Raw genomic sequence first — 144179 nt, 5'->3', positions numbered from 1 at the left:
AATGTTGGAAAAATTAAAATCTTGCTTCACCACCAACCTGTTGCTTCTACATTTTTCCATAATCTGTCTGCATGTTTGTATCTCTATCTCATGCTCGCTGTTAGGAGGTCTATAGTACAGCCCCGATATTGTTACTGCACCCTTCCTATTTCTGGGCTCTGCCCAGATTGCCTCACTGCTCAGGTCCTCCATCCTGCCCTCCTTCAGCACAGCTGTGTTATCCTCCCTGACCAGTACAAATCCTCCATCCCTTTTACCTCCCTCTCTATCCCACCTGCAGCATCGATATCCTGGGATATTTAGTTGCCAATCATGCCCTTCCCTCAACCAAGTCTCAGTAATACCAATATCATCACCCTCCCATGATAAATGATTGGGGAAATAATAGCTAAAAGCCTCCAATTTGTAAGTCTCAATTTTGGAATAACAACTTGCCTTACAAAATGGCCGTGCACAGTGACCATGAGAATGAATTGAGAAATGCATGAATCTTGGCATAACCTTGTGTCTGTCTTTTCCCAGACAGTTTCCATAATGTAATGACTAGAATGCTGATCATAGCTTAGGTATTATCTGCATTGCTGTAAGTGGAACCACATTTAGGAAACATTTTTAGCTTTGTTTTAATCTATATGAACAACAGTAAATGCATTAATTACCTAATTCAAATTATGGGAACTCAATTAAAGTCAGAAACATTGTATTGTGGGAACTGGAAATAAAAACAAATTTGTTAGGCACATCAGGACTATAAAATATGCTGCCTTTTTACTAGATATCAGAGACCTATCATTAGTACATTCAGAGATGTCTTGATTGATACTCTGGATTTCAGATTATTGATCTCTCACCAGTTTTGTTACAATAAAGTGGGTTTAATTTGTAACTTATGTGTGGTCCGAGAATTTCTGAGACAACACCCAGGTACTAATCCAAGCCCTAAGTTCATCTGCCTGACCTACTACACTTCTTGCATTAAAACAAATGCACCTCAGACCATCTGTTGCTTTGTGTTCATCATCTACTCCCTGTCTACTCTTCCTCTTAGTCACACTGACTTCATTATCTAGTTCCTTACAGGCTTTAGTTACTACCTCCTTAATGACCACTAACCTCCTCATTTGGTTCCCATTCCCCTGCCACATTGGTTTACACCCTCCTCAACAGCGTTAGCAAAAGCAACCCCGAGGACATTGGTTCCAGCCCTGTCCAGGCATAGACTGTCTGATTTGTAATAGTCCCACCTCCCCCAGAACTGGTCCCAATGTCCCAAAAATTAGAATCCTTCTCTCCTGCACCATCTCTCAAGTCATTCATTCACTACTATTCTTTCATTTCTTCCCTGACTAGCACGTGATACTGGTAGCAATTCTAAGATTACCACCTCTGAGCTCCTGCTTTTTAACTTGGCTCCTAACTCCTTAAATTCTGCTTGTAGGACCGCATCCTATTTATTACCTACATCATTGTGGCCTATACGCAACACGACAGCTGGCTGTTCACCCTCCCCCTTAAGAACATCCTGCAGCCGATCTGAGACATCCCTGACCAGTGCACTTGGGAGGCAAGTTACCATTCAGGAGTCTTGTTTTCAGCCACAGAAACACCTATCTGCTCCCCTTACAATTGAATCTCTGATGACTACCACCCTTCTGGACAGCAGAGTCAGCCACAGTGCCATGAACCTGGCTACTACTGCCTTCACTTGGTGAGCCATTCCCTCAAGAGTATCCAAAATGGTATACCTGTTTTGGAGAGTGATGACTGTCGTGGAAATTAAATTGACTTGACTTATCTGCTGGCAAGAGCAAAGAAAGAGCTTTATTTAAAAACTGCATGCAGGGCCAAAACACTTGGCAAAAATGACTCGTGTAACAGCAATGAACATAATTCACATACTCTTATACCATTCTTATCACACTCTGAAGGACAAGGACTAGGAAGACTCGAGTTGTTACTTTCTCATTCCCTTGCCGTGGACATAACTGTCCTTATGGTTTCCCTTAGCTTTTCTCTGAATTCGACTGTTCGCAAGGTCAGGTTGAATGTTTACAAAGTTCAACAAAGTCAAGTTGTCTCCTCGACTGCAGGGAGGAGAAAGTGAGGACTGCAGATGCTGGAGATCAGAGCTGAAAATGTGTTGCTGGAAAAGCGCAGCAGGTCAGGCAGCATCCAGGGAACAGGAGAATCGACGTTTCGGGCATAAGCCCTTCTTCATTCCTTCTTCATATTAAAACAGCATTAGGTAGCTAACATTTTGAAGACGCTCCCTCTCTCGGCCGTCAGTATGCCTACACTAATCGATTTTGTATCAATGCTTCCCTAACTGCTGTTAACTCAGTATTAATGAGTGCTAGGCCTTCCTCCATCTCATTTGCTAACAGTAATACACTGTATGCAAGGCCATTAATCTTGTTTATTGGCACCATTGTCCCTGCTTCTAAGAGAATGGACCACTCAATATTCGCTCCTGGTGTAGTCCAGGGGTCTGTGAGTGTGTACCCTTTCCAATGCCGTGGGACGTCCCTTCGGGTGCTCTGTTACCGGGCCTTGGGACAAACACTGTTGTGCCAGTGGACAGTATCGCAGGGTAGCAGCACCCCTTCCATCCTAGAGGAAGGTGGTAGTATCCTTTCTCTCCACAGGCCAATATTATACCTACCATCATGGTCTGATTATTGATAAAGGAACAAGCAATGTTTATGATCGTACCATTTGCATAGGTTGCTGAGCAAGAATCGTTATTCAAGTACAGCGTCGTAGTACACTGGGAGATCCCCAAGTTGAGTCTCGCCCGGTTGGTGCAAATGCACGTTTCTCCCCTGCCTTCCACTATTTGGAAAGCTGTGGTCGGGAGCGTGTCAGCCTTGGGACTGCAGTTAGCCTTGAGTTCGGGTGGTGGCACGAGATTTGCCCTAATTGCTCCCCCTATCAGGGTCAGGGTAGTCGCTGCCCGCGGAAGCAGACAGCTAGCATTTCTTGCCAGGCTCTCTGTGATTGGTTCAGCATCCACCATTGAGCTGTGCGCAAACACGTCCAACAAGGATAGCCAATGTCTAATCTCTGGTGTTGTATTAGGGCCAAAGCACATGCTCTGTTCCCATCACATCTAGCAATGGCCCTTTGCACCTCACAACCTACTGGTGTTGCATTTACGCCATTTATCTCCTGCAGGGCCAATTCCACCACTGAGTTAGACTCGCTCTCGAGCCCCGGTCAACTCCCTTTGGATTTGAGCGTGACATTAATGCCCTCTGCCCTGCTTGGGGTTAGGTCCATGATCTGGTTTGGTTGGTTGCCATGCCCCGGTGCTACTATCTTCTGTAGGACCTTCTGCACTGCATCTTGGTGGGGGGGGGGGGGGGGGGGGGTGACTGTACCACTACGTTCACCTGCCTATAGATGTCAGAGAAGAGTCTATCTATTCCACACCACCAGACTCCCTCATCGCTCTTCTGAGTCTTGGATATTATCACCCATCCCCTGACACCTCCAACCTGATCATAGAATATCTATTTCCCGTATCAGGTGTCCCTTTGACCATGGTGGCTACTACTAAGTGCCAGTCACCGGCACCACAAGGATCCCTGCATAAATATTTATTATCCCATTTATAGTCGTCCTGGTTTCTAAACAGCCAAGGGTCACATGTGAAGGTCCACTTATCACCCTCAGTTAAGATTACCATCTGCGGCTGTATCCCAAATGCCCCTGCCCTTATGAAAAGTTCTACCAGGGTGCTTGCCAACAATGTGAGCTGGGGCAGCCCCATATTCGTATGAGGCATCTAATAACTACTTGCACTTAATGGGTTCCGGTGTTGTCCAATGTCTCCTCAGGCCCAGCTACACGCTTGCAATGGCTGGCGTGTAACCACGTGATTCTTTCAGCGATCTTAAAAGCTGTCTGTGTTGTAAGGAGTACTTGAAACGGTCCCAGCCACCTCTTCACCTTCCAGTTTTTCCTCCTGAAGTCTTTCACCACTATCCAGTCTCCAGATTCTAGATCATGGAGCTTCCCTTCTGCTGGTTGGGGTCGTGCTACTTTCACACTGGCACCACCTCCCACCTTTTCCTCCGCTACATCGATGACTGTATCGGTGCTACCTCGTGCTCCCATGAGGAGCTTGAACAGTTCATCCACTATACTAACACCTTCCACCCAGACTTCAAATTTACCTGGACCGTCTCAGACTCCTCCCTCCCCTTCCTAGACCTCTCCATTTCTATCTCGGACGACCGACTCAACACGGACGTTTATTATAAACCGACTGACTCCCACAGTGACCTAGATTACACCTCCTCCCACCCTGCCCCCTGTAAAAATGCCTTCCCATATTCCCAATTCCTTCGCCTCTGCTCCCAGAAGGACCAGTTCCAATACCGAACAACCCAGATGGCCTCCTTCTTCAAAGACCGCAATTTCCCCTCAGACTTGGTTGAGATGCTCTCCTCCACTTCCCGCTCCTCTGCCCTTGAACCCCGCCCCTCCAATCACCACCAGGACAGAACCCCACTGGTCCTCACCTACCACCCCACCAACCTCCAGATACATCCTATCATCCTTCGTCATTTCCACCACCTCCAAACAGACCCCCACCACCAAGGATATATTTCCCTCCCCTCCCCTATCAGCATTCCGGAAAGACCACTCCCTCCTCGACTCCCTTGTCAGGTCCACACCCCCCACCAACCCAACCTCCACTCCCGGCACCTTCCCCTGCAACCGCAAGAAATGCAAAACTTGCGCCCACACCTCCCCCCTCACTTCCCTCCAAGGCCCAAGGGATCCTTTCATATCCGTCACAAATTCACCTGCACCTCCACACACATCATTTACTGCATCCGCTGCACCCAATGTGGCCTCCTATACATTTGGGAGACAGGCCGCCTACTTGCGGAATGTTTCAGAGAACACCTCTGGGACACCTGCACCAACCAACCCAACCGCCCCGTGGCTGAACACTTTAACTCCACCAAGGACATGCAGGTCCTTGGCCTCCTCCATCGCCAGACCATGGCAACACGACGCCTGGAGGAAGAGCGCCTCATCTTCCGCTTAGGAACTCTCCAACCACAAGGGATGAATGCAGATTTCTCCACCTTCCTCATTTTCCCTCCCCCCACCTTTTCTCAGTCCCAATCCTCGGACTCAGCACTGCCTTCTTGACCTGCAATCTTCTTCCAGACCTCTCCGCCCCCACCCCCTCTCCGGCCTATCACCCTCACCTTAACCTCCTTCCACCTGTTGCATTCCCAACGCCCCTCCCCCAAGTCCCTCCTCCCTACCTTTTATCTTAGCCTGCTTGGCACATCCTCCTCATTCCTGAAGAAGGGCTTATGCCTGAAATGTCGATTCTCCTGCTCCTCTAATGCTGCCTGACCTGGTGCGCTTTTCCAGCAACACATTTTTCAGTCTTGGGCCAATTCCTGTGTTGGGCGGCCTACCAAACAACATCTCAAACGAGCTAGGATTAGCTTTTCCTCTCCTCCTAGATCTCATATGCATCAGCACAATCAGAAGTGCCTTTGTCCATGTTACCCCTAGTTCCCTGCAACATTTTGTCAATTTATTTTTAAGGGTAGCATTTTCTCTTTCCACTGCCCCACCGCCCGCTGGCTGGTAGGCACAGTGTTGTCTCATGTTTATTCCCAAATAATCACTGATCTGCAGTAAGGCATTATTGCCAAACGGTGTCCCATTAACACTACTAAGCTTTTCAAGGATGCCCCATCTCAGAACTATCTCAGTTAGCAAAGCCTTGGCTACTGCACTGGCATCCTGTTTTGACGTGGGGAACGCTTCCACCCATTTGGAAAATATATCAACTATTACCAGACAATACCTTTTCCCTTTACTGGGCGTTAATTCAATAAAATCCGTCTGTAAATGTTCAAAGGGTCTTTGGGGTTGGGGTGTGCTGCCTGACTCATCTGTATTCCCCTCCCCACATTATTAGTGGCACAGATAACACAACATTCACAATATTTCTGGGAGTAATGCGTAAATCCCTTAGTGACCAGTGTGACGAAATAATGTCATACATCCCCCCCCTTTTGACACATGGTCCTTAATGTGTGTCAGTTTGGCATAGAATGGAAATAATGATCATGGTAGGCAGGGTTTACCATTGGGGCCACACCACACTCCTTCCCGCACACTGCAACCTGCTTTTTTCCGCTCGTGTTTTTCTTCTGGCATGGCCTGTGACTGTAACTCCTTATGTCTGCTGTTGGGGTACAATTTTTTGTCGTACGCATGTCAATCTGATCACTTGACGGCTGCTGGGCTGTCGTTCTTGCCGTTGAGTCTGCTCTCACATTGCCTTGAGTAATAGAATCATTATTTTTATGTGGGCTTCATATTTACATATAGCAATTGATTTAGGCAATAGGACAGCTTCTAGGAGGTCAGAAATCAGGTCATGGTGTGTGATGGGCTTTCCGGTGGATGTCAAGAAGCCCCTGTGTTTCCACAGGGTTCCAAAATCATGTACAACCCCGAATGTGTATCTGCTATCGGTGTCAATATTCACTGTCCTTCCCTCAGCCAATTTACATGTCTCAGTCAAGGCAATCAGATCCACTTGCGCTGACAGATGAGAAGGGAGTGATCCCGCTATGACTATCTTGTGGGTAGTCACTACAGCATACCCAACCCAATTCTGGCCTGTCTCCTTGCTCCTGAATGCTGACCCATCCACAAAAAAACTCCATATCTGGATTCTGAAGTGCTGAATCCAGCAAATCTAGTCTAGGGCTGCAAATGTCATTAGTTACAGCGACACAATCATGTGGGTCCCCACCTCCTTCTGGTGGGGAGAAGGCTGGCAGGGTTAAGGACACTATAAGACTTTATTGTAATGTCAGACATCTCCAATAACACAGTATTATATCTGAGCCAATGTGCTGCCGACATGCGTGCGGTCTTTTGCATGGAAAGCAGTAAGGATACTGTATGTGGGACCAGAGGGTTAATTCACCATAGCCAACTATATCCCTGGATGCTACAACAGCCTTTTCAGCTGCGGCCACAGCTAGCAAGCATTTAGGCAATCCTGCCACTACGGGGTCTAGTTTAGCCGAAAAATATGTTACGGCCTCAATTTTCCCCCATGATCCTGCAACAGCACAGATGTCATGCAGCCACGCTTCTCACTACTGTTTTACATAAGGCTTGTTTGGATTCAGAATTCCCAGTGTAGGTGTAGTTTGGAGCGCCTTTTTAAATTCAACAAAAGCACTCTCGGCTTCTGGGGTCCACTGCAATGGACTCTGATTCTGCAACCCTTTGCCATGGGCTATGTCACTTAGGGGCGCCTCAAGGGTTGCATAATGTGGGATAAACATTCTACAATCGGAGCATATGCTCAAAAAGGATAGTATTGTTTCTTCATGCGAGGCTTTGGAACTCGCTGGATTGCTTGAACTCTGTTTTGACCAATGGCCTTCCCGTGTTCAGATATTAAGTGACCTAAGAACTTCACCTGTTGTTGCACAAATTGTAGCTTTGCAAGTCTGGCTTTGTGCCCTTCCCTCGCGAGATGGCAGAGCAACGCAAGGGTATCCTTCTCACATTGTTCCTCTGTCGGTGCTGCTATCAACTAATTGTCCACATACTGCAGAAGTGGGCGGTACGGTGGCACAGTGGTTAGCACTGCTGCCTCACAGCGCCTGAGACCCGGGTTCAATTCCCGCCTCAGGCGACTGGCTGTGTGGAGTTTGCACGTTCTCCCCCGTGTCTGCGTGGGTTTCCTCTGGGTGCTCCGGTTTCCTCCCACAGTCCAAAGATGTGCAGGTCAGGTGAATTGGCCATGCTAAATTGCCTGTAGTGTTAGGTAAGGGGTAAATGTAGGGTTATGGGTGGGTGGCGGGTCGGTGTGGACTTGTTGGGCCGAAGGGCCTGTTTCCACGCTGTAATGTAATCTAATGTAATCTAAAAAAAAAGTGCTGACCCCGGGGTTAGAACAAGAGTCTCCAGGCTCCTGCGTAGAGCCTCATTATATATGGTGGGGGACTCACAGTAACCTTGACAAAGTCGTGTGAAGGTATACGATTTCCCTTTGAATGAAAAAGCGAACCAGAATTGACTATCTGGGTGCACCGGTTACACTAAAGAAGACATTTGCTAAATCCACAACAGAGAACCATTTATTATCCAGTGGAATTTGAGCTAATACAGTACAGGAGTTGGGAACATTTGGGGCACATGGGACAACAGCGTTATTGACTGCCTGCAGGTTTTGAACAAACCTCCATTCCTCCGGTTCACTGGGAATGTTTGCCTTTTTGACTGGAAAAATGGGGGTTCTCACCGGTGAGTTTTCACAGGGGGATTATCATTCCAGCCTTTAGGAGGGATTCAAAGACTGGAGTATTTCCTTCTATGGCCCTTGGGTTTTAACGGGTATTGTGCTCTGCAAGTACAATACTCAGACTTCGGGGTTATCCTTATGGGTTCACAGCCCTGTATGAGCCCCACATCATGTTTGCCTTGAGCCCACAACTCAGTAGGGGCCTTTTTTAACCTTGGGTTCTAGACTTCTATCCTTAGAGAAACACCAGGCTACCCTCCTAGGCTTTTCAGGGCTAGTGGGGTTACCTAGACTGTCCCATCTGCCTGAGTTAGCCTATTTAGTTTCTTCTTATATGTTCACATATCTGCATTGAACCAGATACCCACATCGTCCCTGAAGACCCAATCTGTCATTCTTTGTACCTTTAGCACCCATGATACCAAATCCTGCCACTTGTCACTGGATGCCTTCGCCAGTGACACGTGAGGAGCGGAGTCTTCCACATCAAAAAGATAGGGTCTGCTTGCTGTTACAGATACCTTAGATAAGTTCACACTGACTGCACATCTGTGATCACTCCAATAAAATTCCCACAATAACAACTGATCTGGTTTAACCAATCTCCTGAACCACTCCTTCTCATATGGTTCGTCAAGGCCATCAGGTGTATGTGTGCTGTGCAGTGCAGCATGCCCCCAGCAAGAAAATCGGTGTTAACAGGATTAACATGGTTGCTTTCTTCTAGGGTGAGTGAATCGCTAACAACTTATTGCTCTCTGGCTTAGTCGCTACTCATAGACATACATCAGGGGTCGTGGGTTGTATTTTACAGCCTGCACTGGTAAATCTGCCCTTTGGATTACCTGCAAGCCCGTCGGAGTAAGGAGCAAATCCAACCCCAGTCTCCCTATGAGATCCCGATCCATCAGATTTAAAGGACAGAATTCCGATAACAAGAATGGGACTTGGAATGTTTCCCTATTACTAGTTTTGCACATTAGGGGTGCAGAAAATCTCTCTCGCACCACAACTCCTGATGCACCCATTGTGTTCAGAACCTTCTACTCATCTTTATTTGCATCGATTGTCTAAACTGGCTTAATTTAAGGACTGAATATGTTGCCCCTGTATCTACCAAAAAGGTGACTGGTGTACCTTCCGCATATAACATAGAGGAAGGCATCGACTTATATGCATCATTGTTATATTGAACATATTGTCCACACTTCTCAATTTCAGTGCTCAACGTAGAGGTGGGACATGTCTCAGTGCCCATAAGGTTAGTAGAAGAGATTAGCATAAGCGAGTCTTCGTTGCCAAGCATAAAGGAAAGAGGCTTACCTGTATCTTGCGGGCTGCCCACCCAGGGCTGATTGAGGCTGTCTTTGCGGGCACTGTCTCACCCAGTGGTCCATTGCTCCGCAAGATCTACCTCTGCCAGTACCTCTTCCGCAACCCCTTCCTCTTCCTCTTCTGCGACCTCCACCTCTGCCTCTCTCTCTTCCTGCAGCACCTCCCTTCAACGGCTGGGTGACCATTTGCATCATAGTAAGCTGGGCTTTATGTGCTTGCTGTTCCATCTTTAGTTTCCACTTATCCTTCTCTTGAGTAAGCAATTTTTCAGCATGGATCGCGTGTTGTTCTATCAAGTTCAGCTTTCCCGTGTCCCAAGTGTGTCTTTTACCATTTTCGCTATTTCGTCCTTCATTCCATTGATGAATCTGTTCCTCAGGTGTACCTCATACGGCCTGATTTCTGCTGTTGTTATGTCATCGGGTGGTCTCAGTCCACTATAGATGTTATGGACTTCAGTGAGGCGCGTAAGGTATTGGGACACTGTCTCACCTTCTCGTTGTTTACACATTGCTATTTTGGTCATGTCCATTCTCACTGGGAATGCCTGCCTACAGACGGCTGCCAGCGTTGCAAAAAAAGCATTGAAATCTCCGTTCCCTTCCGCTTGCAGGTCGGTTGACCTGGCATGAACATTTTCGGCTGACCAGTTATACTTGATTTTGGAGACATCGACACCCAGTTTTCGTCCCAGGAGACATCTCATCTCATGTGACGTGGGACAGAAACCGGTGAACTTTGTCACCTCGTCAGCGAACCTATTGCCTCCAACCTCACATGGGTCAGGCAACTGCCCATAGGCACTTTCGGAATCCTTCATGATCCATGGGCGGTGAACCAGCACTGGGCGTCCTTCTGGATCTGCAACTTCAACCATTGGGGCTTGCAGAACTACCTGGTTAGATGATTGTATGCCAGTATTCTCACCGTCTGATTCATCATCCGTCGGGATGCCTTTCCATTTTGGAATGGCTGTCCTTCTTTTATGCTTCTTGCTTCAATTGGTTGTAGGTATGGCGTGCTACCTATCTTTTCCTTGAGATTTCCTTTCTCTGATATCAGCCTCAACCTTCCACATGTTATTAGCACTCCAATTCACAGGTTCTATTTTTCCCTTCCGTTTCTCCTTCTCTCTCTCCTCCAACCTTGACCTCAATATTTCCAACTGCCTTTTACTAAAACCTCCTCCTTCTGGAAAACCACATTCCATAATCCACAAATCTAACTGCTTTACAGACTCTGGGCCGTAATTATTTTGCATGTATTGTAGTTTTGGTTGGCCATTCCAAGTTCTCTGCGGCCCCTCTTTTTGTTTGCTCTTGCCGGAGCCCATTTTCAGCGTTACTGGAAAATTGTTCAGCACTCTCTCTCTCTCGCGGTACCGTTATCTTTTCCCTTTGACTTGCTTTTTACCTCCGGAGGTCCCCTCTTGCATTGGGCGTGTCTGCCTCAATACCTTGGTTTTTGTAAACCAAGAAATCACGTACCCGGTATGTCTTTGGCGAGTCCAACTCAGCCAGTGGTGGCTCCAAGTCTAAAACCATCCTTAAACTCGCTGTCTCTTAAGCACTCTAGAGATGGCAATCCTTTCTCTTGAAGTTTGCTCAAATACTGCGCGAGAATTTACTGAAACCCTCTTCCTGATTCATTTATTCTCTTAGAATAAGTTTCTATGTAGGATTATTTAAGCCACGAATCTTACCCCGACCCTATTCAAATCGAACCTGGTGCTGGGGCAGACGCCCGATTCCCAGTCCTCTCACGCAAAGGGGCCAATTCAGCGCTTGAGATGAAGTGAAAGACCTTCAAGGGGTTGGCGCTTGCGCCTCCTGGGAATCTTCAGAATCTCACCCAGTCGCGGATCCCGGGACGAGCCCCCAAATTTACTGTCATGGAAATTAAATCGACTTGACTCATCTGCTGGTAAGAGCAAAGAAAGAGCTTTATTTAAAAACTACATGCAGGGCCGGTACACTTGGCAAAAGTGCCTCGTGTAAGGGCAATGAGCATAATTCACAAACTCTTCTTATACCATTCTTATCACACTCTGAAGGACAAGGACTAGGAAGACTCGAGTTGTTACTTTCTCATTCCCTTGCCGTGGACATAACTGTCCTTATGGTTTCCCTTAGCTTTTCACTGAATTCGACTGCTCGCAAGGTCAGGTTGAATGTTTACAAAGTTCAACAAAGTCAAGTTGTCTCCTCGACTGCAGAACTCAGCAAAGTGTTTGCAAAGCTCAGCACAGTATTAAATTTAGAAAAGCATTCTCTTTCAGATTTCACAGTAAATGTTAAATTTGTTAATTTTCCATTACAATGACTGCAAGGGACACGTGCACTGCCTTTCTGCTCTTTGTCTGCCTTTTCTGTTTCTCCCACAGCAATCTGCAGTGTGACCAATTGGCTAAATGTACGCTCCACAACCTCCTTAGCATCACAGATGCTCCAAAGTGAGTCCATATGCACCTCCAGAGCCGTCATGTGGTCTCACAAGAGCTGCAGCTGGACACACTTGCTGTACGTGAAGGAGTCAGGGATATCAGCCGTGTCCCAGAGCAAGAGGAGCACAACACAGGTCTGGGATCGCCTGCCATTTTTATTATTGAGCTTAACTTAGCCCAATTATAATATCAAATAATAGATAAATTAAATAAAATAAATAAATCACAGTACTTACCAGCATATGATAAAAGAAAAAAAAGAAAACCCTTCCCTAACCATACACCAGAGTCTTTTATTTTCTGTTAGAGGAGGAGAGTGGATGAGAGACACTGCATGTGTAGTGTCTCAGGGTTTCACCACTGCCCAAATATATCAGTTCACTCACCTTCCCAAAGTGCAATTTGACCACTCCCACTCAGCTCTGCTGCCGAAATGAAAGCCGAATGTTAGAGGTTGGTTCTTTACACAGAAAGTGGTGGGTGCATGAAATGCACTGTCAGCAGTGGCAGTAGAGTCAGACACATTAGGGAGATTTGAACGACTCTTGGATGATAGTAAAATGAAGGGTATGTAGATTAGTTCGATCTTAGAGTAGGAGATAAAGTCGGTACAACATTGAGGGTCGAAGGGCCAATGCTGTGCTGTATTGTTCTATGTACTGTGTATCCAAAACTGGATTTTTGTTCAGGTCTTGCTGCAAATGAACACAGGCTGCTTCTGTATCAGAGATGGTGTGAATGCTGCTGAACATCATGCAGTCATTAGAGAACATTCCTACCGCTGGCCTTATGATGGAGGACAGTTCTTCAGTGAAGCAGTTGAAGATTGCGGGCCGAGGGGTTTAGTGTCCATACCTAGATGGCAAGACATCTGAGTTCAAGTGTCACCTACTCAGAGGTGTGTAATAACATCTCCCAACAGGTTTATTATACATCATCTACTCTGAGAAACTTCAATAATCAAGTCCTCGGAATGTGGTGAATGGCTTCCAACAACCATTTATCCATCTTCCTTTGTGCTAAAGATGACTCCAACTCGTGGAAGAGATTGCTTACTTTGAATCCCTTTGACTGTCGGTTTGACACCAATGCTTGATATCACATTCAGTAAAATGCAGGATTAATGTCAAGGGCAGACCCCATCAGCTTCCCCTCTTCTTTTCAACTGTTTTGTGAATGTTTGAGCCAAGGCTGCAATGAGGTGGGAGCTGAGTAGGTCCAAATGGAAGACAAATTGAGCAGGGGTGAGGCTGTTAGTGTTGAGTCAGTGTGACTTGGTCGAACTGTTGACCACACCTTCCGTCACCTTGGTGATGATTGAGAGTATATTGAAAGGGCTTTATTTGTGTGAGTTGGATTTGTTGTGCTTTTTGTGATCAGGATATACCCATGCGACTTTCCACATTGCTGGGGGATGGCAGTACTGTAACTGTGCTAGAAAAGCTTGGTTAGGGGTAGATTAGTACTGGAGCACAGGTCTTAAGGTACAACTGAATGTCTTGCTTGGTCATTTCAGAGGGCATTGAAAACTCAAGGACAATTCTATGAATCTGCAATGACATACCAGTCATTACAGAGGATCACGGATATTCATTCCCAAATGGTCATTTGTGAACCAGATGAATTTGTATGATAATCATCAATCTATGGTCACTATTAGCCGAGCTTATCATTATTAGATTAGGTTACTTACAGTGTGGAAACAAGCCCTGTGGCCTAACAAGTCCACACCGACCCGCCGAAGCGCAACCCACCCAGACACATTCACCTACATTTACCCCTTCACCTAACACTACAGCAATTTAGCATGGCCAATTCACCTAATCTGCACATTTTTTGGATTGTGGGTGGAAACTGGAGCACCCGGAGGAAACCCACGCAGGCACGGGGAGAATGTGCAATCTCCAACCAGTCGCCTGAGGCAGGAATTGAACCTGGGTCTCATCTGAACACACTTCACGAAAATGATGATATTTGAACTTGTCTCCCAGAACATTAAACTGGGTTGTTGAATGATTGAGGGGCAACCCCACTATCTCAACATGACATTAAAGAGGTTAGAATGAGGAATCACAGGTTAAGCTTCAGGAGCTGTTTATTTACAACTGAGGTGAGGTGAAATGTCTTCATCTGAAGTATTCTGATCTTTTCAGTTGTCTTCCTGAGAGTGCTGTGCATTCTGAGTTATTGAATAAATTCAAGATTGCTTCAATAGGTTTACGGGTATGAAGGGATGTGATGATAGTGTGAGAAACTGAGATTTGGGAGAAAGCAAACAGGTTTTTGTTGCAACATGAGACAAGCTCTCAGGAGTCAATGGCTGACTCCTTACAATATTTCATACTTTCTTAGGTTTGAATTTTTTTTCTCCCTGTTTCCATCTGTCTGCCACTTAATCTGACACACAATCTGGCTGCACTGTATACAAACAGACTGCCATTTCTCCCACTTTCTCCCTCCTCCCTCTCCATGCTGTACAGAAACAGAAGCTGGCACTTCCAGGTTCTCTGTCCATTGTTTGAGCTGACAGCCTTTACAATTGACTGAGACGAGAGAAACAAGCAGCTCAAACAGGAAGCAGAGGACCAGCCTGTTCCTTATGAGCAATTGTGTGTGTAAGGTAACTGTATTAACTGAATTTACAGATGGGTGACCTCAGGGGTGGGAGGAGCTTCTGTTGGTTAGTAGCAGATTCTGTTTTCTGGTAGAAATTCTGCAGCTGCATGGTACACAGACTGCTGTGATAAACAGGAGAATATGGGGGCGAGAGAGAGAGTGTGAAAAGAAAGAGGGACAGAGTATGTTCTGGAGTGGGAGAGAGACCGGGGTTGTTGGAAAAGGGGTCAAATGGAACTGCATGTGAGAGCAAGAGAGGAAATGTTGGGTAAAAGTGCGTTTTGAAATGGGACAGAGAAAGAACAGGAATTGTAGTGACATTCTGTAATAAGTGGAAAGGAGATAGAAGGAAAAATGAATTAAACAGGAAAAGAGTAAGTGTCGGAGAGAGAAAGATTCAGTGATGACATTAGGAGTTGAAAAGTGTTGAGTTGTGCATTTTCCAGAGTGGTTTGGGAATGTTCTTTCTCATGTGATGTGGAATCTCTGGTCTGTAATTTATGCCTCAATTTCTTAATTCATACTTCAGTCTTAAATGACAGTAAAAATCCCCTAATAACTGATCTAACAATTGTGTTCCCCCAGGTATCTACTTGTGTTCCTGGGATGTACTCACATAATGTCTTGTCCTGGGATGTACTCACATAATGTCTTGTCCTGGGATGCATGTCTTCAGTGTCCAGTTCTGACATATTTCCAAAAACTTACATTCAGGATGTTGCCCCGACTGTAGAATCAGTTCCCTAATAACCTGGCAGAAGAAATCTCTTCAATTATCTGTTCATATTCCCTCAATATCTAGTCCTGGGGTGTAAATTCTTACAGAAAATTTACTGGTGTTGTAGCTGTCAGTAACCAGGGAACACACAGTTTACCCACACCCTGGGTATGGTCTCCAGTATGAAGCTCTCAGGCACACGGAAACAGAAATTGCTGGACAAACTTGGCAGGTCTGGCAGCATGTATAGAGAAAGAGCAGAGTTAATCTTTGAAGTCCATTGATCCTACTTCAGAACTGATAGCTAGGGAAACCTGACTTTTATGCTGATCATGAGGAGTTAAGGTGGGGCGGGGAGGTGGAGGAGGGAGTGAATAGGTGGAGAGGGAGGGCAGACAGTGACAAACAGTGGACAAAGGCTAAAAAAGGGGAGTTGATGGCCCACATCTGATCCTCAATACTCTGCCCCTTTCCCACTCTATCTTCCGGTTCCCCTTTCTCTCTCCTTTCCTTATTCCGCTTTCTCCCTTCTCCCTGCTGTCCCAGCTGACCCTACACAGGGTAGACGCTGTCTCTCAGATGCTGGCTGCACTTTGTGCAAACAGGCTGCCTGGACAATGACTGATGGGAGAGAAGCGAACCGTCTCAAAACAGGAAACAGAGGCCCAGGCTGTTATTTGCAGTCATTGAGTGTGAAAATTATACTGAGGACAGAAGGTTTCAGCATTCGCTCACTGAAGGAGAGTTAAAGAAAAAGAACTGTCTATGCCTGGGAGCTGACTCAAATATACTGCAGTGACACAGTAAGGGAATCATTTATTCCTCTCTGAGAGTGGGTTTGTCGATGGGCAAATTGTGGGAGCAGTGGGCGGGGTATTGTTTCTCGCTTGGGAACATTGCTGAAGCTGCGTGTATGCACGCAGTACAATGAGGTGGAGGGGAATAGTGTGTTATAAAGCAGGAATAAGGGCAGGAATGTGATAGATTGGGAGAGATCACAAGCGGAAGTGAATTGAATGTGGTGTTACAGAGTAGAAGAGGTGGTGATTGAGAGAAGGGAGATATATGTGCCTGGATTGCACTGCCATGAATTTACACAGTATATTATATCTGATTTATGATTTCATAGGATGTGGGCATCACTGCCAAGGACAGCATTTGCTGCCCCCTTCCTCATTGCTCATGACCTGAGTGGCTTGTCTATCCATTTCACATCAGAATCAGTCACATTGCTGTGGGTGTGGAGTCACGTGTAGACAAGAGCAGGTAAAGAGAGCAGATTCCCTTCCCTGAAGGGAAGTTGTGAACAAGATGGGATTTTACAACTATACAACAATACCGTAACTAGCTTTTAATTCCAGATTTAACTCACTGAATTTGAGTTCCATCATGTGCTGCAGTGTAACTTGGAGTCCATGTCCCCAGAGAATTAAAAACAGAAAATGCTGGAGAGACTCTGTATCTCAGATTTTAGATGTAAACTCTGTTCATTTTCCACAGATGCTACCAGACCTACTGAGTTTCTTCAACTCTTGCTGTTTTATTTCAGATTCCTGACATCTGTATTATTTTACTTTTCCTCCCCCAGTGAATTAGCCTGGACACCTAGATTACTAGTCAAGTGACATTATCACTCTGCCACTCTACCGGATGAGGTCAGGTGCTAGGAATCTCTCCTGGCTCCCCAAGGCCTGTCCACAATCGACATTGTTGATAAAGCGTGGTGCTAGAAAAGGCACAGCAGGTCAGGCAGCATCCGAGGAGCAAGCAGGACCCTTCTTCAGGACGTTGCATAAGTCAAGATTAGAACAAAGAACAGTGCAGCACAGGAACAGCCCCTTTGGCCCTCTAAGCCTGCTCTGACACACTTTGCCCTTTCGCATTGAAACTATTTTCCCTTACAGGATCCAAATTGCTCTACTCCCTTCCTATTCAGGTATTTGTCCAGGTATTTCTTGAACGCTGCTGTTGTGTCTGCTTCCACCTCCTCCACTGGCAGTGCACGCCAAGCACTCACCACACTTTGTGTGAAAAATGTGCTTCACATATCTCTTTGAACCTTCCCCCCCAGCACCTTGAACCTTGTAATTGATCCGTCCACCTAGGAAGACACCTCATGCTTTCCACTCTATCCATGCCATTCACAATCTTATAAACTTCTTTCAGGTCGCCTCTGAACCTCCTGCATTCCCGTGAAAACAAACCTTGTCATCCTTTCTTCATAGCTAAAATCCTCCATACAAGGCGACATCCTGTTAAGTCTTTTCTGTACCCTCTCTAAAGCATCCACATTCTTCTGGTAGTGTGGTGACCAGAACTGCACACAATATTCCAATTGTGGCCCAATTAAAGTTCTATAAAGCTACAGCCTGACTTGTTTATCCTTATACTTGATGCCCCTTCCATGAAGGCACGAATGCCAATGGTCTTCTTAGCTACCTTGTCTACCTGCACTGCCACCTTTAGTGATCTGTGGACCTGTACATCCAGATCTCTCTGCATATCAATACTTCGAAGGGTTCTGCCATTCACTGTATAATTTCTACCTGTACTTGACCTTCCAAAATGTATCACCTCACATTTGTCCGGATTAAACTCCCCCTGCCATTTTCTGCCCATGCCTCCAACTGATCTGTGTCCTGCTGTATCCTCTGACCTATAAGAATGTGATAGAATACTTCCCATCGTCTGATAAGTGCAACTCTAGTGGCACTGAAAAAGTTCGACAACATCCAGGACAAAGTAAAACACTTAGCAGACACCACATTGCACCCTCTGCCTATGATGCACAATCGCAGCATCTACCACGGACAGGATGCACTGCAGAAATTCACCAAATGCTCCCTACGCAGCACACTCCAGATTCCACTTACCATCCTGGTTTAGGATTATATCAGTTTTCCTTCGGTGTTGCTGGGTCAAAATCCTAGAATTCCCTCATTAACACCATTATGGCTGCTGTATACCCAGAAATATCACCCTCTTTTTCTGGGCTATGGGAATGTTTCACTCATGACCGTACTTGAGAAATGGATTGAAATGGAATGCAATCATATGGGAAAAGACAGGAGATTAGCTGAAGACTTGTGCTCCAGAACTTGCCACTCCCCTAGCCAGGTTCTTCCAGTACGATTACATCACAAGAAGCTAGGTCAAAGCCAACCCAGCCCCAGCCTAATACTGCCCCATTAGTCTCCCCAATCATCAGAAAATGATGGAAGTGTCACCAATCGTGCTATCAAACTAACCTTTGTAGCAATAACCTGCTCAGTGATGTCCAGTTTGGGTTTTGCCAGGGCCACTCAGCTCCTATCCTCGTTCATGTCTTGGCTCAAACATGGACAAAGGAACTGAATTCCAGAGGTGAGGTGAGAGTGACAGCTGTTGCCATCAAGGCTGCATTTGACAGAGTGTGGCATCAAGGAGCCCAGGTCCTGGGTCTCCTCCACCACCAAACCGTTACCACCCAACGCCTGGAGGAAGAGCGCCACATATTCCATCTTGGGACCCTGCAACCACACAGGGATGAATGTGGATTTCATCACCTTCGTCATTTCCCCTCCCCCCACATTATCCCAGTATTAATGGGAATGAGGGGGTTAAATTCTCCACTGGTTGGAGTCATACTTGGCAGGTAAGAAGATGGTCGTGGTTGTTGGAGATCAGTCATCTCAGCTCCAAAACATGTCTGCAGGACTTCCTCAGGATCGTGTCCTAGCTCCAACCATCTTCAACTGCTTTATCAATGACTTCCTTCCATCATAAGGTCAGAAGTGAGGATGTTTGCCGATAATTGTCACAATGTTCATTACCACTCATAACTTCTCAGGCCCGCACCCCAGCAGCCCACACCCCACTCCTGGCACCTTTCTCTACCACCGGAGGAAGTACAAAATCTGTGTCCACACCACTCGCCTCACCTCCTTCCAAGGCCCCAAGCTACCCTTCCACATCTATCAGAAATGTATCTGTACCTCTACAATGTCATTTACTGCATCCGTTGCACCCGGCGTGGTCTTCTATACATCGGGGAGACAGGATGCTTTCTTGTGGATCGTTTCAGATACCCACACCCACCACCCCGTGGTTGAACACTTTAACACCCCCTCCCACTCCATCAAGGACATGCAGGTCCTGGGTCTCCTCCACCACCAAAACCATTACCACCCGACGCCTGGAGGAAGAGCGCCACATATTCCATCTTGGGACCCTGCAACCACACAGGGTTGAATGTGGATTTCATCACCTTCGTCATTTCCCCTCCCCCCACATTCTCCCAGTCCTCAGCTTCCAACTCGGCACCGCCCTCCGGACCGGTCCATCACTCCCCACTCTGACCTATCACCTTCTCCCTCACCTCCATCCACCTATCACTTTTTCAGCTACCTTCCCCCAAACCCCATCCCCTCCCATTTATCGCTCAGCCCTGACCCACAAGCCTCATTCCTGATGAAGAGCTTCTGACCGAAACGCAATTCTCCTGCTGCCTGACCTGCTGGGCTTTTCCAGTACTCCACTCTTGACTCTGATCTCCAACATCTGCAGTCCTCACTCCCCTCTTGTTTAACTGCCCCAGACAGGAACTGATATACTATGAGTTCTACCTGACTGACCTCATTTTAAATCACAACATCCCTCCCCTTCTGAGTGCAAGGACATAAGTCAGTCTTTTTTTTGTCGTGCCTCCTTGGGTGTCTGAGCACCGGGTTCGGTTCCTCCAACTCTGTGTCAGATCTGAGTGCAGTGTGTAATGCACAGGAACTCGCCTTTTTGCCCAGAGCACTTCAAGAGAATTCACTCTTCTTCTGATAGCAAAAGTGTTGATGGGGTGAGATTCACCGTGTCCATCTCAGATTCAGAGGTCTCTTCAACATTTGATGGAGAGGGAGAATCTAAGGTTTCTGACAGTCTTCCTAACTGTTCTGAGGGAGTTCGTAGCTCAGATCCGTCACTCCTATCTGAACTTTCTGCATCATTGGTCCTGACCTTGTGGTTCCTACACTGAACTTCATCTCCTGTGGTAAACTGTCTCTCTCACTTATTGGAGTCTGGCCCAGGATACTGGCATTCCTCCTGCTGTTTCACCATCCCCAACTAGTCCGGGAAGATCAGATTTAACCTGTTGTGGAGTCTTCTCCCTATTAGCAACTTTGCTGGTGTTATCCCTGTAGTTGCATGACGGGTGGTCCAATAATCAAATAGGAATGAGGGCAGTTTGGTATCCAGTGAAGCTGTAGGCTGTTTACTTAAGCCTGTATTCAAAGCTTGGACTGCTCCTTCCACCAGACCATTGGATGATCGATGGTATAGAGCTGTATGCTGAATGCCTTTCAACTTGAGGAAATACTTGAATTCCCTGCTGCTGAATGACAGCCCATCGTCTGTGACCAATACTTCCGGGGGCCTGTGTATTGCAAAAGCTGCTTGTGACATTTCAATCATCTTCCCCATGGTTGACGAATGAACTCTGTGCACATCCAATCACTTTGAATGGGGCATTCACAATGACGAAGAACGGTGAGCCCATGAAAGGCATTGTTGACATGTAACTTAATCCAGAGTTTACCCGGCCATTCACATGAATATGGGGGAGCTTCTGGGTGTAACGTTTGTCCTTGTTGGCATTCTGGGCACTGCCCACCAATTCAGCTATGTCTGCATCCACTCCTGGCCAGCAGATTCACCAACATCTTCATTGTGGACACCTCTGGATGACCTTGGGGTTCAGCCAGCATTTGATGTTCCCTTTGCTCGGGACAATCACTGATGCTATCCATAATACAATGCTGTTCCCCACTATGATCTGGTCTCACCCCATACCTTGAAAGGTTTCAATGCTAGTTGTGTTTCCCCCATTTTCATCAGCTGTTTTAGCTTTGCCAGGAATGAATCTACAGTCTGATATTGTCAGCATTGACCAGACTGATATCCAGAAAGTAGGGGGCTCAAGGCATCTGCATTTGCTACTTGGCCTCCCAGTTGGTGTTCCAAATTTTAACTGTATGCATTTAGAATGAAAACCCAGTGCTGAATTCAACCGGAAGCAATGGGGAGCACAGCCTGGTCCCCACAAAAGCAAACCGATCCATTGGGCTTCATAATCGATATGACCGGTGCTGCCCATTCCACAAACTGGACTGGTTTGATGATTCCTTCACTTTCCAACCTCCTGATTGTTGCACGTAAGGCAAATGGCACTGGCTCGGCCTTGCAAGTTTGTGGAATTGCTTTTTGGTCAATATGCAAGGTGGCCTTGGCTCCTTTCATGGTCCCTCGACATTCCTGAAAAACCTCTCGGTGTTAGTAGGATTTCACGCAGGCAGCCATATTCTAATCAAAAAATGTTGAATCAATTTGGGTGAATCTTTCTCAACCAATTTCACCCCATCAAGCTTGGGGACTGAGCTTTTTACTACAATCATTGGGAACTGAACCAGCTGCTTCTCATAAGACACCGGAATGTAAGATGTCTCCTTAATCTATAAAGGTTCCCATCTGCAGGGTCTCTGTATCACCGAGGTCATACATAACCTTAAGGGATGGAGGAGAGAGTGAATTTTGTTAAAGACTGGTTCTGCAATCACTGACACAGCTATGCCAGTATCAACCTGCATTAGAACTGGGTGACCACTTCACGAGATGTTCATTTTGGTGAATCCTGATTTGGATGTTCCGAAGTAATTTAACTGTTCCAAGCCAGATGTAGGTGGACTTTCCAGGGTGTGCACTCTCCCAGGTATCATACAATGATTTCTCTTATTCAGATCAGGCCGCGTAGGACTCTTTTGCTGTCTTGAGTCTGTATGTTGGCAGCAACTACAATAGCTTGCTAGCCCAGAATCTGAAGAAATCCACTTTCCAGTAAATAGATCACTAAAGCAGCAAACTGTACTTGCTCAAACAGGTCCTTGACCTGACTCACATGTATCACTTTATACCACAATATCATTTAAGGATGGCACGGTGACTCAGTGGTGAGCACAGCTGCCTCACAGTGCTAGGGACCCCGGATTCGATTCCATCCTCAGGTGACAGTCTGTGTGGAGTTGGCACATTCTCCGTGCGTCAACATGGATATCCTCCACAGGATGTGTTTTCCTTCCATAGTCCAAAGATGTGCAGGTTTGGGGTGGATTGTCTATGGGAAATGTTGGGTTACAAGGATAGTGTAACTGGTTAGGTCTGGGCGGGAGATGCACTTGGAGGGTTGGTGTTGACTCAATGGGCCAAATGGATTGCTTCCACATTGTAGGGATTCCATAATTCTAAATCTGGAGTTATGAACTTTCACTCCAATTTGCTTCATGTGCCTCAGCAATGTAAACAGGGCATTAGATAAATCTTCAAGAGGACTGAGGCACTCTCAGCCCAATCAATGCAGGCTTCCAACCATGGACTTTGGCAGCATTCACATTTGTATAATCTATACACAAAGTCGAGCTAATCCATCCAGTTCAGGAAAGAACACTACTGGTTTGCTCTGATTGAGTTCAATCATGGGTTTTCCAGCATGTACTGAATCTCTGTTTCCATGTGAGCTTCTTTTTCTTGGTTCAAGGATGTAGTTTCATCAGTCCTGAATTTCCTGCACATCCATGTCATGTCCAGCTATTGTGGTACATCTCGGTTGATCTCTACAAATTACCTCACACGTCATTAGCAGTCTTAAAAGATTTCCCTGTTGTCCTGCCTGTAAATGTGATAATAAGCTAGTTCATTTGTAGGAGGTTTGATTTGAGAAATATCTCCTTCTAATTTTATCATCTTCCACTATCCTTGTTATCTGATACACTTGTTCCTCTTGTTTACATGTGGAGGTACGTCATCTCTCGGAGCTCCTCCTCCCGAGGGGTATCGTGGAGTACCAATTTCGTTGGAGGTTTTCCATGGTAACACTCGCTGCTGGCACAGTCAGTAGCACCTTACAGCAGAGCTTTAAGCACCCGAGGCGCACACATAATACCAGTATGTGTGCAATGAGGAGAACTATCCCGTGTGCCAAATTGGGTACCCAAGATTTACCTATCAACCAATTTAACCAGCTGTGTGTAATTGTGGCTCCCTGTCGAAAATGTTCGAGCTGGTCTCGGATATTCTTGATGGTTTCTGTCATGTTCTAAGAGGCATCAATAACATGGGTGATACATTGTCACCAATAATTGTACAAACTCTCCCTTGCTGTGCTAGTTGATAATCCAGCGTGTGACTTGTCTGCTGTGTATAGAGTCTGAGTTCAGCCAGCTCTGTATTAATTGTTTCCAGAACTTTTGAGCTATTATTGCCTAAGATAGTGAGGCCACATACAAGGTAATTTCGTTTTTTAGCACTGACGACCCCTGCTGTGCCCCCAAAGATAGAGATCCCAAGGATCAATATCCCAAAGTGGTGGGGACCTGCCAGTCAGCACAGAAATCCTTCTGTGAACATATCCCCCTCTGGGGAATGGTACAGTGAGGGGTGCAATTGTCCCCACCGTGAACAGGTTGGGAGGTGTGGGGTGTCTGTCGCATAAGTCCCCTTAAATAGAAAAGCAAAACCCTTCGCCGCTCGGGAACAGACATTGTCCTGTCTTTCCGTCTGTCTGTGCACACATGTCGCCCCGGGTGCCCCCCCTGCTGGTGAGTGTCGAAGGGGTATGTCCATGTGGCAGAGGGGTCCACACTGGGGTGGCCACAAATAGGGATTCTACTGATTGCGCCAGTGGGTAGCAGGCAGTTCAGTTCCCATGTAAACTTAGGTGGGTTTTATACAAGAGGTTATATTCAAATCCTGACAGGCTCCCGATAGTCGCACAACTAAAACACATTAAAATATGTACAGGTATTAACATTTGGCAGTTAAAATAAAATTATCAGTCAAAGTCTTTGTTTTTGTCAGGAGGTGCAGTCGTGCTTCTGTGTGGTTTGTTCTGTTGTGTTTTCAGTATTCCCCAGGGATGACTGTCTTGTCCGCCATTCCTGTCTGTACCTGGGGAATGGTCAATGACATTACTTTGGTCGTAGGAGTCTTTAACGGTTTTAGTTGGGTCCAGTGCTTCCATGTGCCTTTTCCTTTAACATCTATACAGGTACAGGTGTCCCCACTTATTACCACGTTGTATGGCCCTTTCTGTTTTGGGGCAAAGCTTGGTTTGTCGGGCAGTGCCCAGGACACGGCTTCCTGCTGCTGGGACCTCAGGGAAGATTTCAAGTTTCCCTGCCTTGTTCTTTTTATCCTGTTTATCAATTATAGATTTCCACATCCTTTTCAAGTGGGTGCTTAATTCTATTACATACGGCCGAATTTTGTCTTTTAGTGGACCCACACTGGTGCCACCTGGGATTATTGTCTCTGGGAATTGTGTTGCTTGTCCGGTCATTAATTCTCATGGTGTTGGCCCGGTTGCCTGATTCGTGGTGGCTCTTAATTTTATTAGTTTGGCTGGCAGCACATCAGCCCATGTTCTGTCTGAGGTTTGCATAGTCTTAGCTGAAGTATTTTTGAGCGTTCTATTCATTCTCACCACCATCCCTGAGCTCTGGGGGTGATAGGGAAAGTGAAAATTTTGTCTAATGCCGAGTAATTTGCAGATGGTCTTCATGACCTTGCCTGTAAATGTGTCCCTTGGTCAGAGTTGATCTGGAGGGGTACCCCCTACCTCCTACCTTGGGATTACCTCCTCCACTAATGTTCTGGCTACAGTGGTCGCAGTGCAGCTTTTGGTCAGGAATGCCTCTACCCACCGGGTGAATTAGTCTGTGATGACCAGGCAGTATGTTTGCTCACGGGCAGGTGGTAGTGGCCCTGTAAAATCTATCTGAAGATGTCTCCGGGGTCCCCTAGGTCTGGGATGGTGTCCCATCTTAACTTTTATGGGTCTCCCTGAGTTATGTTGTGCACAATCCATTCATCTGCAGCAGTACTTGGCCACGTCTCTTCCCATTCCCTTCCACCACCACTTTCTCCCTGGGCTTGCTATCATGGCCTCTCTACCTGTATGGGAGAGCCCATGGTGCTGTTCAAGCAATATGTTCTGTATACACGCTAGTGCTACCACCTTGTCTGCTCGCCTCCAGACACCATTCTCCCCTTTGAATGCCCCCTGCAGTTTCCATTGTTCTCTCTCTTTCTGTGGTGTCCTCCTGTAGCTGCTGAATTTGGATAGCGTCTTTTGCTAATTCAGTAGTGGCTATTGCAGCCTTGACAATGGCTTCTTGTTTTAGGGCTTTCTGAGCTGCTCAGTCTGCTGCCTGGTTTCCTTTGAATTTTAGCCAACCCGGACTCGCTTTTGCTGGCTCCTTTTGATGGGCTTTTATTTTTATAACTGCAGCCTCTTCAGGCTGTTCACTGGCACGTAATAGTGCCTGAATTCTTAATTGGTATCTGATAGGGTTCTCCTACGGTGGTGAACCCTCTGCTACCTCATGCCACCATGTAGTCATGTGCTACACAGAAGGCACATTGACTGTCCATATATATTCACGATTTTTCCTTTTGCTAGTTCCAGTGCTTTGATGAGTGCTATCAGTTCTGCTACCTGCGCTGACTGACTTCCATCAATCCTTCCGGACATAACTGTTTCTAACTTATAATTTACCACAGCCCATCCTATTTGGGGCGACCCTGCTACATATTTTCATGACCCGTCCACGAAGAGCGTCTCCCCCGCTGTGTCTCGGGGGGATATCCTTTATTCTCCCCCTATCTTCATCCCCATCTATATCCCCACAGTTGTGCAGTTCCCCTATGTCTAGAATTCCCTCAGCTGGGTTTTCTCCCATATCCCTAACTGTTACCACGGACTGACTTGGGGATAAAAGAACTGCCTCCCACTTTGCCCTTCTCATGTTGGAGACGGCCCTCAGTTTCCCTGTGTTTACATCTCTACTAGGGTGTGTTTGGTGTGGAGGATGACATTCCCTGTCATTACGATGGGCTCACTAACCCTAATGGCCCAAGCAGCACAGTCAACGGCTGCTATGCATCTGGGCAACCCGTTGACTGCTGGCCCTTCTGTAGTTGAATAGTACCCTACGTGCCTTCTCCTGCTACCGTGCTCTTGGATGACCACTGCAGAGTAAAATCCTCCCTCATTATTACAGTGAATGTGAAAATCCTTGCTGGGATCTGACAGTCCTAGCCCAGGGGCTGATATGAGTCGAGTTTTAAGCTGACTGTATGTCTCCTCCTGTTCTGGCCCCCAGGTTACAGGTTCCAAGACAGGCTTGCCTCTTTTAATTAACCTTTGGGTCAGTTCAACCAATTTTGTGAATTCGGGTATAAAGCTCTGACTGCAGTTAATAGCCCCAAGACCTTTCTGACTCCCCTGACAGTGGCAGGTTGTGGCATCTGTTGGATTGCCATCTTGGGCATTTCTTTGAGTCCCTGGGATATAAGGTGTCCCAGCCATAAGACTTGTGGTTTGCCAATTTGTGCCTTTGTGAGGCTAACTTTTAACCCTGCAGTTGCCAATTCCTGTAATACTAGACATAAAGCTTCCTGGTGTCCTGACTCAGACTATGAGGCAATTAGGATATCATCTACATATTGGAGGGCAGTGCTACCCTCTAGTAAATCTATTCTCTTCAGAATGTCGCTCATCCCCCGGTGAAAAATAGTGGGGCTGTCGTGGAACCCTTGTGGCAGGCGAGTCCATGTATACTGTCTGTCCCTTCCTGTAAAAGCAAATTTATTCTGGGACTCAGGGTGTAAAGGGATAGAGTCGAATCCGTTGACTACGTATAAAACAGTAAAAATCTTGTGTTTGGCGGGCAAGCTGTTTAAAATAGTGGAGGGGTCTGCTACAATAGGGTGCAATTTGGGGGTGACCTTATTTAGTCCTATATAATCAATGGTGAGTTAGTACTCATGGTTGCTTTCAGGATGTTTCACTAATCCTGTTACTATCTCCACAACTGCTTTTTCTGCTTCAGGCTTTATTGGGTTTTGCTGGTAGGGCCTATGCTCCGCACCAGGAACCCTTATCATCCTGTGAAATATAGGATGTCCCCGTGCTCCGGGGATAGAGGTGCAGGTCACTCCGAATCTCCCCTTTTTGAGGTTTGAGTCCCTACTGGTGCCTGTAGTTCCTTCATTAGTTTCAAGGTGACTTGTAAGTTTCCCAATCTCAGGCTTTCGACAGTCCTGTCTGGGCCAAACCAATTTCTCTTTTGCATAATCGATTAGAACATTATATTCCCTCATGAGCTCATTGCCCATTTTGGTACATTCATTATTTTGGCATACATAGAATTTCATGGAGGTGTATGTATTGTTTATTTCTATGAGGGTAGTGTCACTTAGGTAAGCTGATGTTTTAACCCCTCCTACCCCATTTTATTTGTGTGGGGTCAGGGTAAGTTTGTGATGAATGTGTCTACTAGCATTTCATATTTCCTCCCTCCTATCACTGCGGGCACGTAAATTCTCCCCTCTCCCTTATCCTCACAAATAGGGGCAGCTGGTTGTCAGCTCTGCTGACCTCGGATTCCCCATGGTTCTGCAGTGTTTTGGATGGTGTTTGGGAATGTCCCATGCTTTTCCTACCACATTGCTGCTATGTGTCCTTTTCTGTTGCAGTGGCTGCAGTATTTTACATTGTTCCCTGCTCTATTCCCTACTCGTGCGACCCTACATTCTCGAGCAAAGTGACCCTGTCGGCCACAGTTGTGGCGGGATAGTTTTATTCTGCTCTTGCCTCCATTCCGGTCGGCTGCTTTGTCAGGTCTTGCCTTTATCAGGAGCTTCTGCCTCCTGGACCCTACTAGCCCACTCAACTAGATCTTCATAATCCTAGGACATTATTACTCCCATTTTCAGGGAGTGGGGTAAATGTCGAGACCCTATCTCTAAAAGCTTCGATGAATGCCTGGGCCCACCAATCTGAGTTTGCTTGCCCTGGGCATTCCTGATAGACGCCTCATCTTCCGGCTAGGAACCCTCCAACCACAAGGGATGAACTCGGATTTCACCAGTTTCCTCATTTCCCCTCCCCTCAGCCTGTCTCAGTCAAATCCATCAAATTCAGCACCGCCTCCCTAACCTGCAATCTTCTTCCCGACCTCTCCGCCCCCACCCCAATCTGTCCTATCACCCTCACCTTGACCTTTTTCCACCTATCACATTTCCGACGCCCCTCCCCCAAGTCCCTCCTCCCTATCTTTTATCTTAGCCTGCTGGACAAACTTTCCTCATTCCTGAAGAAGGGCTAATGCCCGAAACGTCGATTCTCCTGTTCCCTAGATGCTGCCTGACCTGCTGCGCTTTTCCAGCAACACATTTCCATCTCTGATCTCCAGCATCTGCAGACCTCATTTTCTCCCCTAAATAATCATTCCCCAGATTCAGAGACTCCTTCCCCTTTAAATTGCTCAGTGGTTGTGATCTTGCTCCAGTTTGTGGGAGCATTTCCTAGCACCCTCTGGATTTCTTTATTAAAATCGGCATAGGGGCCTGCTGGGCATCTATCTCAGCTGTAAGGGAAACGGCATGTGCCCACCATCTTCCCCTAAAGTCTCAGGCTGCTGTGGCATCAGGTCCACCAGTTACCTTTCTCCACTTGTCTGCTGGGCAAGTTGTCCAGACCTGCTGGTGTATTTCTCTCAGGTGTAGTTGGTGCCCTACCCATACACTATCCAGCTCATCTCAGAATCTGGTGTTTGTGCTCCGGGGTTGTAAGTTGCCTTGGGAGGCCATAATTTGCAGCCTCTCCCCTGGAGTGAAGGGTTTATAATTCGCTTTGGGCTGTGAGTCTGTTCCTCCTCTGGTAACGGGCGCTCAGTTATACTCTTGCATGGTTCATCCAAAAGAGGGAGCAGTTGGTCCCTGCTGGTTGGTTTTGTAGGAGGGGATAGAGTCAATCTCCCTTTCCTCCCGTACTGTTTCTAATCTTTGTTCTAGCTCCTTTATCCTGTCCTCCAGATCCCCAATTCGTTCTTGGCCTTTTCTCCACCTGCTAGTGGAGGCATCTACTTGTTCAATTGTGCCTGTAATTGGTATACTAACATTACCCCGATCTTTTTAGTTTTATTTCATTTTTGTTTATCTATCCACTCTCTCTGTTATACGAATGTTTGGGATGGATCCCAAACCCTTTTCTTCATTTGCTCTGTCAAACCCTTGTCTTTCTGCCTTGTATCCCCCTTAAAACTTTGATCTGCCATTTAGCAGATTGTGTAGCCTGGATAACACCAACAGTAAAGTGTTCCTATCCAGTGGGGACTTCTCTACCCCCTGGCCAATAATACTGCCCCAGTACCGTCCGTACGGCCATAACAGCCTCCTAGCAAGGTGTGCTCCCTATTAGTGGGACTCTTTACCCTCCCGGCCACCACCACTATTCAAGCTCTGTTGTTCTACCATGGACTGACAGAGTATCATAGTTACTCACAGTGTCCATGCTCCTCAGCTTGGAAACATGGGCTCCACTGAGATTTGGCTCTTGGTCAGAGTGATCAGCTCCTCTTCCTCACCACATTGGAAATTGCAAATATAAACAGCACCCAACTTTTAACTTAAACTCTAACTGGACTCTGCGTTGCTCGCCCCTACAGAGTCCAATGTTACCTGGATTTGCCACTTGTGCTTCACAACTCCGAGTACCTTTGACGCCACAATTCCCACTTCAAATCCCAAACTTCACGTGGGAGGGGCGAGCCCTCTTAACAACTGGTTTAGGACAGGCTACCTTGTCCTCTGGCTGTTTCAGTGCAATCAGCAGGTTCTTACAACAATTAATACAGTTACCACTTATTCTCCACGGACATGCACTTAATTTTGTTTTAACTCAGTACTGTAGCAAGTTAGACATTGCAATTGGTATACCTTTTAAACTGTGTCCTTGGCCCGGTCACACTCTTCCTGTTTGCAGGTACAAATTGGTTCTTACCCCGGCTCCCTGATTGTGGCCTTTGACCAGGGCACCTGCTTGCAGCGCCAATTATTGTGGGGAAAATCACCAGCCTCAGCGTCAGAGTCAGGGTTCAACGACAGAGTTTATTGTACAAGGAAATACTGGAGCTCCAGGGAGAGAAAGACACCAACAGCACAGTGGTCAGCTGTGAGTCTTCTCTCAACCCGGAGCACAGGTCTAAATACTTTTATATATTTTGTAATATAATAGGTCAGTGATGAGGTCCTTGTCTCTGTAACATAGTTTGTTTATTATAAACATTGCAGAATCGTTGTCAGTTTCAGTGCAGACATTGTCAGTTTCAATGTCTGAGCAGAAGTCCATTGCTGTAGTAATTGATGCTAATTGCTCTTCCTGAGAAGGACAATTACTGCAGCCCTGGCTATTAGCACTTTGTCTTGAGTCTGTATCAAACTGTTAGCATCTCTATCAAAGGTGTTGGCTGGACCCAGACACTTCGGTGGGCACTATACACTACTCGTGTATTCTGTTCCCCACCTGCCTTAAACTAATCAGATAGGTTGTGAGTGCATTGTACTGGCATTCTGGTGGCTCCAGGCAGTGTCTGTGTTTGCTCTGCTGCCTCTCTCCATATTGTGGTCTCGTGGCCATCTTGTGTGTTAAGTGGCCAACTTATGGCTCAGCGGCCATCTTGTGTGTCCATGTGCCTAGTGTCACACTGCACCGTGCCACCTCCCACTTCACTTCTTATTCTTTTCCTAATGATAATCCCATTTCAGAATGTTTGTGTAACATAACCACTTCTTCTTCCTATGATCAGGATCATTTATCCAATCAATTACTTTCCTAATCCTCTGATCATTTTTATATGAACCACAGAATTTTGCTTTCAGTTGTTGATTTTGTAACAGCAGCGATGCTAAACCTTCGCCATCCTTGAAACATTCCAATTGCTGAATGTTTCCTTGGCCTTTCTTTCATTTTCACCTGTCAAACATTCAAATACCTTTGTGCTACCCAACATGCTCTTGGCAGTCTTTCTTGAACCATAGACACATTAACCATTATTGAGGAATCATCTTATTTGTTCAAGAATTTCTCCCCAATTAACTTCAATAGACCTCTAATCTCATGACCAGAAACCAACTCAAACCAATTCAAAACCAGTGGATTGATTTGTGACCCTCTGGGAGCAAATAGCAAGAATCTAATTCTTTATCCTAATCCTGTGAGTATCCATGACAGTATGCCTTGATTATGCTTTTGAGGGTCTGGCAAACATTGTCTCCGTGTTGTTCCTGACAATTTTATTGCATGACCTATAACTTTCCTCGTAGATCTGTTGTGTGTCACTGTTTGAACTATCTTCCAAAAGAAAAATATAGAAATTGTTGGAAAAGCTCAGAAGGTCTGGCTGCATTTGTGGAGAGAAATCAGAGCTAATGTTTCAGGTTGAGTGCCCCTTCCACAGAAGAGATAGTCGCGAGGAAAATGTTGGTTTATATGGCAAGGATAGAGTGCAGGGAGGGGGTAAGGAGTATGCAATAAGTGGGGACAGCGCCCAAAGAGAGAGAAGAACTGTAAGCCAGACAAAGGAGTTGATAACGATCTGGCTTGGAGGTTTGTTAGTGGTTAACAATGGGTGGTGTGTAATAACAGGCTGTGTGATAAGGACATGGGAGAGTTAAAGCTTTAAAATTATTGAACACAATATTGAGTCCAGAAGGCCACTGGGTCCCCATGCTAAAATGAGATGCTATTCTTCTGACTTGCAGTGAGTTTTGCTGGAGCACTGCAGCAAGCCTGAGACAGAAATGTTGGCAATGCTACAGGGTGGTGTGTTGAAGTGGTTGGGTCTTTTTTGCAAGCAAAACGCCAGTATTCTTCAAAGCAGTCAGCTAGTCTATGCTTCACTCCCCCAAGACAGAGGAGACCACATTGTGATCAGTGAATGCAGTAGACTAGATTGTGTGAACTGCTGGTAAAGTGCTGCTTCAGCTGGAAGGTGTGTTTGGGCCTTTGGATACTGAGGAGGGAGGAAGTAAACTGACAGATATTACAGCTTCTGTGGATGCAGCGGAAGATGCCATGAGGCTGTGGAGGTGTGGTGGGAATAAAAGAAATGTAAACAGGGGTATCCCAGAGGGAACAGTCCCTGCGGAAAGCTGACAAGGGAGGGGAGGTGAGTATGTGTCTAAAACTCTCTTCTACAAGTCTATGTACATCACATCAACAGCATTACCCTTATCAAATCTTTCTGTTCCCTTTCCAAAACCTTTCCCTTCAGCAAGATAGTTAAACATGATTTTCCCTATGGGAATCCATGTTGACTGTTCTGGTCAACCCATGCTTTTCCATGTTTATTCCATTTTCCCAAATATCTCTATTTTGGGAAATTAGCTCTTTCATTTAACCAACTTGTCCATGCTGCCCAGTTTTCACATTTCAACAAGTCCCATTTACTTGCTTTTCGTCCACATCCCTCCTTGCCTACCCCTTCCATGTCCTTGGCTAAATGTTTCTTAAATGATGAAATTGTATTCACTTCCACCACTATCTCTGGCAGCCCATTCCAAACACTCACCACCCTCTCTGTGAAAAAACTGTCCCTCTGGAGCCATGTGTATCCCTCCTCTCTCAACTTAAACCTTAGCTTTCTAGTTTTAGACTCATGTAACCTGGGGAAATGCTGTTAGCTCTCTACCTTATCTGTGCATCTCATGATTTTCTCGACCACTACAAGGTCAGCCATCAGTCTTCTATGCCCCAGGGAAGATGCGTCCCAGACTATCCAGCCTGTCCTTTTAACTCAAACCTTCCAGTCCAGGTAGCATCTGTGTAAATCTTATCTTCACTCTTTCTAGTTCAATAATATCCTTTCAATAGTAAGGTGACCAGAACTGCATGCAGTACTCCAAATGTGGCCTCACCAATGTTTGTACAGCTGCAACAAGATGTCCCAATCCCTACACTCAGTGCTCTGACCAATGAAAGCAAGCATACTGAGAGACTTCTTCACCACCCTATCTGCTTGTGACTCCACCGTCAAGGAGTTATGAACCTGTATCCCGGATCTCTTTGTGCTATAATATGGCCCATGATATCTATTTCTTGATTATGTTCCTCCTGTCACACATAGATGAGATTTTCCCAGATTTTCTTCTGTTCCATAATGCCTACCAATACTTGGCCTTGAAGTGGGTGCCACAGATATCCAGATCTTGAGTCTAACTATCTGGACCAGACTAACTATCAGGACTGCATACAATCTAGTCGACTGTATTCGCTACTCACAATGTGGTCTACTCTACGTTGGGGAAACAAAGCGTAGACTGGGTGACTGCTTTGCAATACACCTGAGTCCTGTTCGTGAAAAACACCCTGATACTGGATTCTTTTTCCCCGAGTTCATAGCTTTCCTGGTTTTCATTCTAACCTTAATTCTAGTGCCTGCCATGATAGGATTCAAACCCATACCCTCAGATATGGATTCTGGCTTAATACTCCAACGATAATACCACCGGGACAATACCTTCCCTCCTCATCAGCCATCTTCAACCTTCACTCCCTTCAGAACCAACACACAGTGGCAGCAGTGTGTACCATCTACAAGAACCATTGCGGCAACCCACCAAGGCTCCTTTGACAGTCCCTTGCAAACTCACAATCTCTACCAGCTAGAGGTACAAAGGCAGCAGAACCATGGGAGTGCCATCACCTGCAATGTGGTGACCAAGGTGCACACCATCCTGATTTGGAGTCAAAGCACCTTTCCTTCACCGTCTCTGTGTCCAAAACCTGGAACCGACTTACAAACAGCCCTGATACTCAAAGAATTGCAGTGGTTCAAGACGATAATTCATCTGCACCTTCTCCAGAGCAATTAGTTCGGCAAAGAACACCGACCGAGTCAGCATCAGCCATACCCCATTAACAAATGAATAAAGAATTCACCAAATATCTATTTCTGGGATATAACACTCCTGTGGTTCTAAAGCTGTGGTATTCCTATAGCTTTTCTTAACAGGGGTTTCCCGCCAATATCTTGCCCTGGTTGTGTGACCTTGTTTACTGCATTAGACACAAACCCTCAGTCTGTCACCTACACTGTAGAATATTCACTCCTTCATCAGTTTGTGGATCTCCGATATCTGGTTCTGGGGACTGTGTCCCTCAATAACTGGGGTATTTGCTCATACGCTGGGTTTTAGTTCTCCTCCAAAATCAAGTCCTTGGGTATATTTGCCCAGTGACTGTAGTCATTCAGTCCAGTACTAATTTCATTTCACCTTTCATTTTTATTGATTTCATTTCACATCAAAACTTTTACATCAATGAAAAGACTTTTTAAAAAGCTGCAGGCCGTAATCTGAATAACTTTTATTTCTACAATATTTTTCACAAGACCCAAGGGATCAGCCCTCCACCATCCATCCCATTCTTCCACTCCATCCTGATTCACCTTCCACTCTCCCCCATTCCTCATTCCATGCTCCCAATCCCCATTCCCTCTCCTTAACGTCAACTCTCCTGTTTTCTCCCAATTCCCCTTTTCAATTCTCCTGAGTCCATTGAAGTTTTATCTCCCTGAATGAGCTGTTGCAGTGCAGTAGCTGAGTATTTTCCATTGAAAGTTGGAAAGCACCATTCTCAAACATGACAGTGACATTTCTGGACAATTCGCATCTTGAATTCATCTGAATGTGAGTCTTATCCATCTATTGGTCACTGCTGAACCTGTAATATAGACAGCAGAGTAAGATACAATTGTGTGCCACAGGCAGTCTGAGCCAAAAATACAGATAGACACAAAAACACAGGTAGACTTTCAGACCCCAAAGGCGAGATAGTCGTTCCTTATTCTGGGAGATTGTCCCTAAAGGAGAGATGGCCATTCCTTATTCTGGGAGATTGTCCCTAAAGGAGAGATGGTCATTCCTTATTCTGGGAGATTGTCCCTAAAGGAGAGATGGTCATTCCTTATTCTGGGAGATTGTCCCTAAAGGAGAGATGGTCGTTCCTTATTCTGGGAGATTGTCCCTAAAGGAGAGATGGTCATTCCTTATTCTGGGAGATTGTCCCTAAAGGAGAGATGGTCGTTCCTTATTCTGGGAGATTGTCCCTAAAGGAGAGATGGTCATTCCTTATTCTGGGAGATTGTCCCTAAAGGAGAGATGGTCGTTCCTTATTCTGGGAGATTGTCCCTAAAGGAGAGATGGTCATTCCTTATTCTGGGAGATGGACAAATTAGCCCACAAAAGGTTAGGTCATAAAATAAGTGCCCATCATGTTGGAGATAGTAGATTAACATGGATAGAGAGTTGTCCAAGGGACAATAAACTGCAAGTGGGGATAAAGGTTTCTTTTTCAGGTTAACAACTTGTGACCAGTGGGGTCCTGCAGGGGTCAGTGCTGGGGCCACAACTGTTTACAATATATATTCATGACTTGGAAGGAGAAAGCAAATGTAATGTAGCTAAATTTGCAGGTGACACAAAAATGGGGAGAAAGGCAGGTTGCAAGGGGGTTACAAATAGTTTAAAGAAAAGTATTGATCGGTTAGGTAAATGGGCAAATAAAGTGTGATCTGACAAAATGTGAAGTTATTGTTTTGGAAGGGACAACAAAAGATCAAGCAAATGGAGAAAAACTGCAGAAAGCTGCAACACTGAGGGACTTGGGGATATTTATGCATGAAACACAGAAAGTTAACACAGTCACTCCTGATGAAAGGTCCCAACCCGAAACATCATCTCCCCTGCTCCTCCAATGCTGCCTGACCTGCTGTGCCTTTCCAACTCCACATTTCATTGACTCTGACTTCCAGCATCTGCAGTCCTTACTATCTCCAAGCCACCACACAGGATTCAACAGGTAATCAGGATGGCGAATGAAATATTGGCCCTTATTTCAGGAGGGGGGTTAAAGTGTAAGGGTAGGGGTGTCTTACTGCAACTGTACATGGTGCTGCTGAGGTCACATTGGGAGTAGTTTGTATGGTTTTACTCTCCTTATTGAAGGAAAGAGATTATTTCATTGGAGGCCGTTCAGAGAAGGTTGATTCTCTTCTGAGTAAAGTTTAAACAGTTGGGACTCTACTCGCAGGAGTTTAGAAGATTCAGAGGTGATCTTATTGAATCATGTAGCATTCCTCTGGGGCTTGACAGGGTAAATGCTAAGAAGATATTTCCCCTCATGGGACAGTCTAGGAGCAGTGGACACAGTCTCAGATTAAAGTGATGCCAATTCAAGATTGAGATGAAGAGGAAATTCTTCTGTCAGAGGGTTGTGTGTCTTTGGAACTCCTTACTGCAGACAGCTATGGGGGCAGAGTCCTTGTATGTACTTAAGGCTGAGATAGATAGATTCTTGATCAATTGGGGAATTGAGGATTATGAGGAAAGGGCAGGAAAGTCAACGTGAGGGGTGTTGGATCAGCTATGATCCTGTAGAATGGCAGAGCAGGTTTGAGGGACCAAATCCCTCGAGTTCACTAATGCTCTTTAGGAGAAGAAACTAGTATCCTGACCTGGTCTGGTATAAAAGTGAGTCCAGGCCTGCAGCATTGTGGTTGATATTTAAGTGCCCTCTGGGCATTGAGGAATAGTCTCGCCAGCAATGATCAGATCCTGAAGTTTTTTAAAAAATGTCTGTCAATTCAAGAATTTGATGGATAAATTTGAGACCATCTGCCCTTATCCGAAGAGATGATGGCTACAGAATAAGTTCTTGGTTGTGATCAGGTCCATAATTATGCAGGACTGTGTTGTTCAGGTACATAACTGCTGACTTATCTTTCAGATGATGGAATATGCTGTGTAACCCAACAGAACAAGCTGTCCTTATTCTCAGAGATGGGTTCTTTAGGTCAGATCATCTGACCTTATTGTGGGAGATAGACTTAAGTGCTGTGATGTCTGAGCTTATTCTGGAACACAAGGCCTATGGGCCTGACCCCCTTCTATGGGGGATGAAGACCCCCGGACCCAGTGATCAGAAAAACTTCAAAGTATGAAAGGATCGACATTCAACTCTTAGTTTGTTTCTAATGTGTTAGCTAGAATCTCAGAGTCAGGTCAGAAATTATGGTGATAAACTGAACATAAACCTTACACATATAGGCAGTATATGTTATTGTTCATTTGGTAGTGAAAGTTCCAATTACCTTAACAACAGTAACAAAGGTGCTGTAGAGAAAACTTAGAATAAAGAGAATGGCAAAGGCAGCAACTGTTAGTGCGTTGTCATCTCCATCCATATCTTCCACTTCTTCCCTCCCTTCTTCTCCTTTCACATCGGGAGGGACTGCTAAAACAGAGAGATATTGTGGCTGTTAAGGTTGACTGTGAACATGTCATTAAGGTCACCAGCATCTCAATAATCTGAGGATAATACAATTAAGGAGGAAACCATGGTACAGCTGCACTCGGAGCAGGAAACTTTTAGGAAAGCTTTCTCTCATTCTCAATCTGTCTGATTTTGTCTCGATCATTGCCTCTATCTTCCTCCCTCTTTCACTGCCTTCCATCTGGCCTTCGCTGATTCTCTCCCTTCTTTGTTTCATTGTCACTCTCATTGTTTCTCTCTCTCTCTTCATCACATTCATTGTTTCTCTCAAAGGAATGCAGAAACAAACAACATGAACATTAAATTGTTTCCAAAATCGTAATCTTTCCAACTTTGTCAGTTCTCGGTTTCTCTGGTGCATTATCTAATCTACAGGCTGTAACACTCAAGTTTCTGCCTCCTTGGCACTAATAACACTCAATGACCAGCAAACAAACAAGTCTCTTGTGCAGCACTCTGAGATTATCCCCACAGTCAGGATGATATCCTTTATAACTTCAAACACGTCTTCCTTTTTGATTCTATAACTACCTTGTAATATCAATTGTAGAATAGAACATCTGCTCAATGACACAAAGACTTGTAGGTGGTGAAGTGAGAGATGAAATGAGTCTGAAAGCCTATAATTCATGGATCACCGTGATGTGGTTTTGTAGCAAGCACTTTTGTTTCTGGGTCACAGGATCGTGGGTTCAAGTTTCATCACTGATCCTTGTGGTCCTCAGCTAAGTTGACACCCCAATGTAAGATTGAGAAAGTGTTGTGAGTATCGAAGAAGGTATCTCTTGATGAGATGATAAACAATGGCCCTCAGGTTGATGTATATGATCTCATGGCCATATTGAAAGAGCTGGGCGATTCTCTTCAGTGTCTCAGCCAGTCACCATTTATCTCTCAACCAACAGCAAAAAGCAGATGACCTGGTTATTATCAAGTTTTTATTGTAGAAACTTACTGTGTGCAATTTGAAATGGAGAAATCAAGAGACCAAAGGCAAGTACTGCTATGACATGATGATAATCAAAGTGTGGACTAATCACAGCAATTGACCACATCAATTTGTCTAAAATAAACCAAGATGTAAGTCAAGGAAATCACAATGGAGTGGGAGAGCTTTGTCAAGTAAAGATTCAAAAATGCCTTTCACTCTGAACATGCTGCATGCACCACAGCTCATGTCCCAAGTTATTGATTTATTTTCTCCCAAACCCATCAACAATGATCACTCTAAACTAACACTCAAACTTTTCATGTCAGGTTTATTGAAATTTGATCAGTACATTGACATACAATTAACATTCTGCGGAGTTTCACACATATTTCATACATAATCAGGGCAGCACACAAAACATTTCAAAAATCCTGAGGATCTCAGGTATTTGGAAAAAACAATGTTGGCTGATTTGAAGATTTATTTTTACTCTCAAGTTCTGAGCAATGTTGGAATTTGTTCATATTTGAAGCACATTGCTACCAGGAGAGAGGTTTCAAAGTGCTCACAACAGTTTTCTGGTTGTGTTAACCATCCATTTACAGGGATTATATAAATGGGTGATTGTATAAATCAGCAGATGTTATGAACAGGAGTTATAGCTATCAGTTAGAACAAGTGAGACATTAACCAGGTTGGGTTTACTGTGAGATTTATTAATGCTTCTGAACACATTTGTTGTAACTGACTCGTGTCCCACCACACAGGAGTATGTGGTGCCGCTGTTCCACTCCTCTGCAGAGACCGTCAAGTGACTGCCTGAATTCCAGCCACCTCTGCCGTCCTCAGTCACTGGCTGATGCATGAAGCCTGTCTTCAGAAGGGTATCATTGGCCATCCAAACCAGGTCGATCTCTGCGGGAGAGAATCCAGTGACCAGGCAAACCAGGGTCGCAGTATGAGCAGTCTCCATCTCATCCGGTGAAGGGGGCAGGAGAAAGACTTGAGGGTGAGTCTTAACATCAACTGTAAACAGAGAAAATGGAGGTTAGACTTCATATTTCACTCAGTTTGTATCTACCTGACATGTTTGTCTATTAACACAAAACTAAGCAACTTCTGCATTCCCAGGAATTCCTCTGAGATCAGAAACTAAAAGCATTTCTTTTCCTGTTGATGTTTTGGGGAGGTTGTGCAAGGATGGGATCTTCAATCTTGTTCATTGTCTCACCATGAGTGAGGATCACCTTTTCAGAAAGTGTCCAAATCATTAATGGAGCTGTGCTGTTCTTCAAATTAATTAAATTCCTTCAAATCATGAGTGATTTAAAGGGATTAAACATGGAGAAACTGATTCTAGTGACAAGCGAGTCAGAACAGACATTTCAGAGGAGTGGCAAATGAACTGGTGGGTTATTAATTGAATTTGATTTGTTCTGTTCATTATGACAACTTGGAATGCACAGTGTGAAAGAGGGTACAAGCAAATTAAAGAGTAACATTCAGCAGGGAATTGGACATAAAATTGACAATGGTAAGGTTGCTGAGATGGAGCTGATGATTCATGGGATCATTTGAAGAGCTATTTCAAAGAGCTGGCAGTGACAAGATAGACCAAGTGGCATCTTTTCAAAGTGTACTGTTTCTGAGATAAACCATGGAGAACCACTTCCTGAGGTCAACAAGGAGGGTTCAGGCATTATTCTCTTGTGGTGCTCTCTGCTCTTTCTCCTTTTCCTCAAGGTGGATTTGCTCAGATCCAGCCTCCACCTCAGACTGACCAATCTCCCTTACAGTTCAGTATTGGATTGATGGGATGTTCATGTTGAAAATACTGCTAATCCCTCTCTGCCTATCCTATTGCCATCAATCCATTCCCTAGGAGCTGGTGTGATTCACACCAAGGCTGTGTGGTGATTTCAGGTTTCATCTGTTCAGTTTTTTGATGGGGCTCGCACACATCGCTGGGCTTGTAACATAGTCTGACAACCTGTGTTAGGCTGCTCAGCATCATGGAATTAAATCACTTCATTTGCTAAGATTAGATGCACAGTTCCATGTACACGTACCTTGGGCTTTCCTGATTGACCTCTTCTCTGGCGTTGGCAAACTTCTGTCCTCCACCAAACACATACACTCTACCCCACTCTCCCACTCTGCAGCAGGGACTGTAAGTCTACTGAAGATGATCTCTTTATGTCCATTCTTCTTGGGACCCTGGGTCTTCACTCCATCTTGTCTCATGATTCCATCGACTTTCCAGGTTACCCTGACTCCCTCTAAATCAATGTGAAGTACCTCACAAAGAATGGTTGCTGTTCTGTTCCTCCAGATCTCTTCAAATGGAGGCTTGCTTATGGTGACCGAGATTCTGGAATCCAAACATTCATCTGGGAGGAGAACGGCAATGATTAATTCCTAACTCCCCAGTGGGATGTGTGTGTCACTTGCAAAGATGACAATTCATGCTCACCACCAGACATACAACTAATAACTTCCTCAGCTCTTTCAGAGGGCAGTTATGACTCAGCGACATTGTTGTGTGCATGGAAACACCAGTCAGAGGGTCAAAGAGCCATACAGCACAGAAATAGACCCTACGGTCCAACCTGTCCATGCCGAACATAATTCCAAACTAAACTAGTCCCACCTGCCTGCTCCTGGTCCATATTCCTCCTCACGTTTCCTATTCATGTACTTCTCCAAATGTCTTTTCAACATTGTAATTGTACCCACATCAACCACTTCCTCAGGATCTTCATTCTACACACAAACCATTTTGCCTCTCTTGTCCTTTTAAAATCTCTCTCCTCTCATCTTAAATATATATCACACTCTTGAAATCCCCATTATTGGGAAAAGATAACTATCATTAACCCTATCTGTTCCCCTCATTATTGTATAAACTTCTATCAGGTCGCCTCTCAACCTCCGACAGTGGAAAAATTTCCTGCCAATCCAGTCTTCTTTATAACTCAAATCTTCCAGACCCGGCAGTATCCTGGTCAATCTCTTCTGAACCCTCTCCAGCTGAATAATACCCTTCCTATAACTGGGTAACCAGAACTGGACACAGTATTTCAGAAGTGATCTCATGAAGTCCTATACAACCTCAACATGGCTTCCCAACTCTGAGACTCATTGTTCATGAGTAATGAAGGCAAGTATGCTAAATATCTTTTTACCAACCTGTCTCATGTGACGCAAACATCAAAGAATTATGTACCTGGACTCTTCAGTTCCTCTTTTCTACAACATTACCCAAGGCCCTCCCATTCATAGCATCAGCCCTACCATTATTTGTTGTACCAAAGTGTAATATCTCGTATTTATCCACATTGAACTCCAGCCATTTTTTCAGCTCATTGACCTATTTGATAAAGATCCCTTTGAAACCTTAGCAAACCTTCTTCACTGTCTGATGTACTACTAATTTTACTAACCGTGCTTTCCATATTCTCATCTAGATCTTTTATGTAAATGTCAAACAGACGAGGACTCAGAACCGGTGCCCTCGGGAACCCCGATGGTGACAGGCCTCCTGCAGGGTTGAAGTATAAGAACAGCTAGTATCTGTCCCTAAAGAAAGAACTACCAACCAAATTCCCACAGCTTCAGGGTTAATTTTTCTAATTCTGACATTTTATTTCCAATCTTTAGTTGAATTCAAATTCTGAAACTGCCTGAAATTTGAACCGTATTCTCTGGATTACTAACTGCACTTGTCTACCTTTGAACATTGTCAGGGATTTCTCCTTTCTCAACAAAGGTTTTATTTTCAAACCCCACTCAAAAGACCTGAGCTCATCATCCCGACTGATCTCCCCAATACCAGTCCTGAGGGAATGTTGTGCTGCCAGACATGCCGTCTTTTTACACAAAACAGTAAACATAAGGCCCCTCATCACATCACACATACCAAAGAGATCTTCTGGCTGCAAGTTCAGACAAGAGAAAGGGAGGTCTCCTCTGTGGCCACTCTCCCTTCTCTCTGGTTATTATGATATTGCTGTTTGTGGGCCCTTATTGTGCAGAAATTAGTTCATATATTTCTTACATTGGGACAATAACTGCACTGCTAAAAACGCATTTGATCAACAGTGAAGTATTTTGGAACATATTGACTTTGTGAAAGGCACGACAAACCTGCTATGGCTATGACATGTACATTGTTCATGTTGAACTTGAGTAGTCCTAATAAAGTTTTCAGCAGTGAGGATAAATGATTTCCATGTTGGAATTACGCCCAACACCCTACCTTCGAAGTTCTTCAGTGTGGCACTGATGGTGGAATTGGAGGAGGGATGGAACACTGTACAGACGACAACTGAGCCTTTCCTCCACTCCTCTGCACTCACAGTCAGGTAATGCCTGACACGAAATGTCTGTGCCTGTTCTAGAGCAGTCAGTCCAGCGCTGGTGTTGGAGGAGATCAGAGTGCCGTCTTTCTTCCAGGAGACGTACATGAGGTCTGGGTAGAACTCAGTGATCACACACTCAAATGTGACTGTGTTTTTATTCTTGCTCTCTTGCGGTGGTACAAGCAGCAGTCTGACCTTGGGACCTTTAGCCCCCAGAAATGTATCTATTTCCTTGTTAACCATATTCAGTGACAATGACTTCTCCAATCTTTGGGGCAGAGAATTTCACAGGTCTACCTCCCTCTGAAGAAAGTTCTTCTGATCTCTGTCCAAAATGGCCTTCCCTGTATCCTGAGACCATGACCCTTTGGTCTCCTTCAGAACAGTTCATCCCAGACTGGAAACATTAATTCTGTTTCTCTCTCTGCGGTTGCTTCCTGAACTACAGAGTTGCTCCAGAATTCTCTGTGTTTATTCCTCCAATCTGTCCAGCTTGTCTGCATTGTACATGTTGCAATGAGATCATTCTTAAATGAGAGTAAATCAACATTAAAAATTCCCAGGACAGTTGAAACATTATCTTGCATTTCTTTGATTTTACATCTTGATCAAGAAAATATTATGCAGGCAAAAAGAACACGGCAGAAATCATTGTAATCTGTTCCCTGTAAGTATGGTCAGTGCATTCACAGTGGGGACTACAGTTAGAACATAGAACATAGAAGAATACAGCGCAGTACAGACCCTTCGGCCCTCGATGTTGCGCCGATCCAAGCCCACCTAACCTACATTAGCCCACTATCCTCCATATGCCTATCCAATGCCCGTTTAAATGCCCATAATGAGGGAGAGTCCACCACTGCTACTGGCAGGGCATTCCATGAACTCACGAATCGCTGAGTAAAGAACCTACCCCTAACATCTGTCCTATACCTACCCCCCTTAATTTAAAGCTATGCCCCCTTGTAATAGCTGACTCCATACGAGGAAAAAGATTCTCACTGTCGACCCTATCTAAACCCCTAATCATCTTGTACACCTCTATCAAGTCACCCCTAAACCTTCTTTTCTCCAATGAAAACAACCCCAAGTGCCTCAGCCTTTCCTCATACGATCTTTCTACCATACCAGGCAACATCCTGGTAAACCTCCTCTGCACCCGTTCCAGTGCCTCCACATCCTTCCTATAGTATGGCGACCAAAACTGCACACAATACTCCAGATGCGGCCGCACCAGAGTCTTATACAACTGCAACATGACCTCAGTACTCCGGAACTCAATTCCTCTTCCAATAAAAGCCAGTACGCCATATGCCTTCTTCACCGCACTATTTACCTGGGTGGCAGTTTTCAAAGATCTGTGCACATGGACACCAAGATCCCTCTGCTCATCCACACTACCAAGTATCTGTCCATTAGCCCAGTACCCCATCTTTTTATTACTCTTACCAAAGTGAATCACCTCACACTTAGCTACATTGAACTCCATTTGCCACCTTTCTGCCCAGTTCTGCAGCTTATCTATATCCTGCTGTAACCTGCCACATCCTTCCTCACTGTCTACAACTCCTCCGACTTTCGTATCATTCGCAAACTTGCTCACCCAACCTTCTAACCCCTCCTCCAGGTCATTTATAAAAATGACAAACAGCAATGGTCCCAAAACAGATCCTTGCGGAACACCACTAGTGACTGCACTCCAAGATGAACCTTTGCCATCAACTACTACCCTCTGTCTTCTTCCAGCCAGCCAACTCCTAATCCAAACCTCCAACTCACCCTCAATGCCATACCTCCGTATTTTTTGCAGTAGTCTACCATGGGGAACCTTATCAAACGCCTTACTAAAATCCATATACACCACATCTACCACTTTCCCCTCGTCCACCTCCTTAGTCACCTTCTCAAAGAATTCAATAAGGTTTGTGAGGCACGACCTGCCCTTCACAAAACCATGCTGACTATCCTTGATCACATTATTCCTATTCAGATGTTCATAAATCCTATCCCTTACAATTCTCTCTAAGACTTTGCCCACAACAGAAGTGAGACTCACCGGCCTATAGTTACTAGGGTTATCCCTATTCCCCTTCTTGAACAAGGGAACCACATTTGCTAGCCTCCAGTCTTCTGGCACTATTCCTGTAGACAACGAGGACATAAAAATCAAGGCCAATGGCTCTGCAATCTCCTCCCTTGCTTCCCAGAGAATCCTAGGATAAATGCCATCAGGCCCAGGGGACTTATCTATTTTCACCCTTTCCAGAATTTCCAACACCTCTTCTCTACATACCTCAAAGCCATCCATTCTACTTAATTGTGACTCAGTACTCACATTGACAACAATGTCCTGTTCCTGATTGAATACTGACGAAAAGTATTCAATGTCTCCCCAATCTCTTCTGCCTCCACACGCAACTTCCCACTGAGCTGTGGTGATGAGTGACTTTTTGATGTGACGATGTTAATCAAAGGCATCTGTGATTTATGAAGTGCAGTAAGAGAGACAGATATAAACTCATTAGATAAAGGAACAATTGAATCAAGACTTGTTTGAAGGGCTTGTGCCCAAAACGTCGATGCTCCTCAGATGGTGCCTGACCTGCTGTGCTTTTCTCGCACCACACTCTTGACTCTGATCTCCAGCATCTACAGTCCTCACTTTCTCCTTGTTTATTCACAGGCTTCTTGTGATTCTGTGCATCATGTTGTGATGTGGAACATACTGAATCAATGTCTCTTTTCTAGTCGCACTGAGCTAGGATTGCCTCAATTTTTACATGGTGTATCTTTGTTCAAGTGTCTCTGTTGTCTCACATCCTCCTATCTCGGTAATCTTTAGCAGGCCTACAACTCCCTCTTCATCTATGTCAGTGATACAGATCGTGAATAGCTGCAGCCACCTGGTTTTTCTCTTATCCCTTTGCTTTCTGTCCATTAACCGCGCCTCCATCCATGCTGGTATATGAGAGTGCTTTTTCATTGTTTCATGGGATTGGAACATCATTTGCAGCGTTTGCTTCCCATCCTTAACTGTTCTGGAAGATGTGGTGGTAAGTCATGTTCATCAAAAGCTGCAGTACATCTGGGGTAGGTCGAGCTCCAGTCTAGCTGTTATGAAATGAATTCCTGAATTGTGACTGTGCAACATTTATGAAGTTTCAATGTAGTTGCAGATCAGACGTGTGTGGCTGGGAGGGGAATTGACGGGGCACTGTTCTATCGCTCTGCTTTTTTTGGTCTTCCAGCTGGTAGACATTTCTGGGATGGAGGCTTGTTGAGATGTTGCAGTGTACTTTGGACACAGAACACACTGCTGTCATTGCGTCGTGACCTAACATTTTTCTTCTGTATGTTTGAAGTGAAGCAGATTGGTACACTTCACTGTATTCAAGGCACTATTTAAATCCAAACTCCTGTTGATTTTGGACACAGAAATTAATAATCTTGGCATTTTCAGTCCTGACAATCTGTGAAACAGATGAAGCAAGAGAAGCTCATGTCTTGCTATGGTTGGGAAACATTTCTCCACAACCCATACATTCCCCTCTACTTCACACCAAACACTGGACGAGCAGAAGAGTGATTTTATTCAATTCTTCCAAAGTTTTATCCTTTACATCCGTTTCCCAAAGGATCATCATCAGATATCACAAAACTCACTGGATGTCCTGTGCCTGTTTCATGCACACATTCACAGTGCAGGTCATAAATGTGCTGTCTGCTTTATTCCACAATCCTGGTTTTCCCCTTGTCACATCCGATTAATACTTGGGTCTGGGCCAAAACCATCAATGAACACTGGGATCCACTGGGTTTCTTCAGTTGATGTTCAGCACACAGTATCAGCCTGACAGGAATAAGTACTTTTTGAATTTACAAGGTTCTTGCTTTTCCCCCTGGCCTTTTATTAAAACAAATGGTGAACACTTATTGGTTCAGAAGATATTTACAAGAATGTTGCCAGGGTTGGAGGGTTTGAGCTATAGGGAGCGGCTGAATGAGCTGGGGCTGTTTTCAGTGGAGCATCAAAGGCTTATAGGGGTTGATAAAATCATGAGGGGTATGGATAGAGTCAATAGTCAAGTCTTTTCCCTAGGGTGGGGGAGTACAGAACTAGAGGGTAAAAATTCAAAAGGGATCTGAGTGGTAACTTTTTCATGGAGAGGGTGGTGCCTGTATGGAATGATCTTCCAGAGGAGGTGGTGGAGACTGGAATAATTACAACATTTAAAAAGCAACTGGATGGTCATATGTGCAAGAAGGCTGCTCACAATTACCAAGGACAATTAGGATTAAGCTACAAAGGCTGGCTTTGACAAGCAATGGTCACATCCTGTCATAGAATAAAAACTAATTTCCTTTCAACTTACTGATGGATTGAGATTGATTGTGTTGAGGCCTGTCATAGGATATCGTTGAAAGTTTTTAAAACATATTTTGATGGGCATTCAATGATTTTAGACTGAGTTTTGTTTTGCACTGTGTTGAATTCAAACATTCTAATGTTTATGAGTTGCTCATCCCTGCTTTCCACTATGGCCATGTCTGAACATTTCACAGCCCCCCATTACAGGCTACCTCCAATGATAAAGCCTCAATGAGTGAAATTGAGAAATGCTGATATTATTGGGTAATTGTAACTAATTAAATATACCATTCCTAAAAATTATTTAAAAAAAGGATTCCACCAGCATCTTTCTTGTGGACACGGAGTGCCCTGTCATTGACTAATATTGTCCCAGGAGACGGACAAACGATATTATTTTCATTTCTACTACACAGGAATCTCACCCTACACTTGCTGAATTTGAATTTCTGTGTTCTGCTTCATTAACCTTTCTCAGCACCATATCACTGAAAGGGTTGAACTTACTGGTTCAATTGAAGATATCTGGCTGTTGTATCCCTGTCCATCCCTTTCACCCATTTCCAATTCTGCAGTCTTTCTGAGTCAGAGGATGCATTGTAAGTCTTGGCTACTAGAATCAGACCAGAGAGGTAATGGTCAAGCTGTGAGGCTGAATCCAATCCAAACTGGCCTGGTCAAGTTTACAAACCAAAATGACTATATAGATAAGGATTGGATTGGTTGGGAGAATTTCAGATAGGTCTGTATCTCTTCCGTATTTGCATACTTTAATTAAGACAGTCACCACAGACTGATTTGCAACCCAAACAATTTGCAATAAAATTCAACGGACCATTTGATTCATGATCAATCACTTTATTTCACAGATTTGTTGGTGGCATTTATATTGGTGTTGTGCACCATCAGGGAGTGTCAGGTTTAAATTAGTCTGAAACAGGAACCTTGGCATACACCCAGAACAAGAGCAAGGAGGGCAAGAGCAAGCAGCATTTCCACCTGGAACTGGAAGATTTGCATTTCCACCTGGAACAGGAAGAGTTGCAGATTTAAGATTTGTACATTTTCACCTCCCAATCCCTGTGCTGGGAATGTGGGAGCTCCACCCAGCCCCTGAATACTGCAACACCCTGTTTATTTAGGAAATTCAAGGCACACCACCATGTAAACCATGACAAGCTTTTGCACCTTGACCAGAATAGTCAGATTAGAGGAGCTGCCCTGCACTTTACGTGGGTCAGGGGTCAATTCTGAACTAAAATGGGGAACCAATATTTCACTGAGAAATCAACCTGTGGAGCTAGTTCTCTCGGGAGGCTGTGGAAGCAGATCAGGGCAGTTCAATGAAATGCAATATTCACAAATCAATATTTGGAAGGCATTAGAAAAGAAACAGGTAGGAGCTGAGTTGAACTTTAGACACTCCCCATATGGCACTACAGTTTTAGGCCGTGCCCCATTTGCTTTCCTGCAGTCACAAAGGGTCTTGGTCGGCAAGAGTTCAAGTAAACTTCCCAGTCCCTTTCACTGATGTTAACTTTTTATTTCCAGCCTTTATATAAAGCCAGATTATCAAAGTACTTTGGAGGGAGTTGATCTGAGTTCTGTGGCTAATTAGCTAACATTTCAGCTTTATCTTCTTGGTGGGACTCTCTCATCAAGATCAGAAAGTTGTGTGTGTCCAAAGCCCACTCTCTGTCATCGAGTGTATAATCAATGCAACACATCAGTGTCAACACTGAGGCAGTGCTGTTGGATGTGGCAATGCCCTGTCTTCCTGTCAAGTGAAACAAGAAGATCCCACAGCCACTAACTTGAAGATGACAACTGGGAAATCCCATTTATGCCCTGGATAATACTACAGCAGTAAAACTCCCTTTCCTGTTCACCTGAACATTACGTGTGCAATTAATTGGCAGGAATCATGCACCACAATAGTCATTAAACTTCAAAAAATTCCTTGCTGGCTGCATTGTAAAGTGCTTTGGAATCCGAAATTGTGAAAGGAGTTACACAAAGAGCAATTGTGTTTTTCTTTCTTCAGTTGCCCTGATCTCAAGATTAGTTTCCCATTCACATAACTACAATAATGTACATCATTACTGTCAGCATTAAACATGACTGGCCCAATTACAGGTTATAGTAATGAAGAGAAAAGTGTGTCAATGTTGGAGTCAGGTCCAGCACCTACCTTGGACATTCTTCACCTCCTTCCTGCTGTTAAAGTTGGAGGGTGGATGACTCACTGCACAAGTGAAGACTGAGCCTTTCCACCACTCCTCTGTGCTCACACTCAGGTAGTGCCTGACACTGAATGTCTCTGTCTGCTCCAGAGCAGTGGGGTCAGCACGGGTGTTGGAGGAGGTCAGGCTGCCATCCTTCTCCCATGAGACCTGTATGCTGTCCGGGTAAAATCCAGTGATCACACACTCGAGTGTAACTCTGCTCTGATTCTTGATCTCTTGGGCTGAAGGAGGCAGCAGTCGGACTTTGGGACTTTTTGGCTGAACTGGAACCAACGAACAAAACAAAGATGGTGTTAAACATTTTCCTTTGAGGTTAGCAATGTCAGTTATATAATTTTTCATTCACTTGCCTACCTTTTATGCTCCTTGTTCGTTTTGACACGGGAGAAGAGGAGGAACCACTTTGAGCAGAGCACACAACCTCCATCCCATTCTCCCACTCCTCTGCTGTAGTTCGGAGTTGGCTGATGACCATGTATTTGGTGCCTTCCTCTTTCTGTTGCTGCGTTGTAACCCCTTCACTTCTCTGCTTCCCATTCACATTCCAGGTGATCCGGATCTGGCTGGGATCAGAACAGACTGCCGTACACAACACAGTAGCAGTCCGGTTGATCCAAACCTCTTCCTTAGAAGGATTGCGAATAAAAACTGATATTTCTAGGAATGGGAAAGGAAAAGTTCAGAAGAATTGAAATTGTTTTGTGTCGGGAGTGACATGCCAGGACAGCAAATGTGGTAGGAGACTGACAGGACAGGAGGTGTCAGGAGGATTCAGAATGTTAAGAGAGATTTTGCTGTTGATGAGAAATGGTGACAGATCAGCACAGAGGAGAATTTTGTCTTCAGTATTTTATAATGTGCAAAATCATCAGCTGATACTGGATGAAATCACACACCAGTTAATCTCACATTGAATTGAACATTAGATAATCTCAAGATTGTTTAAACGTTGTCACATAGTCCTTGGCTTGCACTCTGACTGCGAAAACATAATCAGAGCATCAAGGTCCTGCTACATCCTCTTTGAATGCATTTGCTGTGATTATGACCAATAGATTCACAATGAGGACTGCGATTGAGTTGTGGGTTTAGACAACATGTAACTGTCACAATGTTAATAAAATGGAAACTCTGTGAAATGCAGTGAGATAAATGCAGATGCTTCACAAAAGATACGACTGAAAAATGGCTTATTCACTGAAAGCACCTTCAGCCCAGTCCCTGATTTGTGACATTGAGCAGATTGAAGCAATGAGGACCTCTCACCTCTTTTAGAAACAGCCTTGGAATGTCTCAATTTTAAAATGCTTATCCTTGTGTTTATGCCTTTCCTTAGTCTCCCATCTCCTTATGTCTGTCACACTTATCAGCTGCACATGTGTCAGTGAACTCTACATTCCTGCAAATCTGACCCTTTCTATATCTCCCACGCCTTTCACTCCAGCACTGGTAGTTGTTCCTTCAGGCACCGAGGCCCTGACTTCTAGAAATCCATCCCTGAATCATGATTACATGTCCAACTCTCAGTCCTGTAAGGTGCTCCTTAAGAACTATTCCTTCTCCCTGATATCTGCTCCATTGGCTAAGTGTCAGTTTCTGATTGATAACTCTCTAGTGCAACACTTTAGGACCTTTTCCTGAATGGCAGCTTATTGTAGGTAACTCTCTGTGAAGGAAGATGATTAGTTTGCAACAAACACAACAGCCCATAAATTCAGAGGGAGTGTCAAAAATCCCCCTTGTGCTAGTGTTTGGGGGTCATTTGGGCAAAGCATGTACATCCTGCCCCACACTGGCATGTCTGAGTTGTGGGAGTAGGAAGTGGATGGTTTACCAAACGCTTCACACATTTTCCCCATTGCTACTAAATTTCCAAACGCTCGTTGTCATTTCAGATATCCCACACTCAGCACATGTTCTGAACACTTTTTAGGCACATTGCACCCAAAAATCACAACTCCCTTATATATTATGATGTTAACTGTTGACTGTAATGTAAAACATAACTGTTATTGCATCAAGATGAAGTCCTCAATGAGCTTTGAGAATCAACTCCCCGGCTGCATTTTCAGATGATATTCAACACACGGTGTCCAACAAGAGCATAATTTTTATTCCCTTGAGATGGGTTTGGTTTCTCTCCCCTCCTCACTTTTTACATATGATACTGAACAGTTCCCAGACAAAAATATTGAAAAATTTGAGAGATTGATTACATTGAAGTTAATCACATTCTGTTGTCAGTAAGTTGTAATCATTGGTTTAATGTACACAATCCTTAGGCAGTGTGTATAAACATTGGGTGTGGTCAGCAATTTGACAGCTTGGATTTAATATTCACATTGGTAATGAGAAATATTCTGATATTTGTAAACTGCTTAACCCTGCCTTCATAAGTGACCAAATGTCACCATCTAACTATCCCTAATGATCAGTGATCTCTCAGCACATAAGCTCTCAGAGTAGTGGAGAACACGCCTTGTTGTTGTAAAATCCTGATACTGTTCAGCAAACGAGGTTCAATTTCATTTGCCCCTCAAAACCCATAAACTTTCTGAGCTGGCTATTTTGTGTGGATTGAAGTGTAATGGACTGCGGTCAATAACTGGGTAATGGGTACATCGGCAAGATGGCAGCAGAGTGGACACTCCAGCTGGAGCTCCTCTGCTCCACCAGTTCCTTTTCTCTTTCCCTTCTCTTTGCTGCAGTTTTTGTTTCTTCCAAAACTTTTAACTTCTAAAATTACCCAGAGGAATGGAGAAGATGATTCCCAGACTGGAGGGAGTCATTGGTGAGACCTGGAGGTGAGTCTGAGACTAGGATGGCACAGGGGGAGAGTCTGAGACCAGGACGGCACAGGAAGCAAGTCCTTGTGTGAGTTCTGGACCAAGGTCATCATGCGAATGTGACTCCTGGACTGGAGGCTGTCATGGGAAGATGAGTCCTGGACTGGAGGCCATCCATGGGAAGATGAGTCCTGGACTGGAGGCCGTCATGGGGAGATGAGTCTTGGACTGGAGGCCGTCATGGGGAGATGAGTCCTGGACTGGAGGCCATCCATGGGAAGATGAGTCCTGGACTGGAGGCCGTCTTGGGGAGATGAGTCCTGGACTGGAGGCCGTCATGGGGAGATGAGTCCTGGACTGGAGGCCATCCATGGGAAGATGGGTCCTGGACTGGAGGCCATCCATGGGAAGATGAGTCCTGGACTGGAGGCCATCATGGGGAGATGAGTCCTGACCGGAGGCCAAGAGTACTGGACGCAGGTCCCAGGGGCAAGGCCCAGACTGGAGACCAGAGGGAGAAGGCAAGTCCCACAAGCAAGTCCTGGACTGCAGGTAACCACCGGGGAGGAGAGGTCCTTGCAGATTGGAAGCAAAGCCTCGAGTTCTGAAGCCCAGTGTAGTCTTGAGGCTCGGTACTGACACTGACTTGGAGAAAAGTAGCTTGGGTACTTTTTAAAAACTTTTTATTCTTATGCTGGACATTGAGTAATTCGAGTACTTTTCAGAACATAGAACAGAATATTACAGTAGAGTACAGGTCTTTTGGCCCTCAATGTTGCACTGGTCTGTAAGACCCATCTGAAGCCGCTCTAACCTACACTATTCCATTCTCAAAACCTTTCTCTTCCTCTGGTAGACTTTATTTATTCATCTTTCAATTCTGTAACAAAGACTTAAGTATCTGTACCTAGGTCTCCTGTACCTAAGATGGCAGCATAAGCAGCTACATTGCAAATTTTTCACTGTACTCATTCGAGTGCACGTGTCAATAAAACCAACTCGAATTCTAATTCCAATTTGAATAGAAGATTTCGCATTTCAACAGTCAAACAGTTCTCAAAGTTTACTGGGCCGTATTGGGCCCAGTAGATTTCTCGTATTCTCTCTCAGCAACTCCACTGACAACCAACATCTTTACAATAGAACAACCTTCTTTTACCAGATCAAGGTGATTCATTCACAACCAACCCATCAATGGATTCCAGACATTTGTTGGTCACATTTATATTGTCTTCAGAGAGAATGATGTCAAAGTTCTCTACACACAGGAACCTCGCCACACAGTGAGAACAAGAGCAACCACCATTCCCACCTGGAACAGGATGGGTTCTGTTCCTGTCTCAAACTGGAAGAGTAATTCGACCTTCATTGCCCTGCAGTAAAGAGTACGGAACTACACGCAGACACAATATTTTGTCTTTTTGAACTGGCAGGAGGAGAGTTTCTATGAGGATGAATTATGTCAATCTTGGCATCAGGCTGAGAACTTACCTTGGACATTCTTCACCTCCTTCCTGATGTTAAAGTTGGAGGGTGGATGACTCACTGCACAGGTGAAGACTGAGCCTTTCCTCCACTCTTCTGTTCTCACACTCAGGTAGTGCCTGACACTGAATGTCCCTGTCTGCTCCAGAGCAGTGGGGCCAGCACGGGTGTTGGAGGAGGTCAGGCTGCCATCCTTCTCCCAGGAGACCTGTATGCTGTCCGGGTAAAATCCAGTGATCACACACTCGAGTGTAACTCTGCTCTGATTCTTGATCTCTTGAGCCGAAGGAGGCAGCAGTTTGACTTTGGGACTTTTTGGCTGAACTGGAACCAATGAACAAAACAAAGATGGTGTTAAACATTTTCCTTTGAGGTTAGCAATGTCAGTTATATAATTTTTCATTCACTTGCCTACCTTTTATGCTCCTTGTTCGTTTTGACACGGGAGAAGAGGAGGAACCACTTTGAGCAGAGCACACAACCTCCATCCCATTCTCCCACTCCACTGCTGTGGTTCGGAGTTGGCTGATGACCATGTACTGGGCGCCTTCCTCTTTCTGTTGCTGCGTTGTAACCCCTTCACTTCTCTGCTTCCCATTCACATTCCAGGTGATCCAGACCTGGCTGGGATCAGAACAGACTGCTGTACACACCAGGGTGGCAGTCTTGTTGATCCAAAGCTCTTCCATGGAAGGATTTTGGAGAAATAGAGAGACTTCTGGGAAAGGGAAAGGAAAATTTTCAGAAGAATTGGCATTTTCCGGTATCAGCAGGTGTCAGATGTTTAAGGAAGGCTTTGCTGTCATGAGAAACAAGAAATATAGGGACAGAAGTGGCCTGGAACTGGAATTGTTTTTAATCCAGAACATCTGGAGCAGATACCTGATCATTAGAAAATCCAAGGGTTATTTAAAACATGTTTTGTGGTTCTCAGTTTGTAAGTTTTGACCAAGAAAGTACAATCAGTGCATTAAGAAAGAGCCAGATCCATTTTGAATGTGTTTACCAAGTGATCAAGAATCCACTGCGAGGACTGTAATTGAGTTGTGGGCTGAGCAGTTTTCAGAGACAACAGTATTAATAAATGTAATCTCTAATTTGTGAAATGGAGTGAGACAGAGATACAAACTGCTCAGCAAAACGAACAACTGAACAAATTTGTTTTCACTGGGTGTGACAGTGGATTGATTCCTGACGTTGAGTACACCAAATCAAAAAGAAGCTCATTTCTTTCAACCACACACTGTTGCTGGCACCTCTGTGTTGGCATTGTTGGCTCATATCTCACTTGGGTACAAATCTCAAAGCTGGCAATTCAGGGCAGACCAGAGGGAGTGCTGCACTGTCAGAGGTGTTGTCTTTGGACGAGAAATGAAAATGAGGTCCTGACTGCTGTGTCAAGTGGAAGGTACCGATGGCAGAGCATTATTCTGCAGAAAAGCAGGAAGGTTACTGCTGATATCCTGGCCAATTTTATTCTCACTCACTGGGTCATTCTGTACATGGCTGCCATGTTTTCTACATTATAAAAGTGACTTCACATTAAAATACTTAACTGGCTAGGAAGCACTTAATGATGTCATGTGGTTGTGAAAACGATACATTAATGCAAATCGTTCTTTACTTTTCCTCTCATTCAGGTCAGCACTGGAAGTTTCTGTTTTATGATTCTCATCCTAATGTTCCATTGCCTTGGCCTTTCCTCTATCTGTAATCTTCTTCAGCTCTACAATTATCTGGAAACTCTGTACAACTCGGGGTGTGAATCCTCTGTTTCCTTTGTCCAAATATTGGTGGCCAGATCCGAATCTGTGGAACTCACTGCCTAACCCTCAGTGACCTGTTCTCTCTCTTTCTCTCTCCCCCTTCAAGACACTGTTAAAAACCACCTTACTGGCCAAGCTCTTGGTCACATCCTCATTCCACCATTTTTTGGCTCAGTACCAATTCCTCTCTGGCTTTTTACCAGCTTGGGATGTTTAATCACATTTGAGGATATGTAAGTGCAACATATCACTGATGATCATGCCTGTGAAGGAGGTTGGTTCATTTTTGCATTGGGACAGTAAACCCGGTGTATCATAGGAAGTAATAAAAGTCCTCTCTTGTTGCAGGTTGGGGATCATTTGTACATAATATGTTCCCCATCCTCTCTAATTTCATTCAAGAGCTATTAGACTGGAGGGATAATAATTCATTGAATTCGTCATATGTCCTTCTTCTTAGTTGCCTGTCATAGGATCACTGTCACTTCAGATATCCTGCAGAGCCCCATGTGTTCTGTACCCAATCAGTGTACAAACACATTCATTGTGCAAACCACAACTGGGGTATCTGCTTTGATCCACACTGATTGTTCTCTGTCTATATCATATTGAGTTAATACTTGCAGAGGGAATGATGACTCTGTCTGTGTCCTGGTCAAAACCATTCATGAACACTGTATACCAACTCCTCTGGCTGCAGTTTGGGCTGATGTTCAGGACAGTGTCTGACAGGGTCACGCCTGTTATTAGCTTCAGATGTTCTGCTTCGCTCGCCCACCTTTCAGACAAGATGTTGAGTAATTTCCTTCCAGGTTATCATTGATCATTCTATTAGTAACCAAGTCTTAATGTTTGCTTTCCCACAATCAATCCTCACAGGGTCAGAAGCACTCCCCATACCATTATAAAATGGTGAAATCACAGGGTAAGGGGCAGTTCACTCCACATACCCTCATGGAGACATTAAAAGGAACTTTGTCAATTTGAATTCCTTGTGAACATCATGTACCTTTCATTGACCATTGTCAGTATCCAGGATTGAAGGGAACTTCTCCAATTTTACTGTCCTGTGTTTCCACCCAAAACCTACCAGATTGTACAGGGCACCAGATAAGTCCTTATGGCCTGAATTACCAACTTGCCTCAGGACCAACATCATTGAAGAAAGAGACCAAATCCGACTTTATTAGATCAAGGTGATGGCCCCCATGGGTGACAAATAATCGTCAAATTTTTGTCAACTTGAGTCAAAGCCAAGTGGTGAGGGTCAAACTGTGAGATCAGGACATTTCAACCTAAACCAGTACAGGTCACCAAACAGTAACCACTTCAATAAGGAGTGGGAAACATTAACCTGGGCTGTCACTTCTCACAGTCTTTACACTATCATTCTGACAGACTCCATGAGCTGGGGATTTGAACCTGCCAGATGACTTGTAATAAAACTCAACAGCCAATTCCATTCATAATGAGCTCACAACTTTATTTGACACCTTTGTTGGGCACAGTTATATTGGTGCTTTTCACCGTTTTTGAGGGTCACATTAAGGTTAGTGTGGTAGAGCAGTACTGGCACAAACTCAGAACAAGAGCAAGGAGGACAACTGTGGCATGTCGGTTTTTCACCTGGAATTGGAAGAAATACAAATTTAAATGTTATACATGTTTCCCTCTCCTCCCCTATGTCATGGACAAGCTCCCTCAGGAGATCGTTGAAACAGATCATGGTAATTCATTCAAATTCAGCATTGGAAAGATTTCTTGATGAAACAGCACTTGGGTAGCAGTGGGAGGAAACAGAAGGTCATTTGAACTGTGGATGGTTTCAGAAGACCATTTGATATCTCGTCTGATTTTCTTTCTACTGCTGTCACGTCGAGTAGCATGGAATGAGGGTTTTAATAGGCAGGCAACCCCACCCAGGTGGTCTTCCTGTTTCATACATTACATTACAATACTCCACTCAGATGTGACTTTAATATCAAAACAGAAAATACTAAACATCTCACCTCTCCCTGCAATGAAGGACAGTAATTCAAAAATTGTAACTAAGTGTTCAGGCATTCAGTCAATAGGAGATTGAATTTCTAACAGGGTATTCTTTCTCCCCATCAGACTCTACTTACCCTCTTGGTACTTCATGTTGATCCTGGTATTGAAGCTTGTAGCCTCATGGATCACTTCACAAGTGTATTCATCCCCTTTCTTCCAATCTGCCACCTGTACAGTCAGGTAAGAGATTGTTTCAAACATATTGCCTTTTCCCTTTTTGGAAGGGAGTTTGGTACCCGATTGGCGCACTCCAGCTTTAAACCAGGAAACCTGTACACTGTCAGGATAGAATCCAGATAGCATGCACCCCAGGGCAGCAGTAGTTTGATTGTAGACAACTTCCGGGGATGGAACAACAGAGAAGACGTGGGGAGCCTGAGCTGTGGAAAGATACAATATTTCAGATGATGTGATCGTTTTGGAAACAGACCTCCCCCAACATCGAAAGAAACCATCACAATGCCAGTGCCTTCAATATTGATTTTGATTCACTTGGGAATAAACAGCCTGATGAGAATGACCATGAATGTGAAGTGAGCTGGGTTAGAGAGTGCTAGCAGCATATCTACGGTCTCCCAAGTGAAGCATCACATTTTACTGGGATCTGGAGCAAAGGCAGGTAACTGGAAGTTGAGGTGGAGGTCACCCATGATCTAATGAAATGGTGGAGTAGTCTCAAGGAGCTGCCTGGCCTCCCGCTGTTCATGTGCCATGGCTCGGCAGCTCCTTCAATGCCATACTCATATTATCTAGATATCTCTTGATGTCAAGAGCATCTCGAAATCTATGAATCTCTGTTTTGATCTGAATGACTGAGCTTCCACACTGCAAGGTTTTGGGAGTGTGTGTGAAATCAGGTCAACAACCAGTAAAGGATGGAGAGGAATTGTTTCCATTTCCAGCGAGATCACTTGTAATAAGTGATACAATAAACCCAGGTTGGCATGAGGACGTTTTCCTTTGCAAACATAGCAATTTGTTTGAATCTTCCTGAAAGGGACCGGTGAAGCAGATTCAACTGTATTTTCCGAAAGAGAAACGGATTATTATTGAGAATACAAAACATTGGGAGGATCGTAGATAAAGAGCAGAGCAGTGAAACAATTTTGCATCTTTGATAATGCTGGCACAGATTTCCTGGGCTAAATGACCTCCTTTCCTGTATGATTTTCTAAATCAGGATCTTGTTGGTGATATGTTAAAGGGTGGGTGCAGGGCTCTAATATTGAAGCTGGATCAGAAAGTGGACAAAGTTATGGGATTCGTTTCCTGTGTGGCACAACCCCATCCCTCCAGCCCTCCCCCCTTGCCCTAGTCCCGATATTCAGTTTCACTGACTTGAGCAGAACTGAATGCTGGGATTGTGGCATCACAGGCGCTGACATTGTTGCCCTGCCTTGGGTAGTTTGGGGTGATTTCTCATGGGTCTTTATTTAGCTCCCAGCAGCACTACTGTTAAGCCAGGATAGAGTATGTGGCTACAAGAATTCATTTGTGGTCTCTTTGGACAGAAACCTCCTTCACTGGTTGCTGAAGGTTCCTTTCCAACTTCATCCCCTGATCCTAGTACAGTTTAGAATGATACGTAAGCTCTTGTACTAACGTGTCGGCTTTTTGATCTCGGCTGTCACCATTTCATCTGACTTGTAACCCGCTTTGCAATGGTAGACCTTGTTGGCATCCCATTCGGATGCAGAGACTTTGATCACACTGCTCATTGTGTATGTCATATTTTGCCCCAAGACTGCTGGATAGTTAATGACTCCAGTTGTGATCACTCTATTGTCACTGGACCATGTCTGATCGATGCTCTTGGGCTGGAAATCCTTGACTAGACAGAGGAGGCTGATCTCATCTTGGTTGGAGCTTGTCTCACGGTAAGTACTGGAAGCATAAATGGAAGGTTTGATCTGGACATCTGAAACAGAAATAGATTGACCCAGTAAATAAATCCATGGCAATTAGATGAAACTGGAGAGATTGTGTTAAAGCTACAACCAGCTATTTCTGAAAACAATTACACTGTTACACAGAGAGTTTACACACTTATAGATCAGCTGCGGCTCAGTTGGTCTCATGGTCACGTCAAAATCAAAAGGTCATGGGTTCAAGCTCATTTCAGAGTTGAGCTGATACTGTTGGAGTGTTCCACTGTTTGAACCACCATCCACCAGATGAGAAATTGAACTGGAAACACAAACTGATTAATTAGTCAATCAACTAATTAATTTAATATAGAACTGACAGCACCAGATGGTACTTTACATAAATGGAAGAATCTGGCTCCAAAATTATGGTGATAGCACTAATTGTTTTGAGGTGACATTGATTGAGGGATTAAAATACCATAGATTCTAAACAAGTGACATTTCTAACCTGAAGGCAATGGCAATATGGGCAAGAAAGGATTCAGGACTCAAAGAAATATATTGTCTAACAGGCCATGAGTTCAAAACCTGCCCTGGTAAAGTGAGATGGTTAAAGCTGTTGACTTGTATGGACTAGCAGCAGATCACACAATCTGGAGAAGTTGACAGATTGTGATACAAACCCTTAAGGTTCTTCATGGAACAGAATCTGTCACACTAGGGACAGGCCAAGGATAAGAAGGGCAATATTTCAACTGTCCAGAGAAATATGTACAACCACAGACTGTTAATCTTGTGATTCAGTCTTTCAGATTTTCCATCTCCTTCCATGCTATATTGATATTATCCCCATATCCCTCGATGTCAAGAATAATTAGCTATCTGTGAATCTCTGTATTAAGTTAATGACTGAGCTTGCATGCTGCAAGATTATGGAGTGTGCGTGAAATCAGATAAACAACCAGTAAAAGCCAATGTGTAGTTGGTGATTGTCAGTGAAAGGGGGAGCTGGTGCTGGGTAAGGGATTAAATTATTATTGAGGTTACTTTGGGAAAACATTGGACAGTTCGGAATTGGAGGACAAAGCAGAGACAGTCCACATTATCAGGCAGGAATCTTGCATTATTCAGAGAAACAGCAGATTGACATCAACCCCACAGGCTTGAATAGGCTGGAATATTGTTTGAGAGTGAAGTCAATGTTGTGTCTGATTCATTCAGTTTGAAAATGGTTAATTATCTCGTGATCTTATTGTTGTTTTTCTAAATATTGGCTGCTGTGTTCCCGACATTCCACTGATCACTGCACTTCAAATGTAGTTCATTGGCTGTGAAAGTTTTACCAAAGACACAATATAAAGCACTTTGTGAAAACGATGAAATTAAATCAATCGGCTGTGGGTCTCAGAAATCTGAGTATTAATTCTATTTCTGTCTCCACAGATGCTGATGGAGCTGCTGAACTTTTCCAGTGTGGGTGACAGGATCATATCAGTCAACATCGTTTCCAGGTGACAGTCTTTCATATCCTGCAACCAGTGGGCAGTAAGTCTAGTTCATGATGGATCAGTGGATCAAACAGTGTTGGGAAGTGGTGGTCAGGAGATGGATCTGGGGATAACTTTGATAAATTCCTGAGACTGTCAGCATTGTGCTAAAGTACAGCAGTAATGAGGAGAATGATGAGCGTAACTGTATCGGCTGCAGAGAGCTGGAATTTATCAAATGGTATTCGGGGTGAACCTGGCCTTGAGTGATTCTGGTGAGAGTGAATCTCAGCCCAGGTTACAATCTGCCCTGGCCTCTTTCCGATTGTACTCAATGGGATTGAAAATCTGAGCAGCTGTAAAACACACAGATGATTCACTGTAACCTGATGTGTTCTACAACCAAGACCAAATGCACCCTCAGTGTATCCTCAGTGAAACCTCATGTCAGGTCTGTGGGTAATCCTGACTCAGCCAGAGGCAAAGGACTCTCTGGTCTATGACAGCTTAAGGTGCAACAGATCCAGGATGGTTCAGAGTTTTAGGAAATGAAGTGGGGAGTGGTGGGGGTGGGGTGGGGGGTAGATTAAGCAGCCTCGGGATATTTTCTTTGGAGGAGTTGAGTTGGTTAATGTTCCCTTTTGGCCCTGGTGTAAAGCAGACAATAGCTGTTCACTCAGCAGTGGCTCAGTGGTCACAGTCTCACTTTAAACCTGAAGGTTGGGGGTTTAAGCTGATTCTTGGAACACAAAATCTAGGTTGATATTACTGAGGGAGTGCTACACTGTTGAAGGGGCTGGTCTTTTAGTTCAGACATTAAACTGACTCCTCAAATGTTGTTCAGTATTTATACCCAACCATCATCATTATAAACTGGTCAGTATCTTATTGGTCATGGGGTCCTGGTTTAATGACGTATTCACTGCTTCCCAAAACTGACAGCACTTCAAATCTACTCAAAAGCTATAAACTGCTCATGTATGTCCTGAACTCATGGAAATTGCTATATAAATACAAGTTATTTCCTTCGCAACTACTTTGAACACATGACAATGAGTTCTGGCTAATATAATAAAGGAGCTTTGATAGCTAGACAGAATATGCAGCACAGAATGTGTCCATTCAGCCCAACCAGTCCATGCTGGTATTTCTGGTCCACTCAAGCCTCCTTTTATTATATTCATTCCTGGAATGAGGGGTCACTGTCTGAGGCAGCATTAATTACCTCTCCCTAATTGCCCCGAAGAACATGATGGTGAGATGTTTCTTTAACCCCTGCTGACCATTTAGTATATGGACACCCACGCATGTTTGGAAGAGTGTTTCAGGATTTGAGGCCTGTGACAGTATACGTCCAAGAATATAGCTCCAGTCGAGATGCTGTGTGGATTGGAAGGGAATATGTAGGTGGAGATGTTCCAAAGCATTTGCTGCCCTTGTCCTTCTAGATGGTAGCGGCTGTGGGTTTGGAAGGTGAGTTGTTGCAGTCGCTAGTACATACTGATGTCACTAACCGTCGATGGTGGAGGGAGCAGATGCTGAGGGGTTTCGATGGGATGCTAATCAATTCTTCGAGGAGAAAGTGAGGTCTGCAGATGCTGGAGATCAGACTTGAAAATGCATTGCTCGAACAGCGCAGCAGGTCGGGCAGCATCCAGGGAACAGGAGAATCGACGTTTCGGGCATAAGCCGAAGAAGGGCTTATGCCCGAAACGTCGATTCTCCTGTTCCCTGGATGCTGCCTGACCTGCTGCGCTGTTCCAGCAACACATTTTCAGTGCTAATCAGTTCTGTCATATTTCCTCATCTAAACCATCATAACCATCCATTCCTTTTCTCCTCACGGCCTTGTCTAGCTTCCCTTTAAATCCATCTCCACTCTTCACTTCAACCACTCCATCCTTTAACAATTTCACATTCTCACCACTCTTCGGCTAAAGAGGTTCCAATTGGATTCCTTGGGAACAGTCTTATACTGATGGCCTCTAGTGATGTTGTTTAAGACAGAGATGAGAAGGAATTTCTTCTCATAGAAGGAAGTGAATCTGTGAAATGTTTTCCTGCAAAGAGCTGTCGAGGCTGGGTCATTACCTACATTCAATATTGAGATGGATAGATTTTTAATCACGAAGGGAATCAAGGATTATGGGAAAAGGCAGGAAAATGGAGTGGAGGATGATCAGATCAGTCATGATCTCATTGAATGGTGGAGCAGAGTCAATGGGCTGAATGTTCTACTCTGTCTTAGATCTTCCCCACAAGGTGAAACATTCGCCTTCTACTCCATTTAATCAAAACCTTTCAGAACATTAACGATCTTGATTTAGTCACCCCTCAGCCTTCTCCATCCAAGAGAGAAGACACCCGGTGGCCTGTCAATCCTTTCATTGTGTGTCAGTCACACACAGGAACTTAGGAACAGGAGTGGGCCACTGAGCCTCTCAAGCCTGACCTGCCATTCTAGATCATGGCTGACCATCCCCTCAATTCCATTCTCCTGCTTTATCTCCGTTTCCCGTAATGTCATCAGTCTCCAGATCCAGACTGATTTCTGTCTTGAACCTGATCAATGATTGTACTTCCACAGCCCTCTGGGTAGAGAGTTCCAAAAGATTCACCATCCTCTGAAAGAGGTAGTTCCTCCTCATCTCAATTGGAAATGGTCTGCCTCTCATCCTAAGATTTTTGGTTCCCCCGGCTCTAATCGCCAGCCAAGGGAAATATCTTGTTCACATCAGCCCCTGTAAGAATTTTGTATATTCAGTCAGATCACCTCTCATTCTTCAAAACTCCAAATAATACAGACACGGTTTCCACAGTTTCCTCTATCCCTCTTCATTAAACAACCTGCCAGGGATTAGTCTGGTAAACAACCATTGCACTGCCTGTACAGCAAGTATATCTGTTCTTGGATAAGGAGACCAAAACTGTACACAATGTTCTGGGTGTGGTCTCACCAAGGCCCTATACAACTGCAGTAAGGCACCTTTCCTTGTGTACTCAAATCCCCATGTAATTAATACCAACATCCTATTTGCTTTCTTCAGTAATTGTGGCACCCACCTGCTAGGTTTGAGTGACTCATGAACAAGGACACCCAGATCCCTTTGGACACTCGCACTTCCAAATCAGACTTTCTGATTCTTCCTGTCAAAGTGAATAACTTCAGACTTCTTTATATTATGCTCTATAAGCTCAATTCTAGCCCATTCACAGAGCCAGTCCAAATCTTCCTGAAGCCTGTTTGCACACTCCTCACAAATCATGTTCCCAGTCAGTTTGATGTCATCAGAAAATTTGTAAATATTCCCATTGATCCCCACATCCATGTCATTTATATGGATTGTGAGCATTTGTGGAACTAGCATTGACCCTTGTAGTACCCCACCAGTTACAGCCCACCTTCCTGAGAATGATCCATTCATTCCAACTCTCTGCTTCTGTCTAGTCACCGTTTCTCCATCCAGACTTGTATATTCCCCCAAGTCTAATTTATTACCCCCACTGTCAAATGTTTTCCTTTCAATATTAATCTGATGTTGATCTTTACAATAGAATCTGATTCTTCTGTCCTTTCAGCCAGAATATAACAGATCACAGGAATGTCTGAGTAAATGAGGTTGCTTTAAATTTTATCCTGAATTACTAACTCTAAAAATTTCCTCAGCTCCACTATCAGACTGACTGGACTGTGTCAGTGATAGGTTTGTTTTTAATTTATTCCCTTTTACCCTTATATCCTCCATCCACTTTCTCACTGTCATTGAGAATTTAAACAGCTTTTCCCCACCACTGAGCCAATCAGATTAAAAGCTCCAAGATCCTCAATAATGAATGCTGAGAGATTTGAAATGTCTGTTCAATGCTGACGGGATCTCACACCATACAGTGTACTGGGCCTCATCCAGTATATTACAGTCCAGCATCAACATCCTACTGCAGACCTCACCCCCTCACACTGAACTGATCCTTTCAACATCTTTCCAGAATGTTCCAGCTTTAACCCCATTGATGGGGGGTGGGGGGGAATGTTCTATTGGCATTGTAGGTCACAGAGGGAGAGAGAGAGAGAGGAGAAAGGTAAAGGTCACGGAGTGAAAGCGGGAGAAGAAGAGAAATAGAGACCAAAGGAAAGGGAAGGAACTGACAACAAAGGAAGGAAAGGTAGTGGAATACAAAAAGAAAGATGAGAAAGGAGGTAGAGTGCACCCAGTGAGTAAATTCAGACAAGAGGTTGAACAACGACAACTGCAGAAACACGCCTAAAATTATCCAAGTACGAGAAATATTTTTCCAGCGTTTTGTATTTTCCTGGGGAGGAAGAATGGGAATCACACAGACCGCAGTGTTTCACTCCAGTTAAACTGCCCCCTCACTCAGTGTTTGTGATCAGGGATGTTCCCACATACGGTCTACACTGCAGCCAAGAAATTCCTTCCGGGAAGGTGAGGGAAAACTGGGGTATTCAGATCGCCTGCCTGTTCCACACAGTGTCTGGTATTCAATTCCAGGTCAGTCCCTGAAATTCAGGATCAGGTGCTGGGCAGGAGGAGTGGCAAGTCAGAAACTGCCCGTTTTGTCTCACTCCCCGGGAGGAATTTCTCTCCCAGTGAATCCAGGGAGATAGAGGAGGTGCAATGAAACTTTAATGTGTGCTTTTTGTAAAATTCATCTTTCTAGGTAAATGTCCTCAGGGGGACATGTTGAAATCATCATTGTCCTTCCTGTTAATTCAGTTAACGATGTTATTAAAATAAATTCATTTTAAAAGAACAAAGAAAACTCATTGTAAAAATCACACAGGAGAATATCATAGTGCTCAGGAATAATGATAGAATCAGTTTCCTTCACAAAACTCTTGCCCCGCAGGAAAGTTGTGAAATATCAATTCAAGCTCCTTGATCTCGAGTGAATATAAACCTGTCCCTGAAAAAGGATCATCCCCTTCCTTTCCCATAAGCCTTACTTCCATCTGAGGGACCGTCTCCACTAAAAGGAGCAGTGGTCAGAACTGGCTGAATATCAATAACCTTGTTCCACTGACACTGTAATAAGAAACCATATTCCTGCCCTTTGGACTTAGACTCACGGTGAGATTTAATCACTGTCCAGTTCATATATTAGGGTGAAGTTTCCTTGTCAAATGTTTTAATCCAATGATTGTAAACTTCGCAACAGTGAAGAGAAAAATACCCAAATACTTTCTGAGGGAGAAGCTAAACTTGCTTCTGCATTCAATTCTAGTGCTTTCTGAAAGGATTTTTTTCAAAATGAAATGTTTCTTCTAGTTTTCCCAGACCTATGAATAAAACTCATGGCCTTTCGTGTTTACCTTTCCTGCTATAAACACAAGAGTGTAAATATCTTGTATTAACACTACAGGGATCTGCTTTATCTGTTTTCAGACAAAATGCTGGTTCTAATCACTGGGCTGAAAGGTGTTTCTGACCTTTCTTTTCAAAGGAGTAACACAAGCAACCAACACCCATTTACCTTGAAATTGAACTCTAATTTCTAAAAATAATAAACATGTAGAAATTTGAGCCTTTTGTCACATTGTGAGAGTAAAAATTTCTGCATTTTTAACAACGACTACTTAATCTTGATCAGGCCTTGCCCCCGGTATCAGGGACAAAGCATTTTATTAGAATTTTTATTAGATTCCCTACAGTGTGGAAACAGGCCCTTCGGCCCAAACAGTCCACACCGACCCTCCAAAGAGTAACCCACCCAGACCCATTTCCCTCTAACTAATGCACCTAAAACTGTGGGCAATTTAGCAAGACCAATTTGCCTGACCTGTACATCTTTGGACTGTGGGAGGAAACTGGAGCACCCGGAGGAAACCCACACAGACAGAGGGAGAATGTGCAAACTCCACACAGACAGTCACCCGAGGCTGGAATCGAACCTGGGACCCTGGCGCTGTGAGGCACCAGTGCTAACCATTTATCTTTATCTTTACCAAGAGTCAATGAGATTTTGTTCTGAGTGTGAACAGTCACACTGGCTTTGTTTCTGGATGTCAAATGATGTGGAATGTCCAGTGGCTAGAACTGGAAGGTTCAGCTCTGGAGTTTATAGTCTGATATGAACAGACAGATGAACATTCAAATTAGCAGCAAGAGTAGGTTAAATAACCCCTGAAGCATGGTCCACCATTGAGTAAGTTCATGGTTGAATTAATCGTGACCTCAAATTCACATTCCTCCCTCACTCCAATAAGCTTTGACTCTCTCGTTTGTCAAGATCTATCGACCTTCACCTTAAACCTGTTCAATGATCTTCTTGGGTTTCCTCTATCTCTACTCTGCAAATCAGATGCAAGTCAGTACAGCCTCCACTGTTTATAAGTGACCAACCCTGGTTTTGAGTCACATGTAAGGGTTTATCTGAGATGTTTCTCTCATGATATTGGGGAGTTGCACTCAGTTCTTCCATGATCTTCTGTTTTGTGCACCCTGACACGACCTGTATAGTTTTTTTTGAATGATGCCTGGAGAGATCGTTCCCTGTCCACAGCTGAGAATCAGAAAGAACGAAAACTACTTCACCTGTATCGAACTTCAAACATAGAATTCAGCAAAGGAGCACCAAGAAATTGGGAAAGAGAAAATAGAATCTGAATATAAAACAGCAGGAAAGATAAAAACAGAATGTAAAGATCTCTTTACATTAGCAAAGGTCCATTATAGGCAGAGACAAGAGAATGTATAATAGCAGGTACATCGTAGTAACTGGTCTTCTCCAGACCACAAGATTCTACAGAGAGTTGTGAATATAGCCCAGACCATCACACAATCCAGCCTTCAGTCCATTGACACCATCTATACTTGCCTTTGCCTCGGTAAACAATCAACATCATTAAAGGGCCCTCCGACCCCGGTTATACTCTCTTCCACTGTCTCCTGTAGGGCAGAACATACAACAGTTGGAAGATTCTTACAAACAGATTCAAGAACAGCTTCTTCCCCGCTGTTATCAGAATTCTGAACAGACTTCTCAAATGTTAATGTCAATCCCTCTCTCTGCACCATCTCAGCGGCTGTAACACTGCATTCTGCATTCTATTCTGTTACCTAATGCACTTTGGATGGTACCATCCATCTGCAGAGCACACAAAACAACACTTTTCACTGTATCTCAGTACATGTGACAAAAATACATCAAATTAATGTGCAGAAAAGGCAGACAAGCTAAATAAGGATTTACAGACAAAGACGCAAGGAGTGTCACGGAAACAACCAAGCCCTAGGATCCAGAGACAATATGGGACTGCAAGATTAGTAAGATCATGGAGGGAAACAGCATGGAAACAAATGCTTCTGTCCAACTCGTCCATGCCAACCAGACATCCCAAATTAATTTGCAGCATTTGGTCTATGTCCCTCTGAACTCTTCCTTTTTTTATACATTTGTGGGACTTGTGCGTCGTTGACTGGCCAGTACTGATAGTCCATTCCTATTTGCCCTTGAGAAGGTGGTGATGAGCTGCCTTCTTGAATTGCTGCAGTCCACTTGCTGTGGGTTGACCCACAATGCTGGTAGGGAGGGGATTCCAGGGGAGTTTGACCCAACAACTGTGAAGGAATGGCAGTATACCTCCAAGTCAGGGTGGTGAGTGGCTTGGAGGGAAATTGCAAGGGGTGCTGTTCCCAAGTACCTGCTGCCCTTATCCTTCTGGAAGAAAGTGAGGACTGCAGATGCTGGAGATCAGAGTCGAGAGTGTGGTGCTGGAAAAGCACAGCAGCTCAGGCAGCATCCAAGGTGCAGGAGAATCGATGTTTCGATCATTCCTGATGAAGGGCTTATGCCCGAAACGTTGATTCGCCTGCCCCTTGGATGCTGCCTCACGTGCTGTGCTTTTTCAGCACGACACTCAGCCCTTGTCCTTCTAGATGGAAGTGGTCGTGGGTTAGAAAGATGGTGTCGATAGATCTTTGGTGAATTTCTGGAGTGCATCTGGTAGATAGTATACACTGCTGTCTCTGAGTGCTGGTGGTGGAGGGATTGAATGTTTGCAGATGTGGTGCCAATCAAGCGGGTTGCCTTGTCCTGGATGGTGTCAAGCTTCTTGAGTGTTGTTGGAGCTGCACCCATCCAGGCAAGTGGGGAGTATTCCATCACACTCCTGACTTGTACCTTGCAGATGATGAAAGACTTTGGGGTATCAGGAGGTGAGTTACTCGTCGCAGTATCTCCCGTTTCTGACCTGCTCTTCGGAGCCATTGTGTTTATGTAGTGAATCCAGTTGAGTTTCTGGTCAAAGGTAACCCCAAGGGTGTTGACAGTGGGGGATTCAGTGATGGTAATACTGTTGAATGTTAAGGGACGGTGTTTAGAGTTTCTCCTGTTGGTGATGATCATTGTCTGGCATTTGTGTGGCATGAATGTTACACGCCACTTGTGGGTCCAAGCCTGGATATTGTCCTGATCTTGTTGCATTTGAGCACGGACTCTGAGGAATCATGAATTGTGCTGAACACTGTGTAATCAACACAATCCTATTAATATACCCATCCAAATGCCTTTTCAATGTTGTAATTGTACCAGCCTCTACCACTTCCTCTGGCAGCTCTTTCCACAGATGTATCACCCTGTGTGTGAAAAAGTTGCCCCTTAGAGCCCTTTTACATCTTTCCCCTCTCATCTTAAACCTATGTCCTATCGTTTTGGACTGTGCAACCTTGGGAAAAAAGACCTTGTTAATTCATCCTATTCATGCCCCTCATGATTGTATGATTCCTGTAGCAGGAAGATCAGAATTGAATGCAGTTTTCTGAATGTGGCCTCAAGAAAGTCCTGTCCAGCTGCAGCATGACGTCCCTAACTCCTGTATTCAATGCACTGACCAATAACTGCATAACACAGTGGAGCAGAAACAGGCCATTCAGCCCATTGAGTCTGTTCTGCTATTCAATGAGCTCATCCTCAACTCCACTTTCCTGCCTTTTCCCTATAACACGCACTTTTCACACTGATTAAAAATCTGTCTATCTCAGCCTTAAGGGTTTAATGGCCCAACCTGAGCAGTCCTGTGTGGCAAAGAAACACCGAGAGTCACTATCATCTGAAAGAAGAAATTCCTCCCCATCTCTATCTTAAATGTGTGACTCTTTATTTGAGTTTAGGATGAATAGAACAGCCGCGACCTGATTGAATGGCAGAGTAGACTTGATGGGCTGAATGGTCTACTTCTGCTGCTACATCTTCTGGAGATTATGCCCTCTAGTCCTACACTCTCCCACAAGGGGAAACCATGCTCCATATCGATACTCTCAAGTCCCCTAAGAATCCTGTATGTTTCAATAAGATCACCCCTCATTCTTTTAAATTCCAAAGTGTATACAAGGCCATCTTCCTCAACCTCTCCTTATAAGACAGCCCCTCCATAACAAGAGTAAACGCAGTGATCCTCCTCTGGGCTCCACCAGAACCAGGAGACACACCTCAGAATAAAATACAAACCTTTTAGGACTGAGTTTAGGAGGAGCTTCTTCACTCAGAGAGTGATGAATCTTTGGAATTCTCTGCACCAGAGGCTGTGAAAGCTCAGTCATTAATTCAGTTTCAGAGAGAGATTGATGGATTTCTAGTTACTAATGTCATCAAGGGATAAGGAGATACTGGGGAATGTGGCATTGAGGTAGATGGTCAGCCATGAACTAGAAAGACAGAACTGGCTCAAGGAGCTGAATGTTCTGCTCCTGTTCTAATATCCCTACTAATACTACAGGCCGTTCCGCTTTTCATGACCTGCTTTTCATCATTTATATAAATGATTTGGATGTGAGCATAAGAGGTAGAGTTAATAAGTTTGCAGATGATACCAAAATTGGAGGTGTAGTGGACAGTGAAGAATGTTACCTCAGATTACAACAGGATCTGGACCAGATGGGTCAATGGCTGAGAAGTGGCAGATGGAGTTTAATTCAGATAAATGCGAGGTGCTGCATTTTGGGAAAGCAAATCAGATCAGGACTTATACATTTAATGGTAAGCTCCCAGGGAGTGTTGCTGAACAAAGAGACCTTGCAGGTTCATAGTTCCTTGAAAGTGGAGTCGCAAGTGGATAGGATAGTGAAGAAGGTGTTTGGTATGCTTTCCTTTATTGGTCAGAGTATTGAGTACAGGAGTTGGGAGATCATGTTGCGGTTGTACAGGACACTAGTTGGGCTAGTCTTGGAATATTGCGTGAAGGATGTTGTGAAGCTTGAAAGGGTTCAGAAAAGATTTACAAGGATGTTGCCAGGTTTGGAGGGTTTGAGCTCTTGGAAGAGGTTGAATAAGCTGGGTCTGGAGCATCGGAGGCTGAGGGGTGACCTTATAAACATTTATAAAATCATGAGGGGCATGGATAGGATAAATAGACAAAGTCTTTTCCCTGGGGTGGGGAAGTACATAACTAGAGGGCATAGGTTTAGGGTGAGAAGGCAAAGATATAAAAGGGATCTAAGGGGAAATGTTTTCTCGCAGAGGGTGGTACGTGTATGGAATGAGCTGCCAGAGGATGTGGTGGAGGCTGGTACAATTGCAGCATTTAAAAGGCATCTGGAGGGGTATATGAACAGGAAGGAATGGGATGGATATGGGTTGGGTGCTGCCGGCTGGGACTAGATTAGGTTAGGATATCTGGTCGGCATGGACGAGTTGAACCGAAGGGTCTGTTTCCGTGCTGTACAGCTCTCTGACTCTATGCTTCTCTCTGATGGAAACTGCACACTCTTCCTGAAGTTCTGGATGGTTCTGCCTTTCTGCAGCCTGAGTCACAGGACTCCTTATTTGTCAGAAACAGCAGATTTTTATTCACTTTTCTCTCTGTTTCTAATGGACTACACTGTTCACCTCAGGTGTTTTAAAGACCTTGTTTAGGAGCATATAAATTAATCACCAGACCATGCAGCGCAACTCATGGGGCTCAGAAATGAAACTGAAACTATGTCCTTTCCCTCTTAACACCAATGCAGATCAAACACAGAGCTGTACATGTGCTCTCTACTCTAGAGCCCAGGTTTCCAAACAATATGAATAATATTGGTTTTGTTTATTCTTAGGTTATGGGAAGAACTGACAAGGCCAGCATTTATTGCCCATCCCGACTTGTTCAGAAGGCAGCTAAGAGTGAACCAGAATGCTGTGGATCTGGAGTCAGGTGCAGACCCGACCAGGTAAGGATAGCAGATGTACCCCCCTAAAGGAAACCAGATGGGTTTTTACGGTAGTCATTGCATGGTCACCATTAAGCCAGCTTTTTATTCCAAATGTTTATTGAATTTCACCATCTGCTAGAGTAGGACTCATGCCCATCCCCTCAGAACATGAGCTTGAAGTTCTGGATTATCACTTTAGTGACATTACCATGACAACCCTCTTCTTTATATATCATGGCCTTCATCACAATATCAAGTGAAGCACTGAGTCACCCTCTCTATCACTGTATTAACAGTAATTGTTCTCAAGGACATTGTCTCTGGGAACTGTAGAACCATTCTTTATCCACAGGAGTAAGGACATGCTGGTATCCTGCTTTTGGTTTTCAATAAATGTCTCACACTCCACTAACACCCTGCTATATGATTCCTTAAAAACTGGAATGACAATGAAATGTTTATAGTTTGATTAAAGTTGTGGCTTTCCAATGGTCTCGCATATATGGTTTTATAAATCTGGGAAGAACTAGCAAGTAAAAATGTGCTTATTACACATCATGGATAAATTCTTGGAACCCTTTCCTGTTACAGCTCCACCTCCGTGACCTCACTGAGCTTTCGGTGACAACTAGAGAAGCTGCTACTTTCACTCCAGTCAAATCAGCTCTAATATTCCTTATATGTTTGTCCAGACTGCTTCTGGATATTCCAGAAATAGCTGTCTGACAACCTCAGAGACAAACTCCTGTGTTATGAAAATAGTCCTTTTTGTCACCTCAATATCTACAGCTGCCTCTTCAGAAAGCAAGGTTTTTGTACAAGCAATGCCCACTTTTCTTTTGGCCACATCGTCTGTTTGTCCTTTCAAAAAAAAATTTTAAATGCCTCTATGTCCCTTTCATCAAACCCCAGAAAGGCTTTCATCAATTTAAAAATCTTCCCACTGGCTCTTGGGTTGAATCTAGGTGTTTCCACACTGGAAAGCTCCTCAGCGTCTCAGCCACCTTCTTTCTCCCTTCCAGCTTTCTATCCCAGTATTCCTTTTCACACTCCCTTTCCTTTCTCCTGTTTCACTTTTCAATGCTCATTCACTCTCTTTCTCCTGCACCTAAAATTCCAGTCTCTGACTATCCACCCGATTTATGCTTCTCATAATTTGGTAGAGCTCGATCAGGTCACCCCTCAGCCTCCATTGTTCCAGTGAAACAAATCTGAGTTTATCCAACATCTCCTCATAACCAAAACTCTCCAGGCCAGGCAATGTCACAGTAAACCTTCTCTGCACATCCTTCCGAAGCATCCATGTACTTCTGGTCGTGTGGAGAGCAGACCCCCATGCAATATTCCAAATGTGGCATAACTAAAGCTTCATTCAGCTGTAACAGAACTTGCCAACTTTTATATTTGATGCTCCAGCCATTGAAGGAAAATGTGCTGTATGCCTTCTTGACCACCTTATCCACCTGAATGCCCAGATCCCTCTGTCTGTCAATGCTCCAGTTTTTAAAATTCTCTCTCTCTCTTCTCTCTAAAGTCCTCATTCTCTGTTTCTTTTCCTTTTTCATCATTTGAAGGTGGAGCTTCCCCATTTCATTTGCTTTTTCAAGCTGCTCCATCAGGAACTGAAGCCTCGATAATTCAGTTCACTCGCCTGTGGTATCAGTTTGCTTCTTTTCCAGTTTCAAATGCTCTGCTATTACCCCAATTATGTCTGCTTTACTTGTCCCTGCTTTTAATCCTAACTTCCACTTCTCCACCAATTCTAACAGCCTGGCTTTGGTTACGTTTTGTCTATCACTCAGGGATAAAATGTCCCTCTCTAGGAAAGTTTCTCTAACTGCCAAAGCCATTTATCCTTTACCAATTATTATTCCCTTACTTCCACTGACATGATTTTGCCATCGGGTATCCCACAGTGAGCCTCCTGTTTTATGTCTGACTGAGATGAGAAAAGTGCACTGTCTTTCTGATCCCACTTCTCTATGGGTCACAACACACAGTTAATTAATGCATCCAGCTCCCAATCTGACCAGTGGTATGCTTTCTATACCTTAAACATAGAATAAAAATATCCATCCATTCACCAAGTGTTCATCAATAAACACATAATGTGAGTGCTGCAGAAAGAGACACATTTGTTAACGCTTGTCACCCAGAACTCATCAGGATAATTGACAAGAGATACCAAAGTAAAGGGAAAACAATATTGGATACTATATGACAGGGGAATGCTGAGTGGTTGGCAAATAAACTCTGACTGATCGAGGTGTTGTCTTGGAGAGTGCAACATTTAATAAGGACACGCAGTTACCTGCCAAACTTTGGTTAAAGTTTAAAACAAACAGGTTAACCTTGGCCCCATCTGATATTCTAGTTATTGATGTGCTGACACAGAATATTTGCAGGCTGCTGAGTTAAGAGAAACATTCACCTGAAGGCACAATCTTCAGAGTTGGAAAAGAGCATTTATAAAATGTTAAATTGGTTCAATTTAGTTGAGCTCACTGAATTAAATGTCTCAAATAAATTCTTCAAACAATGTTATTCAAATGCTTCAGGTTTGATATCCAGGGAGATGTACCATCAGTGAAGACAAGGATATTGAGTTACTGAATCATATTCAATTTTATGCAGTCCTGAAGGTACAATGACCTATCCCTTGTTCATCCTCCATTCACGGTCTCACACTCACAGCCATGAACACTAGCATTCACTCACAAACATTCAGATCTCATATATGTGTTACAACATGGAGTTGAACCCCTCTGTTAATAAAACCAAACACTCACAAAAACTCACCTCACCTCGTTAAAATGTGAGTGACAGAGAACTGCCAAATTACACTATTTAGAGAAAATAACATCAATTTATTTTTTAACTCTAAAAGTGAGCATTAAACAACAACTATTCACAACTATAAACCCCACTTTCTCTTAACAGCTTACTATCTGCCTCCACCTGTATAACAATATACTGTTCCAATCAGACATTTATTAAAATTACATTGACTTAATTTCAAAACCACACAGTCGCTGTCTTCTTCTGTGTCTTCACTCTTCCAGCTGCTGATTTTCCTGGGTCGTCTTCTTTCTTTTTACTGCAAGTATGTTTCACATGAAAAGGGCCCTTTGATACAAAGTGTTTTCTCATTCCTTTGAGAGCAAGGTGTTAGATGGTCAATTAGCTCTCCATGAGTTTCTTCACTCGACAGCAGTTGCTCTCTCTCTCTTAAAGGTACAGTACGCACCTGCAATTTCATAACACATCCCTCCTTAAGAAAAGATGAACCCTCATAATGAAAAGATCTAATTCTTAATCCCATTACTATGAAACATATATGTCATTAATCTAAGTTATACTTTCCAGATGAATTTCTGCACACATATGTAACATTGGAATCAGTCAGATCTTACCTAAACTTTTTCCTTTAAATCCGCAATAATACATCAGCTACCACAGTTTTACGACCTGCAACATGTCCAATTTGTAATTTAAAAGTCTGTAACATAAGACTTCAACAAAATAGTCTCATAACATTGTCTTTAAATCTTTCCAAGAATGTAAGAGGATTGTGGTCCATGTTCCCAACCGTCTCCAACACATTGTCCATCACATAAACATTAAAATGTTGTGAGTCCAGCACCAAACTCAATAATTCTTTTTCAATGGTATGGCATTTTCTCTGGTGGGTGCTGAGTTTCTTTGAAAAGTAGCCAATTGGCCATTCAATCCATCATCATCTTCCTGTAGCAGTACAGCTTCAACTCCTATACTGCTAGCATCGATTGCAACTTTGAAGGGTCTCAAAACATTTGGTGTAACTGCAACTGATGTGGTGTTTAAAACAGCCTTTCAATTCTCAAATGCCTCCTGACATTGTTCTGTCCAATGGAATTTTGTGTTCTTCCTTAGTAAATCTCTTAGTGGTACCACCACACTGCTGAAGTTTGGAACAAACTTCTCACAGAATTCCACTTAGTCTCAAAAATGGAAGCACCTCTTTCTTTGAGGATGGTTGTGGAAATTCATCGATAGCCTATGTCTTTGCTTTCCTTGAGATGTACTTTCCATGACCAATGTTATGTCCCAAGAACATCACCTCTGCCTTCACGAATTCTGTTTTCTTAATTTTATTACCAGTCTTGCTTCTCGCAATCGTTCAAAGAGCTCTTTCCATGACTCGCTAAAGATCACTACATCATCCAGATAAACTGCACAGTTTGTTAATCCGGCCACAACTCTGCTCATCAGTCTTTGGAATGTGGCTGGTGCATTCATCATCCCAAAGGGCATCACTTTGAATTGATACAGCCTGTTTGGGATTACAAACGCAGAAATTTCTTTGGCTTTCTCTGATAAAGGTACCTGCCAATAACCACACAGTAAGTCCAACTTCATGATGTAAGTGGCTTGTCCAACTTTCTCTATACAGTTCTCCAATCTTGGTATTGTTATGGCATTGACCTTCTGATAGTCCACGCAAAATTGTTGAGTCCCATCAGGTTTGGGAACTAACATGATAGGTGAACTTCACTCACTCTGGCTCGGTTCGATGAGATTTTTGGTGAGCATCTCATCCACTGCCTTCTGGACCTGTGTGGCTTTGAGAGGATTAAGTCTGTAGGGGCGTTGTTTTATCAGCACAGCATTCTCTACTTATACCACATGCACAATAGTATTGGTCCTCCCCATTTTATTCCTGCATATGTCCTCATACTGCTACAACAAACCTTTAACTTAGTTTTTTGTTCCTGAGACAGGTAACTCACTAATCTATTCCACTCCTTGAGGACGTATTTTGAGACACATCAAACTCCACGAGATCTGGATTTGATTCCTCACTGGGGGAGGGGTGGTAACTAACACCTGTTTTTCCAGTTCCGTGTCTCCATTATAGTAAGGTTTCAACATGTTCACATGACATAGCCGATACAGTGTTTTATTTTCTATCTGACATCTTTACCAGATAGTTTACCTCACACAACTTTTTCTCAATTTGATAGGGGCCACTCAAACTGGTTTTGAAGGGATCTCCTACCACTGGTAACACTAATACTAATACACCATTCCCATGGGAAAACATCCAAACTTTAGGTCTTTATCTGCCACCTGCTTCATTCTATGCTGTGCCCTCTTCAGCTGTTAGCTGTTTGGCTAACTCACCTACCCAACTTAATCTCTCCCTCACCTCAGATACATAATCTAAGTGTGATCTCCAACTTCAGTCCTATCAATTTTTTTAAAACATTAATTTCAAATGCCCTCTCACTTCATATCTGAATATTAATTTTAAGGGAATAAACTGAGTAGATTAATTTGGGGCATCTCAAATGGCAAACAATACAAATGGGAAACCTTTATTCTAATGACTTGGGCTTTCATGACAGTATGCTCTTCAGGGTCTCCAGGGTCTGGTGCCACCTTTCCAAAACTCCCTGGGATTCAAGATGGCACGCACTTGATTTAAAGTGCTAGACACCTAAGCTATCCATGACTTCCGTAAACAGCCTAGCAGTAAAATTAGACCCTTGGTGTGACTGAATCTCTTGAAGTAGCCCATGATGGGTGAAGAAAGCTTCCAACTCCTCCACCAACCTTTCGGCCTTAATACTCTGGCATGGAATTGTCACCGGAAATCTGGTAGACATATTCATTATGGTTAGCAAGTACTGGTTCCCACTTGTACTTTTTGGGAGTGGACCTACACAATAATCATAACCTGTGTGAACAGCTCTTTGAATGTGGGAATTGGCTACAAAGGTGCTGTTTTTATTACTGCCTGTGGCTTACCTACCATTTGGCACATATGACATGTAGAGCAAGATTTAACCACATCCTTGTGCAGTTCAAGCCAACAGATGACCTCCTACGGGTATTTCATGTGCTACCCATAACACTTCCTGTCTGTATGCTACTGGCAACATAATCTCATGCACTTCCACCCATTTCTCCTCTGCACTAACCTGTCATGGTCTCCATTTTCATCTTAGGATTCTATCTTTAAGATAATAAACTTTGGGAATACATTCTGATTCCCTTTCTGAGTAGGCATCAATAAAAATACCTTTCTGTTGTAAGTCCATGAGCCTTTCAGGATTAAACACTTCCGCCTGACTCTCTGCCTGTTCAGGTTTTTCCTGCACCATTACATCAAAAAGAGTGTCCATGAACTGAACCGCAACTCCTTCATCTTTCTCTTCAGTTTTTGCTTGTTGCTGTGATTTATGATAGCGGGAACCTACTACACAGGGTATTTGTTTTTTAAATTGCTCTCATGAACAAACTGTTTCCTGGAACTGGCCCTCTGTCAGTCACTCCCACTATTACTTCCCCAGCCTTGATTTTGCTCTTCAACCTGATCTTATTCAGGGGAAACGCTAAATTTCTGTCCATCTATTTCACAAATTAACACTCTCAAATAACATATCAGAAAGAGTGCAAATACTTTCATCTCTTACTATTAGAGACTGATTAGCTCCCATATCTCTCCAAATTGTAACATCTTTCCCTTCTCTCTCTGTTTTTCCTGAGTAAACTTTACCCACAGAGGTGAAGTCTTTATAGCGATCAGGCACTAACTCAATAACCAGCCCCTGCCTCGGGCTGTGCACTCTCCTGCAGCTCCTCAACTTTTCTTGGTATTTCCTTTACGACTGTCATTAATCCCACTGGCTTAGCCTCTTTCACCACATCTTTTCCCACAGTGCCTTTCTTCAACGACCAGCACTGTGATCTTATGTGTCCCACCTTCTGGCAGTGAAAACACCTTTTCCCAGTGCCATTCTTAAACCACCGGCACTGTAATTTTATGTATCCCAGTCCATTTCTGTGGAAACACCTTTCATCTCCTTTCTACTCCCTTGGGCTTCTTTTTTAACCTGTGTAAACTATCCCACTGTGCTTTGTTTTGTAGTAAAGGCTCTCCCCTTCTTCCAATTTCTATCCCGCACAGGATGAAATTCCTTTCGGAAGCTAAATTTCACTTTGTGCACTCTTGTTTACTCATCTGCCATCTCTGCCACTCTTCTCACTTCTTCAACTTTCTGTTCATCCTCGTGAATTCTTATCATCTCTGGAAGTGAGTTTTTAAACTCCTCAGGCAGCATAACCTCTCTTAGTGCTTCACATATCATCTATTTTTAAGGTTCGTACCCATCTAAAATCTTTCAAATCAACACAAGTCGGACCTGGTTCCTTCTTTATGTTTCTGAACTGCTGTCTCTCTCTGCTTCTGGAACCAATTCACAAACACTCAAAATAGTCTTTTTGACATTTGCATATTCTCTTGACCCCTCATCTGACAGCACTGCAAATACCTCACGACGTCTGTCTACCAGCTTAGTCTGAACAAACATTACCCACAAGTTCTCTCACCACTCCATCTGCCTAGCCAATTTTTCAAATGAAGTAAAGAAGGCTTCAACATCTTTCTTATCAAAATGTAACAATATTTTAACATATTTGTACACATCACTACCTTCTCTCTTCATCTCCAATCTGTTAACTTGACTTTCCTGACTAAAACTTTGGAAGTTCAGGTTCTCTCTCCATTGCTCTTTCTTTTTCTCTTTGCTCAGCTAAGTCCCTTCTCTCTCTTTCTTTTTCCCCTAACATGGCTCCTCATTCCCTTTCTTTATCTTCTAACTCCGTTTGCCTCAATTGTAATTGAAGTTTTTCTAACTCTACTGCACTTATCTGTTTCTCTGATACACCTCAGTGGTTGACCAACTCCATTACAATTTCAGCTTTTTTTTGTCCCTGGTTAAACCCAATTCTAACCTGTTTGCTAATTCTAAAAGAATGTCCTTCCTCTGTCTTCCTGAACATTCTTGGCAAATTTGAGGAGTAGTTTCAAACCCTGGGACCTCTTTAGCAATCTTAAAAGCCATTTCCCTCACTTTTAATTTAACCAACCACGAGTAATCAAAATTAAATAAATTGTCTCACTTAAGTTTTATTTAAAGATCTAGGACACTAATCAGCAAGTTTTTAAATCTGCTGGGATCTTTTGCACCCCAAATCGATTCAAATCTGTGGCAATCCCTGACTGGATCTGTCTAAACCTGTCCAAATCTCGGACCCGAATCCCCAAACTATTACAACATGGAGGTGAATCCCATCTGTTGATTAAACCAAACACCCAGAAAAGCTCACATCGCTTCATAATCTGTTAAAATATAAATGAGAGAACTCCCAAATTCCACTATTTCAAGAAAATAACATCAATTTACTTCTCTAACTTTAAAAGTGAACATTAAACAACAACTATTCACAACTATAAATCCTGCTTTCTCTTAACTGCTTACTATCTGCCTCCAACTTTAACCAACATGCTGTTCCAATAAGACACTTATTAAAATTATATCGACTTAATTTCAAAACCACACAGTCGCTGTCTTCTTCTGTGTCTTCATTCTTCCAGCTGCTGATTTCCCTGGGTCACCTTCTTTCATTTTACTGCAAATATATTTCACATAAAAAGGTCCCCTTCATAGAGAGTGTTATCTAATTTCTTTGAGAACAGGTTGTTAGATGGGCAATTAGCTCTCCATGTGTATCTCTCTGTGCGGCAGCTGCTCTCCTTCTTAAAGGTACAGTACATGTTTTCAACTTCATAACACATATATCCTCTCTCATACTCACACTCACAACCTCTCTCACGCACAGTCACACACTCACTTGCTCTATCTCTCTCACATACTCACTCGCTCTATCTCTCTCACACACTCACTCTTTATGTCTCTCTCTCTCACACACACTGACTCACTCTCTCTCACACACTGACTCTATATCTCATATATACACACTCTCAAACACAACCCCACACACACTCTCAACACATATACTCAGTCTCACACATGTTGGCTGTTGTCTCACTAAATGCCTGGATCATCACAGCAAGACTCCCTAAATGTTGTCCTCTGCTTCTCCAACAATATAGACAAGCTCACCACTGAACAGCCTCATTGTTGGCTGTCGGGGTGTAAACAAGTGTATGTGTGTGTGTGTGCTCTCAGTGTTTTACACAAGCTCAACATTCTTATTTTGTGGTGGTTTCTGTATACAATGACAAAAACCCAGGGAATGTGTTGCAGTCAGGAATCTAATTGAGGGGTTCTGGGTGGTTTACTTACAGAGTAACAGATAGCCAGGAATGATTTACAGGCAGAAATCTATTCGAGGGAACTGTAGATTCAGTGTTAACTCTGAAACCAACAATTATTTCCAATCTCTTACTGTGCTATTGACATTTTACACAAAATTGTGGAAGCAACAGCAAGGTCATGTGATGCAGCATCACTTCCTTTGACGATGTGTGCTGTGTCTGATTAGCATATTATACTATCAGAAGTGACAATATATTCTCCAAATCCCAAGCCCAGGTTGTTTCTGTAAATGGTGAACAACAGTGTTCCCAGCACCGTTCCTTGTAGAATATCACTTTCCAGCATTTGTCAATCTGAGTAACATCCTTTAACAACTACTCGTTTCTGTTTTGTAGCCAGCTTGTTTTCTATTCTGCTGTTGTCCTCTGATTCACACAATTTGGTCTTTGCAATTTTATATCATCTAGCAGTAACTGCACATGTGTTACATCTAGTACATGAATCTTATCTACCCTTTCTGGTACTTCTTCAAAGAATTCAATTTGGTTGGATAAGAAAGTGTTTCATTTTTTATTCCACATTGACTATACTTTGTGATATTTTTAGTTGACACTTTTCTGTTAGATTTCTTAGTGAGGGTTCCATTACCTTTCCCACAAATGATATGAAGCTTCTTGATCTGAATGAAAGTATGTAAATTGTGGATGTGATTTATCCAGACCAGGGGCACTGTGTATACTGTACTAGCCCTGAACTATCCCTTCCCTGGGTGTGCTCACTGTTGAAGGAGTTACAGAAATGATAAGAATGCACTGCAACAGATATATGTTTATAAATTCAAGCAAAGAGAACAGTGTCAGAGAACGAGCAAAAAGCTGATGGGATTTGTATTTTTAAGACTGGAGATAGATTGAAAGCTTCATAAACCTCTCAAGGAACTGCTCCCGCTTTCTAGCAGCACAATGATTGTTTATGATTAATATGTGACAGATGTCCGAAACTCAGTGATAACATCAAGATTAGTTCCTTCTCCTTCCACTTCCTCTCAGAGATCACAGTCAGGTTTAATCTGAGCAGGGGGACCTCCCAGAGGGACTTGGTTACTAAAAGGAATAAGTACACTGATACTGATATGAAAATCAAATTCGAATTTATTCTTTACTCCAACAAACAGGTGTATATTTACTGAAAGGTGACAGACCGGCAGAACTGAAACTAATTGCAAAAGACCTCCAACATCATGGCTTTAACCTTACAACAGAACAGATTTACCCGACAAAGAACATTCAGATTCTCCTGTGAAACATGTCTACAAGGAAATTGGACTCTTGCAAAGAGAATTTTGTCATCTGTTAAGTTTAACATTTCAGTTTATGTAAAGAAGGTTCTCAGAAAAATGTATCAGCACAATTAGTGTCTGACTGTACACGGACTGAGGGAACTACACAAACACACATTTATCATGGGAGACAGTACACAGATTGAGGGAACATTACAGAAACACGGTGACAGTATGGGGACTGTGCACTAATTGAGGACACTATGCAGGAGCACAGTTACACAGTGGGACTTTATACAGATTGAGAGAATGCTACAGAAATACTTAATATGGGGCTGTATGCTAAAAGATGGACAGAAACACAGTTGCAAGATTGTACAGTGTGAGCTAAGTACAGATCATGGTTACAGCGCTGAATGTACACAGAATAAAGGAACTATAGAGAAACATTTACAATGTGGGACTGCACACAGAGTGAGAGACACTGTAGCATATCAGTTACAGCATAATTGTACACAAAGTGAGGGAACTCTACAAAAACAGAGTAACAGTGTTGGATCACATTCGGAATGAGAGGAATATACAGAAACACAGTTAGACTGTGTGACTATACTTTCAGGATTCACTGGGGTGTGTGGTAGATATCAAGTTCTCTCCTGGAGTTAGCACAAAGTTCCAAATGTTAAAATAAATACACAGAATTTCCTATTTCATCTGATTAACAGATCCAAACAGACAGAAAGCATGGACCAAGTTTCTGTGCTGAGCAAGAAGAAACAAAGATTGTAGCTACAGATAAACATCTGCATATAACACAACAAACTAAAACTCCAATTCCCTTATAAACTCCCACTTAAACACAGTCAGAAAAACAGACAGGGAAAAATAGGTTACAGACGGAGGGAAACCTGGAAACATTTCAGTGGTTTCTATTATCAGATTGCTGAGGTGATCCTTATGATTATTATACTAGTTAGAATGTTGCTTTTCAATCATATTTCTGCAAACGTTTCCACTGTTTTGCAAGAGACATAAAGTGTATGGTTCACTGATAAAAGGGCTCTGATGTTTCAGTTAAAAGTCACAGCTTACAACAACTACTGAAGGAAAGAGGAACAGATTTTCATGTTTAACCATAGAGAGCAGAGAATCAACTCCCATGGAGATCAACTGACTTCTCTCTGTGATGTGTTTCCACCCAAAAAGGTTCAATTCCCAGAAAACCAATGACACAGTTGTTGGCAGGAAAAAGGCTTTTGCCATCAATAACTGGTCACTAGTCCATAGACCAATACATAGAAACATAGTTATGTGTGGAATGAAACACAGTAAGGGGATTCTACAGAACATAGTTGCATTGTGGGACTGTACAGATATTGAGGAAACAAGCATAACAGAAACCAGTGTGGTGCTTTCCACGGATTGAGGGAATGTTGCAGAAATACATTTTAAATCATAACTAGCACAAAAGAAATTGTCTGTAGCTGTGTGATGTGAATGACTTTGGTTCCAGGACCTCACAGCCGCAGTTCCTCATGACAGTGCCCCAAGTCCAACCATCTTTAAGAATGGCCTTTGCTCCATAGTTAGGAAAGAAGTGATAATGTTTTCAGTTGATTGCACAATGTATAACAACCATTCACAACTACTCATACATTGCAGCAGTCCATATCCTTATGTAGCAAGATCTGAACCACATTCTCTCTTTAGTAACAAGTAACTTTCACACAAGTGCCAGGCAATGACCATTTCCAACAAAGGAGACCAGAGCTATCTCCCCCTCACATCCAATCTCATTATCATCATTGAATCTCCCACTATCAATGTCTTGGAGTTACCACTGACCAAAACTGACTCGATCATCCATCTCAATACTGTGTCTCCAAGACAAGATCAGATGATGAGAATTCCCTCATGAGGATCTGTCATGGAAAATAGCAAATTTCTTTCCCCAAAGGTCATCAGTAAAGCAGATGGATTTTCTTCTGAGGATTGACAGTGATTTCATAGTCATCATTAGGTCAGATTTGATTCCAGATATTTCTTGAGGTCATCTGACATGGTAAATGGGATTATATGACCCGAAAACATTACACTGGGTTTCTGTATTATATCAGGGGAGGTATATTGGTAATGTCACTGGGCCAGTAATCAGAAATCCATTATTAATGTTCTCAGGACATGGGGTCCAATCCCACCATGGGACATGGTGAAATTTGAAATGATTAAAAATCTATCATAATAATATACCAATGGCGATCATGTAACCTCTGTCCTTTGTAAGAATCAATGTAGTTCACTAATGGCCTTTAGTGATGGAAATCTGCCATCCTTGACCCCAGGGCAATTAGGAATGGGCACTAAATGCCAGCCCAGCAAATGATGACCACATCTCACAAACAAATAAAAATACAAGTGCACTGTGATCGCCACCACCTCCTCCCAGTATATGTGACCCCACTATGGTGATCAGCGATTTTAATAATGGGATCAAAAACACCAGATCCAAATTTGCTTTGCACAGAAAGATAAGCAGCACTGTAAATAAAACATCAGGAAGCATCAAATTAGCAAGAAATAATAGACCAAACTGTGGCAAATAAACTCCAGTGCAGGCCAGTGTGTGGTCATCCACTTCAGAGCCAGAACGGGTTGATCTGAATACTTTGAAAACAGTGATAAGCTCGGAACACTGATGGTACAAAGACTCATAGGGATACATGCAGACAGATAATTAAAATATCACCATTGGTTACAGAAAACAACAAAACGTGTTTTGAGAATGTTAGTGTTTGTAACTAGATGCTATATTTGAGAAAGCCAGGTGATGGAGTATAGAACTGGAGCCATATTGTGACACATCACCATCCACCTACATCCGCATCCTCCCTCATCCTAATCCTCCCTCATCCCCATCCTTCTCATTCTCATCCTCCCTCATCCTCATCCGCCCTGAACCCCATCCTCCCTCAACCCCATCCTCCCTCATCCCCATCCTCCCACATCCCCATCCTCTCTCATCCCCATCCTCCCACATCCACATCCTCTCTCATCCCCATCGTCCCTTATCCCCATTCTCCCTCATCCTCATCCTTCTCCCACATCCCCATCCTCCCGCATCTCCATCATCCTTATTATATTCATCCTCCCTCATCCCCCCTCAACCCATCCTCCCTCATCCCCATCCACCAACATCTGCATCCTCCCTCATCCCCATACTCCTTCATCCTCTTCCTCCTGCATCCCCATCCTCCCCATCCCCATCCTCACTCATCCCCATCATCCCTCCTCCCCATCCTCCCTCCTCCCCAACCTCCCTCATCCCCATCCTCCCTCATCCCCATACTCCTTCATCCTCTTCCTCCTGCATCCCCATCCTCCCTCATCCCCATCCTCTCTCATCCCATATCCTCCCTCATCCCCATCCTCCCACATCCCCATCGTCCCTCATCCCCATCCTCCATCATCCCCATCCTCCCTCATCCCCATCCTCCCTCATCCCCATCCTCCCACATCCTCATCCTCCCTCATCCCCAACCTCCCTCATCCTTCTCCCACATCCCCATCCTCCATCATCCCCAACCTCTCTCATCCCCATCCTCCCTCATCCCGTATCCTCCCTCATCCCCATCCTCACACATACCCATCCTCCCACATCCTCATCCTCCTGCAACCCATCCTCCCACATCCCAATCCTCTCTCATCCCCATCCTCTCTCATCCCCATCCTCCATCATCCTCATCCCCATCCTCTCTCATCCCATATCCTCCCTGATTCCCCATCCTCCCTCATCCCCATCCTCGCACATCCCCATCCTCCCTCATCCCCATCCTCCATCATCCTCATCCCCATCCTCTCACATCCCATATCCTCCCTGATTCCCCATCCTCCCTCATCCCCATCCTCGCACATCCCCATCCTCCCTCATCCCCATCCTCCCTCATCCTTCTCCCACATCCCCATCCTCCCTCATTCCCATTCTCTCTCGTCCTCATCCTCCCTCATCCCCATCCTCCCTCATCCTCCTCCTCCCACATCCCCATCCTGCCTCAGCCTTTCCCCCTCAACCTTCCACATCCCCATGCTCCCACATCCCCATCCTCCCTCATCCTCCTCCTCCCGCATCCTCATCCTCCCTCAGCCTCATCGCCCCTCATCCTCATCCTCCTCCCACAGGCACATCTTCCCACATCCCCATTGGCCAACATCCCCATCCTCCCACATCCCCATCCTCCCTCACCCCATCCTCCCACATCCCCATCCTCCCTCATTCCCATCCTCCCTCATCCCCATCCTCCCACATCCCCAACCTCCCACATCCCCATCATCCCTCATCCCCATCCTCCCTCATCCTCCTCCTCCCGCATCCTCATCCTCCCTCATCCACATCACCCCTCATCCTCATCCTCCCACATCACCATCCTCCCTCATCCCCATCATCCCTCATCCCCATCCTCCCTCATCCTCCTCCTCCCGCATCCTCATCATCCCTCATCCTCATCACCCCTCATCCCCATCCTCCCTCAATCCCATCCTCACTCATCCCCATCCTCCCACATCCCCATCCTCCCACATCCCCATTCTCCCACATCCCCATTCTCACTCATCCCCATCCTCCCACAGACCCATCCTCCCACATCCCCATCCTCCCTCATCCCAATTCTCCCTCACTCATCCACCCTCATCCCCATCCTCCCTCATCCCCTCCTCCCACATCACCATCCTCCCTCATCCCCATCCTCCCACATCCCCATCCTCCCTCATTCCCATCCAACCTCATCCCCATCCTCCCACATCCCCATCCTCCCACATCCCCATCCCCCCTCATCCCCATCCAACCTCATCCCCATCCTTCCTCACTCATCCTCCCTCATCGCCATCCTCCCTCATCCCCATCCTCCCTCATCCCCATCCTCCCACATCCCCATCCTCCCTAATCCCCATCCAACCTCATCCCCATCCTCCCTCATCCCCATCTTCCCACATCCCAATCCTCCTTCATCCCCATCCTCCCTCATCCCCATCCTCCCATATCCCTATCCTCCCTCATCCCCATCCAACCTCATCCCCATCCTCCCAAATCCCCATCCTCCCTCATCCTCCTCCTCCCGCATCCTCATCCTCCCTCAGCCTCATCACCCCTCATCCTCATCCTCCCACATCCCCATCCTCCCACATCCCCATCCTCCCTCATCCCCATCCTCCCTCATCCCTATCCTCCCTCATCCTCCTCCCGCATCCTCATCCTCCCTCAGCCTCATCCTCCCTCATCGCCATCCTCCTTAATCCCATCCTCCCTCATCCCCATCTTCTCTCATCCCCATCCTCCCTCATCCCCATCCTCTCTCATCCCCATTGTGCCTCATTCCCATCCTCCCTCATCCTCCTCCTCCCGAATCCACATCAGCCCTCATCCTCATCCTCCCACAGACCCATCCTCCCACCTCACCATCGTCCAACATCCCCATCCTCCCTCATCCCCATCCTCGCACATCCCCAGCCTCCCACATCCTCATCCTCCCGCAACTCATCCTCCCTCATCCCCATCCTCCCTCATCCTTCTCCCACATCCCCATCCTCCCTCATCCCCATTCTCTCTCGTCCTTATCCTCCCTCATCCCCATCCTTCTCATCCTCTTCCTCCCTCATCCCCATCCTCCCGCATCCCCATCCTGCCTCAGCCTTTTCCCCTCTTCCTTCCACCTCCCCATGCTCCCACATCCCCATCCTCCCTCATCCTCCTTCTCCCGAATCCTCATCCTCCCTCAGCCTCATCACCCCTCATCCTCATCCTCCCACAGACCCATCCTCCCACATCCCCATCGTCCAACATGCCCATCCTCCCGCATGCCCATCCTCCCTCATCCCCATCCTCCCTCACTCATCCTCCCTCATCCCCATCCAACCTCATCCTGATCCTCCCTCATCCTCATCCTCCCTCATCCCCATCCTCCCACATCCCCATCCTCCCACATCCCCATCCACCTACATCCGCATCCTCATCCTCCCTCATCCCCATCCTCCCTCATCCTCCTCCTCCCACATCCTCATCCTCCCTCAGCCTCATCACCCCTCATCCTCATCCTCCCACAGACCCATCCTCCCATATTCCCATCCTCCCAAATTCCCATCCTCCCTCATTCATACTCCCACATCCCCATCCAACCTCATCCGGATCCTCCCTTCTCCCCATCCTCCCTCATCCTCATCCTGTCACATCCCCATCCTCCCACATCCCCATCCTCCCACATCCCCATCCTCCCACATCCCCATCCTCCCACATCCCCATCCTCCCTCATCCCCATCCTCCCTCATCCACCTCTGGCATCCTCATCCTCCATCAGCCTCATCCTCCCTCATCCCCATCCTCCCTCATCCCCATCCTCCCTCATCCACCTCTGGCATCCTCATCCTCCATCAGCCTCATCCTCCCTCATCCCCATCCTCCCTAATCCAATCCTCCCTCATCCCCATCCTCCCTCATCCCCATCCTCCCTCATCCCCATCCATCCTCATCCTCTCTCATCCCCATCCTCCCTCATCCCCATCTTCCCTCATCCTCCTCCTCCCGCATCCACATCAGCCCTCATCCCCATCCTCCCACATCCCCATCCTCGTACATCCCCAGCCTCCCACATCCTCATCCTCCCGCACCTCATCCTCCCTCATCCCCATCCTCCCTCATCCTTCTCCAACATCCCCATCCTCCCTCATCCCCATTCTCTCTCGTCCTCATTCTTCCTCATCCACATCCTCTCTCATCCTCTTCCTCATTCATCCCCATTCTCCTGCATCCTCATCCTCCCTCAGCCTCATCACCCCTCATCCTCATCCTCCCACAGACCCATCCTCCCACATCCCCATCGTCCAACATCCCCATCCTCTCACATCCCCATCCTCCCTCATCCCCATCCTCCTTCATCCCCATCGTCCAACATCCCCATCCTCCCACATCCCCATCATCCCACATCCCCATTCATCCTCATCCCCATCCTCCCTCACTCATCCTCCCTCATCCCCATCCAACCTCAACCTGATCCTCCCTCATCCCCATCCTCCCACATCCCCATCCTCCCTCATCCCCATCCTCCTTCATCCCCATCCTCCAACATCCCCATCGTCCAACATCCCCATCCTCCCACATCCCCATCCTCCCACATCCCCATTCATCCTCATCCCCATCCTCCCTCACTCATCCTCCCTCATCCCCATCCAACCTCATCCTGATCCTCCCTCATCCCCATCCTCCCACATCTCCATCCTCCCTCATTCCCATCCTCCCTCACCCCCATCCTCCCTCATCACCATCCTCCCTCACTCATCCTCCCACATCACCTCCAACCTCATCCCCATCCCCATCCTCCCACATCCCCATCCAACCTCATCCTGATCCTCCCTCATCCCCATCCTCGCTCATCCTAATCCTCCTGCATCCACATCCTCCTGCATTCCCATCCTCCTTCATCCCCATCCTCCCTCATCCCCATCCTCCCACATCCCCATCCTCCTTCATCCCCATCCTCCCAAATCCCCATCCTCCCTCATCCCCATCCTCCCTCATCCCCATCCTCCCACATCCCCACCCTCCCGCAACCCCATCCTCCCACATCCCCATCCTCCCACATCCCCATCCTCCCTCATCCCCATCCTCCCTCATCCCCATCCTCCCACATCACCATCCTCCCTCATCCCCATCCTCCCAATTTTCCATCCTCCCTCATCCCCATCCTCCCACATCCCCATCCTCCCTCATCCCCATCCAATCTCACCCCATCCTCCCACATCCCCATCCTCCCACATCCCCATCCTCTCACATCCCCATCCAACCTCATCCCCATCCTGCCATATCCCCATCCTCCCTCATCCTCCTCCTCCCGCATCCTCATCCTCCCTCAGCCTCATATCCCCTCATTCTCATCCTACCACAGACCCATCCTCTCACATCCCCATCCTCCCACATCCCCATCCTCCCTCAACCCCATCCTCTCTCATCTCCATCCTCCCTCATCCCCATCCTCTCTCATTGCTCCTCCTCCCGCATCCACATCAGCCCTCATCCTCATCCTCCCACAGACCCATCCTCCCACATCCCCATCGTCCAACATTCCCATCCACCCTCATCCCCATCCTCCCTCATCCCTCTCCCACATCCCCATCCTCCCTCATCCCCATTCTCACTCGTCCTCATTCTCCCTCATCCACATCCTCTCTCATCCTCTTCCTCCCTCTTCCCCATTCTCCTGCATCCTCATCCTGCCTCATCCCCATGCTCCCACATCCCCATCCTCCCTCATCCTCCTCATCCCGCATCCTCATCCTCATCCTCCCGCATGCCCATCCTCCCTCATCCCCATCCTCCCTCACTCATCCTCCCTCATCCCCATCCAACCTCATCCTGATCCTCCCTCATCCCCATCCTCCCTCATCCACATCCTCCCACATCCCCATTCTCCTTCATCCCCATCCACCTACATCCGAATCCACCCTTATCCTCATCCTCCCTCGTCCCCATCCTCACTCATCCTCCTCCTCCCGCATACTCATCCTCCCTCAGCCTCATCACCCCTCATCCTCATCCTCCCACATCCCCATCCTCCCAAATCCCAAACCTCCCTCATTCATCCTCCCACATCCCCATCCATCCTCATCCGGATCCTCCCTCATCCCCATCCTCCCTCATCCTCATCCTCTCACATCCCCATCTTCTCTCATCCCCATCCTCCCTCATCCCCATCCTCCCTCATCCCCATCCTCCCACATCCCCATCCTCCCTCATCCCCATCCTCCCATATCCCCATCCTCCCACATCCCCATCCTCCCTCAGCCCCATCCTCCCACAACCCCATCCTCCCTCATCCCCATCCTCCCACATCCCTATCCTCCCACATCCCCATGCTCCCACATCCCCATCCTCCCTTATCCTCCTCCTCCTGCATCCTCATCCTCCCTCAGCCTCATCACCCCTCATCCTCATCCTCCCCCAGACCCATCCTTCCACATCCCCATCGTCCAACATCCCCATCCTCCCACATCCTTCTCCCACATCCCCATCCTCCCTCTTCTCCATCCTCCTTCATCCCCTTCCTCACTCATCCGCATCGTCCCTCATCCTCCCTCATCGTCATCCTCCCTAATCCCAATCGTCCCGCATCCTTCTCCCACATCCCCGTCCTCCCTCATCCCCATCCTCCCTCATCACCATCCTCCCTCATCCCCATCCTCCTTCATCCCCTTCCTCACACATCCACATCCTCCCACATCCCCATCCTCCCTCATCCCAATCCTCCTTCATCCCCTTCCTCACTCATCCCCATCCTCCCACATCCCCATCCTCCCTCATCCTTCTCCCACATCCCCATCCTCCCTCATCCTCCTCCTCCCTCATCCCCATCCTCTCTCATCCCCATCCTCCCTCATCCCCATCCTCTCTCATCCCCATCCTCCCTCATCCCCATCCTCCCTCATCCCCATCCTCCCTCATCCTCATCCTCCCTCAGCCTCATCACCCCTCATCCTTATCCTCCCCCAGACCCATCCTCCCACATCCCCATCGTCCAACATCCCCATCCTCCCTCATCCCCATCCTCTCTCATCCCCATCCTCGCACATCCCCAGCCTCCCACATCCTCATCCTCCTGCAACTCATCCTCCCTCATCCCCATCCTCCCTCATCCTTCTCCCACATTCCCATCCTCCCTCATCACCATTCTCTCTCGTCCTTATCCTCCCTCATCCCCATCCTCTCTCATCCTCTTCCTCCTATATCCCCTTCCTCCTGCATCCCCATCCTGCCTCAGCCTTTTCCCCTCATCCTTCCACATCCCCATGCTCCCACATCCCCATCCTCCCTCATCCTCCTCCTCCCGCATCCTCATCCTCCCTCAGCCTCATCACCCCTCATCCTCATCCTCCCACAGACCCATCCTCCCATATTCCCATCGTCCAACATGCCCATCCTCCCGCATGCCCATCCTCCCTCATCCCCATCCTCCCTCATCCCCATCCTCCCTCATCCCCTTCCTCCCTCATCCCCTTCTTCCCTCATCTGCATCCTCCCACATCCCCATCCTCCCTCATCCCCTTCCTCCGTCATCCCCTTCCTCCCTCATCTGCTTCCTCCCACATCCCCATCCTCCCTCATCCCCATCCAACCTCATCCCCATCCTCCCTCATCTCCATCCTCCCTCATCCCCATCCTCCCTCATCCCCTTCCTCCCTCATCCCCTTCCTCCCTCATCTCCTTCCTCCCACATCCCCATCCTCCCTCATCCCCATCGAACCTCACCCCATCCTCCCACATTCCCCTCCTCCCTCATTCCCATCTTCCCTCACACCCATCCTACCTCATCCTGATCCTCCCCCATCCCCATCCTACCTCATTCCCATCCTCCCTCATCCCCATGTCCCACATCCCCATCCTCCCTCATCCTGATCCTCCCTCATCCCCAACCTCCCTTATCCCCATCCTCCCTCATCCCCATCGTCCAACATCCCCATCCTCCCACATCCCCATCCTCCCACATCCCCATTCATCCTCATCCCCATCCTCCCTCACTCATCCTCCCTCATCCCCATCCTCCCTCATCCCCATCCTCCCACATCCCCATCGTCCAACATCCCCATCCTCCCTCATCCCCATCCTCTCTCATCCCCATCCTCGCACATCCCCAGCCTCCCACATCCTCATCCTCCTGCAACTCATCCTCCCTCATCCCCATCCTCCCTCATCCTTCTCCCACATCCCCATCCTCCCTCATCACCATTCTCTCTCGTCATTATCCTCCCTCATCCCCATCCTCTCTCATCCTCTTCCTCCTATATCCCCTTCCTCCTGCATCCCCATCCTGCCTCAGCCTTTTCCCCTCATCCTTCCACATCCCCATGCTCCCACATCCCCATCCTCCCTCATCCTCCTCCTCCCGCATCCTCATCCTCCCTCAGCCTCATCACCCCTCATCCTCATCCTCCCACAGACCCATCCTCCCACATCCCCATCGTCCAACATGCCCATCCTCCCACATGCCCATCCTCCCTCATCCCCATCCTCCCTCATCCTGATCCTCCCACATCCCCATCCTGCCTCATTCCCATCCTCCCTCATCCCCATGTCCCACATCCCCATCCTCCCTCATCCTGATCCTCCCTCATCCCCATCCTCCCTCATCCCCATCCTCCCACATCCCCATCGTCCAACATCCCCAGCCTCCCACATCCTCATCCTCCTGCAACTCATCCTCCCTCATCCTTCTCCCACATCCCCATCCTCCCTCATCACCATTCTCTCTCGTCCTTATCCTCCCTCATCCCCATCCTCCCTCATTCCCATCTTCCCTCACACCCATCCTCCCTCATCCTGATCCTCCCACATTCCAATCCTACCTCATTCCCATCCTCCCTCACCCCCATTCTCCCTCATCCCCTTCCTCCCTCATCCCCTTCCTTCCTCATCTCCTTCCTCCCACATCCCCATCCTCCCTCATCCCCAACCTCCCTTATCCACATCCTCCCTCATCCCCATCCTCCCTCATCCCCATCCTCCCTCATCACCATCCTCCCTCATCCCCATGCTCCCTCATCGCCCTCCTCCCTCATCCCCATCCTCCCTCATCCCCATGCTCCCTCATCGCCCTCCTCCCTCATCCCCATCCTCCCTCACTTATCCTCCCTCATCCCCATCCAACCTCATCCTGATCCTTCCTCATCCCCATCCTCCCTCATTCCCATCCTCTCTCATCCCCATCATCCCTCATCCCCATCCTCTCTCATCCTCATCCTCCCTCACTCATCCTCCCTCATCCCCATCCAACCTCATCCTGATCCTCCCTCATCCCCATCCTCCCTCTTCCCCATCCTCCCTCATCCTTCTCCCTCATCCCCATCCTCCCACATCCCCATCGTCCCTCAACCCCATCGTCACTCACCCCCATCCTCCCACATCCCCATCCTCCCTCAGTCTCTTCCCCCTCATCCAAATCCTCCCTCATCACCATCCTCCCTGATCCCCATCCTTCCTCATCTTCCTCCTCCCGCATCCTCATCCTTCCTCAGCCTCATCCCTCTCATCCTCATCCTTCCTCATCCCCAAGCTCCCACATCCCCACCCCCCACATCCCCATCCTCCCACATCCCCATCCTCCCTCATCCCCATCCTCCCTCATCGCCATCCTCCCACATCCCCATCCTCCCTCATCCCCATCCACCTACATCCGCATCCTCCCTCATCCCCATCCTCCCTCATCCCCATCCACCTACATCCCCATCCTCCCTCATCCCCATCCTCCCTCATCGCCATCCTCCCACATCCCCATCCTCCCTCATCCCCATCCACCTACATCCGCATCCTCCCTTATCTTCATCCTCCCTCGTCCCCATCCTCCCTCATCCTCCTCCTCCCATATATCTACCTGAACACGTGATGGTGTCCATTTCCTCATTAAAACTTCCATTTTAAGACAGTAACATTGTGGGATACACTCAGATTCTGTGTACGCTTTTTTGATACAACTGCTTTGTTGTAATTTGACTAACCTCTCTGAACTAAAAATATCCACTTTGTCCTCCACCTGTTCCTGTTTCTTTTCTCTCAGCCATTCTATCAAACAACGTTTCTGATAATTGAACTTTAATTTCCTTATCTTTATTCTTTGATTTCCCTCCTATTTTAACCTGTGACTTTGTGACCTTTTCACCACAGAGTCAGGAGAATTCCCAGGATATACTGCCTGTAACATCTTACAGCCTGATTTTCCACTGGCCTTTCAACCACAATAGGTATCACTCCCACCTGTGATCCAGCTGTATCATCCCCGAGGATACACCGTATTAGAGAATCTCTCGATGACTGCCACCACCACTTCACCACTTTTCAGCAGACTCACCAACCTCATCTTACAGAATACAGCACTGCTCTTCTCACCATAAATCCCACATATTCTGGGCATACTCCTTCAAAGTACATACCTCCTCATCTCTCACCATCAAAGATTGACTTGCTCCTGTATCTCTTAAAATTTTAATGTCTTCACTGACTCCTCCTGGTACCCACACAGGTAAATTCCTTAAAGAGGTGTGATACTCTCTTATTCACCAACCCCTGGTAGCTCTGTCGCATCTAAACAGTCTGGCATTTTTATCCTTAAATTTATCCACAAACTTCAATGGATTATGATCAGTGTCCATGATTGTCTCAGATGTGTTGCTGATAATATAAACACGGCAGTTTTGTAGTGCCAACACCAAGCTTAAAGTCTCTTTCTCAACTGCTGACTAGTTTTGTTGATAAACATTCAATTTCCTGAAGAAATACCCAATGGGTCTTTCTATCGTCTCGTCGTCTTCCTGCAGGAGCACAGCACCAACACCCACATCACTGACATCGATAGCCACCTTGAAAGGCTTTGTGTAATCAGGTGTGGCTCATACCAGGGCAGTGGTTAACACAGCTTTCAGACTGTCAAATACCTTCTGATAGTCCACTGTCCCCTGCCCTACTTTAGTAATTCAGTGAGTGGAGCTACCACACTGCTAAAGTTCAACACAAACTTTTTTTTTATAGATATTTTTATTAGAAATTTCACATTTTTACAAGTTTACAAAAATAAACAAAGCTCTCAAGTACAAACATTGATATACAATTAAATCTTAAATATATAATAACCAAAATTTAACAAAGGAAAAATACCGAGAAAGAAAAAAAAACAAAACTCGACTAACTACTAATCTAACCTACAACTAACCAGAGTGTATATTTAAGTCTCTTACATTATTCAAATAAGAGAAAACAAAACAGCGGATAACATAGAAATTGGGTAGTGAGATACATGCTCGGAATGTGTTAACATCAAATGTAACATCCCGTATTCGTGCGGGATTCCTCTCCCAAAGGGCCCCGGACCAGTCAGGTTCGTAATCTCAATTAAATAAAAGCCCTTGTTAGGATAGCCGAAATATCTGTATTCATATAATTCAAAAAGGGCTGCCATATTTTATGAAATAATTCGGTCTTTCGGTGCACCATATTTGTAAGGAAGTCAAGGGGAATACATTCCATAATTAATCTGTGCCAATTTGAAAGTCCAGGGGGGCCCTCAGCCACCCAGTTCACCTAAATATTTTTCATTGCACAGAAAGAGAGAATAGAAAATAGTCTCTTCCCGTGCATATCCAGGGAGGGAAAGTTCGAAAAGCCCAAAAGGAGAGATACGGGGTCCACTTTAATTTCCGTTCCTAAAATTTCTGTCAGGGCACTTGCTACTTTAGTCCAGTATCTACGGATCTTATGACAGGTCCATAGGCAATGTACGAGAGTGCCCACCTCTATTTTACATTTGGGACACATTGGAGATGCTCCTGCCTTAAATTTTGCCAATCGATCCGGTGCTATATGGGCCCTATGAAGTATCTTCAGCTGGATAGCCTGAGATCTGTGGCAGATGGTGATTCTTCTGGCGTTTTCCCAAATGTCATTCCACGTTTCTATAGAGATTTCTAGTCCCAAATCCTGATCCCATGTTTTAAGCAGATTGTCCATATCTCCTGATGCTTCATCATGTAGTAAATGATAAATAGTACTGATGGAGGATACCCCCCTTGGCCGTAATACTCTACATTCTCTATCTGATTTATAAAGACTATCTAATAATGTAGTCTTCTTCTGTATATAGTCTCGGATTTGGAAGTATCGATAGAGGTCTCCATTAGGTCATCCGAATTTCTGACGCAGCTGTTCAAAAGACATCAGGACCCCATCTTTAAATAGGTCCCCTAGGCATGAGGTACCCCTGGATCGCCAGAGTTTAAACCCCAGTTGGAATCCCCATGCTCCCACTATCGGTGCATCAGGGGATGTTTTATGTGAGTTGCCCTCATTTTGCCGCATTACATTCCAAGCCTTAATTGTGTTTAGTGTTATAGGGTTTTTACAGTGATCTGTAATGATTTTCCTCTTGTCTGAGAATAAAAGGTTAATAAGTGGGTATTTTACTTGAGAGGCCTCGATGTCCAACCAGATTGATTGTGGATCAGACAAGACCCAATCAGCTATGTAACTTAATAGGGAACTTAACTGATATTTCCTAAAATCTGGGAAATCCAATCCTCCCCTTGTCTGTGGAAGCTGTAGCTTCTTCAGCTTAATGAGGGGCTGTCTATGATTCCAGATAAAGGAACCCAGCCAGCCATATTACGTAGTGCCAGCCTCGGCAACATCACCGGAAGCATTCTCATAGGGTATAGGAGACGGGGCAGGACATTCATTTTAATTAGTGCTAATCTACCCAGCCAGGAAATTGGAAGGTCTCCCCATCGCTGGAGGTCCTGCCTTATCTTTCCCAGTAAATGCACAAAGTTAGCCTTGTATAACTGACCAAATACTGGGGTAATAAAAATGCCTAAATATAAAAAACCCTCCAGGGACCACCGAAAGGGAAAATGGGATCCGTCCACTAAGTGGGGTATCATAGCAAGGCCACCCATTGGCATAGCCTCCAATTTTGAGAAATTAATTTTATAGCCTGAGAACGCGCTAAATGTATTAATAACTTGGATTAGGCGAGGTACGGACATCAGAGGATTACTGAGGAATTGAAGAACATCATCTGCATACAGGGTAATTTTATGTTTACCTGTACCAATCCTCGGGGCTGTTATATTAGGGTCAGCTCGTATAGCTTCTGCTAGTGGTTCAATTATTAGCGTAAATAACAATGGCGAGAGCGGACATCCCTGACGGCAGCCCCTACCCACACTGAAGCTATCCGAGCCTAATCCATTGGTAACCACAACTGCTTTGGGATCACTATACAATGTTGAGACCCATTTGGTAAACACCTGTCCAACGCCAAACCTTTCCAATGTGTAAAACAAATATGACCATTCAACCCTATCAATGCCTTTTCCGCGTCTAATGAAACCACTACTCCTGGTATCTTTCCCTGATGACAGGCTTGAATCATATTCAAAACCCTTCTAATATTATTAGATGATCTACGGCCCTTAATAAACCCCGTCTAATCCTCCTTTATGATATGTGGCAGTATCCTTTCTAGTCTCAGTGCTAACGTTTTAGAAAGGATTTTAAAATCTACATTTAGCAAGGATATTGGTCTGTATGACGCACAATCTTCTGGATCCTTTCCTTTTTTAAGGATAAGAGAGATATTTGCCTCTTTCAGCGAAGGCAGGAGACAGCCCTGACTATATGCATAGTTATACATGTCCATAAGTGGACCAGCCAATATTCCTGTAAATTCTTAATAGCATTCAGCTTGAAAACCATCTGGGCACGGTGCCTTACCACTCTGAAGTTGCCTAATTGCATCAAGTATTTCTTAGCTTGTTAGGGGAACATTCAAGACCGATACCTGTTCCGGAGTTAGGCCCAGAAAGGTCAGGTTTTTTAAAAATGACTGCATCCTCCTAGTCCTGTCTTCACAATCCTGCGATTTATATAAATCAGAATAAAATTTTCTAAAGATTGCATTAATATTTTTATGATCATGAGTCAAAATACCTGTACTTTCCTTGATAGACGTGATAGTTTGAGGGGCCTTTATTTTCTTTGCAAGAAATGCTAAGTATCTACCCAGTTTGTCGCCATATTCATATAACCATTGTTTTGCAAATAATATTTCCCTCTTAGCCGTTTGGGTAAGCGTGGTGTTTAGAGCTGTCCTAAGGGCCATAATCCTTTGCAATTTGATAATAGAAGGTCTGTCAGCGTATGCAGTTTCAGCTACTTTTAAGCGAGCTTCGAGCAGACGCTGTTGTTCTCCCTTTAATTTTTTCTGGGTCGCTGAGTAGGAGGTGATCAAACCTCGCGTGTAAGCTTTGATGGTCTCCCACATCGTTAATGGGTTGCTAGCTGTACCTAAATTAATTTCTAAACAAGTTTTAAATTCTTGAGAGAAGTACTTTACAAATTTACTATCTTTCATCAGGAAGGGGTTCATACGCCAATGCCGAGGGGATCTCCCATTGTTCCTCGCCTTAGTTTCCATATATACAGCAGCGTGGTCAGAAATTGCTATACTATCTATTTTACAGGATGATATGGAATTTTAAAAAATCGAGGGGGCAAGAAACATATCAATTCTGGTATGACATTTATGTGGATTGGAGTAAAAAGAAAACTCTCTGCCCTGTGGATGAAGACATCTCCATACATCTACTAATCAGAATTCTTTGTTCAAATCCACCAATTGTCTAGATCTGGGAGATACTCCTGCAGTACTCTTGGGAATCCTATCTCTTTCCGGATCCATAATACAATTAAAGTCTCCCCCTATAATTATATGACAGGCACCAAAAGCCATCAATTTTGAGAAGGCTTCCGTTATAAATTTAAAGGGGTGTGCCGGGGGGCAGTACAAATTTAAAATCCCGTATTCCTCTCCATTTATAAGGGCTTTAATCAGAATATATCGTCCAGATTCATCTTTTATCTGATTTAGGACTTTGAAAGGGAAATTCTTCCGAACAAGAATAACAACTCCCCTACTTTTTGAGCTAAAAGAAGAAATAAAGGCCTGATCAAATCCACCCTGTCGTAATTTCAAGTGTTCTTTACCCAACAGGTGTGTCTCCTGTAGGAGAGCTATATTAACTCTTTCTTTCTTAAGATTTGATAATATTTTCTTCCTTTTGACTGGCGAATTACTCCCCTTGACATTCCAGGTGCACCACTTAACCAACTGATCAACCATAATCATCCGGGCAAATCTGAGACCCCTTGGGAGGGGAAACCCTATCCAGAAAATCCCGCGCATAAAGCATATAAAATTCACAAAAATAAAGGCTCTCTAATACACTCACAACAATATAATAAAAAACTATTTCTAAATAATAAAAAAAACGTATTTAAGTGGAGATTTTCCCCCTTGTTCCCAGGGGGAGTCACTTCCTTTCCAAAGGTCCATCGTATTCTCTCCCAACCAATGCCCCACCCTTGACCCATCAATAGGATGAGGAGAATTCAGATATACTACAGAGCTAGAGTTAACAGTGAGCACCCTACCCCCCACCCCCTCACCTACACCAACACCTGGATATATTTGGTAATGTTAATACCATGTATAAACATATATAACTATAAAATTACAACCTCAACAAATAATAATTAAATATAATAATACAAAATAACAAGGGAAAACAACCCCGCTCCTAGAGACAGAGGTAAAATGGAATAAGGTAACCACCTCCCCCCACCAACATTAACTAAAGCCCCTGGCTTTTATATATATATATATACACATATATATATATACACAAACACATACATACATATATATATACACATATATATACATACACACATACATACATAGAATAATAAAAAAAACCCCAAGGGGGGGAGAAAATCGTTAAATAGAGAACAAATAAATAAATCCCTCTCCCCACCCCCAAGATAATATTAAACAGTAAGGTAAGAAAAAAGAAAGAGGGGGGGGGGGGATATAAACCGGAGTGGGGGAAAAGCAAACCAACATCCATTGTCTCTTACAATTTATCTAAGAGAGTCCAAAAATTCCTTAGCCTTTTCTGGCGATCCGAAGTTATACACGGATCCTTCATGGTTAAAGCGTAGCGTCGCTGGGTAGCGTAAGGAGTACTGAATATTTAAGTCCCTTAAACACTTCTTCGCCTCATCAAACGCCTTCCTCTTTCAGACCAGAGCTGGGGAAAAGTCCTGGAATAGCATGATCTTGGATCTTTTATAAATCATGGCTTGGGAATCTTTTCCAAGATTTCTAGAGGCTTCTAGGAGTATCTGCCTCTCCTTATAGCTCTGCAGCCGGAACAGGACTGGGCGAGGGCGCTGGTTCGAGCCGGGTCCGCATATTGCGACCCGGTAGGCCCATTCCACCCTTACCTGGCCTGATCCAGCCTCCAGATTTAAACGCTGTGGCAGCCACTTCTCGAGAAACACTGTAAACTGGCCTTCCTCTTCCCATTCGGGAAGGCCCAGCAAACAAATATTTTTTCGGCGACCTCGATTATCGAGGTCATCAATATAATTCTCTAAGGTCCGGACTCGCTGCGCGAGAGTCCGGACCTGATCCATGGCCGATTGCGCTGTAGTTTCGGAGGTCGCGGCCTTTAACTCCGCCCCTCCGCCCCTCCGACTTGGCAGCACGGCCGAGAATGAGTCCCATCGACTTCGGGATTCTTCAATGAAAGCATCGATCTTCGCATCCAGCTTGGAGATCATCTCCACAAGGCTTGTCACTGTAGGTAAGTCCCCCGGGGCGGCTGTGACGCCTCTGCTGCAGCTGGAGAGGGTGGGGGAGGGGGTCCTGCTTGCTGAGAGCTGTGGGCTCCCTTCCCTTTGGTCATTTTTACTAAAGATTAGATTGTTTAAATTTAATACTAAGCAACTAATTAAATTAAACAACTATTTTAAATGATTTGATGAGTGTGGTGGGGGTGGGTGGCCCACTTTGCCCAAGTCTTGGGAGGAGCACTGTAGACTTGCTGGGTCGCCGCCATCTTGGATCCCCCAACACAAACTTTTGATAAAATCCACTCAGTCCCAGGAACTGTAGTACAGCTCTTTTTATCAAAGGTATGGGAAATTCCCCGATAACATTGCGTGGGGCCATTTGTCTGTGTCCAATAACATGACCCAGGATGGTGACTTAGGCTTTGGCAAATTCACTTTTAGCTAGGTTTGCCAACAAGCTTCCCTTCCAAAGTCGATCAAACAAGTCTAATAAATACTGTAAATGTTCCTTCCATGTGTGACTCAACATCACCAGGTCATCACTGAACTCAACACAGTTGTCCAACACAAGTTGTTGTACTCAACACATTTCTAAGTCCAACTTAGAAATGTAAGTTGCTTTTCCCACCTTTTCAACACAGTCTTCCAACTGCGGAATTAGATATGCATCAGTTTTTGTAACTGCGTTGGCTTTGCGATAGTCCATACATAACCGTTGCGTACCATCTGGCTTTGGCACCATGACTATGGGTGAGCTCCAGTCACTGTAACTCACTTCGATTATGCCATCTTGGAGCATGCATTCAATCTCCTTCTGAACCTGTGCCACCTTTACAGGGTGATGCCTATAAGGATGTTGCTTAATCAAAACAGCATCTCCTACCTCTACATCAGGCACAATTAGATTAGTACTTCTCAGTTTATTTCCACATATCTCCCCATTTGATAGTAATAACTCTTTCAGGTCATTTCAATTTTTCTCAGGAAGATAACCCAATAATTTATCCCAATTTTTGACAACTTCCCCATTGTCCAATTTAATTTGAGGAATGTTAATTCAGAATCCTCTGACCGTGGTTCCTCCTTTTGTGCCGTCATCATTAACACCGTCTCCCCTTGCTTTCCTTCCCGAACAAAATACCTTTTGAGCAGATTCACGTCTCACACTCTGTGAGATTTCTTCCTGTCTGGAGTCCTTATCAAGTAGTTCACATCGCTCAATTTCCTTTTGATTTGATAAGGTCCACTAAACCTTGCTTTTAAAGGTTCACCTATTACTAGAAGTAACACTAATACCTTATCCCCGATGGCAAAATTGCAAATTTTTGATTTCCTATCTGCTTCCTGTTTCATCACATTTTGAGATACTTTTAAATGCTGTCTCGCCAACTCCCCAGCTCTATTTACTCGTTCTCTAAAATTTGACACATAATCCAAATGTGTGGTCTCTGAATTCTGACTTACTAATTTCTCCTTGATCAATTTTAATGGTCCTCTTAGTTCATGCCCAAAGGCTAACTCAAATGGACTGAATTTGGTCAATTCATTTGGTGCATTTCTGATCGCAAAAAATACAGACGGAACTCCAATCATCTGGATAGTCCTGACTCTAAACCCTCAACATTGTCTTTAGTGTTTGATGCCATCTTTCTTGAACTCCCTGCGATTCTGGATGGTACGCAATAGATTTGAATTGCTTTATGTCTAAGCTGTCCATAACTTCCTTGAATAGTTTGGATGTGAAATTTGACCCTTGATCTGACTGTGTCTCTATTGGTAATCCGTATCTAGTAAAAGGTTTGAGTAATTCCTCTACAATCCTTTTAGCTGTGATATTTCATAATGGAATGGCCTCTGGAAATCTTCCGATGAGCTGACATGTCTGGTGTCTGGATGACACGCCTGGCAAAATTCAACTACATCCTTGTGTAGTCCAGGCCAATAAAAATGCCTTTGTATTTTAGCCTGTGTTTTCCTCACTCCTAAATGATCTCCAAGTGGTGGTTTATGTGCCACTCGCAATACCTCCTTTCTATACCCCATTGGCAATACAATTTGATGAATCTGTGCCCATTTCTCATCTGCTTGAATATCTGATGGTCTCCATTTCCTCATTAAGACATCATTTTTCAGCTAATAACACACAGGGATACATTCAATCGCTTTTTCTGTATATGCCTTTTGATATGATTGTTTTAAATTTTCATCTTTCTGCTGCAACTCAATGAGTTTTGCAGAGGTAAAGATATTTGCATGATCATTTATTTGCTTTTGTTTTGGCCCAAATAACTGATTGAACACAGTCTCTGCTAACCTTACTTCAGCTTCCTTATCTGTACCCTTCTCCTTCAACTGGTGACTCTGTGGCCTCGTTAATACAGACTTAGGGAGGATTCCCAAATAACACTCCTGAATTGCTTCAGTTGCTTGAATCTGTACTTGCTTTTCAACTACAGTAGGCAGCACGCCTACCGGTGAACCAACTACATCATTCGCAAGGACAAATTGTATTCCTGGAGCTGAGAGTTTATCTAGTACTCCTACCACAAATCCTCCACTCTTCTCTGAACACTTTAACTCGCTTTACACAATTGAGCACTTTTTCTCTCACCATGAATTCCTGTTACCTGTACCGTTTCTGGCAATAGTCCCTCAGGAGTATATATCTCCTCATCCTTCAGCATCACAGACTGAGGGGATCCTGTGTCCCTTAATATTTGTAACCTCTTTCCCTGCTACTCCCGGCTTATGTGAATAAACTTTACCTTTGCAGGTATATTTTTTAAGCACATCTGGCACTTCCTCCTTAACCAACCTCTGATACAGCTTTCTAGCTTCCACTGTGCTTTCTGTTACCCCTCCAAGAAAACTTCTCGGCTTATCCCGCTTTCCCATGTCTAGCTTTCCTGTGCTTTCTCCCAGTCCACCAGCACCATGATTTCACGTGGCCAACTTTATAGCAATGAAATCATCGGAGCTTTTTAACCTTCTTTGTCCCCTTTAAGGGTTTCCTTTTTACCCTGTGGTAAGTTCTCTTTATGATCTTCACTGAGATCTACCTTTCCCTTTCCACATAAGGATTTCTCTTCGCCCCGACCTCTACCCCCATGGATCGAAATTGATTCGGGAAGCCAAACCCGTGGTTTCTGGACCAGCTCGTAATTATCAGCCACTTCAGGTGCTAACCTTGTCGTTTTAACTTCCTGCTCTTCCACATGAGTTCGGACTATGTTAGGCAGTGAGTTTTTGAATTTCTCCAAAATAATTGTCTCTCTAAGGGAGTTTATTCTATTTTTAAAGCTCTTATCCACCTATCAAAACTACTTTGTTTGATCCTTTCAAACTTAATATTGGTTTGACCAGGGTCCCTCCTTAGATACATTGTCTATCGGCTTCTGGTACAAGCTCATAAGCACTTAAGATGGCTTTTTTCAACAACTCCTACTCCCCACATACCTCCTCTGATAGAGATGCGAATACCTCACCAGCCCTACCTACAAGTTGGTTTGGATCGGCAAAACCCACACTCCATTCGTTTCGCCACATTTTCAAATGAGATGAAAAAGGTTTCCACGTCCTTCTCATCAAATGTAGGCAAAGCTTGAACATACTTAAACAGTTTCTCACTCGCCTTCTGACCCCCAGCGGCTTGCCCGTCCTCACTCAGCCTACCATCAGCCCTCATCTCCAGCCTTTTATGCTGACTTTCCTTTGAAAGTGTCAATTTCTGAAGCTCAAACTTTCTCTCTTTTCCTTTCTCTTCCGCTAAAGCCCTTCGTTTTCGACCGATTTTGATCATAAATCAAACGGTTCCATTTCTGCTTCTCACTGAAGCTTCTTCATTTGCAGCTGAGGCTTAGCTATCTCTACAGATCCTGGTGGGGTTTCCTGCAAATGTAAATGTGACCTGCAATCATCTCATCTTTCCTCACATTAGGAGGTAACTTCGACTCTAGTTTGTCGATTAATTCCTGCAGCTTGGTCTTATCTGCCTTTTGTAAAATCTTCAAGGTCACTCCTTCCACCTTCAGAAACCCCTTGGTTACTGAAAGAACCATTGCTATCTGAGCACTGTTTAAACCAACCAAACCAACACCCGACCTAAATGACACTACCACCTTCCATTTGCTATTTAAATCTCACAAACAGCCCCCAGTCTGTTATGAACCAGGCCAGACCCCTCAAAACCTCTTTAAGCAGGTAGCCCCAGGCCATAACTTTGCTATTTGTTTAGCTAGGTGTACAGTGGATATTCCTGGGTGTAAATTAGCTGGGTTGACCGCCAAGTTTTAAACTAACAAAATTTATTTCCCAAATTACAGAATGAAACACAAAGAACAGAAAATAGAAAATCCGATAACTGGGCGAAAGTGAGGACTGCAGATGCTGGAGATCAGAGTCGAGAGCGTGGTGCTGGATAAGCACAGCAGGTCAGGCAGCATCCGGGGAGCAGGAGAATTGACGTTTTGGAGAAGAGCCCTTCATCAGGAATTCCTGATGAAGGACTTTTGCCTGAGACGTCGATACTCCTGCTCACTGGCTGCTGCCTGACCTGCTGTGCTTTTCCAGCACCACGCTCTCCACCTGATAACGTATCCAATCCAAACCCGACCTAATGATGCTGTTCCGAAAACACACACGTCCCTTAGCAAAACACGGCACAGGCAACTCCCAGTTTCAAATCAGATGGAGAGACAGCACCCAGCCTCTCTTTACACACACAACCCTGCCGAACTGAACCAAAAAGCCTCAGCTGCCAGGACTGGCCACTCCACTTTCACTATGAAAATTATTTCTAAAACATGAAAGCCTTTGGTCTGAGGTATCATCTGGTCAGGGCAAAACAAAAAGGGCCCCAATAAACCATCAACTCAGCCGTTTCAGGGTCTGGGCTGTTTTCCAATTCCTCTAAAAAAAAAACCCATCAGGGACACAGTCAATTTGAGAAAAAGGAACAGCTTTGAGACAGACTACTCAGTATGATTACTGCTCCTGTAGTTTAGAATGTACTTGGAGGATGGTGACTCTCCACAGAGGGCTGAGTCACTATGTGTATCTAAGGCTGAGATGGCCAGGTTTTTAATCAGCAAAGAGATGAAGGGGTTTAAGGAAAAGGCAGGAAAGTAGAGTTGAGGATTATTGGCAAAAGTGAGGACTGCAGATGCTGAAAATCAGAGTCTAGATTAGAGTGGTGCTCCAAGGAGCAGGAAAAATGATGTTTCAGGCAAAAGCCCTTCATCAGTCCTGATGCTGTGCTTTTCCAGCACCACTCTAATCCTGAGGATTATTGGATCAACCATTGTCTCAGTGAATGGTGACCTGGACGCAACGGGCTGAATGGCCTCCCTACTCCAACGTCTCAGGGTTTTATTTCTTCTCGGCCTTTTGGCTAAGATCAAGTGTCTTATCAGGACGGGGGTCGAGTTGCGAGTCATCAGAGCGAGTGGAGACCGTCGCTGGATCGTGATTGGACGTTGGAGGTTCATTCGGTGGGCTGACCTGCTATTGGTGGACCTTCATGCTGGCTTCGGCCTAACGCCAATTCAGGGCCCAGCCAACCTCAGAGCTATGGCCTCAGCAGCTGCTCGCAGCCCTGTCAGGGTGACTGTCAAGAAGGTGGAGGAGCACACACCAGTCGATCGGACGGTGTTTGTCAAGAAGATTTTGCTCGAGTGCTGTGGGTTTGCCGCAGCGGACGTGTACTGCCTGCAGGTCTTCAAGGAGAAGGAAGGGGAACCTCTGTTCTCCATCTTGTCAGCAGTCCCGTTGTGTGTGCTTCCTGTGCAGAGGAGTCGAGTTGTTACAATCCATATGTACAACCCCCACGTCCCAGCAGCAGATGTCCTCACCTTCCTGAGAAGATACGTCCAGGTCAAGGGAGAAAGCACCGATGTGGTCAATCCTTTCGGGATCTGGACCAGCAAATGACAGGTCAGGGTAACCCTGAGGGTCGATGCCAGTGGGAACATCTTCCACCCACACTCCAGCTTTGCCATCGGAGGAAGCAGAGGTTACCTGACATACGCAGGGCAGCTGAAAGTGTGCCGAACCTGCAGGAGGTCAGGTCACATGGTGGTGGATTGTAAGGTGACCGTCTGTCGAAACTGCAAGCAGGAAGGCCACCCGACCAAGGAATATAAAGAGACCAAGAACTGTAATCTGTTCGGAGAAGCGGACCACATGTACAAGGCCTGCCCAAGACGAGGGGCAGCCACTTATGCACAGATGACCGGAGGTGGCAACATGAGCCGTGGACCGCATCAGACCAGCAAGGTACCACAAAACAGCTTGGGAACGGTGTCTTGGGGCACCCAGAAGGAAGGGCAGGCTGGAATGGATCAGACGGCAGACAGCGGGGAGATGCAGCAGCCGATCCAAGCTCCTTCACAACAGACGGAGGACATGGAAGAGGCGGGAACAAAGGTGGCAGAGGATTGGATTACTGTCAAAAGCAGGAAGAGGAAACCTCCCAAAGCCACCCAGTGAAGGGGGAAGCGACACCTACACGATGAGGATACAGGCAGCTCTTCCGACGGTGAGGACGGGCGCAAGCAGGGTCAGCACCAGAGGAAGAGACAGAGCGCCGTGGGAAAAAAGGAGGGCAGCACCGCCCAAACAGGGAAAGATGATCGCTCTGAGGGGATGGGTAAAGACCACCCCCTACTCGGTGAGAACCAAGAGGTACCCACTGACCCACAGCTCCAGGTAACTGGGAGCAGCGGTCCTATGACAGCCCCGCTGTCGTACAGAGAACTGGGCTGTGCAGACCCTGGGCCCGTCCCGAAGGCACCAGAGCGGGGAAATGGCCCCAGCGTGGAGCCGGACAGCTACCTCAGCCCTGGGAGGGTCCAGCAGTTTGCCATCACCACGGGGATGCACACACTACCCCAGAGAGGCAAGACCAGCAGCAAATGTACACTGGTAACCTCGTAAACTGTTAAAATGGGGATAAGAATTGCCAGCATCAATGTGCATAGCATCAAATCGGCTACGTGATGTGTTTCTACGATGGCCTTCCTGGCCAACGTTAAAGCCGATGTCCTGTTTCTGCAGGAGTGTGGGATACCACACCTCAGTAGCTACAGGAGATGGTCGAGCTTGTGGGCCCATGGGCCATCAGTTTGGTCGTGGATACCCTCCGGCCTGGGTATCCTGTTGCGAGGAGGCAACTTCACCATCTCCGAGGTTAAGGAGGTGGTGGGCGGGTGCCTCCTCATCACCGACGTCATGTACAGGAATGCTCCCCTGAGACTGATTAATGTGTACGCCCCAGTGGGTAAGAGTGAACGGTTGGCCGTCCTGCAGCAGCTTCCACTGTTGCCGGCTACATCCAGGCCGGTCATTCTGGCCGGAGACTTCAACTGTATCATTGATGCAGATGGACAATCTGGCGGGGGGACAGTAAACTGGTTGCCACGTTCAGAGCCCTGATGGACACGGTAAAAGATGCCAAGCTGCACGACGTCTTCAGCACCCCTGCAGGTGCAGCGCAGCATAGATACACCTGGTCACGGGCAGACGGGTCTATCCGCTCAAGGATAGATTACCTGTTTGTGTCTCGAACGCTCTCAGTCAGATCCACCAACGTCAAGCCGGTGTTCTTCTCTGACCACTGCCTCCTGCTGGCCGACTGTCACCTACAGGACGAGCAGCAGGCTGGTAAGGGAACGTGCAAGCTGAACACAAAGCTGTTGACCCCGGGAAACATCCCTACTCCAACATCTCAGGGTCTTATTTCAGTCTGCCTTGTAGCTGAATCCAATTGTTACAGAAAATGTCTAATGCGGGAAGATAGATGAATGACAGATGAATGTTTGAGTTCAGTGTTTCATTGGGACTTGAATAAAAGGAAATAAATAAAGGCATGGCAGAGCAGTGTGAGTGATACAGTGCTTGTCCAACAGAGGGAGATAGATGAATGTTTGAGTTTGGTGATTCATGCTGACTCCAAGAAAAGGAGAGTGAATGACAAGAAGTGGTTAAGTGCAGGTTTGAGCAGAGGGCTTCACAACTCAGATCAGTGGCCAGAACACAACTGTTTTCAGTAGTTGATGGAAGATAAGAGGTGAACTTGGGGGATACTTTTTTAAGAATTGTGTTGTTCCAATCTTGACGACACTGCCTGAGAATGCGTCATGATTTGGAGATGCCGGTGTTGGACTGGGGTGGACATTTTGAGAATGTGTTGGTGGTTTTATACATTTGCAGCATTACCTCCTTGCACTTAAACCCCATGCCTCGGGTAATAATACCAAGTATCACACAGTTAAAAATCACACAACACCAGGTTATAGTCCAACAGGTTGAATTGGAAGCAACACCAGCTTTCGGAGCGACGCTCCTTCATCAGGTGATAGTGGGGGGCTGATGAAGGAGGGTCGCTCCGAAAGCTAGTGCTTCCAATTCAACCTGTTGGACTATAACCTGGTGTTGTGTGATTTTTAACTTTGTCCAACCCAGTCCAACACCGGCATCTCCAAATCAAGTAACACATATACCTTTGTAACCACTTTAACTACCTATTGATAAGTGCAGGACTGACCCTCTATCAGCGCCCACTCCCTGAGCACTGACCCTCCGACAGTCCCCGCTCCCTCAGCGCTGACCCTCCGACAGTGCCCACTCCCTCAACGCTGACCCTCAGACAGTCCCCGCTCCCTCAGCGCTGACCCTCCGACAGTGCCCACTCAATCAGCGCTGACCCTCCGACAGTACCCACTCAATCAGCGCTGACCCTCTGACAGTCCCCGCTCCCTCAGCGCTGACCCTCCGAAAGCGCCCGCTCCCTCAGCGCTGACCCTCCGACTGCCCATTCCCTCAGCGCTGACCCTCCGACAGCGCCCACTCCCTCAGCACTGACCATCCGACAGTGCCCACTCCCTCAGCGCTAACACTCCGACACTGCCCATTCCCTCAGCATTGACCCTCCGACAGTGCGGCACTCCCTCAGCACTGACCCTCCGACAGTGCCAACTCCCTCAGCACTGACCCTCTGACAGCGCCCACTCCCTCAGCACTGACCCTCCGACAGTGCCCACTCCCTCAGCGCTAACACTCCCACAGTGTCCATTCCCTCAGCATTGACCCTCCGACAGTGCGGCACTCCCTCAGCGCTGACCATCCAACAGTGCGGCACTCCCTCAGCACTGACCCTCCGACAGTGCCCAGCTCCCTCAGCGCTGACCCTCCGACAGTGCCCGCTCCCTCAGCGCTGACCCTCTGACAGCGCCCACTCCCTCAGCGCTGACCCTCCGACAGCGCCCAATCCCTCAGCACTTACTCTCCGACAGTGCCCCCTCCCTCAGCGCTGACCCTCCGACAGTGACCGCTCCCTCAGCGCTGACCCTCCGACATCGCCCACTCCCTCAGCACTGACCCTCCGACAATGCCCACTCCCTCAGCACTGACCCACCGACAGTGCCCACTCCCTCAGCACTGACCCACCGACAGTGCCCACTCCCTCAGCACTGACCCTCCGACAGTGCCCACTCCCTCAGCACTGACCCTCCGACAGCGCCCACTCCCTCAGCACTGACCCACCGACAGTGCCCACTCCCTCAGCACTGACCCACCGACAGTGCCCACTCCCTCAGCACTGACCCTCCGACAGCGCCGACTCCCTCAGCACTGACCTTCCGACAGTGCCCACTCCCTCAGCACTGACCCACCGACAGTGCCCACTCCCTCAGCACTGACCCTCCGACAGCGCCGACTCCCTCAGCACTGACCCTCCGACAGTGCCCACTCCGTCAGCGCTAACACTCCCACAGTGCCCATTCCCTCAGCATTGACCCTCCGACAGTGCGGCACTCCCTCAGCGCTGACCATCCGACAGTGCGGCACTCCCTCAGCACTGACCCTCCGACAGCGCCGACTCCCTCAGCACTGACCCTCCGACAGCCCCGACTCCCTCAGCACTGACCCTCCGACAGTGCGGCACTCCCTCAGCGCTGACCATCCGACAGTGCGGCACTCCCTCAGCACTGACCCTCCGATAGTGCCCGCTCCCTCAGCACTGACCTTCCGACAGTGCCCACTCCCTCAGCACTGGCCCTCCGACAGGGCCCACTCCCTCAGCACTGACCCTCCGACAGTGCCCACTCCCTCAGCACTGACCCTACAACAGTGCCCCCTCCCTCATCACTGACCCTGCGACAGTGCCACCTCCCTCAGCACTGACCCTCCGACAGTACCCCTTCCCTCAGCACTGACCCTCGGACAGCGGCCACTCCCTCAGCACTGACCCTCCGACAGTGCCCCCTCCCTCAGCACTGACCCTCCGACAGTGCCCACTCCCTCAGCACTGACTCTCTCACAGTGCCCACTCCCTCAGCACTGACTCTCCGACAGTGCCCCCTCCCTCAGCACTGACCCTCCGACAGTGCGCCCTCCCTCAGCACTGACCCTCCGACAGTGCCCCCTCCCTCAGCACTGACCCTCCGACAGTGCGCCCTCCCTCAGCACTGACCCTCCGACAGTGCCCACTCCCTCAGCACAGACCCTCCGACAATGCCCTCTCCCTCAGCACTGACCCACCGACAGTGCACACTCCCTCAGCACTGACCCTCCGACAGTGCCCTCTCCCTCAGCACTGACCCACCGACAGTGCACACTCCCTCAGCACTGACCCTCCGACAGTGCCCGCTCCCTCAGCACTGACCCTCCGACAGTGCCCCCTCCCTCAGCACTGACCCTCCGACTGTGCCCACTCCCTCAGCACTGACCCTCCGACAGTGCCCACTCCCTCAGCACTGACCCTCAGACAGCGGCCACTCCCTCAGCACTGACCCTCCAACAGTGCCCCCTCCTTCAGCACTGACCCTCCGACAGTGCCCACTCCCTCAGCATTGACCCTATGACAGTGCGGCACTCCCTCAGCACTGACCCTCCGACACTGCCCCCTCCCTCAGCACTGACCCTCCGACAATGCCCCCTCCCTCAGCACTGACCCTCTGACAGTGCCCCCTCCCTCTGCACTGACCCTCCGACAATGCCCACTCCCTCAGCACTGACCCTCCGACATCGCCCACTCCCTCAGCACTGACCCTCCAACAGTGCCCACTCCCTCAGCTCTAACACTCCGACACTGCCCATTCCCTCAGCACTGACCCTCCGACAATGCCCACTCCCTCAGCACTGACCCACCGACAGTGCCCACTCCCTCAGCACTGACCCACCGACAGTGCCCACTCCCTCAGCACTGACCCTCCGACAGTGCCCACTCCCTCAGCACTGACCCTCCGACAGCGCCCACTCCCTCAGCACTGACCCACCGACAGTGCCCACTCCCTCAGCACTGACCCACCGACAGTGCCCACTCCCTCAGCACTGACCCTCCGACAGCGCCGACTCCCTCAGCACTGACCTTCCGACAGTGCCCACTCCCTCAGCACTGACCCACCGACAGTGCCCACTCCCTCAGCACTGACCCTCCGACAGCGCCGACTCCCTCAGCACTGACCCTCCGACAGTGCCCACTCCGTCAGCGCTAACACTCCCACAGTGCCCATTCCCTCAGCATTGACCCTCCGACAGTGCGGCACTCCCTCAGCGCTGACCATCCGACAGTGCGGCACTCCCTCAGCACTGACCCTCCGACAGCGCCGACTCCCTCAGCACTGACCCTCCGACAGCCCCGACTCCCTCAGCACTGACCCTCCGACAGTGCGGCACTCCCTCAGCGCTGACCATCCGACAGTGCGGCACTCCCTCAGCACTGACCCTCCGACAGTGCCCGCTCCCTCAGCACTGACCTTCCGACAGTGCCCACTCCCTCAGCACTGGCCCTCCGACAGGGCCCACTCCCTCAGCACTGACCCTCCGACAGTGCCCACTCCCTCAGCACTGACCCTCCAACAGTGCCCCCTCCCTCATCACTGACCCTGCGACAGTGCCACCTCCCTCAGCACTGACCCTCCGACAGTACCCCTTCCCTCAGCACTGACCCTCGGACAGCGGCCACTCCCTCAGCACTGACCCTCCGACAGTGCCCCCTCCCTCAGCACTGACCCTCCGACAGTGCCCACTCCCTCAGCACTGACTCTCTCACAGTGCCCACTCCCTCAGCACTGACTCTCTCACAGTGCCCACTCCCTCAGCACTGACTCTCCGACAGTGCCCCCTCCCTCAGCACTGACCCTCCGACAGTGCGCCCTCCCTCAGCACTGACCCTCCGACAGTGCCCCCTCCCTCAGCACTGACCCTCCGACAGTGCGCCCTCCCTCAGCACTGACCCTACGACAGTGCCCACTCCCTCAGCACAGACCCTCCGACAATGCCCTCTCCCTCAGCACTGACCCACCGACAGTGCACACTCCCTCAGCACTGACCCTCCGACAGTGCCCTCTCCCTCAGCACTGACCCACCGAGAGTGCACATTCCCTCAGCACTGACCCTCCGACAGTGCCCGCTCCCTCAGCACTGACCCTCCGACAGTGCCCCCTCCCTCAGCACTGACCCTCCGACTGTGCCCACTCCCTCAGCACTGACCCTCCGACAGTGCCCACTCCCTCAGCACTGACCCTCAGACAGCGGCCACTCCCTCAGCACTGACCCTCCAACAGTGCCCCCTCCTTCAGCACTGACCCTCCGACAGTGCCCACTCCCTCAGCATTGACCCTATGACAGTGCGGCACTCCCTCAGCACTGACCCTCCGACACTGCCCCCTCCCTCAGCACTGACCCTCCGACAGTGCCCCCTCCCTCAGCACTGACCCTCTCACAGTGCCCCTTCCCTCAGCACTGACCCTCCGACAGTGCTCCCTTCCTCAGCACTGACCCTCCGACCGCACCCACTCACTCAGCACTGACCCTCCGACAATGCCCACTCCCTCAGCACTGACCCTCCGACAGTGCCCCCTCCCTCAGCACTGACCCTCCGACAGAGCCCCCTCCCTCAGCACTGACCCTCCGACAGTGCCCACTCCCTCAGCACTGACCCTCCGACAGTGCCCCCTCCCTCAGCACTGACCCTCCGACAGTGCCCACTCCCTCAGCACTGACCCTCCGACAGTGCCCCCTCCCTCAGCACTGACCCTCTGACAGTGCCCACTCCCTCAGCACTGACCCTCCGACAGTGCCCCCTCCCTCAGCACTGACCCTCCGACAGTGCCCACTCCCTCAGCACTGACCCTCCGACAGTGCCCCCTCCCTCAGCACTGACCCTCTGACAGTGCCCCCTCCCTCAGCACTGACCCTCCGACAGTGCCCCCTCCCTCAGCACTGACCCTCCGACAGTGCCCACTCCCTCAGCATAGACCCTCCGACAGTGCCCCCTCCCTCAGCACTGACCCTCCGACAGTGCCCGCTCCCTCAGCACTGACCCTCCGACAGGGCCCACTCCCGCAGCACTGTCCCTCCGACAGTGCCCCCTCCCTCAGCACTGTCCCTCCGACTGTGCGTCAGTCCCTCAGCACTGACCCTCCGACAGCGCCCACTCCCTCAGCACTGACCCTCCGACAGCACCCGCTCCCTCAGCACTGACCCTCCGACAGAGCCCCCTCTCTCAGCACTGACCCTCCGACAGTGCGGCAGTCCCTCAGCACTGACCCTCCGACAGCGCCCACTCCCTCAGCACTTACCCTCCGACAGTGCCCCCTCCCTCAGCTCTGACCCTCCGACATGCCCACTCCCTCAGCACTGATCCTCCGACAGCGCCCCCTCCCTCAGCACTGACCCTCCGACCGTGCCCACTCCCTCAGCACTGACCCTCCGACAGCGCCCACTCCCGCAGTACTGAGCCTATGACAGTGGCCACTCCCTCAGCACTGACCCTCCGACAGTGCCCACTCCCTCAGCACTGACCCTCCGACAGTGCCCCCTCCCTCAGCACTGACCCTCTGACAGTGCCCCCTCCCTCAGCACTGACCCTCCGACAGTGCCCCCTCCCTCAGCACTGACCCTCCGACAGTGCCCACTCCCTCAGCATAGACCCTCCGACAGTGCCCCCTCCCTCAGCACTGACCCTCCGACAGTGCCCGCTCCCTCAGCACTGACCCTCCGACAGGGCCCACTCCCGCAGCACTGTCCCTCCGACAGTGCCCCCTCCCTCAGCACTGTCCCTCCGACTGTGCGTCAGTCCCTCAGCACTGACCCTCCGACAGCGCCCACTCCCTCAGCACTGACCCTCCGACAGCACCCGCTCCCTCAGCACTGACCCTCCGACAGAGCCCCCTCTCTCAGCACTGACCCTCTGACAGTGCGGCAGTCCCTCAGCACTGACCCTCCGACAGCGCCCACTCCCTCAGCACTTACCCTCCGACAGTGCCCCCTCCCTCAGCTCTGACCCTCCGACATGCCCACTCCCTCAGCACTGATCCTCCGACAGCGCCCACTCCCTCAGCACTGACCCTCCGACAGTGCCCCCTCCCTCAGCACTGACCCCCCGACAGCGCCCGCTCCCTCAGCACTGACCCTCCGACAGTGCCCACTCCCTCAGCACTGACCCTCCGACAGCGCCCGCTCCCTCAGCACTGACCCTCCGACAGTGCCCCCCCCCCCCTCAGCACTGTCCCTCCGACAGTGCGGCAGTCCCTCAGCACTGACCCTCCAACAGCGCCCGCTCCCTCAGCACTGACCCTCCGACAGTGCCCCCCCCCCTCAGCACTGTCCCTCCTACAGTGCGGCAGTCCCTCAGCACTGATCCTCCGACAGCGCCCGCTCCCTCAGCACTGACCCTCCGACAGCACCCACTCCCGCAGTACTGAGCCTATGACAGTGCCCCCTCCCTCAGCACTGACCCTCCGACCGTGCCCACTCCCTCAGCACTGACCCTCCGACAGTGCCCACTCCCTCAGCACTGACCCTCCGACAGCGCCCGCTCCCTCAGCACTGACCCTCCGACAGCACCCGCTCCCTCAGCACTGACCCTCCGACAGTGCCCCCTCCCTCAGCACTGACCCTCCGACAGCGCCCGCTCCCTCAGCACTGACCCTCCGACAGCGCCCGCTCCCTCAGCACTGAACCTCCGACCGTGCCCACTCCCGCAGTACTGAGCCTATGACAGTGGCCACTCCCTCAGCACTGACCCTCCGACAGTGCCCACTCCCTCAGCACTGACCCTCCGACAGTGCCCACTCCCTCTGCACTGATCCTCCGACAGCGCCCGCTCCCTCAGCACTGACCCTCCGACCGTGCCCACTCCCTCAGCACTGACCCTCCGACAGTGCCCACTCCCTCAGCACTGACCCTCCGACAGTGCCCACTCCCTCAGCACTGACCCTCCGACAGTGCCCACTCCCTCAGCACTGACCCTCCGACAGTGCCCACTACCTCAGCACTGACCCTCCGACAGGGCCCGCTCCCTCAGCACTGACCCTCCGACAGGGCCCACTCCCTCACCACTGACCCTCCGACAGTGCCCGCTCCCTCAGCACTGACCCTCCGACAGTGCCCACTCCCTCAGCACTGACCCTCCGACAGTGCCCCCTCCCTCAGCACTGACCCTCCGACAGTGCCCACTCCCTCAGCACTGACCCTCCGACAGTCCCCCTCCCTCAGCACTGACCCTCTGACAGTGCCCCCTCCCTCAGCACTGACCCTCCGACAGTGCCCCCTCCCTCAGCACTGACCCTCCGACAGTGCCCACTCCCTCAGCATAGACCCTCCGACAGTGCCCCCTCCTTCAGCACTGACCCTCCGACAGTGCACACTTCCTCAGCATTGACCCTATGACAGTGCGGCACTCCCTCAGCACTGACCCTCTGACACTGCCCCCTCCCTCAGCACTGACCCTCCGACAGTGCCCCCTCCCTCAGCACTGACCCTCTCACAGTGCCCCTTCCCTCAGCACTGACCCTCCGACAGTGCTCCCTTCCTCAGCACTGACCCTCCGACCGTGCCCACTCACTCAGCACTGACCCTCCGACAGTGCCCCCTCCCTCAGCACTGACCCTCTGACAGTGCCCCCTCCCTCAGCACTGACCCTCCGACAATGCCCACTCCCTCAGCACTGACCCTCCGACAGTGCCCCCTCCCTCAGCACTGACCCTCCGACAGTGCCCCCTCCCTCAGCACTGACCCTCCGACAGTGCCCACTCCCTCAGCACTGACCCTCCGACAGTGCCCCCTCCCTCAGCACTGACCCTCCGACAGTGCCCACTCCCTCAGCACTGACCCTCCGACAGTGCCCCCTCCCTCAGCACTGACCCTCCGACAGTGCCCCCTCCCTCAGCACTGACCCTCCGACAGTGCCCACTCCCTCAGCATAGACCCTCCGACAGTGCCCCCCCTCCTCAGCACTGACCCTCCGACAGTGCCCGCTCCCTCAGCACTGACCCTCCGACAGGGCCCACTCCCGCAGCACTGTCCCTCCGACAGTGCCCCCTCTCTCAGCACTGACCCTCCGACAGTGTGGCAGTCCCTCAGCACTGACCCTCCGACAGCGCCCACTCCCTCAGCACTTACCCTCCGACAGTGCCCCCTCCCTCAGCTCTGACCCTCCGACATGCCCACTCCCTCAGCACTGATCCTCCGACAGCGCCCCCTCCCTCAGCACTGACCCTCCGACCGTGCCCACTCCCTCAGCACTGACCCTCCGACAGCGCCCACTCCCTCAGCACTGATCCTCCGACAGCGCCCACTCCCTCAGCACTGACCCTCCGACAGCGCCCACTCCCTCAGCACTGACCCTCCGACAGCGCCCGCTCCCTCAGCACTGACCCTCCGACAGTGCCCCCCCCCCCTCAGCACTGTCCCTCCGACAGTGCGGCAGTCCCTCAGCACTGACCCTCCGACAGCGCCCGCTCCCTCAGCACTGACCCTCCGACAGCGCCCGCTCCCTCAGCACTGACCCTCCGACAGTGCCCCCCCCCTCAGCACTGTCCCTCCGACAGTGCGGCAGTCCCTCAGCACTGATCCTCCGACAGCGCCCGCTCCCTCAGCACTGACCCTCCGACAGTGCCCCCTCCCTCAGCACTGACCCTCCGACAGTGCCCACTCCCTCAGCACTGACCCTCCGACAGTGCCCCCTCCCTCAGCACTGGCCCTCCGACAGTGCCCACTCCCTCAGCACTGACCCTCCGACAGTGCCCCCTCCCTCAGCACTGACCCTCTGACAGTGCCCCCTCCCTCAGCACTGACCCTCCGACAGTGCCCCCTCCCTCAGCACTGACCCTCCGACAGTGCCCACTCCCTCAGCATAGACCCTCCGACAGTGCCCCCTCCTTCAGCACTGACCCTCCGACAGTGCCCACTCCCTCAGCATTGACCCTATGACAGTGCGGCACTCCCTCAGCACTGACCCTCCGACACTGCCCCCTCCCTCAGCACTGACCCTCCGACAGTGCCCCCTCCCTCAGCACTGACCCTCTCACAGTGCCCCTTCCCTCAGCACTGACCCTCCGACAGTGCCCACTCCCTCAGCATTGACCCTATGACAGTGCGGCACTCCCTCAGCACTGACCCTCCGACAGTGCCCCCTCCCTCAGCACTGACCCTCTCACAGTGCCCCTTCCTCAGCACTGACCCTCCGACCGTGCCCACTCACTCAGCACTGACCCTCCGACAGTGCCCCCTCCCTCAGCACTGACCCTCTGACAGTGCCCCCTCCCTCAGCACTGACCCTCCGACAATGCCCACTCCCTCAGCACTGACCCTCCGACAGTGCCCCCTCCCTCAGCACTGACCCTCCGACAGTGCCCCCTCCCTCAGCACTGACCCTCCGACAGTGCCCACTCCCTCAGCACTGACCCTCCGACAGTGCCCCCTCCCTCAGCACTGACCCTCCGACAGTGCCCACTCCCTCAGCACTGACCCTCCGACAGTGCCCCCTCCCTCAGCACTGACCCTCCGACAGTGCCCCCTCCCTCAGCACTGACCCTCCGACAGTGCCCATTCCCTCAGCATAGACCCTCCGACAGTGCCCCCTCCCTCAGCACTGACCCTCCGACAGTGCCCGCTCCCTCAGCACTGACCCTCCGACAGGGCCCACTCCCGCAGCACTGTCCCTCCGACAGTGCCCCCTCTCTCAGCACTGACCCTCCGACAGTGTGGCAGTCCCTCAGCACTGACCCTCCGACAGCGCCCACTCCCTCAGCACTTACCCTCCGACAGTGCCCCCTCCCTCAGCTCTGACCCTCCGACATGCCCACTCCCTCAGCACTGATCCTCCGACAGCGCCCCCTCCCTCAGCACTGACCCTCCGACCGTGCCCACTCCCTCAGCACTGACCCTCCGACAGCGCCCACTCCCTCAGCACTGATCCTCCGACAGCGCCCACTCCCTCAGCACTGACCCTCCGACAGCGCCCACTCCCTCAGCACTGACCCTCCGACAGCGCCCGCTCCCTCAGCACTGACCCTCCGACAGTGCCCCCCCCCCCCCTCAGCACTGTCCCTCCGACAGTGCGGCAGTCCCTCAGCACTGACCCTCCGACAGCGCCCGCTCCCTCAGCACTGACCCTCCGACAGCGCCCGCTCCCTCAGCACTGACCCTCCGACAGTGCCCACCCCCTCAGCACTGTCCCTCCGACAGTGCGGCAGTCCCTCAGCACTGATCCTCCGACAGCGCCCACTCCCGCAGTACTGAGCCTATGACAGTGCCCCCTCCCTCAGCACTGACCCTCCGACCGTGCCCACTCCCTCAGCACTGACCCTCTGACAGTGCCCACTCCCTCAGCACTGACCCTCCGACAGCGCCCGCTCCCTCAGCACTGACCCTCCGACAGCACCCGCTCCCTCAGCACTGACCCTCCGACAGTGCTCCCTCCCTCAGCACTGACCCTCCGACAGCGCCCGCTCCCTCAGCACTGACCCTCCGACAGCGCCCGCTCCCTCAGCACTGACCCTCCGACCGTGCCCACTCCCGCAGTACTGAGCCTATGACAGTGGCCACTCCCTCAGCACTGACCCTCCGACAGTGCCCACTCCCTCAGCACTGACCCTCCGACAGTGCCCACTCCCACTGCACTGATCCTCCGACAGCGCCCGCTCCCTCAGCACTGACCCTCCGACCGTGCCCACTCCCTCAGCACTGACCCTCCAACAGTGCCCACTCCCTCAGCACTGACCCTCCGACAGTGCCCACTCCCTCAGCACTGACCCTCCGACAGTGCCCACTCCCTCAGCACTGACCCTCCGACAGGGCCCGCTCCCTCAGCACTGACCCTCCGACAGGGCCCAGTCCCTCAGCACTGACCCTCCGACAGTGCCCGCTCCCTCAGCACTGACCCTCCGACAGTGCCCACTCCCTCAGCACTGACCCTCCGACAGTGCCCCCTCCCTCAGCACTGACCCTCCGACAGTGCCCACTCCCTCAGCACTGACCCTCCGACAGTGCCCCCTCCCTCAGCACTGACCCTCTGACAGTGCCCCCTCCCTCAGCACTGACCCTCTGACAGTGCCCCCTCCCTCAGCACTGACCCTCCGACAGTGCCCCCTCCTTCAGCACTGACCCTCCGACAGTGCCCACTCCCTCAGCATTGACCCTATGACAGTGCGGCACTCCCTCAGCACTGACCCTCCGACACTGCCCCCTCCCTCAGCACTGACCCTCCGACAGTGCCCCCTCCCTCAGCACTGACCCTCTCACAGTGCCCCTTCCCTCAGCACTGACCCTCCGACAGTGCTCCCTTCCTCAGCACTGACCCTCCGACCGCGCCCACTCACTCAGCACTGACCCTCCGACAGTGCCCCCTCCCTCAGCACTGACCCTCTGACAGTGCCCCCTCCCTCAGCACTGACCCTCCGACAATGCCCACTCCCTCAGCACTGACCCTCCGACAGTGCCCCCTCCCTCAGCACTGACCCTCCGACAGTGCCCCCTCCCTCAGCACTGACCCTCCGACAGTGCCCACTCCCTCAGCACTGACCCTCCGACAGTGCCCCCTCCCTCAGCACTGGCCCTCCGACAGTGCCCACTCCCTCAGCACTGACCCTCCGACAGTGCCCCCTCCCTCAGCACTGACCCTCTGACAGTGCCCCCTCCCTCAGCACTGACCCTCCGACAGTGCCCCCTCCCTCAGCACTGACCCTCCGACAGTGCCCACTCCCTCAGCATAGACCCTCCGACAGTGCCCCCTCCCTCAGCACTGACCCTCCGACAGTGCCCGCTCCCTCAGCACTGACCCTCCGACAGGGCCCACTCCCGCAGCACTGTCCCTCCGACAGTGCCCCCTCCCTCAGCACTGTCCCTCCGACTGTGCGTCAGTCCCTCAGCACTGACCCTCCGACAGCACCTGCTCCCTCAGCACTGACCCTCCGACAGCGCCCCCTCCCTCAGCACTGACCCTCCGACCGTGCCCACTCCCTCAGCACTGACCCTCCGACAGCGCCCACTCCCGCAGTACTGAGCCTATGACAGTGGCCACTCCCTCAGCACTGACCCTCCGACAGTGCCCACTCCCTCAGCACTGATCCTCCGACAGCGCCCACTCCCTCAGCACTGACCCTCCGACAGCGCCCACTCCCTCAGCACTGACCCTCCGACAGCGCCCGCTCCCTCAGCACTGACCCTCCGACAGTGCCCCCCCCCCCTCAGCACTGTCCCTCCGACAGTGCGGCAGTCCCTCAGCACTGACCCTCCGACAGCGCCCGCTCCCTCAGCACTGACCCTCCGACAGCGCCCGCTCCCTCAGCACTGACCCTCCGACAGTGCCCCCCCCCTCAGCACTGTCCCTCCGACAGTGCGGCAGTCCCTCAGCACTGATCCTCCGACAGCGCCCGCTCCCTCAGCACTGACCCTCCGACAGCACCCACTCCCGCAGTACTGAGCCTATGACAGTGCCCCCTCCCTCAGCACTGACCCTCCGACCGTGCCCACTCCCTCAGCACTGACCCTCCGACAGTGCCCACTCCCTCAGCACTGACCCTCCGACAGCGCCCACTCCCTCAGCACTGACCCTCCGACAGCACCCGCTCCCTCAGCACTGACCCTCCGACAGTGCCCCCTCCCTCAGCACTGACCCTCCGACAGTGCCCACTCCCTCAGCACTGACCCTCCGACAGTGCCCCCTCCCTCAGCACTGACCCTCTGACAGTGCCCCCTCCCTCAGCACTGACCCTCTGACAGTGCCCCCTCCCTCAGCACTGACCCTCCGACAGTGCCCCCTCCTTCAGCACTGACCCTCCGACAGTGCCCACTCCCTCAGCATTGACCCTATGACAGTGCGGCACTCCCTCAGCACTGACCCTCCGACACTGCCCCCTCCCTCAGCACTGACCCTCCGACAGTGCCCCCTCCCTCAGCACTGACCCTCTCACAGTGCCCCTTCCCTCAGCACTGACCCTCCGACAGTGCTCCCTTCCTCAGCACTGACCCTCCGACCGCGCCCACTCACTCAGCACTGACCCTCCGACAGTGCCCCCTCCCTCAGCACTGACCCTCTGACAGTGCCCCCTCCCTCAGCACTGACCCTCCGACAATGCCCACTCCCTCAGCACTGACCCTCCGACAGTGCCCCCTCCCTCAGCACTGACCCTCCGACAGTGCCCCCTCCCTCAGCACTGACCCTCCGACAGTGCCCACTCCCTCAGCACTGACCCTCCGACAGTGCCCCCTCCCTCAGCACTGGCCCTCCGACAGTGCCCACTCCCTCAGCACTGACCCTCCGACAGTGCCCCCTCCCTCAGCACTGACCCTCTGACAGTGCCCCCTCCCTCAGCACTGACCCTCCGACAGTGCCCCCTCCCTCAGCACTGACCCTCCGACAGTGCCCACTCCCTCAGCATAGACCCTCCGACAGTGCCCCCTCCCTCAGCACTGACCCTCCGACAGTGCCCGCTCCCTCAGCACTGACCCTCCGACAGGGCCCACTCCCGCAGCACTGTCCCTCCGACAGTGCCCCCTCCCTCAGCACTGTCCCTCCGACTGTGCGTCAGTCCCTCAGCACTGACCCTCCGACAGCACCTGCTCCCTCAGCACTGACCCTCCGACAGCGCCCCCTCCCTCAGCACTGACCCTCCGACCGTGCCCACTCCCTCAGCACTGACCCTCCGACAGCGCCCACTCCCGCAGTACTGAGCCTATGACAGTGGCCACTCCCTCAGCACTGACCCTCCGACAGTGCCCACTCCCTCAGCACTGATCCTCCGACAGCGCCCACTCCCTCAGCACTGACCCTCCGACAGCGCCCACTCCCTCAGCACTGACCCTCCGACAGCGCCCGCTCCCTCAGCACTGACCCTCCGACAGTGCCCCCCCCCCCTCAGCACTGTCCCTCCGACAGTGCGGCAGTCCCTCAGCACTGACCCTCCGACAGCGCCCGCTCCCTCAGCACTGACCCTCCGACAGCGCCCGCTCCCTCAGCACTGACCCTCCGACAGTGCCCCCCCCCTCAGCACTGTCCCTCCGACAGTGCGGCAGTCCCTCAGCACTGATCCTCCGACAGCGCCCGCTCCCTCAGCACTGACCCTCCGACAGCACCCACTCCCGCAGTACTGAGCCTATGACAGTGCCCCCTCCCTCAGCACTGACCCTCCGACCGTGCCCACTCCCTCAGCACTGACCCTCCGACAGTGCCCACTCCCTCAGCACTGACCCTCCGACAGCGCCCACTCCCTCAGCACTGACCCTCCGACAGCACCCGCTCCCTCAGCACTGACCCTCCGACAGCGCCCCCTCCCTCAGCACTGACCCTCTGACAGCGCCCGCTCCCTCAGCACTGACCCTCCGACAGCGCCCGCTCCCTCAGCACTGACCCTCCGACCGTGCCCACTCCCGCAGTACTGAGCCTATGACAGTGGCCACTCCCTCAGCACTGACCCTCCGACAGTGCCCACTCCCTCAGCACTGACCCTCCGACAGTGCCCACTCCCTCTGCACTGATCCTCCGACAGCGCCCGCTCCCTCAGCACTGACCCTCCGACCGTGCCCACTCCCTCAGCACTGACCCTCCAACAGTGCCCACTCCCTCAGCACTGACCCTCCGACAGTGCCCACTCCCTCAGCACTGACCCTCCGACAGTGCCCACTCCCTCAGCACTGACCCTCCGACAGTGCCCACTCCCTCAGCACTGACCCTCCGACAGTGCCCACTCCCTCAGCACTGACCCTCCGACAGGGCCCACTCCCTCAGCACTGACCCTCCGACAGGGCCCACTCCCTCAGCACTGACCCTCCGACAGGGCCCACTCCCTCACCACTGACCCTCCGACAGTGCCCGCTCCCTCAGCACTGACCCTCTGACAGGGCCCGCTCCCTCAGCACTGACCCTCCGACAGTGGTCACTCCCTCAGCACTGACCCCCCGACAGTGCCCACTCCCTCAGCACTGACCCCCCGACAGTGCACACTCCCTCAGCACTGACCCTCCGACAGTGGTCACTCCCTCAGCACTGACCCCCCGACAGTGCCCACTCCCTCAGCACTGACCCTCCGACAGTGCCCGCTCCCTCAGCACTGACCCTCCGACAGAGCCCACTCCCTCAGCACTGACCCTCCGACCGTGCCCGCTCCCTCAGCACTGACCCTCCGACAGCACCCGCTCATCTTGCAGAGCGTACTTCTCTTTTTTGGAAACTCCTACATTTATCGATAACAAGAATCAGGAAAAGGGCATCACTGGTCCGCATCACATCGTCTGCCTGCAAAGACACAACACGGTGCTGGGGGAAATACAAGCTTTTCCAGCAACACATTTTCAGCTCTGATCTCCAGCCTCTGCAGTCCTCACTTTCTCCTCGAAATATAAGCAGTACCGCAGCTAGGCAGTAGCGTGGAAATGGGGTAAAAAGAAAATCAAATTATCTGCTGGCTGCCTGTCTGTTTACAGGAGAACACATCCGTCTCGATTAGTCAGTGTTTGAAGTTTTTTGGGCAAAAGGCCACAGTAGATGTGAGAATGGCTGATCACCTCTCATCCTATTGAATGGCAGAGCAACTCCTGTTTCTGACATCCGTCACGTGGAGATGACAAAATACAGGTGCTTTTGTCTCTAACATGATTCTTTTCTGGACGTCGCTGGCTCGGCCATCGTGCACGGTCAGGGATCAGGAAGATATTGGTCAACAGAGATGCAAGGGCAGCTGGGAGAAGTCTCACATTACAGCACAAACACCAATAAATTCTACACAGCCGCAGTGGGGGTTTCATCAGGACGATATGGCGAATAGTGCATTGGATCGATTCACAGTTTATTGCATTAACGTGGGGACATACATGGGGGAAGACGGAATTGTCAATGTACAATAAATATATACTGAGAAAGAAAAAAAAGCTTTCATTCACATAGCGCTGATCGCCATTCCAGTGCGTCTCGGAAGCACGTTGCAGTCCAAAATGAAGTCATCCTTTCAGTTCCCATCCTGCTGTTAACACAGGAAAGACAGTGGCTGGTTCCTACTCTCCTACAAGCCGCGACATAATGACTGGACAAATCCACGTGATTCTTTTTAAATTATGAAACAAAGTGGAGTCAGCTGAAGGGCGATTTTCAGCTACAGTCGAGTCCAGGAGCCGAGGTAGAGACAGAGAGCTTTCTCCTTACAAATGTGCCACTGTAAAATCCGCCGTCATTTCCGCCACCTCCAAACGGACCCCACCACCAAGGATATATTTCCCTCCCCTCCCCTATCAGCGTTCCGAAAAGACCACGCCCTCCGCGACTCCCTCGTCAGGTCCACAACCCCCCCCACCAACCCAACCTCCACTCCCGTCACCTTCCCCTGCAACCGCAAGAAATGCAAAACTTGCGCCCACACCTCCCCCCTCACTTCCCTCCAAGGCCCCGAGGGATCCTTCCATATCCGTCGCAAATTCACCTGCACCTCCACACACATCATTTACTGCATCCGCTGCACCCGATGTGGCCTCCTATACATTGGGGAGACAGGCTGCCTACTTGCGGAATATTTCAGAGAACACCTCTGGGACACCCACACCAACCAACCCAACCGCCCCGTGGCTCAACACTTCAACTCCCCCTCCCACTCCGCCAAGGACATGCAGGTCCTTGGACTCCTCCATCGCCAGACCATAGCAACACGATGGCTGCAGGAAGAGCGCCTCATCTTCCGCCTAGGAACCCTCCAACCACAAGGGATCAACTCAGATTTCTCCAGTTTCCTCATTTCCCCTCCCCCCACCTTGTCTCAGTCCCAACCCTCGAACTCAGCACCGCCTTCCTAACCTGCAATCTTCTTCCTGACCTCTCCGCGCCCACCCTCACTCCGGCCTATCACCCTCACCTTAACCTCCTTCCACCTATCGCATTCCCAACGCCCCTCCCCCAAGTCCCTCCTCCCTACCTTTTATCTCAGCCCGCTTGGCACACCCTCCTCATTCCTGAAGAAGGGCTCATGCCCGAAACGTCGATTCTCCTGCTCCTCGGATGCTGCCTGACCTGCTGCGCTTTTCCAGCTCTGTAAAAGACAGCCCTCCCAAATATCTGGGTGCATCATTCCCAGAAGATGCAGCTGGCAACAAATGGTATCGGATCTACTGAGAGATTTGGTTGTGGGGGTGGGGATGTTTGAGATACACAAATCACCAAACAGCAGGAAATCATACACGCTCACCAAATTCACACCAGCTTTCACAAACCAGGGGTTCGGAGTTATTTCCCCCTTTCCACATCCCCATTTTAATTTAGTCCTCGTCCTCTCTTCCCACCCTTGCTTCATTTTTATTATCGCAGGAGGCTTGATCTTCTTCCGTTAACCATTTCATTTGTCATATGGCAGTAGATTCACAACAACAAAAAAAATTGAACAAGACTCCGTATGATCGCGGTCACCATCCCACGCCCATTGGCCCTGAAGGTCCAATCTCAATCTCAATGTCTTCAACAGTGGACCACTCACTGGCCTCTGGGCAGAGGGTCAGAAAGACAGCCTGGAAGGCAACTCTCGTTGGAGCGAAGGTGGCGAAGAGAAAAAGTGACAAGACGCTTTCAATCTCTCGGAACGTTTCGATAACAACGCACAACCACTTCGATTCCAGCTACATAGAATCGAGAGGCAGAGAGGTTGTTAGAACTTGTAGTGAATCCCGCTTAGGGGCCTGGCTCGGGGCTCTGTACCAGACAAAGGATGGGAGTGAGATTGGAGCCAGTGGCAGATCGGGAAAAATTAATTCACCGGAAGATCATTGGAAGTTACTGCACATCCACAATTGCTCTGGGCAGTTTGCCAGACCATTTCTGAGGGCATTTAAGAGTCCACCGTTAAGCACAATGAGAGGCTGGACTGGGTAAAGAATTCCGAGGGCACGCCGTGATAATGTCCAGTCATCCAAAGGCTCAAACTTATGTCCTGAGGATAAGGGTTCAAATCCTATGATTGAGGAAAACAAATAATCTGCTCTGGAAGATAATAAATCCAATCAGGAATTCCGGGTCAATGTCTTTTCCCAGAGAGCAGTGAGGCTGCAAGGTTCACTCACACAAGCAGTTGTCGACTGAACATTATTATGTATGTCGGATGCAAAGTCTAATAAAGGCACAAAGGAGATAGGGAGTCAGGGGGCAGTAGGTTCAACAGGCGATTAGGAACGCACACATTGGCCTTCATAGTAAGAGGATTATAATACAGGAGCAGGGATGTCTTGCTGCAATCGTACAGGGGCCTTGGTGGGACCACACCTGGAACACTGGGCGCAGTTTTGCTCTCCTTATTCTTGCTAAAGAGGGAGTGCAGTGAACGTTCACCCGGACTGATTGCTGGGACGACAGGGCTGACAAAGGAGGATAGGCTGAATCGGTTAGGACGATATTCACTGGAGTTTATAGAGAATGGAGTTGCTTACAAACCTGAGAGATACTAACAGAACAAGACAAGGCGTGAAGGATGTTCCCGGTTTGGGGGAAGGGGACAGGGGGATGTCCCAATACCAGGGGGTCAAATTCAAGCAAAGCGGGTAAATCATTTCGGACTGAGAAGGGATGTCTTCGCCCAGAGTGGGGAGGGTGCAGAATTCACCACCAAACAGCCAAGGCCAAAGCATTGCTTGATTTCCAGAAGGAGTTGGTTATAGCGCCTTGGGTGAAGGGGATCATAGGGCACGGACAAAATCCATGAACAGGTTAAGGAGTTCGATGATCCACCACGATTGTATCAATGGGGCCAACTGCCCTTTGTCTGCACCTATTGTGTAAGTTTACTGCAGATTAAACAGAGGCTTGGTGAGCCCTCACCAGGAATATCGCGTGCAGGTTTGGTCTCCCTACATACTGGGAGGCCTATGGTGGTGTAGTGGTACTGCCCCTACTTCTGAACTAGGTAAACCCAGCTCCGAGTCCCCCCACTACTCCTGAAAGGTGTGTGTAATAACATCTCTTGAACAGATTGATTTGGATAACATCAATGACGATATACTGGCCGCTGAGTAAGTGCAGTGGAGGTTCTGCACTGGGGATGGCAGGACTGTCTGAGGAGTAGAATTTGGTTCAACTGGGCCTGTATTCACTAGAAACGGATACAATGCTAACAGGGCTAGACAGACCGAATGCAGGGAGGAAGCTTCCTCTGGAGGGGGGGGGAGTCTGGAACTAAAGTTCACAGTTTCAGGATATGGGGTAGGACTGAGATGAGGTAACATTTCTTTATTCAGAGGACACCCCACAAGACTGCAGATGCCAGATCACTGAAATACGCACACAAGAAAGAGATTGAGAAATATTTAGATTTTAAAAGATATGCGGAGAAAGCAGGAATTTCGTGTTGAGATAGAGGATCAGCTATGATCACAGTGGACAGTGGAGCAGGCTCAAAGGGCCAAAACGCTTACACCTCTTCCTAGTTTCCTTATCTACGTTGCAATGAAGAGGACAGTGTGTAGGAGTCTCACACGGACAGTCCAAATGGTCTGGGTCTGAGCTGGGTATTAACACTAAAGACTGGACTCCCAGGATTAAATGCTCCCTCAATCCTCTGTGCTCTCAGCAGGACTGAGTCCTGAAGCCTTCAGCCCTGCCAGCACTCACCACTGGAAAGGAAACGAGGCACCCAGAGCTGGACACAACATTTAAACGGTCTTGCCAACAAAGGGCTTCATTCGTCAGAGATGTTGAAGGAACTGGAGGGGGCGTGGGTTGCGAAGCAGTGACAGATCAGTGAATGGAGCAGAGCAGGATCGAGGACTGAACAGAGAAGGCAGTTCAGTCCTCGCCCTGCCCCTATGTCCGGTTTGCAGCGACTGAATGAACAAAACCCGAGAAATGTGGCTTGGCCCTAACCCGATCGCAGGCACCCTGGAAGATTTGCATATCTTCATCCCCTCTCTCCCCATCCCGGACTGTGCACACTGGGCCCGCGCAGCACCCAAGTTAACTGAGAGAGGAAAGCATTCTGGAAGCTCACCAGAAAGGCGCCGGGCCTGGATTTGATTACCTTGCCCAACTCGCGGGAACCACGTGGCGAGGAGCCATGGCTTTCTCTCTGACTGTCATCTCAAGGGGAATGGCCTGAGTGTTGCCTGAAACCAACCACGCAGCATGACCGCAGCCAGCAGGAGGGAACAGAGAGGTGGGGAATTGGAGAAGAGCTGAGTAAACTCCATCTGGCACGCTGTCTCTCTCTCTCTCTCTCTCTCTCCTCACCTCACTGAGGTGAGCACAGACTGGACATTTGCGCCAATCTCCTCCTCTCACCGCTGAGTAACACCACCCACCCTCACGGGAACTCCATAATCTCTGGGTCTGGCCGTTTGGGATATTCCAGAGACAAAGCAACAGCCACATGCGAGTGACAGAGAGCAATTACACAGCTTCCACCACCTTCTCATTTCCAACTGGCACGTTCTGAGCAACCCATCTGCCACCCCCTCAGTGTCCAATGCAGGAGGACACAGGTGGGGCACGGCGACTTGTGCATCTTCCGCTGCCCCAGCTGTGAGCCTCCATGTTGGTTCACTGGAAGGAAGAGTGTTTACACATCTGGATCTCCATTACATGCTCCCTACTCTCCCCATAAACCGGAGTAGGTGAGGTCCGTGCACCAGGATTGCAAGGAGAGCGGGGTGACAGAGCAGGTTCCTCATTCCCCCGATCCTTGGTGTCCAATTCCATGCACGGAGCGAGGGAAATGGCACAGTCACTGGCTGACTCACTCCATCACCCTCCATCATTCCCTTTTGCCCCATATTCACACTCCCCCTTTTAACCCTCACAGTTGCTGCCTCACATTTCCCACTCACATCCCATCACGCCATCTCACACTCACACTCACGCAGCCTCTCTCACACTGTCTCTCAGTCACGCCATCTCACACTCACACTCACGCAGCCTCTCTCACACTGTCTCTCAGTCACGCCATCTCACACTCACACTCACGCAGCCTCTCTCACACTGTCTCTCAGTCACGCCATCTCACACTCACACTCACGCAGCCTCTCTCACACTGTCTCTCAGTCACGCCATCTCACACTCACTCTCACGCAGCCTCTCTCACACTGTCTCTCAGTCACGCCATCTCACACTCACACTCACGCAGCCTCTCTCACACTGTCCCTCAGTCACGCCATCTCACACTCACGCTCACGCAGCCTCTCTCACACTGTCTCTCAGTCACGCCATCTCACACTCACGCTCACGCAGCCTCTCTCACACTGTCCCTCAGTCACGCCATCTCACACTCAGGCTCACGCAGCCTCTCTCACACTGTCTCTCAGTCACGCCATCTCACACTCACTCGCACGCAGCCTCTCTCACACTGTCTCTCAGTCACGCATCTCACACTCACGCTCACACAGCCTCACTCACACTGTCTCTCAGTCACACCATCTCATACTCACGCAGCCTCTCTCACACTGTCCCTCAGTCACGCCATCTCACACTCACGCAGCCTCTCTCACACTGTCTCTCAGTCACGCCATCTCACACTCACGCTCACGCAGCCTCTCTCACACTGTCTCTCAGTCACGCCATCTCACACTCACACAGCCTCTCTCACACTGTCTCTCAGTCACGCCATCTCACACTCACACTCACGCAGCCTCTCTCACACTGTCCCTCAGTCACGCCATCTCACACTCACGCTCTTGCAGCCTCTCTCACACTGTCTCTCAGTCACGCTATCTCACACTCACTCGCACGCAGCCTCTCTCACACTGTCCCTCAGTCACGCCATCTCACACTCACTCGCACGCAGCCTCTCTCACACTGTCTCTCAGTCACGCCATCTCACACTCACACTCACGCAGCCTCTCTCACACTGTCCCTCAGTCACGCCATCTCACACTCACGCTCACGCAGCCTCTCTCACACTGTCCCTCAGTCACGCCATCTCACACTCACTCGCACGCAGCCTCTCTCACACTGTCCCTCAGTCACGCCATCTCACACTCATGCAGCCTCTCTCACACTGTCCCTCAGTCACGCCATCTCACACTCACGCTCACGCAGCCTCTCTCACACTGTCCCTCAGTCACGCCATCTCACACTCACACTCACGCAGCCTCTCTCACACTGTCCCTCAGTCACGCCATCTCACATTCACACTCACGCAGCCTCTCTCACACTGTCTCTCAGTCACGCCATCTCACACTCACACAGTGTCTCTCACACTGTCTCTCAGTCACGCCATCTCACACTCACACTCACACAGCCTCACTCACACTGTCTCTCAGTCACGCCATCTCACACTCACACCCACGCAGCCTCTCTCACACTGTCCCTCAGTCACGCCATCTCACACTCACACAGCCTCTCTCACACTATCTCTCAGTCACGCCATCTCACAGTCACGCAGCCTCTCTCACACTGTCTCTCAGTCACACCATCTCACATTCACACTCCCGCAGCCTCTCTCACACTGTCTCTCAGTCACACCATCTCACACTCACGCAGCCTCTCTCACACTGTCTCTCAGTCACGCCATCTCACACTCACACAACGTCTCTCACACCGTCTCTCAGTCACGCCATCTCACACTCACGCAGCATCTCTCACACTGTCTCTCAGTCACGCCATCTCACACTCACGCAGCCTCTCTCACACTGTCTCTCAGTCACGCCAACTCACACTCACACTCACACAGCCTCTCTCACACTATCTCTCAGTCACGCCAGCTCACACTCACTCGGACGCAGCCTCTCTCACACTGTCTCTCAGTCACGCCATCTCACAATCACACTCACGCAGCCTCTCTCACACTGTCTCTCAGTCACACCATCTCACACTCACTCGCAAGCAGCCTCTCTCACACTGTCTCTCAGTCACGCCATCTCACACTCACTCGCACGCAGCCTCTCTCACACTGTCTCTCAGTCTCACCATCTCACACTCACTCGCACGTAACCTCTCTCACACTGTCTCTCAGTCACACCATCTCACACTCACGCAGCCTCTCTCACACTGTCTCTCAGTCACGCCATCTCATACTCACACTCACGCAGCCTCTCTCACACTGTCTCTCAGTCACGCCATCTCACACTCACTCTCACGCAGCCGCTCCCACACTGTCTCTCAGTCATGCCAACTCACACTCACACTCACACAGCCTCTCTCACACTATCTCTCAGTCACGCCAGCTCACACTCACTCGGACGCAGCCTCTCTCACACTGTCTCTCAGTCACGCCATCTCACAATCACACAGTCTCTCTCACACTGTCTCTCAGTCACGCCAGCTCACACTCACTCGCACACAGCCTCTCTCACACTGTCTCTCAGTCACGCCATCTCACACTCACACAGCGTCTCTCAGACTCTCAGTCACACCATCTCACACTCGCTCTCATGCAGCCTCACTCACACTGTCTCTCAGTCACGCCATCTCACACTCACACTCACGCAGCCTCTCTCACACTGTCTCTCAGTCACACCATCTCACACTCACACTCACGCAGCCTCTCTCACACTGTCTCTCAGTCACGCCATCTCACACTCACACAGCATCTCTCACACTGTCTCTCAGTCACGCCATCTCACACTCACACAGCCTCTCTCACACTGTCTCTCAGTCACGCCATCTCACACTCACACTCACACAGCCTCTCTCACACTGTCTCTCAGTCACGCCATCTCACACTCACTCGCATGCAGCCTCTCTCACACTGTCTCTCAGTCACGCCATCTCACACTCACTCGTACGCAGCCTCTCTCACACTGTCTCAGTCACGCCATCTCACACTCACACTCACGCAGCCTCTCTCACACTGTCTCTCAGTCACGCCATCTCACACTCACACTCACGCAGCCTCTCTCACACTGTCTCTCAGTCACGCCATCTCACACTCACTCACGCAGCCTCTCTCACACTGTCTCTCAGTCACGCCATCTCACACTCACTCGCATGCAGCCTCTCTCACACTGTCTCTCAGTCACGCCATCTCACACTCACACTCACGCAGCCTCTCTCACACTGTCTCTCAGTCACGCCATCTCACACTCACTCGCATGCAGCCTCTCTCACACTGTCTCTCAGTCACGCCATCTCACACTCACTTGCATGCAGCCTCTCTCACACTGTCTCTCAGTCACGCCATCTCACACTCACACTCACGGAGCCTCTCTCACACTGTCTCATTCACGCCATCTCACACTCACACTCACGCAGCCTCTCTCACACTGTCTCTCAGTCACGCCATCTCACACTCACTCGCACGCAGCCTCTCTCACACTGTCTCTCAGTCACACCATCTCACACTCACTCGCACGTAACCTCTCTCACACTGTCTCTCAGTCACACCATCTCACACTCACGCAGCCTCTCTCACACTGTCTCAGTCACACCATCTCACACTCACTCGCACGCAGCCTCTCTCACACTGTCTCTCAGTCACACCATCTCACACTCACTCGCACGTAACCTCTCTCACACTGTCTCTCAGTCACGCCATCTCACACTCACGCAGCCTCTCTCACACTGTCCCTCAGTCACGCCATCTCATACTCACACTCACGCAGCCTCTCTCACACTGTCTCTCAGTCACACCATCTCACACTCACTCGCACGCAGCCTCTCTCACACTGTCTCTCAGTCACGCCATCTCACACTCACACTCACGCAGCCTCTCTCACACTGTCCCTCAGTCACGCCATCTCATACTCACACTCACGCAGCCTCTCTCACACTGTTCCTCAGTCACGCCATCTCATACTCACACTCACGCAGCCTCTCTCACAATGTCTCTCAGTCACACCATCTCACACTCACACTCACGCAGCCGCTCCCACACTGTCTCTCAGTCACGCCATCTCACACTCACACAGCCTCTCTCACACTGTCTCTCAGTCACGCCATCTCACACTCACACTCACGCAGCCTCTCTCACACTGTCCCTCAGTCACGCCATCTCATACTCACACTCACGCAGCCTCTCTCACAATGTCTCTCAGTCACGCCATCTCACACTCACTCGCACGCAGCCTCTCTCACACTGTCTCTCAGTCACACCATCTCACACTCACACTCACACAGCCTCTCTCACAATGTCTCTCAGTCACGCCATCTCACACTCACTCTCACGCAGCCTCTCCCACACTGTCTCTCAGTCACGCCATCTCACACACACTCGTACGCAGCCTCTCTCACACTGTCTCTCAGTCACACCATCTCACACTCACTCGCATGCAGCCTCTCTCACACTGTCTCTCAGTCGCGCCATCTCACACTCACACTCACGCAGCCTCTCTCACACTGTCTCTCAGTCACACCATCTCACACTCACTCGCACGCAGCCTCTCTCACACTGTCTCTCAGTCACACCATCTCACACTCACTCGCACGCAGCCTCTCTCACACTGTCTCTCAGTCACACCATCTCACACTCGCTCTCGTTCTCGCATGCCGTCTCTCTCTCTCTCGTTCTCGCGCGCCGTCTCTCTCATCTCGCGCACCGTCTCTCTCACTCTCGAGCGCCGTCTCTCTCTCTCATTCTCGCATGCCGTCTCTCTCTCTCGCGTTCTCGCGGCCGTCTCTCTCACTCGTTCTCGCGCGCCGTCTCTCTCTCTATCTCTCTTATTCTCGCACGCCGTCTCGCTCTCTCTCGTTCTCGCGCGCCATCTCTCTCTCTCTCTATCTCTCTCGTTCTCGCGCTGTCTCTCCATCTATCTCTCTCGTTCTCACGCATTGTCTCTCTCTCTCTCTCTCTCTCTCTCACTCTCGCGCGCCGTTTCTCTCTCTTGTTCACACGTGCCGTCTCTCTCTCTCTCTCGTTCTCACGCGCAGTCTCTCTCTCTCGTTCTCGCGCGCCGTTTCTCTCTCTATCGATCTCGCGCACCGTCTCTGTCTCTCTCTTGTTCTCTTGTGCCGTCTCTCTCGTTGTTGCGTGCCGTCTCTCTTTCTCTCACTCTTGTTCTCGCGCGCCGTCTCTCTCTCTCTCGTGCGCCGTCTCTCTCGTTGTCGCGCTCCATCTCCCCCTCTCTCTCTCGTTCTCGCGCGCTGTCTCTCTCTCATTCTCACGCGCCGTCTCTCTCTTGTTCTCACGCGCTGTCTCTCTCTCTCTCTCTCGTACTCGCACGCCGTCTCTCTCTCTCTCTCGTTCTCGCGCGCCGTCTCTCTCTCTCTCTCTCATTCTCGTTCTCGTGCGCCGTCTCTCTCTCTCCCTCGTTCTCGCGCGCCATCTCTCTCTCTCTCTCTCGTTCTCACGCGCCGTCTCTCTCTCTCTTGTTCTCGCGCGCCGTCTCCCTCTCTCGTTCACGCGCGCTGTTTCTCTCTCTCGTTCTCGCGCGCCGTCTCTCTCTCTCTCTCGTTCTCGCGCGCCGTCTCTGTCTCTCTCTCGTTCTCGTGCGCCGTCTCTCTCGTTGTCGCGCGCTGTCTCTCTCTCTCTCTCTCTTGTTCTCGCGCGCCGTCTCTCTCGTTGTCGCCCGCTGTCTCTCTCTCTCTCTCTTGTTCTCGTGCGCCGTCTCTCTCGTTGTCGCGCTCCATCTCCCTCTCTCTCTGTTGTTCTCACACGCTGTCTCTCTCTCTCTCTCGTACTCGCGCGCCGTCTCTTTCTCTCTCATTCTCGCGCGCCGTCTATCTCTCGATCGCGCGCCGTCTCTCTCTCTCGTTCGCGGGCCGTCTCTCTCTCTCGTTCTCGCGCGCCGTCTCTGTCTATCTCTCGTTCTCGTGCGCCGTCTCTGTCTCTCTCTCTCGTTCTCGCGCGCCGTCTCTGTCTCTCTCTCGTTCTCGTGCGCCGTCTCTGTCTCTCTCTCGTTCTCGCGCGCTGTCTCTCTCTCATTCTCACGCGCCGTCTCTCTCTTGTTCTCACGCGCTGTCTCTCTCTCTCTCTCGTTCTCGCGCGCCGTCTCTCTCTCTCGTTCTCGCGCGCCGTCTCTCTCTCTCTCTCATTCTCGCGCGCCGTCTCTCTCTCTCTCGTTCGCGCGCCGTCTCTCTCTCTCGTTCTTGCGCACTGTCTCTCTCTCTCTCTCTCGTTCTCGTGCGGCGTCTCTCTCTCCCTCGTTCTCACGTGCCATCTCTCTCTCTCTCTCTCTCGTTCTCCCGCGCCGTCTCTGCCTATCTCTCATTCTCGCGCGCCATCTCTCTCTTGTTCTCGCACGCCGTCTCTTTCTCTCTCTCGTTCTCGCGCGCCGTCTCTCTCTCCCTCTCATTCTGGCGCGCCATCTCTCTCTCTCTCTCTCGTTCTCGCATGCCGTCTCTCTCTCTCTCTCGTTCTCGCGCGCCGTCTCTCTCGTTCTCGCGCACCGTCTCTCTCACTCTTGAGCGCCGTCTCTCTCACTCTCGAGCGCCGTCTCTCTCTCATTCTCGCACGCCGTCTCTCTCTCTCGCGTTCTCGCGGCCGTCTCTCTCACTCGTTCTCGCGCGCCGTCTCTCTCTCTATCTCTCTTATTCTCGCACGCCGTCTCGCTCTCTCTCGTTCTCGCGCGCCATCTCTCTCTCTCTCTATCTCTCTCGTTCTCGCGCTGTGTCTCTCCATCTCTCTCTCTCTCGTTCTCGCGCACTGTCTCTCTCTCTCGTTCTCGTTCTCGCGCGCCGTCTCTCTCTCTCCCTCGTTCTCGCGCGCCATCTCTCTCTCTCTCTCTCTTGTTCTCGCGCGCCGTCTCTCTCTCGTTCTCGCGCGCAGTCGCTCTCGTTCTCGCGCGCTGTCTATCTCTCTCTCGTTCTTGTGTGCGATCTCTCTCTCTCTCGTTTTCACGCGCCATCTCTCTCTCTCTCTCATTGTCGCGCGCAGTCTCTCTCTCTTGTTATCGTGCGCCGTTTCTCTCTCTCTCGTTCTCGCGCACCGTCTCTGTCTCTCTCTTGTTCTCGCGCGCCGTCTCTCTCTCTCTCTCGTTGTCGCGCGCCGTTTCTCTCTCTCGTTCTCGCGCGCCGGCTCTCTCTCTCTCTCTCGCGCGCCGTCTCTCTCTCTCCCTCGTTCTCGCGCGCCATCTCTCTCTCTCTCTCTCGTTCTCACGCGCCGTCTCTCTCTCTCTTGTTCTCGTGCGCCGTCTCCCTCTCTCGTTCACGCGCGCTGTTTCTCTCTCTCGTTCTCGCGCGCCGTCTCTCTCTCTCTCTCTCATTCTCGTGCGCCGTCTCTCTCGTTGTCGCGCGCTGTCTCTCTCTCTCTCTCGTTCTCGTGCGCCGTCTCTCTCGTTGTCGCGCTCCATCTCCCTCTCTCTCTGTTGTTCTCACGCGCTGTCTCTCTGTCTCTCTCGTACTCGCGCGCCGTCTCTTTCTCTCTCATTCTCGCGCGCCATCTATCTCTCGATCGCGCGCCGTCTCTCTCTCTCTCGTTCGCGCGCCGTCTCTCTCGTTCTTGCGCACTGTCTCTCTCTCTCTCTCTCGCTCTCGCGCGCTGTCTACCTCTCTCTCGTTCTCGTGCGCCATCTCACTCTCTCTCTCTCGTTCTCACGCACCGTCTCTCTCTCTCTCTCTCTCTCGTTCTCGCGCGCCGTCTCTCTCGTTGTCGCGCTCCATCTCCCTATCTCTCTCTTGTTCTCACGCGCTGTCTCTCTCTCTCTCATACTCGCGCGCCGTTTCTCTCTCGTTCTCGCGGGCCGTCTCTCTCTCTCGTTCTCACGCGCCGTCTCTGTCTATCTCTCGTTCTCGTGCGCCGTCTCTGTCTCTCTCTCGTTCTCGCGCGCCGTCTCTGTCTCTCTCTCGTTCTCGTGCGCCGTCTCTGTCTCTCTCTCGTTCTCACGCGCTGTCTCTCTCTCATTCTCACGGGCCGTCTCTCTCTTGTTCTCACGCGTTGTCTCTCTCTCTCTCTCTCTCTCGTTCTCGCGCGCCGTCTCTCTCTCTCTCGTACTCGCGCGCCGTCTCTCTCTCTCTCATTCTCGCGCGCCGTCTCTCTCTCGTTCGCGCGCCGTCTCTCTCTCTCGTTCGCGCGCCGTCTCTCTCTCTCGTTCTTGCGCACTGTCTCTCTCTCTCTCTCTCTCTCTCATTCTCGCGCGCCGTCTCTCTCTCTCCCTCGTTCTCGCGCGCCATCTCTCTCTCTCTCTCGTTCTCACGCGCCGTCTCTCTCTCTCTTGTTCTCGCACGCCGTCTCCCTTTCTCGTTCACGCGCGCTGTTTCTCTCTCTCGTTCTCACGCGCCGTCTCTCTCTCTCTCTCTCTCTCGCTCTCGCGCGCCGTCTCTCTCTCTCCCTCGTTCTCGCGCGCCATCTCTCTCTCTCTCTCTCGTTCTCGCGCGCCGTCTCTCTCTCTCTCTCTCATTCTCGTGCGCCGTCTCTCTCGTTGTCGCGCGCTGTCTCTCTCTCTCTCTCGTTCTCGTGCGCCGTCTCTCTCGTTGTCGCGCTCCATCTCCCTCTCTCTCTGTTGTTCTCACGCGCTGTCTCTCTGTCTCTCTCGTACTCGCGCGCCGTCTCTTTCTCTCTCATTCTCGCGCGCCATCTATCTCTCGATCGCGCGCCGTCTCTCTCTCTCTCGTTCGCGCGCCGTCTCTCTCGTTCTTGCGCACTGTCTCTCTCTCTCTCTCTCGCTCTCGCGCGCTGTCTACCTCTCTCTCGTTCTCGTGCGCCATCTCACTCTCTCTCTCTCGTTCTCACGCACCGTCTCTCTCTCTCTCTCTCTCTCGTTCTCGCGCGCCGTCTCTCTCGTTGTCGCGCTCCATCTCCCTATCTCTCTCTTGTTCTCACGCGCTGTCTCTCTCTCTCTCATACTCGCGCGCCGTTTCTCTCTCGTTCTCGCGGGCCGTCTCTCTCTCTCGTTCTCACGCGCCGTCTCTGTCTATCTCTCGTTCTCGTGCGCCGTCTCTGTCTCTCTCTCGTTCTCGCGCGCCGTCTCTGTCTCTCTCTCGTTCTCGTGCGCCGTCTCTGTCTCTCTCTCGTTCTCACGCGCTGTCTCTCTCTCATTCTCACGGGCCGTCTCTCTCTTGTTCTCACGCGTTGTCTCTCTCTCTCTCTCTCTCTCGTTCTCGCGCGCCGTCTCTCTCTCTCGTACTCGCGCGCTGTCTCTCTCTCTCTCATTCTCGCGCGCCGTCTCTCTCTCGTTCGCGCGCCGTCTCTCTCTCTCGTTCGCGCGCCGTCTCTCTCTCTCGTTCTTGCGCACTGTCTCTCTCTCTCTCTCTCTCTCTCTCATTCTCGCGCGCCGTCTCTCTCTCTCCCTCGTTCTCGCGCGCCATCTCTCTCTCTCTCTCGTTCTCACGCGCCGTCTCTCTCTCTCTTGTTCTCGCACGCCGTCTCCCTTTCTCGTTCACGCGCGCTGTTTCTCTCTCTCGTTCTCGCGCGCCGTCTCTCTCTCTCTCTCTCTCGTTCTCGTGCGCCGTCTCTGTCTCTCTCTCGTTCTCGTGCGCTGTCTCTCTCGTTGTCGCTATCCATCTCCCTCTCTCTCTGTTGTTCTCACTCGCTGTCTCTCTCTCTCTCTCGTACTCGCGCGCCGTCTCTTTCTCTCTCATTCTCGCGCGCAGTCTATCTCTCGATCGCGCGCCGTCTCTCTCTCTCGTTCTTGCGCACTGTCTCTCTCTCTCTCGCGCTGTCTACCTCTCTCTCGTTCTCGTGCGCCATCTCTCTCTCTCTCTCTCTCGTTCTCACGCGCCATCTCTCTCTCTTTCTCTCTCGTTCTCGTGCGCCGTCTCTCTCGTTGTCGCGCTCCATCTCCCTCTCTCTCTCTTGTTCTCACGCGCTGTCTCTCTCTCTCATACTCGCGCGCCGTTTCTCTCTCGTTCTCACGCGCTGTCTCTCACTCTCTCTCTCTCTTTCGTTCTCGCGCGCCGTCTCTCTCTCTCGTTCTCACGCGCCGTCTCTCTCTCTCTCGTTCTCGTGCGCCATCTCTCTCGTTGTCGCTCTCCATCTCCCTCTCTCTCTGTTGTTCTCACGCGCTGTCTCTCTCTCTCTCTCGTACTCGCGCGCCGTCTCTTTCTCTCTCATTCTCGCGTGAAGTCTATCTCTCGATCGCGCGCCGTCTCTCTCTCTCGTTCGCGCGCCATCTCTCTCTCTCGTTCTTGCGCACTGTCTCTCTCTCTCTCTCTCTCTCACTCGCTGTCTACCTCTCTCTCGTTCTCGTGCGCCATCTCTCTCTCTCTCTCTCGTTCTCACGCGCCATCTCTCTCTCTCTCTCTCTCTCGTTTGCGCGCCGTCTCTCTCTCTCGTTCTTGCGCACTGTCTCTCTCTCTCGTTCTCGTTCTCGTTCTCGCGCGCCATCTCTCTCTCTCCCTCGTTCTCGCGCACCATCTCTCTCTCTCTCGTTCTCGCGCGCCGTCTCTCTCTTGTTCTCACGCGCTGTCTCTCTCTCTCTCTCGTACTCGCTCGCCGTCTCTCTCTCTAGTTCTCGCGCGCCGTCTCTCTCTCTCATTCTCGCGCGCCGTCTATCTCTCGTTCGCGCGCCGTCTCTCTCTCTCGTTCTTGCGCACTGTCTCTCTCTCTCTCTCTCGTTCTCGTGCAGCGTCTCTCTCTCCCTCGTTCTCACGTCCCATCTCTCTCTCGTTCTCACGCGCCGTCTCTCTCTCGTTCTCACGCGCCGTCTCTCTCTCGTTCTCACGCGCTGTCTCTCTCTCGTTCTCACGCGCTGTCTCTCTCTCTCTTTCGTTCTCGCGCGCCGTCTCTCTCTCTCGTTCTCGCGCGCAGTCGCTCTCGTTCTCGCGCGCTGTCTATCTCTCTCTCGTTCTCGTGCGCCATCTCTCTCTCTCTCTCGTTCTCACACGCCGTCTCTCTCTCTCTCTCTCGTTCTCGCGTGCAGTCTCTCTCTCGTTCTCACGCGCCGTTTCTCTCTCTCTCTCGTTCTCGCGCACCGTCTCTGTCTCTCTCTTGTTCTCGTGTGCCGTCTCTCTCGTTGTCACGCGCCGTCTCTCTCTCTCTCTCTTTCTCGTTCTCGCGCGCCGTTTCTCTCTCTCGTTCTCGCGCGCCGTCTCTCTCTCTCACTCGTTCTCGTGCGCCGTCTCTCTCGTTGTCGCGTGCTGTCTCTCTCTCTCTCTCGTTCTCGTGCGCCGTCTCTCTCGTTGTCGCGCTACATCTCCCTCTCTCTCTCTTGTTCTCACGCGCTGTCTCTCTCTCTCTCTCTCGTACTCGCGCGCCGTCTCTCTCTCTCTCTAGTTCTCGCGCGCCGTCTCTCTCTCTCTCATTCTCGCGCGCCGTCTATCTCTCGATCGCGTGCCGTCTCTCTCTCTCATTCGCGCGCCGTGTCTCTCTCTCGTTCATGCGCACTGTCTCTCTCTCTCTCTCGTTCTCGCGCGGAGTCTCTCTCTCTCTCCCTCGTTCTCACGTGCCATCTCTCTCTCGTTCTCACGCGCCGTCTCTCTCTCGTTCTCACGCGCCATCTCTCTCTCGTTCTCGTGCGCAGTCGCTCTCGTTCTCGCGCGCTATCTCTCTCTCGTTCTCGTGCGCCATCTCTCTCTCTCTCTCTCGTTCTCACGCGCCATCTCTCTCTCTCTCGTTCTTGCGCACTGTCTCTCTCTCTCATACTCGTTCTCGCGCGCCGTCTCTCTCTCGATCGCGCGCCGTCTCTCTCGTTCTTGCGCACTGTCTCTCTCTCTCTCTCTCTCATACTCGTTCTCGCGCGCCGTCTCTCTCTCTCCCTCATTCTCGCGCGCCATCTCTCTCTCTCTCTCGTTCTCGCGCGCCGTCTATCTCTCTCTCTCTCTCTCTCTCGTTCTCGCGCGCAGTCGTTCTCATCTCGCGCTCTGTCTCTCTCTCTCTCGTCCTCACGCGCCGTCTCTCTCTCTCTCTCGTTCTCGCGTGCAGTCGATCTCGCTCTCGCGCGCCGTTTCTCTCTCGTTCGCGCGCATCGTCTCTCTCTCTCTCATTCTCGCGTGCCGTCTCTCTCTCTCTCTCGTTCTCGTGCGCCATCTCTCTCTCGTTCTTGCACACTGTCTCTCTCTCTCGCGCGCCGTCTCTCTCTCTCTCTCGTTCTCGTGCGCCATCTCTCTCTCGTTCTTGCGCACTGTCTCTCTCTCTCGAGCGCCGTCTCTCTCTCTCTCTCTCATTCTCGCGCGCTGTCTCTCTCTCTCTCTCTCTCTCGTTCTTGCGCGCTGTCCCTCTCTCTCTCATTCTCACGCGCCGTCTCTCTCTCTCGTTCTCGCGCGCCGACTCTCTCTCGTTCTCGCACGCCGTCTCTCTCTCTCTCTCGTTCTCGCGCGCCGTCTCTCTCTCTCTCGTTCTCACGCACCGTCTCTCTCGTTCTCGCGCACCGTCTCTCTCACTCTCGAGCGCCGTCTCTCTCTCTCTCGAGCACCGTCTCTCTCTCTCATTCTCGCACGCCGTCTCTCTCTCTCTCTCGTTCTTGCGGCCGTCTCTCTCACTCGTTCTCGAGCGCCATCTCTCTCACTCGTTCTCGAGCGCCATCTCTCTCTCTTTATCTCTCTCATTCTCGCGCGCCGTCTCTCTCTCTCTCTCGTTCTCACGCGCCGTCTCTCTCTCTCTCGTTCTCGCGCGCCGTCTCTCTCTCTCTCATTCTGGTGCGCCGTCACTCTCTCTCTCGTTCTCACGTGCCATCTCTCTCTCTCTCTCGTTCTCGCGCGCCGTCTCTCTCTCGTTCTTGCACACCGTCTCTCTCTCTCTCGTTCTCGTGCGCCGTCTCTCTCTCTCGTTCTTGCGCGCAGTCGCTCTCGTTCTCACGCGCCATTTCTCTCTCTCTCGTTTGCGCGCATCGTCTCTCTCTCTCTCTCTCGTTCTCATTCTCGTTCTCACGCGCCGTCTCTCTCTCTCCCTCGTTCTCGCGTGCCATCTCTCTCTCTCTCGTTCTCGCGCGCAGTCGCTCTCGTTCTCACGCGCTGTCTATCTCTCTCTCGTTCTCGTGCACCATCTCTCTCTCTCTCTATTGTTCTCACGCGCCGTCTCTCTCTCTCTCTCTCGTTCTCACGCGCTGTCTATCTCTCTCTTGTTCTTGTGCGCCATCTCTCTCTCTCTGTTGTTCTCACGCGCCGTCTCTCTCGCTCTCGTTCTCTTGTTCTTGTGCGCCGTCTCTCTCTGTTGTTCTCACGCGCCATCTCTCTCTCTCTCTCTCTCTCTCGTTCTTGCGCGCTGTCTCTCTCTCTCTCTCTCTCTCGTTCTCGCGCGCCGTCTCTCTCGTTGTCGCTCTCCATCTCCCTCTCTCTCTCTTGTTCTCACGCGCTGTCTCTCTCTCTCTCTCTCGTACTCGCGCGCTGTTCCTCTCTCTCGTTCTCGCGCGCCGTCTCTCTCTCGTTCTCACGTGCAGTCTCTCTCTCTCGTTCTCACGTGCAGTCTCTCTCTCGTTCTCGCGCGCCGTTTCTCTCTCTCTCGTTCTCGCGCACCGTCTCTGTC

At 48.7% G+C, this 144179-nt stretch overlaps 1 protein-coding gene and 1 long non-coding RNA gene across 2 annotated transcripts; one reads left to right on the top strand and one right to left on the bottom strand.

The window, feature by feature from the left end:
* Window positions 1-37604: 37604 nt before the first annotated feature.
* LOC148144530 (uncharacterized) lies at window positions 37605-59698 on the bottom strand. The gene is made up of 9 exons (XM_087975383.1): window positions 59650-59698; window positions 59224-59538; window positions 57695-58000; window positions 54218-54520; window positions 53809-54126; window positions 49886-50188; window positions 49477-49794; window positions 40625-40945; window positions 37605-39581 (listed from the first exon to the last, which is right to left on the bottom strand). The coding sequence occupies exons 1-9, from the start codon at window positions 59696-59698 to the stop codon at window positions 39199-39201; spliced, it is 2616 nt and encodes an 871-aa protein (XP_087831509.1). The 3' UTR covers window positions 37605-39198.
* A 1116-nt stretch (window positions 59699-60814) lies between these two features.
* Window positions 60815-83541, top strand: LOC148144529 (uncharacterized). The gene is made up of 3 exons (XR_015751758.1): window positions 60815-60999; window positions 72030-72143; window positions 82407-83541. It is a non-coding gene; the product is annotated as an uncharacterized LOC148144529 (long non-coding RNA).
* Window positions 83542-144179: the final 60638 nt, after the last annotated feature.

Source organism: Chiloscyllium plagiosum, unplaced genomic scaffold, assembly GCF_037043375.1.
Source record: "Chiloscyllium plagiosum isolate Xiang-an unplaced genomic scaffold, Cpla_swu_hap1 HiC_scaffold_27, whole genome shotgun sequence".
NCBI lineage: Eukaryota > Metazoa > Chordata > Chondrichthyes > Orectolobiformes > Hemiscylliidae > Chiloscyllium > Chiloscyllium plagiosum.
Note: the sequence above shows the minus strand (reverse complement) of the source record. Positions and strands in the feature narration are given on the sequence as shown.

Bases quoted from the DNA above. Each gene is read 5' to 3' on its own strand.
- LOC148144530 (XM_087975383.1), bottom strand. From the start codon at position 59,698: ATGAGACCAACTGAGCCGCAGCTGATCTATAAGTGTGTAAACTCTCTG. The intron at 54,127-54,217 runs GTAGGCAAGTGA...CATTGGTTCCAG, and splicing joins ACGAACAAGGAGCATAAAAG to TTCAGCCAAAAAGTCCCAAA. The intron at 39,582-40,624 runs GTACGTGTACAT...CTCTGTTTACAG, and splicing joins GTCAATCAGGAAAGCCCAAG to TTGATGTTAAGACTCACCCT.